Source organism: Atractosteus spatula, chromosome 4 (assembly GCF_055471065.1).
Source record: "Atractosteus spatula isolate fAtrSpa1 chromosome 4, fAtrSpa1.hap1, whole genome shotgun sequence".
Taxonomy (NCBI): Eukaryota; Metazoa; Chordata; class Actinopteri; order Semionotiformes; family Lepisosteidae; genus Atractosteus; species Atractosteus spatula.
Window position 1 is genome coordinate 50,323,820 of NC_142709.1, and position 144,179 is coordinate 50,467,998.

Sequence of the window (144,179 nt, forward strand, 5' to 3'; positions counted from 1 at the left end):
ATTCAAACTTTACCTCTCATACACACACAAATTGATCTCACATACACAAAAAATGCTCTCACACTCTCCATTTTACCTCTCACATACAGTACACATAAAATGCTCTCACACTCTTCATTTTACCTCTTGCATACACACAAAATGCTCTCACATTCAAAAGTTTTACCTTGCACATGCTGTACACACAAAACGTTCTCACATTCTCTAGTTTTACCTCGCACATACACATAAAACACTCCCTCACAATGTGACCATGAGAGACAAAACTTGTGAATGTGAATGCATTTTATGTGTATGTGAGATGTACTGTAAAACTAATGAAAGTGAGAGCGTTTTGTGTGTGTATACAAGAGGAAAAATGGGGTGTGAGAACATTTTATGTGTAAGTGAGAAGTGAATTATGGCCCAATGTAAGCAGTCCGTCTATATGGCACCATGTGATTGGCTGAGAAAACTTATCAACAAACTTTCTTATTTTCTGCTGCGCTCCAAGATGGAGGAAAGAAATCACCCTCAGCCGCAACAAGCACTAAGCCAAGCCATAGCTTTAATTTGTAACATCTTAGCCACACCAGAAGCAATAGCTTCATCGTCATCGGCTATGATGCCTGCGATGAGTGTTCTTCCATCCTAAGATGTTATTAATTAAAGCTACAGCTTGGCTTAGTACTTGTTGCGGTTGAGGTTCATTTTGAAGCGCAGCAGAAAATGAGAAAGATTGTTGATAATTTTTCTCAGGCAATCACATTGTGCCATTTAGATGGACTGCCTACATTGGGCCATAATTCACCTCTCATATACACATAAAACGCTCTCACATTCTCCATTTTACCTCTCACATGCACACAAAATGCTTACATTCATTAGTTTTACCTCTCACATACACATAAAATGCATTCACATTTGCTAGTTTTGCCTCTCACCTTCACATTGGGAAGGAGTGTTTTATGTATTTGTGCAAGATAAAACTAGCGAATGTGAATGCGTTTTGTGTGTATGTGAGAGGAAAACTAGTGAATGTGAGAGATTTTTGTGTGTATGTGAGAGGTAAAACTAGTGAATGTGAGAGCGTTTTGTGTGTATGTGTGAGGTAAAACTAGTGAATATGAGAGCTTTTTGTGTGTATGTGAGAGCAATTTCTGTGTGTATGAGAGGTAAAGTTTGCATAATGGCTTAAACGGCACCTCATGAAAACCTTGAGTTTTCTCTTTCTACATTTCAGCAAGAAATGAATCTTTGTTTGATGATATAGCTCCTCACTGAAACCTTTAGCAATGTTTTCATTTTAATACCTTTTATTACCTTCATTATTCATAATATTAAAACAAATTGAGGCAGTTAGCACTGCTGCCTCTCAGATCCAGATTCCTGAGTGGCCATTGATGTGTAGAATTGTGTGTTGTGTGAGTCAGTTTTAAAACAAATGTCACTAGGTACATAAATTGTTATTTACATGTAATATAGTGAGCAGGACTTACATTTATGTAGCTTTTTGATTGAGTAGCATTTGTCCCTGGTATAACACAATACTGAGCGCAAGTCATGTGATTCCATAATAAACTCAAATAAACCCCAGGGTGCTTAATGTTTTTTAGCATTTAATATGTATTTTAGCTTACTGTAAATGATTTGGTTACGAGTCTGTAAAAATAACAATTCAAGATGACATGATTTTAAGTAATGCAACAACAGGGAAACACATGATCATTGGACATCAGTGCTGTGTTTTATTTGTACATCAGTGAAAATATTTACATGTATGAACATATTTTTAAATATCTCCAGTAACTCTTCGAAATTAATAAAGCATTTGCATCAGATTTAAACCATTTGCTCCTATAATCTGTACAATAAATATATGAATGTTACTGTTCAATACATCAGAAAGTGTATTAGAAAAATGTACAGCGAGTGGTGATAATGAATCTAATTTAAATTTATTTTAATACATGCTTACAGCTTCTTTTTAAGTAATAACTAAAAAAGGAACATTTGAGGAACTGAGGCAATTATTTACCAATTAGCTCTGTATAAAAGCTCTCTGAAAGGCAGCATTAATGGCAAAAATAGCTCAGAATTATTCCTCTCCAAGGACAGAACAACAGTGACTATTCTATACTGCAGCCTGATCAATATTCTGAACAGCCTCTGTGCTATATAAAGAAGAGTGGGGTAGCTTTGTAATTGTAGCTTTTCTGCTTTTTTTAAATGCATCCTAAACCTCCTACCTTCACTTATATTATTTCCTAGAAAAATGAAACAAGGAACTGAATAAAACTGTTTCTTTTTAAGTTTGAGCTTAATTCCATTAAGGATGAAAAAAATATATAACTTTTAGCATATACACAATGTTGTTTCAAAGCGTATCAACAGAAAAATAGCATTTTATGAATAACTTGCTCTTTCTTCAGATAAGCCCAAGTCACGCATTCACAATCAGAGTAGGTGAGGGGGGAGACTTAAAATGGTACAATTAAATCTATTTTTTCCCTTTCCTTTATCCATAGAGTGTTTAACAAAATATTGTTTCAGAAGCTATTTACTGTTTATTCTGAAATAGATTTACTGAATTGGAAATACTTTTAAAAATATCTTGAGACTGCCTCTTTGACATAATAAGACATGCCACAAGTCATTAGTGATTTCAAGACTGGCCTTAAAAATGTCTTGAAAGTACAATATGTTCCTCAGGCATGCCCAAGGTACAGCGAGCACAAGGATTCACAAGGGAGTGCTCTTATGAGACACACATCCACAAACCTCCAGGTATATTTGGATGAATAGCCATTAAAGGTAACAATTCTACTGCAGGGAAATTCTGTTAGGAAACATGCAAAATACAACAACCACTGATGGTCTCATGTAATGAGATCGTTAGTGACTGGATAAGGTAAATGAAGGTAGGATTTTTGGAAGTGCCTGGGAAACTTTAACAACCTTACTTGACATCTTTATTCAGGATAAACCAAACAGAAAATTCAGTTGATCCTGGTTCGCTGCTGTTTTCCAGTCTCTAGGAATCATGGACCATGTCACTAGCTGGGAATTCCCATATCTTTGGAAATGGGTGTTCACTCCCATTCACCATTCTCTAATATTTATACAGGGCAGTAAATATAACGTTTAGAAATTCAGCATCTCAACTTTAATGTAAGAAACTTGTTGTGTGGGATGAAGCTGTTCATATCCATCCATCAATTATCTAAGCTCTTTATCCAATTCAGGGTCATACAGTAAGGAAGCTGGAGCCTATCCCGGTAAGCAACAGGTGGAAGGTAGAATACATCCTGGACAGGACACCAGTCCATCACTGTCACGCCCTCTGCAGCCAGAGGGCACTCCTACCCTGTCCAGTCCCTAGTTTCCTGCCTGGCTGTCCTTAAGGTCCCTCTCTTTCCCTTGGGCTATATATTTCCAGGTCTTGCACTCTGCCCTCGCTCAGCATTGACATTTGGATGTCCTGAAACCTGCCTAACCACCCAGGTCACCCCAAGTCCGCTGCCTGAGGGCATTGGTTTCTACCTGACTCCTGAACTGCTGAGCCTGGGCCTTTTTCCTGTTCTGCCGCTACGCATACAGTATGTATCTTTTTCCGCTCCCCTGCTCTCCACGGTTAGTCCCTTTGGACGCCTGTGACAATCACAGGGTACACGCAGACAAAAAAACCAACACGTACATTGTCATACCAGGGCTAGATTTCCCAGAAGCCAATTAACCTTGACATACCAGTATGTTTTTGGACTATGGGAGGAAATACCCAGAAAACACCCACGCAAACATGGAAAAACATACAAACTCCACACAGATAGCACTCCTGGAATCGAATCCAGGGACCCATGACTGTGAGGCAGCAGAGATAACCACTGTGCCATCATACTGCCCATCTGTCTGTAGACTAATGTGAAATTAAAACACATATTAATAACATTTACTGATGAAAGTCAAAGGCTAGGATGTAGCTCTTCCACTAAAGGCTCCATTATTGAGAGTCAGAAGAGACAGTAAAATATTCTACAAGCAATAAAAAATAGTAAATTAATTGGCATTAAAACTAAGATCCAAAACGTGAAAGAGACAGCCATTTCATTTAAAACCCAGGCAGGTCAATGTGCTGTTTTTGTACAAAATACAATACCTCATATTTAAAAAACAGAATCTCCAAATACTATTCCCAGATCTTTACTAACTACCATTTTCTTCACAGCAAATCATAGAGTGTAGTTTACCAGATGCAATTACTTCTTCCTCATCCTTTTAATTTTTTAAGTGGTAGGACACCCACCCCAAACACCCTACCATATCAAATCTTATCACTCAGCCTGCTGGAAAAAATAAATTCTATGGTTAAGAGAACTGAATATATAATATCGTATGTATTATATATAAAAACAAATTTTAATTAGTTCTTTCAAAGGGATGGAAATTGGTAAATTTTCTTTGATCTTATTTTCTCACAGAAATGCGACTGGAGTTCACTTTAGCCAAACTTGCACACAGTTGGCAGCATTAGGTGCTGCTGCTGAAAAGCCTAATTTTCATCTGCCCACTGTGTGGGCGCCAAGTACCATTAAAACATGGAGTTTTAAAAATCCTCCAACAATGCAGGAATGCATTAATAAATAATTTAATATTTTTCTCTTTTTATTTAATGCTGCAAATCAATTTTGGCCGCTTACAAGCTGCCTGAGCTTTAACAGAAACTTGAAAGACACAGGTTTACCATCTCTCCTTTATTTTTTATTCATGCTGAGCACGGGGTGACAGTGACAGTAATGCGTTCAAGTGAACTCTGCAGCTCAAATATCCATCAGCAGTCTTAATTGTGTGTACACTTCATAGGCCTGACATAAAAATGTTTATTATCACTATCAAGTTTCCGTCAAAGACTTGGAAACCTGCAAGATGTTTAATCATTTAGAAGAAAAGATTATCCTGTTTTTTTAACTCCAAAAGTAATTTAAATATTAACATGGGCATACAGTACATATAGCACAGCAACATACTCCACTCACTTTATATGAAAAGAAAGTCTGACAAAAGTGCTATGAAGAAGTCAATACAATACACTGTGCTTTATTCCAGCAGCCATACTGTTGATTATTTTTGTTTTGTTGAGTTGTGACGTGATACATCACTTTAGTATTCCGTTTATTAATACTAAAACCTTTGGTGAAAATAGATTAAGCAACAACGAAATTGGAAATATGATATAACAATTTTACTTTTTAGTTCTACAACTTCAGCACTTAAAGGGATACCTTAAAATGTTTAAGAGCTGAAAACATTACAAAAGTTCAGACTGACTTGTCTAAGTCAATTAAGTGTTTAATTGGGCAACAGAGAACTTGGCTGGAACAAAAACTAGTAGGTAAGTTGGAATCTAGGATCAGGATTGGGAACACCTGATCTAAAGTCTAGATTTTAGTGATTGCTCACAGTTAATGGGCATCAGAGAGCAAATGGAGAAATGGGAGAGTGTTTTTTTTTTACATAGATAGATACTTTATTGATCCCGTGAGGGAAATTGCAGAACAGCCTGTTTGAGAATCTGTTCTTATTAAATCCAGTATTTTAAAGAAATATAATCGAACAAGCAGTCAAATAACACCAACAAAATGTGCAGAACTAAAGCATGGGTGAGAAATGAAACAAGAATAAAAAACAACACGCTTCTTTTTCGAATTCTCAACAAATTTAGTTTGTTTCTGATTGATCCTTCTATGGATAAATAAACTACACAGGTGTCTGAAAAAATAAATCCTAGCTTAAGTATGCTGTACAAAACTTCTCCAGAGAAAGAGTAATAGACTCCCACTGAACAATTTTACTGTTGCATTTATTGCCACTTAGCAGACAGCTGATGTGCACTGCAAGGTAAACAGTGATTAAAGAGAGCTTAATATTTAAGCTATGCCCGACACTCCAGCGCTGTCAAGGGACAGCTTGAAATGTAAGTGCAGGGCACCAACGAGTGTCCTTGTAGGGATTGTAACACTAGAAGGGAGCACACCTTGGATTTGGTACATTACCTAACTGGTTGTCAGAGATCAGAAAGACGACAGCTAAAGATTACAGGGAGGGCACGTGAAAGTAATGCTTGAACCACAAAATAATTTAATTTTAGACCATTTAAGTCTGCAATTGAACGGTTAATGTATTCACTGTTTCTAATGTGTGATGTCTGTGCATATGAGCCACCCTTGCATTATCAGACTAGCACGGGTCACAGAAATAGTGACCCAGGCAAATATGAACTTGCCAGAATTTAAAACTTGAATGGTACTGCAACTTTTTCTCAATTGCAGACCTTTAGTCACTTCATGAAGCAATCAAACTTTCCTTCCATTTTCTAATGGTTTTATCGAAATCAAGACAGTGGGGGAGCCAGTGCTTATCCCAGCAAGCAATGGGCGCAAGATGGGATACACTGGATTGGACACCAGTCCATCAGAGACCATCATGAAAAAACATTAAATGTAATTTAAACCAACTTAACATACTTCACCAAATTGTAATAGAACACTTATACATTTTAATAAAATACTTTAAAATACTTTTTTTTAAACAATCAAAATGGTGCAGGGGTGGTAAGTCATGTTATAGATTACACAGAACAACACAGAGTGAACAGAAATAATTTGAAAATAAAAGCAAAAAAAATAAACACAGTGAAAAATTATTTGCTTTGATGCCCTGAAAGAAAGAACTTGAGCAAAGACGACTGGGGAAAAATTGTAGTGGCAGTACCCAGATGTGCAAAGCTGGTAAAGAGTTATCCAGGAAGATTTATGGCTCTACCAAATATTGACTCAAAAGGTGTGAAAACGTATGCAGTCAGTTATTTTCTGTTTAATATTTATTATGAATTTAGGTAGGATCTGTAACATTTTGTTTTCACCATGATATTATAGAGTGTTTTGTGTTGATCAATGGCAAAAATTCCCAATTAAATACATTATGATTCCATATTTTAACACCATTAAAAGTCCAAGGGGGTGGAAACTGCTGTTATGATAGCCACTGTATACCATATATTATGTAGAGGCCTCACTGGCTTTGGAGATCTTCCCTGAGGACATTGTAGCTGTGAGAGTCTGAGGTGTTGCCATGTGTGCAGAACTGGATTGGACAAGATGGTCCTAACTTGTTGCATGTTTCCAAAAATCATATGTTCTTAGTGGCAAAAGGAGAAACTGCAATTCTGGAAATTTGGTTGAATAACCAAAGAAAGAGAAACAGCTCTGATTTCTGCATTTGAAGAACTTAATCTTAATGAGTGATGAATAATCAGGTCCCAAGTGGGGATGGGTATAAGGAGGTTTTGAGGGGTAATGGTTTCACTAAAGAGTTAATTACATATACAGTACATATTGAAATGTAACAGCAATTTTAACATACATTGATTCAAATTCTACACTTTAAACTACAAATTTTATTATTGTGTTTCCCTTGTCCATATGGTCTAGAACAAGGGCTTCCAATCCTGGATCTGTGTAGGCCAAGTCCAGCCTGGAGCAATTTAACTCTTATCGATTAAACAAGTGGTATTTCATTAAGTAATATAGAGATTGTTTGGAACAAAAATCAGAATATCCCTCAGGCCTCAAGGGCCAGTGTTTCCCCCATCAAACATTACTTGTTTAAATGCTCAATTGTTTAAACAAGTGTTTGTAAACATTACATAACAGATGATTTAGGGAGACCCGTAAGACTAACTGAACTGGGGCTATCTAGGACCGGGATTGGAGATCCTCTGATTCAGGGTGACCTATAAGAATAAATGGATTGGGAATCTGTCCTGGAAATCCTGGCATGTTTATTTCTCAAATGGGAAATATTTCCAAGTTTGGAACTATACCATGTTTGTATTCCAAATAATTGCTAAATTGAGTGAAAAACATATATTTTATTAACTCACAATTTCTGAATTTTGTTTGGATACAGAGCTTTTTTTTTACCTGCGAAGTAAACAATTTGGTATTGCCAAAGGAAGTTATAATTTTGCTTTTCTACTAAGGAATTAATGAGCGTATCCTTTTAATTGCATGTTTGCAAGGGCCATATTTAAAGCATTTTGAATGAGGCACAGTGTGCCAAATAACTCTGTAATTAAAACAAAAATAAAACATGAAGAAGTAATGAAAGCATAGCTTTTAATGAACAAAAAGACTAATTAACTACTCTGTGGGTTGGAGGACAGAAAACACCATTTAAGTAAATTATGTATGAAAGAAGTCAAGTATCTGGAATAGCAGGCATTGCAAAAGATAGCAGGAAGATGTAAATGAAGAGGACAAAATTATATAAATGAGGGAAACTGTTGAAAGTCGAATTCATATCTGAATCTCACTGAGGCTACAATAACAGCAAACTTGTTTTATGAGGGATTATTATTGCTGTTGGTGCTTTTTCATATTTTACATACAGTGGGGGTAAAACGTATTGACCCCCCCTTGGAGCTCTACTACATTTTGCTGTGTTACAAACTTAAATTACAACACATATTTGAATGGGATTTTTTGTATACTTCACAAAACATACTTTTGATGGGGCGTAATTATTTTTATTGTGAACCAAAATGTTATGAAAAATAGAAAACTGAAAAATCCAGGTTGGACAAGTACTCATTCCCCTGAGACCTTCAGCATATGATATTTCGTTGCTTTCCCTTTTGCAGCCATTACAGCCTCAAGTCTTTTGCAGGATGTTGGAACGAGCTTTTCACATCTTGGAAGTTTAATTTTCACCCACTCTTTCTTGCAAAATTGCTCCAGCTGTTGTTGCAGGTTGCTGGGGGAGCGGTGGTGTGCAGTAATCTTCAGTTCTTGCGACAGATTTTCTTTCTCTTGACTTTGCCTGGGACAGTCAAGGACTTTCACCTTGTTCTTTTTAAGCCCCTCAAGCATTGCTTTGGCTTTGTGTTTGGGGTCATTGCCCTGATGAAATAAAAATCTCTGTCTCATTTTCAGATCTTTTTGCAGACTGTTCCAGGTTTTGCTCCAGGATCTGTCTATATTTTGCTCCATCGATTTTGGCCTCTATTTTCACAAGCCTACCAGTCCCTGCCAATAAAAAGCAACCCAACAACATTATGATGCAATCACCATAGTCCAGAATCAATTCTAAATACCTCAATTTTTGTCTCATCAGAGCACATTTTTTTCCCAATTGTTTCAGAGGCTCCTACATGACTTTTTGCGTATTCACGTGAGCTTTTTTCAAAATTGACTTCCTCATCTCCTCTTTACCATACAGCACAGATTTTGGGAGTACCTGAGCAATTGTTGACTTACAGTTTCTCCTGTCTCAATTATGATATATTGTAGGTGTTTGAAGGTTGTTTTTCAAACTCTTATCTGCGTCCCTCATTAATATTTTTCTTGCCCAGTTACTACGTTTTGAAAGATAACCTGGTCATTGAACATGAAGCTCCTTTGTTTTCATATTATTTTTTATGCAATATCCAATAGTGGGAACTCACACAGATAGGTGTATTTAAACTTAGAAAGAGAGGTGTGTTGCAATAGATTGTGAATGTGTTTTATGTTAAACTAATTTATTTTTTTGTTACACATTGATATAATAGTGGGTGTTCTATGGATCAAAAGGGAATATATATAGGTATATCTATATATAAATATATATACAGTATATAAATATGTACATTTTTCTGGTTGTAAAACAACAAAATGTGCAGGATACAATGGTGGTATTTACAACAGACCTGATATCAATAATATCGGGTAATGTATTAAATGGACAAATAATATACAGTATAATGGAAATATAATTTTGTATTCCAAAACTGAAAATAGAAATATATTTTTTGAATTCCATCTTCTCCCAGAGCCCTACGGATAATGCAGTCGCTCTCTATGCAGTATAATGGGTTATGATCCAAGCCCAGGTAGAAAATATGTATTTGAAATTTTAATTTTAAGGGACTTTAAGGACCCGAAAATGTGAATTGTAGTCGCTTGGGGTGTATTTTGGATTGTGGACTGGAGTCATATAAACATTGTTTTCATAGCACAAAGAAGCTTTTACGCTTATCAAAGAGTTCTTCCTGTAGACAAAAGTGAAATGCTTCAGTAGTTTCCATTCACAAACATACATTTATTCACAGCTTGTACCGTTTGGTCCTTTGCTCCCCAGAATGTTTAACAGTAAACTTTTTTTATTTATTTTATCAGGACTCCATGCCACAATTGTCTTTCCTATCTCTGTCCAGGAGATTGTTGTTTCTCTTGGAATTATGGGATATGAAAAGCTGTCTTGGTTTAGACAGTGTGTCACTCCATTGAAGTGATATCAGAACTTATGATCTGAGTCCCCATGGATAATAGCAAAAAGTCATTTGAGTGACAGGTCTAACACACAACTAAATGCAGGCGTGAGATAAACCAGGGTTCGTCTTTGTGATGACTGTCAATAGAGAACTGAATTTGAAGAAAGCAAGGATTACATTCTACTCTTCAACTGCTTAAAGGGTTTTTAAAGTCCATGGAAATCCCTGGAAACCCCTGTGATGCTAAAGACATTTAATGTACAGTACAAAAAGAACATAGGCCATACTAATTTCAATCTGTTTTTATTAATTTTGCAACAAAATACAATAAAAAATACAAAGGGGGCACAAAATAAAATAATCCAAATTGTAAAAATACATAAGCACATTATTAAAAAAGGTATTCACCTCCCTGCTATATTTCCACAATTTGTTGCTACCTGAGGCTGCAATCACTAAGCCTTCTATTTGGAATTTATGTACTGAACTGATAATACTAATAAATTCTGATCGTATATAAATAAATTATAATTTTAATGGAAATTCTCAAAGGATTCAACCCCAATCACTTTATGTACAAAAGAACAGTTTGAAATGTCACAATGAAATTCTGGTCTCTGTGTGTAATCAAAGGGTTGTAATTTGTTTCTGTACGTTCTTTCAGACAGGTATTGAATTTCAAGTCACAATTCACAAAGTCATGCAATGAATCAACCATGAAGATAAAGGAGTTTTCAAAACAAATCAGCGGTAAAGAGATGGAGAAGGAACAGATCAGGCGACGGTAAAGTATCTCGTTGAGTACAGCAAAGTCTAATTATTAAGTAGTGGAATGTGTATTTTACTGCCCAGATACCACCTCGACCCAGACTGCTCTTCCAAATAAATTGAGCAGGAAAGCTGGAAACGTGTTCCCATGGTGAAGCCATTGGTGACTGAAAAACAGGCAAGGTTCTGTGTCTGAGATGGGAGTCACTGTTCATACATCTGTAGTATCCCTACACAAAGTAGGCCTGTATGGATGACTGTCAAGAAAGAAGTTTTTTTTGAATTCTCGACCTATGATATCACTTTAAACCTGTAGAAAAACATTTTGCATATTTTTGGAAAAACTTGAATTTTCGGTTAGACTGCAAAGTGTTACACTTGTCACAATCCCAGGAGAGCCCATCACTCAGACTGCACCATCCCAGCTGTCTAGAATTGTGGTGGCAGCATCATGTTATGTGGCTGCTTCTCATCAGCAGGGACTGGGAAGATTTTAGGATTGAGGGAAAAGTGAATTGTGCAAAGTACAGGAGAATCCTAAAGGAAACCTAAAGGATGATCCAAAGCATAAAGTCAATGTCACACTGAATTGGTACAGTATGACAAGTAGAGAGTGAAGGTCCTTCAGTTGCCCAGTCATTGACTCCAGTAGAAACTTTATGGTGAGAGATCAGGGTTGTAGCCCATTGATTATCCCAAACAAACTTGTCAAACTGGACTAATTTTGCTGGAAAGGATGGTCAAAATTACATCATTTCACTGTGTGAAGCTGGCAAGTCGTATAACTTTAGAAACTAAGTTATACTCACCAATTAATGAATAGCAGTGCATGATGGGCTAAAGGATTTCTGTCATTAATTTCTCACACCACTACATCGTAGCTGACATTTAAAGAGGAAATGTTTAAATGACAATTTTATCAGATGTTATTATTCATGGTAAGTGTGAATTAGTATTCAACTGTAAAATATATATTTTAGAATTTAATAAATAATAAATATAGAAATTCCATATGCTGCATATAGATTCACATTTTATTTCAAATAAGTATTGCTGATTTTAAAATGAATTAAATGTAACCATTTTAAATAAATTGAATTACTTTCTATTTGATTTTTAAAATGGAAATCTTATTAACATGTAGGCCAGTGATTCAAATGATTCAGTTTTAATTGATTAGCATATACAGTAAATACTACTGGTTCTAGAAAGCTACTGTTTTGGCTGTTCATTTGTTAATCTGATTTGTTACCTATGCAATAAGTCTCCGGCTTGTGTTTGGACCAGGTCAGAGATGTCCTTTCACATAACATTTGGCTGTCACTTCTATTATCTGTTCTTTCTTCAGAACCTCTGCTCCCACCACACCCACCATTGCCTTTAATGGTGATCAAGAGATCTAAGCTTTATATTTCAGTTTTTTGATTAGTTTTCAGTTTTGAGGAAAGAAGATTCCCATCTTTCAGACGTCTTTATCAACATCCCCTGTATTTTGAATTTATTTAATAACTCTATCTTATAGAGTATAAGGTATCTTATAGATTATATATTGGTAGATAAACTCTCTGGACATAAAATAAATTGGTCAAGATCAGCCCTTAAATCTATAATTTTATGTATTATTTTAATCTAAAATGACAACTCAGAGAAAGAGTAAGACATTAAACTGGCTATTGAAGCATTTGAACTGCTTTTGGATGCTATTATCAGGATCACGTGATCCTGAAGCCACCAACAGATTTCAAATTGGTCTCTAGGAACAGCAAATGTTATCTTTCCATGAATATGTAAGTAGTTTATAATACCAACAGAGTTGTTACAAGTCAAGGGTAGCTGCTAATTGCTCCAAGGGAAATGATCCTTTATGCAAGCACAGCAATTATAGTTTTAAGAAGTGCTGAAAGTTTAGCAAATAATACCTCAAATGATGAGAACATACATCCTGACATAGACATTCACCTAATTTATGATATAGAGGTGATTATGGATGTTTTATTAATTTAATTCATTGACTTACAGATGTTAAGAGAACAAATAGTTAATAAGAAGTGGTTATCTTCATTGTGAAAATATTACATACTATACTTGTGTTCAGGTTAGTAGGTTTTTGTTTCCTTCTGATATGACTGAAAATAAAAAACCCAACCTGCTCAGGTTATTCTAGGGGCATAACCCTTTGTCACATTCTTGATTGAATCTTTCTAGCAGCAAAAACACCTCTTACAACTTATACAACTTGTTAATTGACTTACCACATTGATGTTTTGAGCAGAAGTGCAGAGCCATTTCAGAGACATCAATCGACACTGCTCATGGCAGGGTGCTTATTCACACAGTTCACGTGAGAATCGTGAGAATCATCAGCAGCCACTCAAGACGATCAGACCCTTGTTTAACCAACAGGGTGATGGAACATTACCACAAACAATCAAAACAATCCAAACCTTTATAGACACAGCAACCATTTGACATTTAACCAACTTTACCAAAAATGTACTTGTGGGTTAATTCCAAGCAGCTGTCATCACATGTTATACAGTACTTTAAGGCCTCTTTAGGACCCTAGAATTCATGTCAGTAACACATGGCCTGTCTTAAAAACCAGGCAGTGTAGATGTAGCTTGAAAAACCACTGTTGCATGATAATGCTATTTTTGATGTTTATTAAACTAGCAGTGAAAAAATGGTTATGTTATAGTTCTTGAACTGATTTTGCAATATGAAAATAACTATGATTATAAAATGATCATTGCTGTGACATATAGAATTAAGAAACAAATATCCTGAATGATTTGTGAATAATTTTAAGGTCAATGCATTTTGTGGTGGGGACATTATAATTCCTGAACAGTATTACAACATTTTTTAGTATTATGTCTATATTGGAGAATTATACACTTTAAAAATGTATGTTTATATTGTTATTATTTGAATTACCCCCAACCCCCTTCATTCATGGTGTAACAATGTGGCTCAATATACTGTAGCTGCGCGTGGGTGTGATTGGACAGAACCCAAGCGCAAGGGACCGGAGAGTGGCGAAGATGCTCGAAGAGATCCGACAGGCTGAGGATTGAGCACTCTGGTACAGAGGGAAAGAGAAAGGATAAAAGACTGATAATAGAATAATTGATTATAGCCCTGGCAGGTCAGTAATGAAAGAAAAAGACAAAGAGAGAGACACTCTAGGGAAAGGCTGGCCCACTAAATACCAAATGGAAAAGAGAAAGGCTGGCAAGGCAGAGCGCCAGCCTTCAGTAAAACTGCTCACCAAAGTCTGTTGACCAAAGTCAGGGAGCCCAGTCCACTGGGGTGTCACTCTTATGGCTTCAGAGCAGATTCTTACGGCCGAGCTCTGTGGGAACAGAGGTTGCACAGGCCTGGAGGACAGCCAACTAGAATAGCCTGGGGTGCAGCTAGGTGGATTGGTAGAGTGAAGCACAGATCAGGGATGAGCATGAAAAAATCAGGGGCGATAATAGAATACTGGTCAGTGGAGCTTAGATAGCACAGTGCCAGCCACCAGTGAAACTGTCCACTAAAGTCTGCTGACCAGAGTCAGGGAGCCTAGGCTATTGGGGTGTCAATCTCAGCTTCAGAGCAGACTCCTACTGTTGAGCTCCCAGGGAAAGGTGGTCTGGCAGACAGGCTACTTGAATATCCAGGGGTGCAAGCCAGCAAACTGACAGACAGAGGTGCTGGGCAGGGATAAGCTACCAAAATCCACAGCTGTATTTGGCTTGAAAGGCTTTTCTGAGTGGAGGAATCCAATCAGCATGGCCGGGCAGAAAACTTGCATGGTGCAGTGAAATCAGAAATCTGACAAAAAGAGGAGCCAGAGGAGTGGGATTCAGGATTCTAGAGCAAAGCCTTGGAACTGCTGTGTATGGTAAAGGCTTGGACTGGAGTGCAGTACCGGGTGAAGACTGAAGAGACAGCACTGCAAGATGAAGAACAGAGAAGCAGTGCTGTGAAGCGAAGACTAGAACTGGAGTGTATTGCTGTTGATGACTGGCATATAATGCAGACTGATGACTGGCGAGAAATGCAGACTGCTTTAGCAGTGGAGGGTGATGCCCCTAATGTAAAGTTGGAAATTCGATGAGAAATGGGGACCAGAGGAGAGAGGTCCAGGATTCCAGGGCAGAAGAAGTGCCCAAAATAAGGTGCTGAAGATTCGGCCCACAAAACCAGTGAAGAATGGAATGGGTCAATGAGTGAGGGGAGGATGATGATAAAGCACCACAACGGGGGTGTCTCAGGATAATATAGTATAGGAAAGGGGACAATTGAATAATTGGAGTCCTGATTGGATTAGAATGGATCAGCTGAAAAGGGAACTGGTCAGAGTGGAAAGCCCTGGAAGACCGTGAGCCCTCGTGAGAATGCTCAAATACCACCGAGGGCCAAGCGATGAGGCAGCACAGTGGTTGTAACACGTGGACTTTAGAAAAACAAAGAATTACCATATATACTATATTGGACCTGTGGACAGGGTAGGGGTTTTGTGACATGTGAGTGTTTTTAGTGTCGCCTTAGCATCTTAACTGCATGGTGATGCAAGAAGAAAATTAGCTAAAACATGGAGATAACCAGATTTTTGTATTATGTTCCTTTTAGAGTTTCCACACTATGTTGATGCAGAAAAGTGTTCTCCACTTATAGTTGAATTTTGCAAGTCTGTTTTCCCCAGACCTACCAATGTGAGGATTACCGTTGTGGTCTCATCACCAGGAACACCCGACCCCAGATGTATCACAATAGATATAAATGCATTTAGAAATGTCTTAGTTGACCCATTTAAAAAGCTGGGTATTTTACTGGATCAATTTGGTTTAATCGTACAACAGCAGTCTCACACAGGATGTGTGCCCTCGATCTTTCAGTTACTACAGCAGGACCCTAATCACCGCTCCACACTGCTGCCTATATATACAGTCTGTGTGTAAATGATGGGGAGGAAGGTTACTGTATGTAGTTCCTCCTTTCAAACTTAATCTATGTATAAATAAGCAACACCTTATTTGTTTTAAAACAGTGAAAAATCAATACTGTAAAGTATACCAGAAATATCTGAGCCATGGAAGGTTCTGCATGTTGAATTAAATAAAAATAATGCAATTAGTATTAAATATTGACTATATTTTAATTTGTCCATCTCTGGCTCCATCTTTTGCATTGTTTGATGACTATTAGAAGAAAATCATCAATACAATCACCTGCAAACCTGCCTATGTAAGATTAAAAAATAATTCAGCAATTGCAGTTTCTGCAAAACATGTTGAATAAGTAATTGCTGCATAAAATAATAATTCCAAGATATTCTGCTGTTCATGTCATTTATATATGTGGCTGTACATTAAAGATAGATTAAATTATTAATCACTTAATTCAGACCAACCCATCCTGGAGGCATTTTGATATTCATTTGGTATTAATTAAAACCTAAAGGTACAAAATGTGTCAAACCAGCAGTAATTTGTCTATTTAATTGTATTTCTTGTATTGATTAGTGACTTGTATAATTCTATTTATCTTATAAGTGCCATGATTATTGAACATTTTATCTGTACCATTCTTGAAAGCAACAACAGAACTATTAAATCAGGTTTGCTCTGTTTAATTGAATATAGGATGATTAGTTGTATCTCTGTGGTTCATTCACTTTTTGATTGTATGTATATTCATGAAACACTAAAAAAAGCCAGATACACATTGAATGGAGCAAGCTACATACACACTGAGTGGAGAACAGAAGATACAATAAATACAAAACATCAAAGGTCCAAAAGGTCCAATAAAATAATAATCCTAATGATTAAATGATTATAGTTAAATTCTGGGAATTTTAGGAATAATATAGAAGCTACTGTGACAGCAGGTCATTACAATGTAATTGGAATCACTTAAAACATGACTAACAGTGATGGCGACAAACATATTACTGGACAAGCAGCTTTCAGGGGAGATGGGAATGATGGAAGAGGTGGAGATGTACAGTAGCACTATAATTCACAATAGCCATACAGGCAAAGGAGCTTTAGGAGAAATTAAAGCTTTGAGATACACAAGAGCTAAAGTTTAAGACCAGTGCCAAAATCATGCACTACATCCCAACATAACATTTGTACTGTATAAACATTGCAGGTATGTCCTGTTCTTATTAGCCTTGTTAAATTAGTCGTATTCTCTGATTCTCTGATGATGGGCCTTTTTGTTCTTCCAGTGCACCAAACATGCTGCAGTCAAAGGAGACACACTTTACAGAAAACAATTTCATGACTGTGCAGCATCATAATCCGTATTAAATAAAACAGAAAACCAAATATGACAGCTATTTAATTCAGGGTATGGTAATAATAAATGTCATCTGACACAGAGAAAAAATGTGACCAGTACCTGGTACCATTTCTTCCTCTCAGTCAGCACAGTGCAGTGTGAAAGTAGAAGAGTGGACAGAGGACTGGTTGCTAAGTTGCACTCTTAAATAAATTCTCAAATAAATGAGGTGCAATGAAAGTGCAGAAAATAACCATCTTCTCTCAACATTCTTTATTTCTAGGTAAGATCCAATGTTTGTATCGCTAGGATTTTTAATATATTGTGAACTTAAACCTATGCCTCATGTTGCTTAGAGGGCTCAGGTGGTAAAATACAGTACAAGCCAGAATGGCCAAAGCCTTCTAGTGAATTGTGAAAGCCTGGGGTTACAGTGGATAATACACTTTACTATAAGAGAAGAGGGAGTGGTTTTCTTCATTGTAGGCCATGCTCCCAAAATTATACATTATATACCCATTATAAATTAAGGACAGCGTACAGCAATACCACAGTGCAGGAAAACCGCCTGAAAAGATTTATGCCACGATCTAATTTTGTACTGACATTCTCATACATGACATCATACCACTGCCCTCTTCTGCAAAGCCTGTCTGATTAATGCTGTACATTTAATTAAACAATTTTTCCCCCCTTCTTTTTCACATTCCAATCAGCTGCGCAGGGAACAGATTCATTCGTCTAGTGCTATTAATTCACTTAGTGAACAATGAATGCAATTATACTAATATGTGCACTTGGAAATTATGCAAACATTCTTAAATGGTCATAATCCTCTGCACTTCAAAATCATTTAGCAGTAATTTCAGATTTCAAGCACAGTTTTAAGGGCAGAGGTTGACTAAATACAAATGGAGTCCACCGGTCATTATGATAATTGCCTTGAAAATGGAATATACATGATCTCGTTTCATCATCTATTCTGAAGTAAGAGTACAGTACATAACATTTTTTTGATGTTGCTGGAGGCTTCAAGCTGTTTTGCATTTCATTGAAAACAGAGATCCAGACTGTAGATTCCAGAGCATTAGAGGATGACTACTGCAGTAAAAGTCCCCCTTTATGTCTTTAATACATTAATCTGATTATCAAAACTGGACCCGAATTCTGAAATCAAGAAGGTTACAAAGAGTGAGAGGAAACATTACGAAGCTTTAGTGAAATGAGTCTGAGGTTTGAATAACATTTTCTAAATGCATACCAAATTAGGTATTAACACTGTACTGTAAGATATATAAAATCATAATCAACATATGAGAAGAATCTGATACCCTTTTTATGTACTGTAATCATTGTGGTCATTATCTACAGTACCATATGCATATGATGTGTTCATGTGTTCATTACTTACTGTACCATGTGGTGTGTACCTAACGTGAACACTGTGTTCATGTTCTGTTAATATACAGTAAGATATCCTAGATAGAAATTATAAATGCAATTTAGAACTCCTCATACAAAATATTTGTGTGATATTGTGTAACATTTTTTACCTAGTTCACTAGCTGATCCACTCTCTATCACCTTCCTTACCTAAAGAAAGTAAGCCATTTTTTTTCATAAAATCTTTCTTCTGATTTATACTAATTTACTTGCTTCGGAGATTAACTTTTTAATACATTCTTGACACCTTAGACCAGAGACTGTTGCATTTGATACCATGAGATAAACCATTCTTTAGGGGTAGATTTCCAGAAGGAAATTCACAAGGAATACCAACACCCGGCAATTAAATGTCTTGGAAAGTGATAAGTATTTAGTTGTAAGATTCGTCTCAGCCCACTTGGCTGAGGGCCAGTCCTCTGGCCATTGGATGAAGAGGTTGGAATCCCCAGCAGAGAAAGGAGTGGCTGCACAGATGGAGATTCAGGATACAAAGGAGGAATGCACAGAAGAAAAGATTTATGTGTGGATTTCATAGTTGTTTTAATATAGGAAGTGACTTCAGAAATGATTACGAGTGAGATAAGCTGGGGTTTAAGTTGACTACTGTCATCCTTCCTAAGCCTGCGTTGTAAACTCCATCAGAATTTAAGGGAATATTATCCTTAATATGCCATGAATTCTTTTTAGAGTATAAGCATCCTTCAGAAAAAAAATGTTTACCACTAAATTAAACTTGCATTCAAAATAGTGACCATTCTGCAAAAGCCATTGTCACAAACTATTTCATTAAAAATAAAACTGTATGACTTCAGCATACTTTGTACTAGTTTAAGAGCAATATAATAGACCATTTTTGTTGAAAAATTAATTTCCTTCTCTTACGCAAAGCACAGAACAGCAAGTCCCAAGAGAAGTTTTTCCCTTTTAAATTGCTGGATGTCAAATGGTAGTTATGATGTTCTCTGCCAGGAACATGAGCTTTATGTGTATAATGTGAAACATTGCATCTTGTATATATTAAATCGTCACACTTGGGAGAAAAGGAATATTAACAAATGTTGTGTGACTGGCCAATTTAGTTGCTTTGAAAGACCAATAATTCACTTGTTCCTATCACTCCCATGAGCCATAGTACAGTTCTTGCAAATCAATCCTTATAATATAGAGAACAGGCTCTTCTGTGTATGTTGTATAACACAAAGAGTTTAAAAGAAGAATCTGGACTGCTTGCATTTGCTTTTAAATTATTTTTCTCATTCAATCTAAAATGAATACAATTTATAGGACTGGAAAGGCAGATTTTTTATTTTTAAATAACCTTTATTTACCAATTATTAAAAAAATACACTCAATGAAATACAACCATGGCAAAATAAGTTTTAAAAGAGACATTTTGTATATTAAATATTTTATACCTCAGCAATCAATAACATCATGTCTACCGAAAGAACAATACTATGCACACCTCTCTCTCTGGAGTTTTACAATGGAAGAATCATTTGCAATTTTCCATAAATAGGTAACAAAATTTCTTTACATTACATTCAAAAACCACACTGAACAATTCAGTATTTTCTTACACTGTCTGAGATTGCAGGCTTTTTTCTTTGTCCTGAAAGACCTTTTTCTGGGATTGAATCTCCTTTCAGTGACATCACCTTTATCTTTGGAGCAAAGAACTGCAAGAACAGGAAAAGAGTGCAGACTGTTAATATTCTTTTGGATCAGGCCAAGCTGTCCAGAGCAGAAAGAATCAAGAGAGAAGGACTGTTACTGGATATGCTGTAGCGTTTTAATGTTTCACAAAGTGCCAGTGTCTTCTTGTGTCAGGTTCTAAATTTAATTATTAAAAGCTGTTTTACATTTTGTAGTATTAAAACTCCACTGAATGGTATTTCAGAGTTTCTGGGGATTGGAAATGTGGTATATGTGGTGGAGGATGGAAAATTGCTGATCACTCTGTTATTTTCTATCTATTGTGTCTTGCAAATGTGTTCACCTCAAACAAAAACACATTTCGAAACTGCACTGTTTAAAATCATCGTAATAAATTGTAGAAGTAATGTACAATGTAAAGGTAATGCACATGCACGTTTCTAACAATGTAGATGCAATTACATGAATCAATTTTCAAATCACTTAAACCAATACAGGGTCGCGGGAAAGTCACAGCTTATCCCAGCAAGTAGCGGGCACAAGGCAAGTTACACCCTGCACAGGATGCCAATCTATTGTAGATGCATATTCTTTATCTTAATGATAGGTTTCCATGTAGTCAGATAAGGGGCTTTCTCTTTACCTGTGCTTCTCTACCACTTTATCCCTGGTTTTGAAAACCTCGTTTTTCATTGTTCATTCATTGCATCACATTGTGAGTTGGGGTTGGAAATTCAATACCTACCTGAGGGAACGTACAGAAACTGATGCATTTTCTCTGAAGCTAAGTTAACTTAACTTTAAGGACTTTGATTACATAGAGGCAGAGACCATTTCACTGATTTAGCGAACCTTCGAACTATTGTTTTGCACCTAAAACTGATTTAGGGTTATTATAGCAAAGGGGTTGAATACTTAAGCATCTGAGAATCCTTTGGGAATTTCCTATAAAAATCCCATTTATTCATACACTGTCAGCATTGTTTATCTTTCTTAGAAACAGATTTTATCAATTCTAAAAGTAAAGCCGTATTTGAAAGTGTCATGATTGTAAGATCAGACAGCAACATAATGTGATAAATCTGCAGGTAGATGAATAGTTTTGCAAAGCCTTGTAAGCCATCATGCACACATAATCCTGGCATTTCTATATAACAGCATTGTGCCTTGAAAAATGAAGAAAGATGAAGAAAAATCTTTACAGAAATGCCACAAACTGTATTTTTTCTCCATTTTCAAACAGAATAAGATCATACACTGTTTTCTTTCTGTTAATTCCTCTGCCTACATTCTATGTTATACATTCTTTCATAGACACATTATGGAAAGTATTTCAATCTCATTTTTTTATAAAAGCAATCTGATACTCAGTGAGCAAGAAGCAAAGCACTTTCTCAGCAAAAAAACAATTTAGCTGAAAAGTTTTAACCTGTGGGATACATTTTTAAAAGGTTAGGGGACAAAATACATTATATATATATGTTAAAAATATATTGCAAAATGAAACCTTGTTAATCACTGCACATAAGTACTGTAAAATATTAATATAAGATGGATTCTGTTTATCTTATAGGAATCATAGCTTCACACTGTTAAAAGTGATAAACACCTACTGTACATACCTCCAAAATACACAGTTCAAGTTAAAAGGATCAGTTTTCTGTCCTAATTATTGAATACCAGACCAATAGATGGGGTACAAGGAAATGTGGTGGCCTGACAGAATTGTGTAGTACAGTATGTATTTGTTACTACAGAACTCATCTTGCAGTGACTGATGGCAGCCTGACTTCATAGAGCTACATTGATTAAACCCTGGAATTTCACCTGCTGCTCTTCCAGTAGGCTCACCTGACATTGACAGGGCAATGCAATGCTTTCAAGTAGCAGAAACTTTCTTTTTGGAATGAGAATGTGACAGTTATGTTGTGGATGCCCTGCTTACCAAACCTAAACCTGTTTGAACATACTGTACCACACAGTGTATTAGCCTGTTATTTACATTAACAAACCCCTGATGATCGAGCCAATTGATGATTCCATCTGTCATAACTGTTCTTCAAAGTAAAAATGGGTCCTTTTTAGGGCTGCTGAAAAAGAGGTTGTTGGGCAGTTTATCACTGGAAGTATCAGAATGGCCACAATTTCTGCTTCCTGGTTTGTGGTGCTGTATGAAAATGCTGTGTATGTGACTCCCATGCCAGCCATATTCCTAAGGGACCTGAATCATAGGATCAAAACTGTGCAAAGGTAAGTGTCCATTCAAGGCAACAGAAAGACTCAACAAAAATCTTTCTGAACACTTAAATCGAAGAGCAACGATAAGGCTTGCTGCTATAACACAGCATATACTGTATACAGTGTATCAGTCACAGGTGCCAAAAGGCAACGATTGCAACCAGACAGAAAGTGATTTACTAAAAAGGAAAAAAAATGCATAACATAAAATAAAAAAAATATGTTATTCATTAAGTATTGTATGTAATTCAACCAAGCATACAGTATGACATCATATTAATTCATAGGAATATATAAAGTAACACATGTAGTACAGTATATTAAGCAACTAAAAATTCAGATCCAACGACAAAGTCTGTCCATTAACAGTGATACAACAATAAAGAGTGTAATCATTTGCTGGGTGAGCTTTAAGCTGGAATATTGCAGGTAGTCAGTTTGGACTGTGCCCAGTGTCACAGAAACACCATTAGCACGCTACTGAGCTGCTGCACTAACAATTATAACATCTGTTCCTGAGGATGTCCACATGCAACAGCACTGGCACAAGACTGATGGATGAGCGTCATGCACCTCTGTAATTGCCTTCAGATGGGAGCTGCAACAGTCAGGGCATTCCCTAGCAACCAAAGTATCCATCAAGGAACAGTCAACTTATTATAACTTATTTATTCATTTATACCCATACCCCTGTGGGAAGTTATGGTGACGAAGACAAAGAGCACAAGTACTTGGATGATTAAGATGTACTGTATTACGTGTTAAAGTTATACTTTGAAATACACAGCTATGCTATTTCATGTATTTTTTACGGTCATTTATACAGCATATAGACAGAGACAAACACTTTCCCCACTTTTGAAGAAAATTGAAAGCCTTTTCATTAGTATTTTTTTGTATTTCTCTCCATATTAAAGCAGCAAATACTACATTTACTGCCTTCTAAAAAAGTGCCAAATACAACTGAGAAAATGTACCTGTATTTTTAAGACAATGTCCTTAAAAAAATGACAATCAATTTTAATTGTATGTAATGTATGTAATTTTATAACAGTGTTTAGTTTTATTTTTTTTTTTCAAATAGCCCCTTAAATCTTCTGACCTTGAAGAGAGTAGACATTTTCTGGACACAGAGAAAATTAGGAGGTTCTACCAGTGAGTGTCCGTTCAAAAACTTTAATGGTACATGTTCCCAAAAGCTCAGCATGATCAAAGCAATAGACTCAGACTCATGAAAAATGTATTAGAGGTAAACCTGAAGTTGCTGAGTATGTATGTCAAATTTATTATAGCATATAGTAACCTTTCCTTGGGGAGTTCAGAGATAACTGCATGATACTTACTGTGAAAAACCATATCATAATCATAAAAACGCATGTGATGTTATTAAACTCTTCTAGTCACACAAAGGACTTTTTTATCATCAAATGGGCCTACAATTACCTTACAGTGTGATCTTGTAAAGGATGAACTAGTTTGCTGTGTGGAATGGAGTCCTCTTTATGCACTATAATGTCTTGTTTTACACACATCATTCAAAACTGGAAAGGAAACTCCAAGCACAATCATTCTGCAAGAAACACAATTGATACTGATCAGATGAGTGTCACTCTCTTTAGACAGATATTCAAAAGCTAAGGCTGATTTGGCAGGAATGACTCTCAAAGATGAACAATATTATAATGCATTCAGAAAAGACTGAGTGTAAAAAAAACTCCTTCTGTTGCGACTCTGGGCTCCAGTAATTTTATAGAATAGAGATGCTTAGAAAACTAGATGCTTCTACTGAACAATGCCAACATTTTGACTGTTTCTTTATTGTTGATTACATCTGTGAGAGCATGTAAAATCCTTCTGTGTGACACTGTATCAGCTATATATCTGTAGTATTTAACTTAAGCCTCAAGGCCTTTAATGGGTACAGATTCTAAGCTTGTTAATAAAGCCAACTGAAAACCTAAATCCTAGCAAATACACATGGTTCAAAATTTAACTCCTGTGTGATTTGTACAAGCATTGGATTTGAGTCTCGTATGATCTCATAACAAGCTGGGCTTCAAGTACCGCATACAGTTGCTATTTACAAAATGTAGCAATGTCAGTGCTTTCAGCATCGCACTGCAGGTGACATTTTAGCATAATTCACTTAACAACACCAGTGTTCCATCTTTCAGTTTTATGAATGTAAAGTACAAGCACAGAATGTCCTGTCCCTGACAGCAGGTCAACTCACATTTCAATCAATGGAAATTTGTTGTGTTGGGGGCTGGAGGCCAGATGAATGTTTTAAAACATAGATGTGATGCTTTGTCATCTGTTTTGCTTCACGCAACAAAGATTGCCAAGTCTTTCGAGACGGTCCCTAGTGAGGTGCTTCACAGACACTAGCCATAAAACTATTCCTTGCTCTCATCCTCATCCTAAAATAGTACAGGTCCAAATAAAAAAGATAAATACTTTGGATACATTGGTAGGACAGGCCATGGAGTTTCCCTTCTGGTCACACAGATGTAGCCCTTATGAATGACCGTGACCTCTGTCATAAAACCTCAGGCACCTGACGGGAAGGAGGCACAACAGACTGGAAGAGGTAAGTCAGGAGGACTTGAATGAATAGACATTTATTACACGTTAGGTTAGTTACACTGATTGATAGATCTTGGAGGCTGGAGTTTGCCCTTACTCTGAACATCCTTTTGAAGACTGCCCAACCAGCAGCCACCCTGAACAACAAACTTAACACTGTCAATCCTCCTCATTGGACAGGGTGCCAGGAGACCAGGGAACAGGGAGTGAATTAAAGACACCCAGCACGATCGAGGGAGGTGGCTTTAAAATCATCTCCCTCGTCTTCCGATAGATGGGTTTGTTATGATGGAAATCAGAATGCTTCATCAGTGACTGCCTATTGATTTATTAAGTTGCAGACTGTACAGCCTTAAAGTCACATTTGTCCTTTCAGCCATTATCGGACATACAGTAATAAACCTGAGCTAATTTGAGAGTTACTAGATTAGCAGTTAGCTAAACGAGGACACGGAAACAAGCTGTACAGGCATGAAACACACATGGAATAGCCACAAGAAGTCATGTTTGTTAAATGCACATGGTTCAAAATTTAACTCCTGTGTGATTTGTACAAGCATTGGATTTGAGTCTCATATGATCTCATAACAAGTTGGGCTACATCTACCGCATACAGTTGCTATTTGAAGCCAGTCCATTGTAGGTGTAACGAACAGTTCTTCCCAGACCCTATGCGGACGACACAATCCAGAATTGTGAGGAAACACTAGGGAAAAAGTCATGCAGGATTATGGGAATGAAAATGGGGGGGCGTGTCCAAAGAAATCCAAAGGGAGAATCCAAAACGAAAGCAAAGGTCCATGGCCGAGTAATCCATCCAAAAACCAGGGATTAAAAACAGGTGCCGGGTCGGGACCGGCGGGGGGAACAGGCGCAGGCGCAGGAAACTAAAAACATAACGGAGCCAGGCGCAACCAGGACCCGGGCTCGCACGATGCGGAGATCAGATGCAGAGCCTTGATTGGCGACTGCGTCTGGCTTTTAAAGGGACAGGAAGGAGACTGGAACAAGGGGCAGGTGTGGGGAATAAGACAAACAAGGAAGAGCTGGAGTGCCCTTAAGAGGAGGAGGAGCGATCGTGACAGTAGGGCACACACAGACACAAACACACACACACACACCTAAGGCCAATGTTCGCAGAAGGTAAGTAAGCTCCTAGTATTTCTTTGGACTGTTAGAGGACAGCAGAACACTTACAGGAGAAAACCCACGTGAACACGGGGAAAACATACTGTAAAAACTCCTTTCACATTCCCTTAAAGTGAAAAATGAACATGACGTGTAGCAAGTTTTGAGAGACATATTATATTATATAGGGATGAGAAATAGAACAATATTGTATTTAAATAACATAAAATGCAGATGATTTGACATTAAGGAGAGGAAGAAGGGCTCTCTAAGAATTGTGCAATTTTGTATGGTGAAATAATAAACACACATCCATCTTGTGACTTGAATTAAGACATCTTTACTTCCCTGTAGGTACTTATTTTATATCACAATAGCTGTAAGTTTAAATTGTTATTGTTAATATTTTAAATGTTGTAAATAAATTAATGTGTTTCAATATTGTAATAAAACATTATGGCCAGTTAAATCATAAACATAGGTCATCATGTTATGTATCAAAATTGTGCATTTTGTGTTTTTTATTATTTGATTCATATGTGTTTTTATTTTCAAACTAGTCTCAGTGGCCTTGTTGCATATACAGTATAGTATTTGTGTTGTACAAGGTGCTACAGTGTCATCTATATGGTATGTCTGAGCTTCTGTGGATACTGAATGATCAGCTGTTATCAGGACAGCTGAAATCATTTAATGGCATCCAGCCTACTCTTATTGTCACAAAGGTTTAAGGCATTGACTTGTGATAAGGAGTTTATTCTGTCCTGAACTGCTTATTCATTAAAAAACATGTAACTAAAGGGTACTGCAGGGCATCAAAATCCAACTGTAACTTGTACTGTACTGTACAGTTGTAATGTACTGTAACTTCAAAGAAGTACTTGCTCAGGTTGGCATGATTAAAATAATATCATGTTTTTAAGATTAAAAGATTCTGACAATTTGGTTTAGGCAATTACTTTCTTTTCAATCAGACCTGCATGTAACAGTCATTTTAACATGTTTGTAATAAAAAACAATTGTTGCATGAATGTAATCTATGTTATTCAAGCAATTTAGCGATTTATTCTAAGTTTATTTCTAAATATTCATTTAAAAGTTCATTGCATTGCTCCACATGCCATTTTTTTTCTCTTTTAATGTATGTTTGTTTTAAGATTTATAATTGATAATTTAATTAATTTTAATAAAATAATAATGTTCTTGAACAGACAGCTTTTCTTTGTTCTGATATTCTTTATGTCAGGTTATTCTAGATTCATATTTTAAAATAATTCCATGGATTATTTAAGTGGATTATTAAGAGCACTATTTAAGTTTTATTTACTTCATTTCTTTTGCCCTCACATGTATTACAACATAGCATAAATTACACATCTAGCACAATTACAATCTAGCATAAAAAATAGACACCGACTTTGATTAATATGGCTATCTATAGTTTTGAATGTGTTACACCTAAGAATAAAATCAAGAGATTTTAAATTCATGACAGTGTTGGCTTTGCAAGCAGCAGTTATCCATATACATTCCCATTGATGTTTTTTCTCTTCTCCATGCATTGCTGCTTTCTTTAATCAAGCCATCCAGTAAAGCCCACAGAGTAAGGAGCACCGAAGATCTACCATTTAATCTAGCCTTTTTCTATTAACAAGATCTGCTGACGTCATAAACCCCAGCTGATGATGTACTTCTATTATATCTTGACAGAGAAAGCTGCACTGCTGTTGCCTCTGCTTTCTCCCATCATTCTCCCTGTCATCTCTTTGGTTCAGAGGGATTCGATGAGTTAAATGAACCCTCAACAAATATTCCAAGTGAAGACAACTGGAACTCTAATGCAATTGTGGCATCCCTAGTCACGAACTAGTAACTCAACCCAAATGTATTCATAAATCCGCATACCACAAGAGAGAGTCTTTATTGGACGCTTTTATTTTCCTTTCTTGTGAAATGTTTTGTTTTGCATTGGCACCTGCTTTAGATGGATAATGAAACAGCAGCAGATTATGTAAATTCCTGTGCCTATGTATGATGTTGGTAACGCATTTTAAAATGTGTATGTTGATCTTAACTCATTGTCTTCAAATCTCTCTTTGGAAACATTATGGGTTTTTATCCCAGGTATCATCCTCCATGCGATGGAGTACTTTACAACTTAAATACTGGTTGAGTTAAATACTGACTAGCATATTGCATGTGCCTTAAATTAGTATCTGGAAAATATGGAAATAGAAATAAATATTTTTTCACACACTTATTATTTGCAAGTCATAACAGTATTTGTGATAAGGAAATTCCACAAATCTAAATATTACAGTACACTTTAAATTTAGTGACACATCTTGCTTACTTAAAAAAAAAGCCTTAAGCTCATTGTGTTGTGTAAAAGCAAGAACCAAACCATAGGGACATTGTCTAGTAACAACCTAGGTTCAAAATGTGAACCTGACTTGACCTGGTTCTTTCCTGACCTGAGTCCATTCTAAATGTACAAATTGTTTTGCAGTATTTGACATTTTGGGAATAACTGAAATAACCGTATCAGAAATTGTCACTCTGCTCCGACCTTTTATTATTAGTTTCATTATTACTGTATGTGCACCTGTCTCTTGTTTTACCCATCACTATATAAGTTATGTGCCTCCTAAGCTAAGATGGACACCACAAGGCTTGCCCATTCCCTGGGCTCGCGGGTAGCCCGAGGGCAGGTCTTATTCTGCAGCGTCCTGATAATCAGTTCCTGTTCCTGGTCCAGTCTCATCCCGGTTCCTGTTTTTAATTGTTTGTCTTGGATTGACCTCTCAGCTACCTGGACTTTGGATTGCGCCCTGTTTATGCCTTTTGGACTCCCACTGGACTTGTTCGCTTGCGCTCCCCCTCGAACCCTGGATCACTGTCGGCACCACCCCCTGTCAGTCCTCCCATCCATTCCTCTCCGTGTTTTCCCTATGTCCTTCTCCAGTCTCTTCTGGATTTTACTGTCTGCGTAGAGTCCTAAATACGCACTACGCGGGAGTCAGGACTGGCTCCCATGACAGAAATAGCCTTTGTGTGGGAGTATCTGGTATAGTTCTAATGCAAATACAATGATCATTTCTAAAAAACCATTCATGGGAACATTACAAATGGCCATTTGTACTCAGACTATAAAACCTTCCTGAAAAACTGCTTGAAATCAGAGCACTATGGGAGAATTTATAGTGCATCATAGATGTGGAACATCTTGGGTGTTCTCTGCAAAATGGCATTTTTTGTAAAAAATGAAAACTCAGTTAAAAATGTCAATTAATGCTATGATATCTTGCATCCTCTACAAGAATATTAATGCCTGTACATAAATATATGCTTTAAGCAGGTACTGTATTCAGCTTGTTCTCTCTTTTACAGACATTGCTGAAAGCCTGCTTAAATTTACTCTTTATATGTTTAGGTGGGTAGCTGCGTCAGCATGCGTAGGCTGCAAAGGAACAAGTAATAGGTTTATTCCATGCTGAAAAAAAGAAGTAAGAGAACACAACGTTTCGGCCGTGGAGCCTTCTTCAGGTGTGAGAGAGACAGGGTAGTAAGCAAAGGTAAAGTAGCGGGAGAACAAAGGTTGGGAGGGAGGAGGAGTGAGAGGCGGGAGTAGGGGACAGAAAGAGAGGCCAATCAAGAGGTGTGAAGTCAGAATGGGTGCAAAGAGGTGTGAAATGAAACTTCCAATGAATGGAGAAAATTTAAAAGAACAGTAGTCTGTCGTTAAGGGAAGGCAGAATGTGTGATCCTAGCTGCAGAATAATTTTAGTTTCGGCCTCTCTTTCTGTCCCCTACTCACGCCTCTCACTCCTCCTCCTCCCAACGTTTGTTCTCCCGCTACTTTACCTTTGCCTACTACCCTGTCTCTCTCACACCTGAAGAAGGCTCCACGGCCGAAACGTTGTGTTCTCTTTCTTCTTTTTTTCAGCATGGAATAAACCTATTACTTGTTCCTCTTTATATGTTTGTTTTCTTTTTACATTAATGGATACCTTTTGCTGTTTACGCTTTCAGGTTGGTTTTGAATATAAATTAGATTGCATCCCAAGTGTGAAAATATGTAACTCGTAATTGTTTAATACAACACTACAAAAACAAAACAAGTGTTATTTTGAAAAGGTCAAAGTTGTTTGTACATTAATTTCTCACATTAAACTTATAGTTGTATTTAAAAAAATAATTCAGCAATTCATTGTTCATGGACCAATTAATGGGCCTATTGAACCTGCACTTCAGTTTTAGTGCAAATTTTTTTGTAAGGCACGCTGATGCAGTTAATGGACCCTATGCGGAGTTCTGGAAGCAGGTCAGAAAAGATGTGAACAGGTAATCTGTACTACCAAAGCCAAATCGCTAGATGAGAAAAGGACAGGGTCAGAATTCAAGGCCACTAGTAAGATTAGAAAGCGCAAGAGAGAGAATACAAGGCAAGGCATTCCTAAGTAGTTACTGTACCAATACCAAGCAATGAGTTGACATTCGGAGAGCGTTTAAATATGTCTGGATGTGGGGGGTGTGGTAACCAGTGAGCTGTCCTGATTGGTTAACGGATCTAATCTGCGGCATTTGCCGGGATTGCCTCCAGCTGGTGCTTGATTGGGGCGAGACCGTTGGTGTGGAGGTTTCCGATTAGCAGTGGGTGTGACAGTTTTTAGGCATTTGACTTGCATTACAATGAAATGTCTAACAAAACAAAACAAAGTTACCTTTTCCCAGTAATCAAAGTTCCCAATAATCAAGACAGCACTTTCTAGAAAAAGATCTACAACTTCATACACTAGGTGCTGAAAGGATGAAAAATATTCTACATACTGTATGTAATTTTGCTCATAAAGCAAATACCCTTTCGAATCTAACAAATGAAATGTGAGAATTAGCAAAACGTCCTCATATTTACCATGAATGCATTCCACTGTGTTGCTTCATGTTATGCAGTGTAATCTCATTAGAATAAAAATGCATGAGTGTTTTATAAATGCTGTTGTTTTTGAAACTGCATGCTCTTCTGTGTTGAATTTCTAATTATAATTGTTTTACATTGCAAATGAGTCATACATATAACTGTTGGCTTGCACTCAAAAGAAGAATACGGGAGCCTTATCCGCCTGTTACAGGAATTCATTATCATTGAACACTTTGTGGGTCCTGGCAAATGTGAATGAATCACAAATGTATAATGGAATTTGAAATTCTTTAGGAATTCCAAATAGAGGCAAATGTCTTTTTGGATTTCTTTTTTATATTAGTCCTGGAACCATTACAGTGGTTGAAAACATAAATGCATTAAAAGTAACAAACTCAAACAATAAAAGAATTTCCTTTCAGCATTCATAAACATTTAAAATGAATAAAAATGCACAGGGATTGAGGGAAACATAAGTTAACATAAGTTATTTTTTGTTGTGTCAGACAACCACTAATTAAGAAGGAATGGTAAACATAGTAAAATCAGATCTTTGGTTTAGTCTGCTAATCTAGGGGAATGTCTGGCTGTAAGGACAAGAGCATTGGAAAGAAGCAAGGGAGACCCCATAATGGTGAAGTAGAAATCTTCTTTGCAGAGTGTTAAAATGCCAAAATTGAAATTGATCAGGTCAGATCAGACGTATGGTTATGTATCCGGAGATTTTTTAACATTGAGCAGCGATTTCTTACACTAGGTGCATGGAACTGGCCTCCTGAACTTTCATAAAATACGCCATTAACAATTGTATGTTGTATTGAACAGTGTATGCACAGTAAAAACCCACAAGCCATATTTTATTACTATTTTAGAACTTTGGAGTTGTTTATGCTGTATGTATGGGTTCTATATACTGTACACCCAATGGGAAGTTGCCACTTGATTTTCAGCTTTCAACCTTTCATTGCACTGTAAAAATGAAGAGCTCTCAAAGCAACTGCTTCAACATAGTGACCTGCTTGAGGCATTCTTTGTTTTAACAGAACTAATCCCTTACAAGTAAGTTTAATGGGCTAAATGGAGGAGAAGTGCAATTCTGACTAAAGTCACTATAAGCTCACAGGTACCCCAGTTACTGTGTGACAAGCTGAAGAGGATTTGAATACAGGAGAATCCAGAGTACCCTGCTACCCAGTCCTCTGTGTGCACCATCCTTAAGCACTGCTTGTAATCCTATGTAAAGGTTTTTCAATTATGATACAGGTGGCTAAGCCAGATCCAAGGATGAATGATAAACTTCAGCAGTTTCCTAATGATTAAGCCTCCATCTACTGCGATTGAGTGCCCTGGCAATCTGGGTGATGGAGTGAAATTTCTGTGTTGAAGTAAATTTACAGAGATTTTAAGGTGCAAGACAGTTGAGCACCCTCGGGACATATGGATTGAAAACCTCAACAGAGGCATTAAGGTCACAGACAGTAACTAGTGGAGCATGTAAGATATATCCTGCAAGTTGAAAAAGAAAGCTCATTCACAGGATGAAAAAAGTTGACAGGTTCACATGTTAGTACCCTGGAGATCTATTACTTTAAACTCTTGACTACTTTATTTCTGTAGCCTTTGTGACATCTTGATAAGTTAAAAAAATGTTTTGCCTTAAAGACAAAGTCTGAAGGGCAAATCACAGTTGTGCCGATACTAAAATGTGCTCTAGAAACAGATTAAAATGACTGTTGCAAAACTCTGAAGGCATGGTAAAATAATCTAAAATAAGCAGAAAGGGACTGGCATATTCATGATCAGAAGACATTACATTAGAATTTTTTTTATGTTTAAAGCAATGTTTAGTTCAGATAATCATATATGAGCAGGTTCTTCAACAGAAAGCTTCTCCCAGATGAACAAATTTGCCATGGGCAATCTAGATAGGAGGAAACATACACTGTTCAAGCCTACACAGGGCACGTTGAGATAGCAGGTCCTTCTGTTATTTGTGCCTCAGGCTCTGCAAAGATCAAAAGAGGGCACCAGCTGCACCACAAAGTGATTACACATTATTACAATGCATGAGGAATTATGAAATACAAAAGCCGAGCATGGAAATGAAGGTGAAATCTGAACTGGGATCCTGCCAGATGTTTGTTGGAGGAGTTGTGGTTGGCATTGGAACTATACATAATCTAATAACGCTAATATTTCATTCACATAGGGAATCTGATTTGTGACACTAAAGAGTGCTTCATGACTTTATTATCATACTAAACAGTGGGTCATGCATCTATTACTGGCTTTAAAGAAATGTTATGCATAAATCACCATTGCAGTTTTTTGTAGTGCAGATCTTTTCATAATTCTGTATATCTAGCCAAGAACTTCAGACCATTTATTTCTTTAACAGTGTTGTTATTTATGGGACTGAATGCCAATCACTTAATCATTCCAGTGTAAATTAAAATGACAATCATTTGAAACATTCTACTTCTAAAAGACAATATTTATCTTACTGGTGATATTTAATATGGTAATTACAAGCCGTGGTTAAGATGGAACATTGGCACAGGTGTTAGGATTGCTGCCTCACAGCACTGGGGCACTGTGTTCAATTCTGGACGTGGGGTGCTATCTGCGTGGAGTTTGTATGTTCTCCCCATCTCTGTGTGGGTTTCCTCTGGGTGCTCCGGTTTCTCCCCACAGTCTAAAGACACACTACTACTGTAGGTTAAATTGGCCCTGGTGTAAGTGTGTGTGTTCCCAGTGGTGGATGGGCATCTTGTCCAGGGTGTATCCTGCTTTGTGCCCGTTGCTTGCTGATGGAGGCACTGGCTCCCCATTGACCCTGAATTGGTTAAAGAGGTTAGGAAATGGTTGAATGGAAGTAGAGGTTAATTTCATGCTGCATAGTAAAAAGATTAAAACAACAAAGTTTTGGCACCAGCCCTCTCCTGGTGCGTGGAGGAGAGAAAGGGAGAACAGGAGAAATAACCTGTAATAATGACATACTGTAGATATGGATCTGTAAATCCTATTCCACCATATTTTACAAAAGACTTAATCATTTTAAAAGTATTCATCTTAAGACATCTTTCTAAATAAGCCTTAGGGCTGCCTAGAGCTACTGTATATTTAGAATAGAACATTTACTGTAGCTGGTAATAACGATCCATGTTAAAGTGAACTCTTTGAAAAAAAATTACATTTAAATTTTCTCTTATGATGAGAGCAGTTTTTCTCTCCACTGCCGAGCCATGCATGGTAGAAACAAACTATTAAATATTTCTGCCAAGTGCCGTTTGAGGTGTGAGTATCAGAAGTATAGTTATAGGAGCTGACATACTGTATGGACAGCAAACCAGGTTAGCCCAGATTTTGTCCTGTATCTCTAAGCCACCTGACAAGACATCTTTAAAGTACTGTCCTGTCACAAGATGTTTTTTAGGTGATATCATATCTTTAATTGGATAATTTATTGTTAATTTAATATGTTATTTTTCCATATGGCAAATATTTTGTTTTGGGTGTTAGTTTTGTAGATTACATTTCTAGATCATTCAAAGGTATTAAAATGTATTTATATTTGCTGGATATGGTGGCATTATTCACTAAGTTTTTTCCCTTTCTTTATCAGAACTACACTAGGCCTGGCTTTGTATCAGAGGTGCTGTGAACAGGATGGACTAATGAGGTAATGAAGCCCCAACCCTGTGCTAGGTGGAATGGGCAATATAGCACAGCCACTCTGCCTAGCAGCATATTGTATATTTGTGAAATGGAGGAAATTTAGTGAGAACCAGCTTGAACACAGGGAGAGCATACTAACTAACCATTGCCAGCCCTGCCCAATGATACTTACTTTACTGAAAACAATTTCAGAGATATTTTCCTTAGTCCTCCTGTGACCTGGAGTGCAATTGGCTCTTCAACAGAAACAACACATTTATACAGGCTAGACAAAACTCAGCATTTCAAGAAAGGTCATGGTAAAATGGAATTTAAAACCAGCACTTTGGACGGACACACTATTTTTTTTAGCTATAAGTCAGACAATTTCATACTAGATAAATATAACTTAGAATCTAGAAATAAAATAAATGATTATTTGATGGTTAATATGTAAAAAGACAGTTTCTATGATAGAATGTTGGGTTCTGTAACTACACAGTGCAATAAAAAAATTAAAATCAGTTTTAAAGCACACCTTACAGTCCCCAGCCTAGTCGGAATTTAAGACACTACCTTTTAAATATGTATGAGGGTAGAATTGGAAGTATTTTTTTTTTCAAGAAATAAAATTCTAATTTCAATATATCTTAGAGGCAAGATGCATACATTAGTTAAAAATGAGGACAATTCTCCAGAAAGTCCCTGATAACGGACATACACTTATGCTTTTACATGTTGCATTCACTACACACAGAGAAAATGCTATTTTAAAAAAATAAGATGCAATTGGCATTCATTTTTATTAAATGCAGTTATATCAGACTTACAGTACAGTTAAAGAAATAATTACACAGGCAAAGAAATTTTGCTTTGTTTTTGCCAATAATAGCAGTGTATCCTTTCTAAAGGGAAAGACTCCATCACAGAGGAGTAAAGTATTCATAAAAACAAAGTAATTGAAGAATGAAACAATTCTTCATGCCTGCTTTCCACATTTATGTTCTGTATGTATGCATTTATTTATCTTTTGTAGTAGTGGTGTTTCTAACAGCTTAATGTATTATATCAGAGTTACTTTTCTGCCCAAGAGAGCAGCACCTTGTATAGTTTTTTTTTAAGTTTAGCTGTCAGTGTTATTTTAGAAATGGCAATGTGATATGTGTCCATTCTGCAGTTGCTGGGCTTAGTAACCCTGTAGCATTATTTATCCTTCCCAATTACAACACTGGAAGCTTGATGTGAATCTGTCAGGAGTTATGGATTGGGATTTAACATTGACTTCTACTAGCATATATTGCTACAAGCACAAATACAGTATATTTATATACATTATATGTACCTCACTCTCTATGACCTTTGCCATCTTTAAATAGAGCATTGATCATCTGTACTTTTTAAACTGAGTATGAAGGGGATTGTTTTTAAGGTTGACTAAAGAGATGCACAGTTTGAAAGGTCTACTATCTTTGCCGTTTAATAACTGTTTTCATTTTAATGAAATCGTTTGTACCATGTACAGTTAAATGAGATCTATTTGAGAATTTCCGTATAAATAACATACATAGAAATGAAACAGCAGCCTTGCTTGTTATAGGATTTGTCCTTTACTATGTTTCTTTTTAAAAATGTGTGACAATGTGTGACAGGATCTTCTTGCTAAAACTAAATAGACAAAATATTAACCAAAAATGCTCAGCTGCATTAAAGAAATGGCTGGCTTAGAGATATAAATATTAAAATTGTTGCTAGTACTGTAACAAAGAATAACGTATAGCAAGCCAGTTACCTATAAAGGTTTATGGAACAGGACTGGCCATACTGCAGATGAGTAACATTTGATATAAAACTGACTGAATGTACAGTACTATTGAACTGATACAGAAATAAATAAATCCTGGTTTGGTGCTAGATTCTTGCTTAAATTGTAACTCCAAATTTCTTTCACATCAGAGGCTCTTAAAGGAGGTTTTAATGGTATCTTTAATTTATTTTCATTTTTTTGCAGACCAGTGTAGATAATTCAGTTTTTATTGTGCCCATCATGTGCCAAAAATCAGGAAACCTATTTAATGATTGTAACTCTAATCCTAGTGGAAACTATAATCAGTAATGTTTCCCATCTTAATAATCCCCAATGAAAGGGTTAGCTTTCTGCTTAAATTATGCTTCCAAAAATATTTTTTGTCTTTATTCACATGCCCAAAAAGGGTTTTAACAGTAATTTAGTCATATATTCATTTTATTTTTGCAGATTATTGCAGATACAGGTTTTCAATAGAAATTTCTATTAGAGTTTGATTCATTGTTAATCATAAATATGTATAGTTACAGTACATTTTTTAAGGTTAATTACTATTCTTAAAGTCTAAACTGCACTGTATTAGTAGAACACACTCTTAAAGAGCACTGGGTGTTAATATAATAGACAATAGTTATATTATGAATGAATTGCAGTCATTCCAAAACATATTATGAAGCTTGAAAAAGTGTTAGCTTCCCCATATTCCTTCATTAAACATTGCATTTTCACAATTATACATAAGTTATGTTCATAACTGATAAATACTGATACTTTTGTAGTAGACTGTTTTCTTAAGAGTGTACTGTAAAAGATAACGTACCGTAATAACCTTTTAAGATTTTCTTTCATCCATCATTGTTCTACAATAAGTATGCCGCTATTGGCTTTTTACTTTTACTCTATCCTACACAGATACACATGTATTGTGTAGAATATACAGTATGCTGTATAGTAACATTGCGTGTGTGAAGTTTTCCACATTTTCTAATCTACTGTACTACAGTTGAACATGGAAGTGTATCTAAAATTGGGAACAGTAGGCAATTTTTCTCACAAAGGACTGTGGGAGTCTTGAACAAGGTACACAGTTATGTGTTAGAAACTGAATCCATTGTTCTTTCAAGCAATGACTAAATATCAATGGAGAAAACAGCTATTAGCAAGAAACAGGCTAGTGGGGGTGAATGTGCACCTCTTATTTTTAACCTTTTTGTTTTTTTTAGTGAAAATGAACTATGTAGATACAGCATAAAGACTGATAAACATGCTGTCAGTTATTGTATCTGAGTAATAATGGCAGACATTGCTATTTCCAAGCCATGTTATCACAGTGCACTATGTACTAAATGAATTCCATATTCTTCTGGAATAGGATTAAATTAGGAATTTAAACTTGAAATATACAGTAAATCTGACTGACATTTAAAGTAGACCAGATCCACTTTATGACTTTTAGTTTCTTCTTTGTGCCATACAACTTATAAATATTCTGCATGATTCATGATTTGTGTTTCTATGTTGATAGTAATTTCACATGATGCTTTATGTTCAAACAGCTTGATGTCTCTCACAGCCAATTAAGCACCAACTGCAGCTGGTCAATGGTATTTCTTTATAGTATTTCTTTGTAGTTGGACCAACAGTATTCCTTTTTCGACAAAAATGAAAATTTAATATCATATTATGGATATTCAAATACCAATAACAATTTAAAAAATGTGCATATAAATCAGTGTGATGCAATTCATTTATTTTTTTACAAGAAATGGGACTACAAATTTCATCAGACAATTAATCAGAATTGAAAATAATTTAAGCCATTGTTTAGAATTTCAGAAGGAGGTTCTTACCAGAGCAGCTTCATAAGAAAGAAATAAAATGATGCAAATAACTCAGCATATCAAACACAGAACCAACGAGAACACAAGTAAACCTCTCATCAAAGATCTTATACTTTGTTTCCACAAAAATAAGCCTACGCCTTTTAAAAAAAATCTTCTACATTCAGTGATTCAGATATGCAAATAACTTGCACTACAAAAATAATCAAGTAAGCATAAATGTGATATTATATACAATGTTTTTTTGTATATACTGTATATACAAAAGACATGACCCTCAGATGTCAAAATTTATTTCATGTGTTAAAACTCAAAAGAGCTCCTGAATTGACATTAGTTTTGAGCAAATATTTTTTATTCCAAAATACATAAATAATGCAGTGAGTTTGGGCACAACATATCATTATTATTCTTATAAAACAACAGTTCAGTTTAATAAAAGATAGTGAGGAGAAGAGGCTTAACTATTCTCCTGCTTATGTTATCAAGACATTAAGTGCTGATATGAACATTTAATATATATTGATTTATAGTTAGCGGTTAATTCTCAGTCATTCGCCTCAGCAGGCATCTTATTCAGTATTTCTAGGTCAGTTGTTAGATAGATTTTGCATACACATCCACATTGGCCCATAGTAAAAATGTGAAGATATTCCCAGTCACTTAAAAAGGAGTCCTCTCAATAATTCTTATGCTTTGAAAAGTTAAAACAGCCACTGGAATTGAGTATTTTGCATTTTAAAAGAGTTCTGTTGTTTTTAAGCAGAAAAAATAGGTTTACCTTGCTTTTCAGAATTTGTTAATGTTTTGAGATGAAATACAGCACACTGAAAAAGAAACGATGGCATCTCTCTAACCATGTGTTTTTGGAATGACAAAGTATATTAATTTTGAGAATTGATTTAATGTTTTTAGCTTCATTTTTATTAATGGATCATTCATAAGTGACCATGATACACTTGAGTAACTTTAACTTTTACATGAGCATTAAATCACCTCATTAGTGAAAGAGTTGACTGGGCAAAGGTGATGAAGTGATTTAATAAGTTGAATGTTAAACTTGGTGAGCATAAAAAAAACCAAAACAAAACAAAAGGAGCCAATATGTCCTTCTTAAATGGTTGGATGATTCTAAGATCAGTTAGCTTCGACTCGTTATGACTCGACTGGTCTCCTCTGACTTGTAATTTTAGTTACAGTGCCTACAGGAGTCTACCCACTCTTTTCAAAGTTACACATTTTGTGGCCTAAGAGCCTGAAATCAAGACACATAAAATCAGAACTTATTTCACCTTTATTTATACATTGAAACACACAACCTCCAAGTGCAAAACAAATGCTCAGACATTCTGATTTAGATTTAATTTAAATTTAAAATTTTTAATGCTTAAATAAATTCAGATTTTGTACTGTGTGTTTAGTTCAGGTTGTTAGGCCACAAAATGTGTGTTTTGTATGTTCTTCTTGTGAAGAACAGTGAAGAACAAGATCTCTGTGCCATTGATACACTGGGCAGGAACATCTAGTTGTTCCACTTGTAGAGATTGCTGTTGACCTGACTGGATAGTGCTACATGGATCAAGCCCTGGGACCTTGCTTGCTGGCCTTCCTGTAGACTCTTCTGGAGCTAACAATGCAAGTCCTGCAGCTCATGTAACAAAGGTTTTCTTCTTAGATTAGAGATTGTGACAATGAAGATGCAGATACTCTGCTTATAAGGTTTAAGTCTCACTGTGTGATGAGCTTGGACAACATATTGCTATCTAGGACTCATTGATCATGCTTGTCCAGGCTCTACAAGAGACAAATTCCCACAAGAAAACACCTGTCATCTGGCCCAGGTGGGGCAGGTTAAAAGAGCCATTATTCCCAGAATGCCTAGTAATTTTACTAAAAGTCACGCAAACCTGAGGAGAAAACACAAATTAGTATATTATTTGTATTTGAACAAAATGGGACATTACTGGAATGGGTATATAGTTTCTGCAAGGAACAGTACATCTGCTCAATAAAATGTAATTGTGCCTAAACAAAAACATTTTGTCATTTTCCTGATAATACAGAGACTTTTTTTGTATTGTTGTAGTTATAAATGATAAGATTCTGTAATAAAGTATATATAAACTGAGAATTTCTTTTTTGAATGACAGATATAGTACATGTTTTTTCTTTACTATTTATTTAGAAAAGAAGTAACTTGTTATGAAAAGCCCTCAGGAAGTACTGGGAATTGTTGGGATTTTAATTAGTGAGTATATAAGTGAGTCAAAATTCTGAAGGAACTGAGCCTTGTTTCTACTTTATCAGCACTTCTGCTCCAGACATTGATCAGTGATCAATCTATTATGGGCACAGCAAATCAGGGCAGATCACAGTAGGGCAGAGCACTGGTCCTGGGGGACTAGTGTGTCTGCATGTTATTATTCCAACTCAGCTCTTAACAAGCTAAATCAGCTTTTTGCTGGTTTAATTGGAGCAATTTAGCAGCTTTTCCAGCTCTTCAGGTAATGGTGCTTAAAAGAGAGTTGTGCTTTATGAATTTGAAACCTGCAGCCAATGAGTTGTTTGTGACATACTAATGAAATACAATATTTCATTATTTCCATAGTAGATATATTTAGTTTTTTACAGAGCTTTAAGAAAAGTTATAGTGTATGGAGGTAATTAATCTTTGCTGTTGTGCCCTTTATTAATAATTAATTCTTTAAGTCTTTGTGTATGAAGTAACAAAAAAGAATGGAGCATTTTTGGTGTCTCACACTATAAAGATGAGATGTAAGAAAGCTATTGGCAACTGTAGGCCTTAAAAGAGAAATTCATATTGGTGGAACTCTTAGGTGAAGTTTGAACTGGCACTCCATGATCTAAAACATGAGAGGAAGCCTCTAATTTACACAGCCTCTGATAACTACTGCTTGTTTACAGCATTTGGAAAGCTGTTGCAAAGCTTCACAATTGCTTCACTATTGAACACATACAGATGCAGCCATTCAAAATGAGCGGTAAAAACCCGCGGTGCAGTAAGCAACCCGCAGGGCACCGTAGGGCACTGCGGTAAGTGATTGGCTGGCCAAAATGACCGACAGGGGCACTCGTGGTGCATTGGTTGGTAGTGAAAAGATTTAATCATTCAATGTCTTTACTGTGCACATTTCAATCCGCTTAGTTTTGAATATTTATATGGAATTTTACCACTAAAGGGAAATTTTAGTAGCTGAGCATAAAAAGAAGAGGAGCATAACGCATCTGAAGGTCATAAACGATATTAATTTTGGAACATAAACATACAGTATATAGCTGGTCTTGGTACTTTAAAGAAAAAAATACACACCAGTATTCCATTTCTCCCTAAACATTTTAAGCTTCGAAGTCTTTAACTAACGTGATACCGGAGTCAACAAGCATACTTTTAGAATTTGATTAAAAGGGAATATAATATGGAATCGCGTATCTAAAGAATTTAATAACGGTATAATTATATCCGTGTACTGCGACAGGGCTGTGTAGGGCTGTTTCACCTGGCTGTTCATGCGAGCTGTCTTGTAGCCTACTGGTCTAGGTACGTGACTACCAACTGGCAGGTTGTGTGTTCGAATCCAGCTAGTGCTGGACTTTTCTTTTAACAAACATTTCTTCGAAAAAATAGAATAGCGATATTATGGACAATCAATTGACTTTTATATTTCAAAATATCGCAACATGATCGATATTTGCGATATTTTGAACATATCTTCCCTTCTGACAGCGGTTCCTGCTTCTAGTGTGTGTCTGTGCAACAGAGTAATTTTTATAGAGAAATGGAGGCTGGACAGTATGCGTTACAATATAAACATTTATATTGATTTAAATCGTGTTCTGATTTAAATCGCAAACGCGTGTTTAATTATGTGTTTTTTAATCATAATCAGGCTAATGCATTTCTACATTTTCTGTATGAACCAGCTTAGAGGTTCATACAGAAAGACAGCTTGTGTTTAAATTGAGTGTAAGGTAATTTATGCTTCTAAAGTCATGGTCAGCATTTATTATTGTACTGTGCTGTAAACTTTTTCTGTGCCTAGTCACATTATTTTATAGCGTTTTTATTGCGTTATTTAATCCGGTGGCGCTGTGTGTTAGTTTCCTGACTCCCATGTCACATGGTCTGTGATTGAATCCCATAGAACTATGACTTTATTTTTTAACAAACATTTCTTTGAAAAAATGAAACGTTTCCCTTGGTCAGAGATTAAATAAAACCTCACTCGCACCAAACAAATTTATATTTCTAAATATCACAAAATACGTTCATTGTCTTCCAATCGAGTCGAGTTGACATTGGAAGCCTGCCACACCCGGACTGTTAAACCAACGCATTAGCACGTCAAAGCCCATCGAGGGTATTGAGCCAGTATTGGCTTTAGTATTCCCCCCCTCTCCCCTCAATTCAATTAAATTCAAGGTGTTTTATTTGCATGACAGATGGGTACAAGCAGTGTTGGGTATGTATATTGTAACGCTTACGGCAGACAGGCACTGTGTAAGAGCCGGCGCACCAGAGCAGCACACCGAGGGAGCGTCTGCATTTCTAACTTAGTTTTTAAAATTAGTCAAGCAATATGAAGCATCTCCTTTTACTTAGTGCCTGAGCATAAAAAGAATAGGAGCATACTGCAACGCGTGTGAAGTCCATAAACGATATTAATTTTGGAACTTAAACATACAGTATATGGCTGGTCTCGGTACTTTAAAGAAAACATACACACCAGTATTCCATTTCTCCCTAAACATTTTAAGCATCGAAGTCTTTAACTAACGCGATACCGGAGTCAACAAGCATACTTTTAGAATTTGATTAAAAGGGAATATAATATGGAATCGCGTATCTCAAGAAATTAATAACGATATAATTATATTCATGTTGCAAAAGAACTGCAACGGACATAAAAACTCCCTTGCTTTTAACAGAGCGTTCCATAATTTCTAACTACAAAAATGCCAGGTGAAAGGATTTGTAAACATATTTTGTTAAAGCAAGTCAGTTTTTTCCGCAACACATAAAAGACATTTTTCCAAGAAAGTTTAGCCTTTGTCACTAATGAAACCACTAAATAAAGACATAAATATAGAAATCTTAAGATTTGTTTTATTTAATGTTGGTAGCAGGATGAACTGTCAGAGTGTATATTTTGTCTCAGAGTTGCTGCAAGATGTTAACAGTGAAAAAGGTATTTAGAAATGAGTTATTTCAAGATGAAAATTTTCAGAATAATTGCAAATCTAGCAGGATAGAGAAAGCACAGAAAACTGGCAGTTAGATTGATCAGATTAGTATGAAAAGTCATTTAGCAAAGGGAATGAGAAGAGTGACAAACTAGTATACTTTAGATCTTTTTTTCTGAACCAGGGAAAATCTGATCATGTTTCCCTATAACAATAATAAAAAACTTTATTTGATATATCACCATTAAAGGTGGCATCTCAAAGTAATACAGTAGATGTAAAAACAGATAAAAGGACCACAGATTACAAAGTAAATGCATATAAGAAAGACAAGCAGTTAGAGGTGCTACCAAAATTAGAAAATGAAGCAGATACAGACACTAAGTCTTCTGAAAAGAAAGGTTCTGAGGTTAGATTTAAACTGGCCCTGGTGTGTGTGTGTTTGTGTCTGTCTGTCCTGTGATGGACTGGCGCTATATCCAGGGTGTATTCTGCCTTGTGTCCGTCGCTTACTGGGATAGGCTCCAAATCCTCTGTACTGGATAAAGAGATTAGAAATGGATGGAAGTAAAGGCACTGTGGGGATGGAACTATACACAGTGTTAGAAACCCACTATGAAATGGCAGCATCTCACTGAGAATAAAACATTTTATAGTGCTGGCTTAAGGAAACAGCCTTTCCACCTCTCTTGCACATCAGTATCCATACCTAGTTATTTAAACAAATTGCCTCTAATTATAAACATCTTAATATGCTGGCTCTGTGGATCCGCATCAGCTATGTTTGCCCATTCCTTCAATTCATGTGCATCCAACACACAGTTCAACGCTAGCAACTACACAAAATCTAAAATATGAGCTCTACTTGCCACTTACAGTACCAACAGTACCAGCTAACTTTAGTAGTGACATTTTCATGGATCTTTTTAACAATAAAATTTACAACATCAGACTTCAGACACAATTAAACAGGCCTCAAAAAAGTCTGGTACAAACATTTTCAGCATGGAATAAACCGTTACTTTAATGGTATAAACGTTAAATGGATTCATATTCTCAATAAGATTTGGTGCTCAGTAACATGACTTAGAAAATGACAGAAGACATACGTATCATGCTTATCCTTCTATTTTTCATAATCGTAAACTCCTTAAGGCAGTTACATTTTCTCTGTTCTGACCTGGAGTTACAGAGAAATTTAAATTCTAATAAGAGATTTGTAATGAGGAAAGTCATACCAATCACTCATACAGTACCAGGATTTGCAATTACAATACAAATACTTTCTTTCTGTGTGTGTTTATTTTGCAGTTTGAGTCTATGGCATTCCTTTGGGGGTCTATACTCCAAGGCATGACTTTTTTATGTATAAACATCAGTATTTACTGCTATTAATTACTGTACGATTTATAGTTGAAATCTGAGCCTAGATATAAAGTTAGATATAAAGTTAAAATCTCGACAAAGCAATGTAGGAAATACAGAGAAAATAAATCCTTTCTGACATCTAAAATCAGTTTCGATCAAGGTCTCTAAAACGAACAAGAAAAAGAAGATTTTCGGAGGGCAATTACGCTGTGTTTATATAGAATAAGTGATTTATGAGCAATCTAATTTCTTGTTCGTTTAAAACAGTGAAATGTCAGCTGCAAAAGATCGCACCAGAAACAGCACTCTCTCTGCCTGTCATAGATGTTCAGGAAAGGCTGAATGAAGTCATGTCAAGTACAATAATTCGGTGATCAATAATAACAGTTGTAGGACAGTATATAAGGAGGATAAGGATTTTGAAGTTGACTCGAAATCTGATAGGTAACCAGTGCAAGGACTTGAAAACAGGTGTAATGCATCCCTGATAGGATTCTTGCTGTCATATTCTGAACATATTGAAGATTGCTCAGTGTGGATTTAATTTCCCCAGTGAACAGGATGTGCATTTATTAATTCTAGAAAAAAAGCCTTTCTTGATTTCTCTAGTTCTTAGTTTCTCTAGTTCCCTTTAAAATAAACTATTATTCCACAATGCAGAGTATTACATGGCCAGTATTTACACATGATATTTGTGATTTAAAGAAATTAACACAAGCAGCTTTTGGAGATTTAAGTGTTGGCTGAGTTATTGCAGGATAAAAGACTAGAGATGTTGGCAAGAAGAAGATAATTTGGGGAAAGCTGAGGAATACACTTATAACAAGAACACTTCCTAATGGGGTTAGGCATACTTTTGATGAAGATGATGAAGTTAACAGACTATATGTTTACATAGATACTGAAATAAGGATTGTATTTTAGATTATGTGTAGTTGCTGGCATTGAACTGTGTGTTGGATGCACATGAATTGAAGGAATGGGCAAACATAGCTGATGCGGATCCACAGAGCCAGCATATTAAGATGTTTATAATTAGAGGCAATTTGTTTAAATAACTAGGTATGGATACTGATGTGCAAGAGAGGTGGAAAGGCTGTTTCCTTAAGCCAGCACTATAAAATATTTTATTCTCAGTGAGATGCTGCCATTTCATAGTGGGTTTCTAACACTGTGTATAGTTCCATCCACACAGTGCCTTTACTTCCATTTCTAATCTCTTTATCCAGTACAGAGGATTTGGAGCCTATCCCAGTAAGCAACGGACACAAGGCAGAATACACCCTGGACATAGCGCCAGTCCATCACAGGACAGACAGACACAAACACACACACACCAGGGCCAGTTTTCCCATAAACCAATTAACTTACCAGTATGTTTTGGAGTGCGAGAGGGAGTCATATCACACATATGGAGAAAAACCATGTAACCCAGAGAGAACATGTAAACCCCACACACACAGGATGGCAGGAATTGAACCTAGGACCCCAGTGCTGCAAGATAGCAATGCTAACCACTTTGCCACCATTATAAATGGATGGATATCTTAGTTATCTTTCTAGTTCACAGGTTTGCATGCATAATTTAATTTTGAAAGCCACTGAGACATCAGGTACTACTGTTGTATTTATGAAAAAGAAACAAAACAAAAAACATACTAACAACTGTGCCATCCTACTCCTTAGTTAATACATTTTATTATTCATAAACAGTTAACATTGTTAGCAAAATATTTTGAATTATATTTAACCCTATTTTTTCTTTAGTTTTGTATTTAACTTATTATATGATAGTCAGACTTAATGTATATTTGAACAATGAAAATATATTTTTACAAGATTTTACATTAAGCACTTAAAATTAATATGGTTAATAATAGTAAACTGTAACATGCTGTAACAAGATCGGTTAAACTGCGAAGAAAATGCTTTCAGAGAAAATGTTTCAGGTGTGAAGAACATAGATCTCCAATGCAATTTCAACCAAACCTGTTCCCACACACCCTGCCCCCACTACCATTAGAATATACACAAAGTACTCAAATCTTTCGAGCTAATGATCAGGTGACCCGAGAGAGAGCGAGAGAAACACCAAGGGGTGCGGAACCAGGGAACTATTTACATGGAAAACGGGCGATCTCCCCAGACTGTCCGCCCGTTTCACTGTTACCTGGATACCTCTTTATTTAGAGCTCACTAACACTGATTTTTAGTTTAGAAGGATTCAAGTAGGGTTTTAGATGAAAGGCAGCGACCTTAATCAAGCCCAAATCATAATTGAACCATTCAGAGCCTACATTACATTTTAGCGTTTCATTCTGAGCAGAAGACCCTCACACCTGAAGAAGGGGGAGGTGTTTTTCGCTGGAAATCTCGCCTGCTTCTACTTTACAACCGGAGTGCTGGCTGTGACGAATTAAACCGGTATTACAGGTTTCAATCACAGACCATGTGACATGGGAGTCAGGAAACTAACACACAGCGCCACCGGATTTGTTAACGCTATAAAAACGCTATAAAATAATGTGACTTGGCACAGAACAAGTTTACAGCACAGTACAATAATAAATGCTGACCATGACTTTAGAAGCATAAATTGCCTTACACTCAATTTAAACACAAGCTGTCTTTAGCCCTCTAAGCTGGTTCATACAGAAATGTAGAGATCCAGGCTCAGAACACACAGCTTCATTAGCGAATACATATGCAGGACAACTAGAGAAGACGTTTTACAGAGGATGGATTTTTAGAAACATCCCATCAGTGACATCACTGAAGTCAACTCCTAGGTACTGTAACTGTCGTGTGGATAGTTTCACAAGAATCAGACAACGGTTTAAGCATCGCTTGTTCTAGATAAAACTGCAAAAAAAAAACAACAACCCATAATGTACTTCTTTGCGGCTCTGTTTGCCCAAATCATATATTCACAACGTGAAATCTAGAAAATAATATTACGTAACCAAAATCCGCAATATGGAAACAGAACCTGTGTAATTGTTGATAGATGATGTACTCGTAACATTTTTTCAAGACGAACTACAACATTTAAAAAATGACTTGTATGTACTTGATATCTCTAATCAATCCACGGGTCCCAGCACAAAACGAAACTAAAACGCATACCGTTTCGCGCTTCTTATTAGTTGCTCAAAAGTAATTTGACCGTATGAAATGCATAATATAAACCTAGAAACATATACGTGAGCAGTACTTAAGCACTGTAGTATCGGTGTTAAGACATACCTCTCAAATACTGTAAATCAAGTTAAAAATATCTCAAGACCGATTCTGGTCATAATGAAACCATGTTTCGTGTATGTTTTCTTTAAAGTACCGAGACCAGCCATATACTGTATGTTTATGTTCCAAAATTAATATCGTTTATGGCCTTCACACGCGTTGCAGTATGCTCCTATTCTTTTTATGCTCAGCTACTAAGATTTCCCTTCAGTGGTAAAATTAGATATGAATATTCAATACTTAAACGGGCACAGTTAAGACATTAAATATACGTATACATACTGTATAAAGTACAGTTTGCATACGGTAATATGTTTATGTTCCTAAATCAATCTCTTTTATGAGCATGTGAAAGGCATGGTGAATCACTGTACTTTGCATGATTGGAAACAAATGCGTGATTGCGAAATGCTGTGGTGTTACTTTTACAAAGACGGTCAATGAAAAAAAGAATGTTGACCAGGGCAATACTTTGAGTTTACACTTACAGCTTGTCCAAGGTCATTCATTATTAATACTATTAGTAATATCTTCGTTAAAGACTTTGATGGCCACAGCTCAAACATGAGAGGTTGAGCTTTATTAGCTCCACCTTGCGGAAATTCCGGATACTATTATTTTGCTTGTCGTATTATAGGAGAATTTACGGTAACTCGCGGTATTTACCGGTAGCTTGCGGTAGACTGCGTACAGCGTACCGCAAAATAATGCGGTATCGCCCGCGCATTTTGAATGGCTGCATCTGTACAGTACTGTACTAAAATTACTTTAGTATTTGGATCTCTTCTCATTAACATTTTCCTCTTATGAATTATTGTAACACTGCTGTGGTTTGCGTTGTGATTATCCTTTCTTAGCACAGCTGGCTAGAAGTGTTGTCTGTGCTCATGTCTAGTGAATGGCCTTGCATATAAATGTAGGTATAACTATACTGTACATTGCGAGATTGTGTGTAAAGGACAGTCTGCTATAAACAGATAGTTTCAGTAGGCAGAAGAACATGCAGGTCTTAAGAACTTTGCATTATTTATGACAATACATATGGACCAGAATGGCCTAAGGCTTTGCTGTTTTAAACTGCTGCAATCAGTTCTGTTCTAAATAGCGGTGTTTTGCCAGTTAAACCTTTGCAAAATCCAAATGTTCAACACATTGCAACTGTACTCTTGGGTTTTACAATTTTTAAAGGAAAAACACAAAGAAAAACAAAAGGCACACAATGCAATCATCAGAATGTAAATGATGAAAGTACTGAGATGTGTGTAATAACATTCAGTTCTTTAACATTGATATTGATGAGTATTGCTTTCATAGCCTGGTCTGTTTCTCAGGGAAACATCCTCATGTTCAATTGGAATTAGAACATTTTTATAAAATAGAATTTTCTATTTCTAAAGCACCTTAACTACAAAACAAATTGTATTTACTTAGCAGTATTTATTTTAATTTGGTTTTATTGTTCATTTGGTTACATAGCTGTTGCATTTTGATATTTTATATTGAGATGTCTTCATAATTTATGTTCTTTGTTATGACAACAGATCATGTCTGATGATGGACCTTTTTGTTCAGACTACACTCACTCGTTATTAAAAAGAAAACAAAATAATCATTTAGGCTAATGATAAAAAGACACCGCAGTGCAATGTGTCTGTTAGTGAGACAGGGAATGTACATATGAAATAGAATAATGTATAGGGAACAAACATTTTATGGAATGGGCAGCCTAGTGTCTTTATTTATTTTTTATGATCATTCACAGGTTCATAAAATGTGATGTAAAATGTAACAGAGCGGAACATTCCTTAAGATAGACAGGATTTTGTTTGCAAAATGCAGCATTTGCAAAATGACAGTGATTTTCTTTTCTTTGCTCTTTGCTTCTTTCTTTTACCCTTTTCAGAGATGACCGGTATTCTGTATTAGAATTTTCATTTAATCATTCACATTATCTCAACTAATTACAATTTTTCAGCTTGAGCCACCCTAAGACCTTGGAATAGAATTACCTTGAAGTGTTATTTGTACTGTGATGTTGGTATTCAGACGATGTCTCCTGATTTCTGCAGGACCCTTGACAGCTGATAGCACTGAAGTCTTTTATCTGACTTCCCCATTCTTTCCAAAAGAAATTCATTTACTTGATTTATTGCACAACCAAAATTATGTGTATATATGAAGCATTTTCCTGTGTAATGATAATGTTTTGTTTTGATTTCGTATCCCCCAAAATTCATTTTACTTGTTCCTAATTGTAGTGCTTAATACTTTGGACAGACATAATTAAAAGTAATAAATGTGCTTTCATCACACCCTTCACAAAGGACTTAGAGACAGAATTGCTTCAATCTAGAACACTCAAATTTCAATAGCCAAGACTGTCTTGGGACCAAGATACTTAAGAACTGAGCTGAATTAATGAGTCAAAAGCACAGAGCAGTACTTGTGCAGCTATAATTTCTACATCATTTTATATCCAAGGATACTAAGCACTTTAAAAACACAGCTCCAGATCCAAGATGAAATATTATCCAAGATGTCAGTTTATTTTATTAGTTTTGTCTATGACATTAGTTCATTATTTGTAAACAAGGTTCCGACAAGTACCCTAAGTTAAACAACTTGTAAGGTATAAGCCTTCATGTGAAAGTGTGTCTAGTCTACACAGGAGACTAGACTTCACAAGTGTCCTGGGTCTGATATGTCTCTATGACGTGTACCTACCATTACTTGTCATTTGTAATTTGATTACGTCTTCACAGGTTGGTGGAATTAAATTAATCCCCTCATGATTTCTGAGCATTTGCTTCCATATAGCCGCTGCCACGAACCCAAGCCTAATAATAATAACAGACAAGTGTGTTATGTTGATTCTAATGGCAACATAAATGTATAAGTCCTACTGTACTTTATTGTGAGTTGTTTTACATTGACAAATTAATTAATTATGCTGATGTTGGTGTTGTAAAAATGGGTGGAGGTCTCAAAGCTGTGTGTTGAGATAATCAACAAGACAAATCCTAAAGGTGGTATAAATTTTCTTCCACACCTCACAGTACGTTTCGAACCATCAAAACAATGTTGAACGTCTCCCACATCTGCCTGCCCAGCTGTGTGATCACCAACCTAGGTGGGGAAGCATTGTAATCAAAAACATTGCCCCTTGAGAATTTGTGAAAGATATGTACACTAAGTCAGTACCCATCATCGCATTAAAATAACAGCTCTGACAAGCCTTCACATTTAATAGGTACATTTCAGTAAGAAACAACTGTTTTTAACTGAAATGAGCACCTGAATCATGGCTTAATAAGAAGGGTTGAAGAAGGGTTTTTAACCTTTATTTCTGTAAACTGCACAGAAGCGCTTTCTCTGCAATATGTCGTCATGGAAATTTAGGCAACACTTATTTTCCTTCTTTCTGTGAGTTCAGAGGTATTACAAATGGTGAAAAGGCAATGATTCAGGTAAGGTATGTTATTTTACCTGAGAGAGCTTCAGAGAGATTTACAATTGAATGGAGACCCAATTAATTGGTAGACTTTGTATCCTTATTTTTCAGGGTAGATGAACATTCTTCTTTTGTATCATGTACCCAATTCATATTATTGTCTACAGTTTCCTGTTTTTACTATTTTCTTTTATCTTCTTTTTTTATCAAATACCTCTACATATTGTATTAACATTGTTCACATTTTCATTTTATATTTTTGTATTCATGTGTGATAAGATTTTTCATTACCCTTATGCCACACATTCATTATATGAGCGCTTTTGTCAGTAGAGCATGATGCTGTATTCCACTATGTGGGCTTTGAAAGAGTAAATCACAGTAAAGTCAAAGGACAAAGGCAAGAAAAGACAGCCTGTTTCATGTATTAACATCTGATGTTGTAATTAAAGGTAAACTTATATTACTACTGAATTGATCATAACCGTCTTAGTAGAATTTTTAGAATCATTTTTAAAATGCAGACTTATGCCTGAAAACATAACGCCCTAAAATATACCCAGGTAAAGCAAAGGGAACCTGTTCAAGACTTCCAGGTTTGCCAACATGTATGTTTTTAGCTGTAAATATTTTGCACATTCACTTTACTTATTGAGTTACTCTCATACTGAGGTCAGGACTTCATTGGGAAAAACATATTCCGACTGGAGTTGCAGGTTTGGCTGAGTTCCTTTCCTGGCAGCCAAAAGAACCATAATCTGCCTCACTATATACTCCCTTCTTTAGGGCAAAAACCAGCAAAATGGAAGATTGGGGGTTTGAATGCTGCAAATGTGTATTTCTGCTTTAAACATTGTTAAACATTCTCTTTTCAGAAGTGTTCCAGGATAAATCAAAGGATCATCCCTCACAAAAGGCAACTTGCTAATTATTCCCCTATGAATAACTTTACTAGATAATTATCTCCTATCTTTTGTTTTTGTTTTGCATCTAAACATGAGTTCAGAAATAATTTTTATTCAAGCTTTATTCATCTTCTACTCATTTCTGCTTTTAGTTTTGTAATTAAGGGAAGTCTTAAGGCAGTTTATTTTTTTGCTAGTTTGCTAAACTCGTTAGCAACTGGATTTAATTCACAGACGTATTTTTTTCTAAATTTAAATGGAATTGTATTAGCAAATGTGCCCATGGTACAATTCTGAAACACAGAGCTGTGTAATCTGATCATAGTGTAACTAGTTTTTAGCTAAAATCATCATCACATCACTTTCAATAACCACTTATCCAATTCAGGATCACGGAAGACTTTTCTAGGAAGCACTGGGCAATGGACACCAATCCTTTGCAGCAGTTTTAATTAAAATCCAAACGGAAACCTGCCTTTTAATAATATCCATCCTTATAAGAATTTCAGGGTGATATGGTGATCCATATCACCCTGCAACTCACAACTGGCAACCCACTGAAGCTAAGCAGGTGTGAGCCTGGTCAGTACCTGGATGGGAGACCTCCTGGGAAAAACTAAGGTTGCTACTGGAAGAGGTGTTAGTGGTGCCAGCAGAGGGTGTTTATCCTGCGATCTATGTGGGTCCTAATGCCCCAGTATAGTACTTTACTGTAAAAGGTACCATCCTTTGGATGAGATGTAAAACCGAGGTCGTTACTCTCTGTGGTCATTAAAAATCCCAGGGCATTTCTCGAAAAGAGTGGAGGTGTAACTCCGGCGTCCTGGCCAAATTTCCCTTCTGGCCTCTTAATAATTCCCAACTATGAATTGGCTTCATTGCTCTGTTCTCCTCCCAACTAATTGCTGATGTGTGGTGAGCATTCTGGTGTACTATGGCTGCCATAACATCATTCAGGTGGATGCTGCACCTGGTGGAGGGGCGTCTCCATTACCTATAAAGCCCTTTGAGTTGAGTGTCCAGAAAAGTGCTATATAACTGTAAGCAATTAATTAATTAATTCAGTGTTGGATAATGTACAGTATTGTGAGAAAGGAAATTAAAGTAAATAGGTGACAGTTTATGAATAAGCATAGTCTGTTAATGGAGATTATAACAAAAGTTCAGGAAGAAGGTTAGATCTGAATCCCTTCTATGTCAACTCCTACAGTCCCTATATCTATACCTATTCTTCTGAGCTTCACTATGTGCACCTCTTTCGCAACCCATCTACAGCAGCTCCCTTGCTCATTCATGATGATAAGAAAGTTTGGTCAGCCTCATTCTAAGGTTGGGTTGCCTTTCTCCTAGCTAATAGATTTCCATCAAACAACCTCTAAGACATTCGTAAATAAGAAAATATGTAGTTTCAATTCACTCATCAAACAGACTGAGCAATTAAAATACATCTGCTTTGGATTTTGAAAAATTAAATCCCTTTACTGTCATCTCTGTTTAAAGCTACATAATTTCAGTTTATTTAAACAGACTTATTTCAATCACAACCCTTTGAATTCTGTAAAGGGGCAGCAATATCTTTTATGTAATGTGGTTACTATAACAGAATACACGATTTTCCCTACAGCATCCATATGAAGACAGCTGACATTGAACTCCTTTCATTGGTTACTACCTTACATGGCAACTATACACAACTTACAAATATCCCTGTAAATGATGTTTTTTAAAAATTATTTCCATTAAGCTTCTTGATAATTTTAAAGATTAATCTTATACACAGGTAACAGATTATTTTATAAAAGTTACATTCACTAGCACTGACCATTTAATGCACCATCAATGTAAATGGTGCATATAACATATGCGGAAAACATATTAGTATTAGTAAACATATTCATAATAATATGCTTCTGCCCATAGTATCTGCTATGAGGGACTGGAAAGGTTGCCTGATATATAAAGCATAATATGTTTTCATTAAATTCTTCCTAATCAATAAAGGTGGTAGCAATTTCTGTTTCAAGTCATTATGTTTTTTAAAATACAGTACAAGCACAATATTTTAATAAAATTAGTAGCTATTGTAGAGATTAAGTGTTACTGTGCTTTCCTAAATGAGGCCCCGTCTCTCTACCTCATCACTGTGGTGCAGCCAAAGAGAAGCTTTTCATGCAGTTTCTGATTTAAAGTGTTTTCTCTCCGATAAGGAGTAGCTCCCAAAAGGGGATGTGCCCAGCCATGCCTGGCTATAATGATTAATGGCCATTCCTGGAGCCTATCTGTCTGTGAGATTTTTGGGAACATCTGGATTGCAGTTCTAGATGTCAGAGGTCATTGTTGCTCATCTCTAACGTTGACCAACCATTCAGAAGCTTGCAGGGTGTTGTAACCCCATGTGGGTCTCAGATGCCCGCCAAACTCTCAACCATTCATCACCTGTCTTGGTTCTGGGTTAAAAGACACTGCACAGCTCAGAACCTTTCTTCTCTGGCCATTTTCACACCCTTAGGGACAATCATGTGAAGGCCAGTGTTGACTGTATAGGGACTGGAACCTTGTTTCAGCACAGTGTCAGCTAGGGGAATGTCTGCACGTAAATCGCTAGTCAACGCCAAAGTGGAAGCTTCGCTTAATCACTGAAGTATACTTTTCCATAAGTTTTTATCAAAAGTAAAAATAGAAAAAATAAGTTTTTATTCAGCAGTAGCACTACACCGGAAACAAACCAAGTTTCTTCCCCCTAAAGAGTGACTTGCTCAGACCCGCAGTCTCCCTCTGTGCATAGAGACTCTCTACTAGTCAGCTACACTACTGGTAGGTCCCTGAGAGAGACACTGTCTAGTGCGTCACTGACAGCAGAAATCTCTCCTCCTTATTTATCAAACTGGGAACAGCATCAGGACTGGCACCAAGCCAGAGGACGCCGATTGGACAGAAGTGCCAACTGGTCTTTGGTGTCTGGATAGTAAAAGTTCTACATTGCATCTAAAGAATTCAATTCAATCAACACAAGTTGATATAAATTTAATTCATATGAGTAATGTATTTACTTTTGAGTATCTGATGTTAAAGTGGTATTAATGAGACTGATTAACGATAGTACAGTATAGCTGAATGGTATACTGAAGTATATTCTTTGTTTGTATTTCTTTGTGTTTTGCATCTCGTCATGATTATATACTGTACAGTACCTTGCATTTTGATAACCCTCACTGTAAGATCTGCCATCTGTATATGATAGACTATTATATGTTTTATATCCACAATTTATATATTAATAAATGTATCTCGTGTGTTGAATCCATGTGTGTGCATCGCTGATCAATTGATTTTGTAATAGCCATAAAAAATCACCTCATGGTTACTGCTACAATTGATAAATTGTCCCAGTAAATTCACAAAAGTCCTAAACTATCAACCCATTAAAGGGGTGTAAATGAGAGAAAAGCTTTTATTTCTTAATTACCATGCTTTTCTTGGTTGTCTTGTGTCCTGTGTGCTGAAACTTATTTTGCTGAAATGCTACTTTTTGTGATTTACAGTACTTTCAGTAGGCAATGTCATCAAAGTTCCAAATCTCTGCAATTAGGTTAATATTAGATGGGTGGAAATTCTGTTAATGTGCTCTGGGGATGTTTCACTACTTTAAACATAGAAATAACTAGCTTTATATAAAGGCAATTAACACAAACGACCTTCTGTTCATTCCTCATTAGAAAAAAATAGCTCTACGTTTATCTTTTAAATAACCTACAAAAGGAATGATTTCAGCCGTTAATTAAACTGCCACAGAATCTCCTGATGAAGTCAATTAATAACTAAAAATTACTTCATTTAGAAAAGAGCAATTATATTTATATACAATGTGAGACACAAACTAGATGAAGTGGGTCCCATCTATATAAGGTGTTTTGGGATCATTCCATATACTGTACAATTATAAAATTTTAAAAAGGTTATAGATTTATAGATCACTTTTATAAATACTTAACACTCTGCATAGATTTTCATAAAACATAATTTTGTATACTCCACTGAGCAGTTAAATTGATCAGGTTCACCTTTATTAAACTCAGATAGCTCAGGGCTGTTTCACCTATTTATATTTTTAATGTATAACATTCAAGTGCAGTACCAATATTATGTATATGGCTTCCAATGCATTTTCAAGAAGCTTTAGTTTCCTGAGGGCTTGAAAGCTCAGCTAATGGGTGCTCATTGAGTTGTCTCTTTCACCCTTCTCATGGTCGTGTCATAGAAACAACAAATACAGCAAATTTCTTCAAGTATCTTCAAGGTTCGATGTGCAATAACGAGTTAGGCATTTGAATTAACTCATTGTGTAATTTTTAATACATTAAAATCTGTTGTCTGAAAATCAAAATCAGTAGTAAGAATTTGCTGATCTGAAACCATTAATTTAAGTAATTGATAATGACATTTAACCTTTCATGAAGGTACTGAATTGTGACGATGACATTACTTATTATTATTTGCTGCTGATATGTCATGATAATAGAATATTTAAAAAAATACTTATCTGTTTACAAAATCTGACTCTTCGATAATTCAGAAGTTCCAATTAATGAATTACAATAAGAAATAGGTGTTCTTTTCCTTGGTCATTAGGTTGGACTTAAGTGGCAGAAAAACATTTTTTTTAATAGTGGAAATTATTGTAATAGGTTGTGTGTGGGAAGAAGCTCACAGCTTATTCTTCCTGTCTACAAGTGTAATATCACAGAGAGTGATGGAGAGCACTGTTGAATGCCACAAGATTTATGTCACAGATTTCTCTGGAAAATCAAACTCCTTTACTCTAGCTGTCTATGAGATTTAGGTTGCATAGCCAAAACCTGGTAGTTAGTGTGAGAATGGTATCTCTGCATTATATTAAATTTAGTCTCTTATGTATCTCAGTATCACAAAGATGTAGACAGGGTTTCCTACATGGACACTGTATTATGTGCTTTAGAATGCCTCAAAACATCATACAAAAGAGTTTGATAGGACATAGATATGCACCTGCTGTAGACTGTGTGTAGACCGCTTCTTTCATTAAAGTGCAATAACAATTCAACTTGCCTTTGTTTCTTTGGAACATATTATGTGCCAGTCTATGGTACTACGAAGGACAGCGTTTCCCATTGGCAGATATTTACTTCAATAAACACAGCAGGTCCATAGAAGTGTAAAATAACTAAGGAAAATATGTACTTCTCAATATGTTTACATTGCAAACACTTTTTATGAGCTATGCATAAAAATTAATTGGTTTAAAGCTGAAGAAGTAGCTCATAGCAAAAAAATGGACATAAAACTGATATACAAACATCCTGTGAAAATGAAAAACAAAACATCTGACTAGGCTTGTCTAGTTTTTAATTCCACATAAAGGCAAGAGTGAAGAGCACTGATTTTATATGAGAGAAGAAGGTTATATAGAGAAGAGACCTCTGGCAGTGAACGTTAAAATACAGTAAGTGCACCAAACACTGGGCAAAGTAGTGTACACTGTGAGAACAAAGGGCTGAGCAGAGTCAGAGACACACACAGCAGATTTTTAGGTGTGCACGTGCCATTGTCATGAAAAATGTCACCATGACAATTACCTACCCAAAGGGTATAGTGCTGAGACAACCCTTCAGTAAGCTTGTGAAATGTTGAATAGCTACTGTAGCTTGAAAACAGTTGACCATCCTGCAGATCAGTCATGACTATGGGAATGATAAATTGACTTTATTTTAAGCAAATTGACATTATGAGAAGAAGAAACATTTTTTTTTGTCTCAAAATGTGAAATAGTGCTATAAGAATAAAAAGTGTAAAATAATGAGAGGCTGTAGGAGAACACAATTGAACATTTACCATCCTCAGGTAAATATATAATATACATCATTTGTGTTTACCCAGTTACTGTATATCTTTGAAGGACCACACAGAGCCAATTATGAGGCACTTGTGTAGGGGAAGGAGAAAATAACTATACTGTACCTTTCACTCTGAGGCTGAATATGATGAGCTGTGAATTGTAAAGTGCTTATTTGCTCATCTCTTTACTTTACCAGTCTTGAGAAAACTTCTAAAGCAGCCATTTTATTGGAATATTGTGTTTGGAAGGCAAATATCAATCTAACTAGGCAAAACAATGGAGCACTGCTAAGAGGAAAAATAGTTGGTGAAAGATGAAGACTATGAGAAAAATCACAGATAAGGGTCTCATTGCCTCAAATGATAACAGTGTCGGAATTTTAGAATCAATTACACAGTTGTTTATTACTGTGCAGCTGTATGGAGCAGTGGTTAGGGTTCGGAATGCATACAGCAAATGGGGGGTTGTGGACTCAGACTATGGTTGAGATAGTGTGGCTGTAGTCCTGAGCATAGGACCTCTCTTGAATCACTTCAGTAAAAATCCATATATACAAATGGGTTCATAAAAAAGCTGTTCTGGGTAAAATATAAGCCAAATAAATGCATTGTAAGTCTTCACTTGTTAAATAAGCTTTTTAATCCTCTTGCTTATTGGATTATCATTATTATACATTTTTTTCATTAAAACTTAATAATGTAACCAAGAATTCAGTTTGAGTTTTCCACCTACTTGGGGGATTAACTATACAGATATAAACAAACACATACTGTTTCATTATACAGTATATAATATATAAAACACAACATATGTTTGTAAACATGGAGAATATTATTTTCTTAATTATCCCTGGTTAACATACAGTAGATAAATTGCTTATTTTTTTAGGAAATAGATAAAACAATGTACAGTAAGTGCCTCTGTGGTGTATTTCCTTCTGTTTTAAACAAGGATCTTTCTCTTTCTTTAACCTGGTAAAATGTATTTTCTTTATCCAACTCCCATTTCCTAGGTAAATGAAATGTCAGCAATTCTTTAGCAGATCTGTGGAAAAAAAACAAAAACAAATTCTGTAAACTAACCTTATTAATCTGCCCAGGCTCCGCAAAGGACTAATGTATAGGTCATGTCAAACTGCATTAAATTGTTTGTAATGAGCTAAATGAATGACGTTAAAAGCTTTTGGAATTTTAACGCATGAGCACATTTTCATTAGTTTTCTTTCTTGTTGCAGAATGACAGACGGACTAATTTGTTTTTCGTCAGATTTCTCTATCGCATGTCATGCTAACGTGTGATGTGATTGGAACTGCAAGAGAAGGTCAAACAAATTATCAGTTCTTGACTTCTGTTAAAAGGTAAAGTGCACCAGTAGCTGTTAAAGATGAAAGAACAGCCTAATTGGCCATAATGGAAGCATTTTCAGTAGGATACATGAACAAAGAGAAATTCTACTCTTTTCATCTGAGTTATCTCAGATGACTAGCTTTGAAATAAGTTCTCTTTCTGTGTAATTTATTGACTTTATTACTTTGTGGTACAATTAAATAATTCTGTTTGTGTAACACGTTTGTGAGCAGAATTAACATTTACATTTTTATTTTCAGAAATATAATCTTTTTTTGCGGTCAGAGCTGATACAGTGAAATATTCTATAAATTAGAAATTTAGAAGAATAGAGTGGTAGCTTAGTCTAAGTACCAAAGCCAAGTGCAGATTATTTTTCATAACTGAAATTAGTACTAGATTGTACATATGTAAAAATAAAACTTGGAGTGTTATCCAAAAATATCATTACATAATAAGTACACAGTACGTCCTGGCACACTCTCTGTTTTTATGCAATACAGAGGGCAATCTTACTGCAACATTAGCAGTTTCGATAAGTTCTTTTTACAATTCTTAATCAATTTGTCATTAAAAATAGCAGTAATGAGCTCAAATAATTTAACTGGATAACAGGCCTTTTGCAAGGTAGTAAATATTTGCTTTATATACTGCTAAAAGGAACTGCATCGTTGCCAAAAAAATAGCTTGGAGGAAATGTCAGTCTGCACTGATTGTGAGGGCTGCACCTGTTCCGTGTAAGAATGAAGGAGATAAGAGAATCATTTTCACAATGTCAGAACACTTTAATTTACCTGTTTGTGCCTTATTCAGTGTCAAGTCAGCGTTAAGTACCTCTGCTATCAAATTAGGCAAAATAAATGGGTTTAGAAGCATTTCTGTGACCTCACCATTAATAATGCTGTTATTTCACGTGTAGCTGTTTTCGGGGTCAGTTTCCATGAAATGCAGAGAATTTAGATAACAGAACTCCTTCACCCATAGAGATTAGAGTAATTTATATCTTTTCTTTTACAACAAATTCTGTTTATTTACATCTTATACTACAGTAAATAGTTATTAACAAAAATATATTTAGGAAAAAAAATGTTGTGTATAGGTTAAAATATACTGGAAGCCATTAAAATACAACAAACAAGTTTTGGAACTATTAGCCTTTGTTGAAATTTTAATGTCCTTCTGTATAAATATATTTTTTTTTAAATTCACTTGTTTCGGTGTCAGGGAATGTTCTTTCTGGACCCTATGCAGACGACACGATCCAGGGAAAGTGAAGAAACCACGGGGAAAAAAGCATGCAGGATACGGGGATGAGATCAGGGGGGCGTGTCCATGGAGTGCTGGTGGTCGGGGGAGGTGTGGCTGAGGCAAACGATCCAGGGATGAGACAAACGGGAAATCCAAAAACAGGGCAAAAGTCCAAGGCCAGGCGATCCATCCGAGACAGACGATTAAAATCCAGAACCAGGTCGGGACCAGCAGGGGGCACGGGAATGGGAACAAGAAACAAAAACTAAAACCATAACGGAGCCAGGTGCATCCAGGTCCCGGGCTCGCATGATGCGGGAACCAATGCAGAGCCCGGAATAGAGTCAGCCTCTGGCTTTTAGGGGGGAACTGAAAAGGGGCTGGAAGAGGGAACAGGTGCAGGAGATGAAACAAACAAGGAAGGGCTGTAGCGCCCTTTAGAGGAGGGGTTGCAATCGTGACATTCGGGACATTTAAAAAAATAGCCCTGCTTCAATGGTGTACAAAGAAATTGTTTTGCACGTTTTAGACATAGTCCGTTCCTTAAATGCATAGAAAGAAATTTAAACTGACTGGCCTGTTAACATTTATTTTACTGAAGCACTGCTGAAGCAAGCTTCGGTGTAAAACACTCTGAAAAATATTTGTCAATAGTTTAAATAGTTTCTTGAGCACAAAATCATTCATTTATTTTTCAGCACTCTGTTTTGTATGCTGCAGCTCAACCTCCAATACAATTTTCAGGTGAATTTCGTTATAAATCAATTACAGGTACCTTGGGGTCTCCAGGATCATTTTTATGGCTAGACAATAGCTTCGGAGATAAAATTCAGGTTGATATGTGGTAATCCATCCTTTCATCGAACTTGGAGGATGTAAATAATGTAGATCAAGAGATGGAAAACATTTTTTTCTTTCATTAAAATTCAGCAATAAAAAGACACATGAACTTGCTCCACCAGCATGTTCAGCATGGGCGCTATTTTCGATTCGAATACACAACATGTAATACTTGCTGTATAGTCAGTTGCTGCTTTTGGCAGTTAACTCACAGGGGGTTAGGAAAGGGGTCATATTTTGAAATGATCACATTCACAAAATTCACTTGTGACCTTTTAGGATTAAACTGCTATGATATTTCTGATGTCATCCATGTCGTAATAGTTATAGTTGGACACAGTTATTACGTATTTAAATGTTTTAGAAGCCATCCCTAAATGTTAAAATACCAGGCTTATTTACTGTACATCTATAGTTTTCTTTATAAAGTGTACAATGGAGGAATGAAAGCACAGGAGTGTAGTTCTTATTTTTAAGAACAAATAGGCAATTTTTAACAAAGCTGCCTCTTCATGTCAAAGACAATTAACTAGCTAGATTTTGATTGAAATAACTAAATAAAAAAATGATTAAATCAAAAATATTGTAATTCTGGGAAACTTGCAATTGTTTGCTAGAATGCTCTTTCTTCCATGTAACAAATATGCACCCACAAATACTGGCTATTAAATTAATTACCTATTTTGACAAAGTTATAGTTTCCTTTGAATGGCTACTTTTAAAGATTTACAGCTTACAAATATCCCATGTTTGTTTTGCACACTGATAATTAAGAAGACTACAAGTGTGAAAAATAACATTTTGACTTTATACTGTATATTGGTATATATTATATAGAGAGAAAGTATGTATTACAAGAATAATAGACACACCCAGCTTTTATTCAGTTCAGCAGATCGTTCTGAGAATCTGTAAGCCTGCAGTGTACAGTATGGGTACAAACAAGTCTGCACAACAGCAGACAGTGCAGTTCAGCAAGGGATGTGTAATAGCTTATCTGAAAACTATTCTTGATAAAATAAGCATTTCACAGACTGTATATAAATTTGAGTTTATACAGACATACCAGCTCTGAAACCTGTCTCCACTGTAAATTCACAATTTTATTTATTTAAAACAGCCCTGTAAAATGATTTATCTTATGCACACTATTTTCAACATACCAACAATGTGCCATCATTAGCAGATCTTCAACAACAACAAATATCCAGCCAAAACAATTGCTGGTCCAAAGCAATCCGAGTATTATGAACATTAAAAAGAAAAAAAAAAGATGATTTGCACAAAGGCCGTATCAAACACTTGATTCACGAGAAATAGCACATGGACCACATTAAAAATCTAAAAAATAAACACTCCACAGGGTATTTTTCAAATAACCTCAGAGATATCATGTTTGATACATGAGACACATTTTACCTTGGATCTGCCATTGTCTTACTGAAAAGCTGTAATTTGTGTTTTGTCTTCCTCTCTTTTTCCTTTTCAGTTTTTATCATCATTCTTTTCTTGTATGGTCTTCTTGTGCTTTCTTCGTTCTTTATTTTTCTTCTTCCTTCTGGGTTATTCTTGTAACTGCTTATATCAGCCAGCACTGAAGCAGCAGCTTCACTCGTGAGGCCAATTCCTCAGCTGCAAAAGCCAAGCTAGAGGACAAACAAAAAACAAACGTACTGTAAGTGACAGACGTTTTTTCTGGGTAACTGAGATGAGGAGTTTTGCTTTAACTCAAATTCAGATCTGGTATGGATCACTTGTGTTCAAATGTAACGTTTGTTATGCTTGCATTTTCTGTCATCTTTCCATTGATCTGGACCCACTGGGTCAGTGTTCAGGGCTCTGCATTTTGTGTACATTAAATGAAAATGGCATTTTAACATTCAACACACTTTCAATCATACAAGTTACAAGCATTACCAGTTACACATCTGTGATACAGCCATTCTTCAAAGCTGCTGACACACTAAGATTCTGGGCTGTGCGCGAAGTTTTAGTTATTAACAATCTGAATCTGTACAGGTGTGAGACGTTTACAGTACTTGTCCTTCATGATACTTAAAAAAACTGTTAGATATTAAATTACCTTGACCTACAGGGTTTTGATACACTGTTTACCAGCTCTAGATGTTATTTTGAATGATCTTGTTACCAAGCAATACATTTATAGAAACGTCTTCAGGAGGTGATACCCAACTCTAAGTAAAAATACACCATTTACAATTATCCTCAGTATTAAATTTCAGCCACAGATAGATTTAATACTTGGTAAACACATACCAAATATAAAAATAAATTAAACAATGTTTGAGTATGAATTCTATTGAAGTAAACACTGAAAACTGTTGAGAGACTGGGATTTTTGAATGGGTTGCATGTTCAAGTCAAAGAAGGCTCGCTGGGTGCACCATACGTCTTATATACAGTATAGATCAGACTGCATTAAAAATAAACTCTTTCAGACACAAGGATGATGCTTTGAATAGCTCCAAATTAAATTAATTTCATGAATGTGCTCATTTATGAGTAACATTTTCAATTCTGAATAAGAAGGCAACATTAAAAACTAATGTTTTTTTAAAAGTCCCAGTAGATGTGTGATTGTTCAGTCCTAATGAAGACACCAACAGCACAATCTGCTCCACCTCCTTCAACTAAATGTGTGCACACATTGCAAGAGATACCCTTTTGCAGCCCATTTAACTCCTACAGGCACATCAGACACAGTTTGCTTCCTTTGGAGTCCTCAATATTACATGAGCTGTGGGTGTCAAATGTAATACTTAAAGACAAAGTCATAACAAAAACTATATTGTCTGGCATGAAACATAAAAGTGATATTCAACAAATGAGAAACTTGGCAAACATGTACTGTAGCCCTTCTGACTGCAGATAAATATACAGGACTCATGCTACAGAAAAGCACACACACATACAGTACTGTATGAACATAATACACATGACTAATATCTAAATTGTGTTTCTAGAAAACTGGTATTTACAGTACACATTTTACATAGACAGGCATATACAGTGTAAATAGAGTAGATATTGTAAGTAGATATTGTAATTCATTCCATGTACAGGTATGTACATCTTTTTATATTTTAATCCCACAGGGGTGTTTTTATACAGCATACTATACTTACTGTATTTATACCTTAGCATACAGTATTCATACCCTGACGTCCTGGCCAAAGTTCCTGCTGGCCTTTACGAATCATAACCTTCTAATAATCCCCATCTGTGAATTGGCTTCATCACTCTGTTCTCCTCCCCACTGTTAGCTGATGTACTGTACTGCATGGTGAGTGTACTAGCCCACTATAGGTTCTGTTGCATCATGCAGGAGTGTCCAGAAAAGCGCAATATAAGTGTAAAGGATTATTATTATTATTATTATTATCATCATCATCATCCACTTATCCTGCTCCATTACACAACTGATCAGGCAGAGTGAGAAGAAAGTGAAACATTGCTTCACTAATTGAATGGAGGGGAAGCTTTAAAGGCCAAATTGTGAAAACCCAAAGTGGAAATCAGACACGCCACCTGGGTGACTTTTCTACTCTTATAGACAGTGATATGGTTTTGACCAAATTGTCTGACACTCAGTCAAGCATGACACCTCAGGTGCCCCTCCTACAATAATGGCACACTGGTTTGGAAATTGTGGTCCAGAGAGAACCATAAAAAGATCTGGGATTTTCCTAATTTCAACATTTATAATTATGCCGTAAATGTCATACATATATGTATTAACTAGCTGTTTGTAAAAAGCTTTAAAAATGATTGAAGATCCCACAAAGACAAATGCACAGTAGCTGCAGTAGTTATAGTATGTGATCTTTTATAACCATTAATCCTTAAATATGTTCTGGATAGGAACACTATGATCTGCTTTTTTAAACCATCTTTACTTTATAGTTTTGTTCACATTGCATTGACTATTGTCTTGGGAACAAATAATGTTTTTCTTACTAGACAGGTGTAGGTTTTTTACAATAAGTTTATTCTATTTTTGTATGAGAAAATTAACATACATGTCACAGTATACATTTCACTTCATGGGTATAAACTATGTGAACAAAAGGTAGCAAACACAACCATTAAAATTAGCTTGTGTCTTATACAGTATATTGTCAATATATTTTTCTGTCCCTACAGTAGGTATACACTATTTTTTGGAATTATTTCCACACTATTCTTACTCTTAACTTAAGAGTTGCACTCTTTCATCATGGTTTAAGGAAGATTATTATATGTTTTGGAGGTCATTGGCTTGATAGTTGTTAATAGAACATGTTCTGTTTTTTAAGTGCTAACATGCTTTTTAATGTACCAGAAAAATGTGTGTGGAAACGTGTGGAAAAATGTTGATAAGAGCAGTATTGTAACTTTAGGATACATTATTTTCAATTAGTATTTTAATCTTTTTTTTAATTATTTGTTTGTGAAGAGCTACGTAATATAATAAAGAAGAAAGGGTACTGCTGTCGGTTCTAATCAAAGAATATCAAGGATTCAGCTTAGGAGCTGAGAGGGAGACAAATAGGTGGTGATAGCTAGGATAAATGAGAAACCAATGTGGCTGGAATAACACTGATCCTGAAAAGGGCTGCAGAAGTGCATTAGAATTCTACCCACAATCCTCATTTCAGCTGCAGGATGCATTGAGTAAAAGCCGATAGATGCAGCACAGACAATGTCTGCAGAACCCGCAGTGCCTTGTTCAGTGTATTAGAATTGTGAAGGTATGAATGGTAGTGAAAACATTTGAGGAACATAAAAATGTTAAATAGGAATAATTAAAGAATCCTATACATCACATCTTCTTGAAACCTTATTGTTAATATGTTTGTTCAGAGGTAAAGAGGATTGCAAAATTATGAATAGCAGTTTTTAACAAAATGAAAAAAAGTATTTCCTATAGAACTATTAATTTGTATGTTGATAATAGAGGCAAATGGGAAAAAAATGGAAAAGAAAACCAAATCCGACTGTACAACAACAGCAACATTCTTCTGATCAGCTCAGAATGGTACCTTGAAGAAAATAATTGTACATGATATAACTAGAAACAGGCTTTTATCAAACATTTACAAATGAAACACACCCAGCAGAGTGGGTTTTTCTATAATATATTAAAGTGAAAATCTGGTGAAAAACAAAATCAGACATACAGTAAACTATACCAAACTTTGCGAGACTGGGACAAGCTATCCAGCCACGTTGTTGAGCCAAAACTCTGGCTTTTGTCAAGAAATATCAGGGTAACTTCCATGGATCAGTTTACTACTGAATACGACATTGAGTTAATACAATTGCTCCCCTTATTCCTAACCTTTCTTATGTTCTTATTATGTACCCAATGAAGTTAGAAATCCCCATTGTTTTAAAGCTCAGCTCTCTAGAATTGGTTCCTGTTTGTTTGGAAGATAATGAATCTTCGTCATTATTACGACCACGGACTGAGATCCATGTCAGGTCTCGTAGTAGACCCTATGCGATGCGGTAAGAGCTGGAGAAAACAAGAGGCGTGGTAAAAGGAAACACACAGGGGTTTAATAGTGCACAAAATAATAGTGACAGTCCTTGAGACAGTGAACGGGGAAGACAAAGAAAAGCATCCAAATCCAAACGGGTCCAAAGGCAGCTCAGGGCACAGTCCGGGAGTCCAGCGGCGAGTAATCCATCCTGGGATGCGACATGGTTAAAATCCCCGGGAAGGGGGAAAAACACGAACAGACAAAACACGGAGGTCCAAGGATAATGGGGTGAGATCCTCCAGACCCCAGGCTCAGGAAGCGGGAGGTGTCGGGGATGAGGCATATGCCCTCAGGAGACAGACGTAAGGTTTCCTGGTGCTAGGCGGGCCTCGCGACATCCTTACCGTAATGATGAGCCCCGAGGACTGGAGGAGCTAGTCTTTCAATAATACACCTAAGAAACCTAAGAAACACCTGGGGAGCTTAATCACAGGAACAATAACGGGAGTATTGGAGCGCCCTCTAGGGAGGGATGTCAGGCATGACAGTCATATCTGACACACCTCTATAGCTATCTGACATTTATCCACAGTGCCTGATGGGAGAGTAAGTATTGAATGGAACAGTTGCATATCTCTCACTGACATCACTTCATCCTGTTGGTGCCTGTGAACTCCCAGGATCTGCTGCTTTGATTTAATGTTGTGAGAACCCAGGCCAGCTAACTCTAATCCTACCATGGCAATGTATAACCACTGTTACAAATGCACTTTGAAATAAAACTTTGAGACACACTTCCACCTATCATTTTGGCATAAAATTACATGTAGCATTTTCTACCTGGGTGTGAAAAAATAGATTTATGTGCTTATTTGTACATTAGTCATATTTTAATTATGAGTCAGATATATTGTGAGTCAGAAGTATATCATTTATGTCTCAGACAGCACTCTAGTTCATTCTACATGGGATTAACATTTTAATAGTCTACCTCCAGGTATTCAGCTGACTTTGAATGAGTACTGTGACCCATGTATCTTCATAAGGAACAAACTCACGCTGCTGTATTCAAGCCATTCTTTGCATTGCTGTGGGACAGTGGACATTTTCTGTAACAATTCATCATATTTTAGTGCACAAATGCTGATGTCTGGGAGCTAAAACACATTCTGAGAAACACACATTTTGATTTGCATTATTCTGACATTAAGTGGCCATGTTATACAATGTGAAATACCACCCACACAGTGATAGAGAACTCATCATGTATTATATAATTTTTTTTTTAATTTGTGTAGAATGAACACAAAGAGACAGTTCAATTTTATTAAATGTTAATATTTGATTATTGTTGTAGCTGGGTTATTTTCTGAAGGACACTGCACTGAGTAAGCCTATTTCATTTTAAGACTGTTTTTACTGTCATTGTCAGTATGGCTATTTAAATTTTTAATTAATATTTTTTCTTTATTTCTGTCATTTTGAATAGCTATAGCAAATGATACCTCTCTGGTCTATGTCTTTCTGCAAAAATGAGAAAAGATCAAAAGTGCTGTGCTCCCAAGGTCATTGTGAACTAAAAAAAAGAAACTGTAAATATTACATATCCTTCTTCATGTAGTACTTCAAGGAATAAAATCTTAAGTATATGGCAACATTATAAAGAAACGACAAACATATACTCAAACACCGGGGCCAATATTTCCAATGTTGTTGTATTTCCAATGCCTTTCAGTATATGGTACATAGGATGACAACTGTTGAATAAGGAATATATACAGTGCATAGATTCAAATGTACAGTAGTTCTCCAGGTTGCCACCAACTCCGTCTACATTTCAATTTCCTCTTTCAGAATTCTGGGACATCCCTTGCTAAAACCCAAATAAATAGTGTGGCAGGCACATTCTGACATTTAGAGAATAAAATGTAACATGGATTAAAAACATACCGACTTGGTATTAAAGTATATATGGTTGAGGTAATTATCCATAGCTATGTAAGAAATATGCAATTGAGATCATTAATCATATCTGAACACATGAATGAGAAATAAAATGTATGCTACAGTAGAAAAAATTGTAATAATATATCCATTTATTTTTATGTGAAGGTGCCAACAGAAGCATTTTTCGCTGCAAACTAGATTTTGAAAACACAGTGATGTACAGTAAGCTACAAAAGGTTTGAGTATTGCAAAATCCTTGGATATCATTATCTTGAATTCAGCTTCTGTATCCCCACAGCTGTCCTCAAAAGTCCTAAATTTCCTGAAGATTACTTTGGTAAGTCCTACAGAATCTTTGTTTTACTGCTCCACAGTTAAGTACTGTGTGTGTTTACACTTTGTATGATTCTGAGCTGTGTGTTTGCATTGTACCTCAGGGGAGATTCTCTGACACATAGACACATTTGTTCCCTAAGGGTAAAAAGGGTAATATAAGGTGAGATAGGTTGAACATCTTTTTACAAAAGCCGAGAACAAGAACATGGATTTTGAAATTCTTAAAAATAATTGCAGGTATTTTTTTTTTGTTTGAAAACAGAAACAACTGTTTTCAGAGATTCACAAATTTCTTTAAGAAATTCTTTATTTCTGCAAATACAGAGTCTGATAGCATTTTACATGGCCCTTTTGTATTCAACGCATATCTTACACCTCTGTTTCTCCGTCTTCTCTCCAATATTCAATCTGGAGCTGTAACAAGCAAATTGTCAATCAGGGCTTTAACACAGAACTCTATAGCATTTTAATAAGCCTGAATTAGCACTCAAACTCCTGGGACAAGCTTCTCCTGTCACAAGCCCCAAATCTTTTTAAGCATATGGATTAAAGTTAATAGTGCTACTACGTGTAATAAAAACAGTATTAATAGGTAATCTAGATTTAATAGTCCATAGGTACTTTTGAATTAAAGCTCAAACAAACCTCAAGTAACCATAAAACTTTTATATTAGAGGGTAGACAGTGTGGAATTCAAAGCCATGTTGAATAATTTTAGAATGATCAAATACTTTCTTTTGCATTTTCTCATCAACACCAGATCAAAGATTTGTTTTAATAAGTGCTGGGAGATTCCTTTAACTTTTTTGTACAAATGACTTTTTGTCATTTGGAAACATACTGTACATGGTGAATGTGCATTCATATACTGTATATTAAAATTGCATAACTTAACTTGACACGATTGTCTATTCAGGTTTGGTCTGTGTTATATTTTATTTACTAAAATACTTTTGGCAAGTAAGTCACAAATTGAAAACGTAAAATAATACTTTATTACTAAAGGATAACCCAAGAACACACAGTGACTCTGCTACTATATTTATTTGGTCAATGTTTTTGATAATTATTTTTAATAATGGATGGTAATTGACATTTTAAAATCAAACTAATGTACAATTCTCTTTTTTATTATCTACTTATATTGCTATATTGCTCTATAGACACTGGGTGGTACAGCATATGTCATAGATTGGAAAGCTTGGGTGTTAGACACCAGATGTCGAGAGCCGTACAGATATAAATTGCCTTGATGGGCCAGTGACACCTTGGTGTTGATTCCATTTGATGCCCTATTCTTTGAGCTCCTGTCCTGATCAAAGGCCTTCTTGACACAGACGCTAGACAATTACCAAACAAAGCATTGCTGGGTTGCCAAACGTTTTTGACTGGACCTGTGATTGTGATTCCTGGAAAGAAAACCAAAGCTTCATCCGTCTGGGGGAAGAGTAAGGAGCCCTGACAGGGAACAGCTGAGGAAGGCTCCAACATCATCTCCCTCCCCCACTACCTATCATTGTACTTGGTATATCAAGGTGGGGGGTAGAGGGAACCAAATTTTTCAGGAAGGCCAGAACTGGAGAAGTTGCCTAAGAACCACCAAAGTGCTACACTGAATTTGTTTCCTGTTCCTTGGTGTGATGGAAGACGTCACATCAGGTCAACGACCACAGCTGTTTTCAGAGACAAATGTTACATGACTTCTAATTCGGGACATTTGCTGGTAACCAGGTTGCACTGGGCTTCTTTGTACTGTTGTGTCAGTAAGAGCCTTTGGTGAATGAATGGTATTATGTGTAATGGGTGGAATGATAGACTGAAATAAATGGGATATTATATATGGTGGGTTATGGATTTACTGTATATGATTCTGGGAGATGAAAAGTACAGTACCTCTGGCACATTAGTGAGGGGCCTAACACCCTTTGTAATTGCTGGGTGATATAGTCATACATGAGGCAGGAATAATTACTGTTTGAGGGTTGCATATCCATGACATATACAGTACAACAAATGTTATGGTTGCTATACTCATCTGTTGCATTTTAATACATCTCAGTATAATATTTTAAACATTAGAACACATAGGCATGATTAGTGATGCATACAACACATGAAACAGCTAAGATCGGTAATGAGAACGCAGCCTGTTCTAACCAATAATTTAACTTTAGAGAGATAATGATGCAAGACTACATTTGTGCGCTGTACCAATTAACACCATTTTGTTCTAGTATATGAGTGGGAGTCTGGACGATTCTTATTTAATGTAATTTTTTTGGACAATTCCTTCCTACTAAAGAAAAGTGCACCCTCCAGAAATGGGTTATAGCAGGGTTCCTGGTCACTGCAGTCAGACTTTTAGCAATGTCCTTAAGTACAGCATGGAAAATGAGGAAGTAGGCAGTAGTAATGATATTCTAGGCTTCAGCCAGACATTGTAAATTCTCAAACACAAGACACCTGCCTCTTATTTGCCCTGAACTGTAAAAATCATAATAAACCCAGTTATTCCAGTTAGTCATTCTCTCCAATGGCCAGCTGGAAAATGCAGTTCAGGCCATCCCTAACCATGAATGACCATGTACTACACAGTCCTTGTACTAAGCTAGAGAGGGCAGAGATTTACTATTACGAAGAGTGTTAATACCCTTGGCCCATAATAGACACCCTCTACAGCCTTGCCTCATACTTTGATACCTGAATCCATTTTCAGTTGCTTCTTCCAACCACATTGTTTTATTAGAAGATTCTTATTTTGTTCCAGGATTTGTCTGATGCTGTGCATTGTTAAGAGTGGCCTCCCTCCTTTCTTCATTTGGCATGTCATGCAGTTGTATTCTCCTTTGTAAAGTTTTTAATCTCTAGTTTCATAATACATGAAAATTAGTTTCTCAGTGTAAAAATGGGCCACTTCAGCACCAATTAGTAAACGTTCAGTAAGACGCATTCACAACTGCTTGGAATCATGTAGGGTGTTTTTCCATGTATTATCCTTTTTTCACAACAAGAAATTGACTTCTTGCTGGGTTCACATCAATATTAATAGTGGTGATCTATTTACAGTTTCTCTGAACATAAAAATGTTGCAACAGACCATACAAATGTAAAATCAAGTAGTCAAAGGTTCACTCATGATAGCATGACAATAGCATTTTTGTTGAACTCTTAATGTTTATCTTACAGCTGAAAATAATAATTCAGTCACTTTGTCATTGAGATTGAGAGTCTGAAAGATAAGACCACAAAACTATCATGAGGAAGCACATCTTATCTATCATATACCATTACTATATAAAAATGAGATACTTCTTAAACTTTCCATGACTTGCTCTGAAATAAAAAGGCAAGATTATATATATATAAAGGTGTTGTTTTTCCTTGTTCTTAATCTTTCATCTCATTTTTCTGAAGGAAAGTCGCTCTGCTTGTCACGTCATTTATCATCGCTGAAAGGCAATGACTTACAAAGCTGTTTAGTTTCATAAAACTCTCCTTTAGTTCTTGACAGCTGCCATGAGATGCATCAGCTGAAAGTAGGCCTGCTGCATTATGGGTAGGTACAGACTGACCTTGGCTGCTATTCTTCTAAAGAAAAATGTGGAGGAACAGCTTCGTCTTCTTTGATGATGTAAGCTGTCGACAAAATATTCTAACATTACTCATCAGATCAAATCCACAGACTGCTACAGTATCTAATATTTTTCATGGTTTTACATAAGGTTTATGTAATTTATCTTTATATATAAATATGAGTTAATAAGTTTTGACTCTATCATTGTAAAAAAACTATTCTTCATTCATTTTCAAAAAGTTTGGAATGGCTGTTTCTTCATACTGATGAAGAAAAATAAAAAATAAATAGTTTGTCTATTGTTACAGCACTTTTCTCAAAGAGCTTTACATATGGAAGGGACACCACTTCATTCACCATATGTAGCATCTACCTAGGGAATGTACTGTATGGCTCCCATTATGTGCTAGACAGCAGACCCCACTTGACAGGAGTTCAGGTAGGGAACTGGGAAATTACTACAACCTTTGAATTAAGGGAGCATTTAAAGAAGGCCATATTGTGGCCAGTTTGGAATGTAGCCAGTGTTAACTAGGATTAATACTATGGAAAGGGGCCAGAGGATCTTTAATGACCAAGTGCTCAGGATTTACCGCCTGATGACTTTTTAAAGCTTTTAAATATGTTCCTAATGTCTTGCTTATAGTAAAGGTAGTGTTGAGGTAGTGTTGAAGTAATTTTTATGTTGGAAATAGCCCTGATTAGGGTTAGAGTTAAAAAATCTGTAAAGGTAGGAATTCAATCAAGCTCAAGCTACAGTCCAAATGGCTTCATTAAGACTGTGTGAGGTGAGTTTCAGGCTTAGCTTCAAAGCTTTTAGCTGTGGTTAATGCTAATGCAGACTCTAGCTTTCACTCCAGCAGTGTTAATTTAGTCACCAGTTTTTGATTTAGTCATGCTAATTAAAGGGTTAGTCATTGTCATTTCTAGTCACCCACTTTTAATTTAGTCAATTAAGTTTTGACTATAATTAGTCTTACTTTTAGTTAACTAAAACAAAATTGATTTTAGTCACTCAGTTTATTTTTTTGTATAATAAAATGTATAAAGTTATAGTAAAATGTATTTCTAAGAAGATATTGAACGCATTCTGTCAAAAACATTAGTGTTTGTTGCACAATTTAAAGTGTATTGATCATGTATTGGTCAAATATCAAATACAATAATAATTTTGCAATAACAGGTTAACTAATCCTATAATGTAGAGAGACGTTGGCAAAAACCCATGTACAGTATATGTTTCTGCAGTTTTATATCAAGAATAACATACGTTTGGAAAGTCGTGTCATTTCTTCACAGAAACTGCGACAAACACACACGTTTACCCCAGGAATGCTTACTGACACCGTGCTCTACTTCATGAACAGTATACAAAAGACAGTACACATGCTCCTTTACATTATTTTTTTCCCAAAAAGAGGGGTCATTCGTCATTGTGGATTATTGTTGTGAGCTTTTCGTCTTCATTAACTAAATTGAAAATCTGACATTTTTGTCATAATTTATGATGGTTAAATTAACACTTCACTCCAGCCTGTCTAAATTATTGAACCTACTGTAATTTTAAAACACAGATTATTCTGTAATTTTAAATCCTGTTTTAACGTTTGTTGAAGTCTAAGTTAAATGGCAATGTACACCTAACCCTAGTTCTACAGTAACTCAAACCATCCATAGCTGTTACATACTGTAAGTCATATAATGAGAAACATTGAAAATAATAAAAAAATACATGCTGTACATGGACTAAATATTAATGTGATTTGCTTCATATCTAGCACAACACAAAGACAGTGCTTTGAAATACAGTATTTCATGACCACAAGTAATTTAAGTACAAACAAGTAATTTAACAACAAACTTCAGATCCTTTTTCCCAGACGTAATAAAAGTGTATCAGATTCTTTCTCTGCTTGAGAGAGGATGTTCTACAGTGAGAGTCTGTGTCTGTGTTTGTCACTCAGGCCAGCCTTCTTAGTTCAGGGATCACTAGGGATTACAACACCCTGTAATAGTCAACCATTATAAGCACAGCAAAATTCCATATGGTAATCAGGTTTTTGATGCTGCTTGGAGTTTACTAATTATGGAACAAGTACATACTTATTCCACATGTAAAAGCAAAAATTAAGAAAGACAACATTTTGGCTCTCAAGCCTTCTGCAGGCCTGTTGAACCTTTTTCATGTATTCACTAATTATGCAAAGCATTTTGCATTATTTCTTTCTTGCTTTTCAGCATATATTTCTTATGCCTCACAATACTTGCTAGCAATTTTTGCTAGCAATTAACAGCCTATAGGTTTAGCTATACTGTACTGTACCTGTTCAACTCGTTGAACACTCAGAGATTGTGGTGTCAGCATGGTTGCTCTGGTTGTTACTTGTTACATAATTAGAATAGAAAAATTGCAAAGAAACTGCCCCCTGAAATTTAGCAGAGATACTACCAGTATTACTGACAGAGATAGAGACAAACAGTGATTTTCTGTTATCATCAGCTATGATTTTTATTTTTTAAACACACATCAATAAATACAGTACACCTAGAAATTAAATTTATAACATGTAGCTGATAATATAAAACTAATACATATATAGATTATATACATCACTTACTGTATGTCATTTATGAATGAGTCCTTATTTAAAGCTCCATGTTAAAGATTTTAATGAAGCAAAGTTAAGTGTCTCTTAAAGTTAACTAGAATTAAAGGACTGAGAAATAACCTGATATAATATGCCCCTCAATGCAGACTTAACAAAATGAGCAATTCCATCCTACCACATTCAATCACTGAATTGAATTTATAGGAGCTTAGAGTAATTATAGGGGGAGTAAAACAGGTTCAGGTAATCTACAGTATGTACATTCAAGTAGGAGCGTTGCATAAGGACTATGCATGGATTGATGATTTTTATGTAAAATCATATTTACTCTTTAATGGGATGTTTATTTTTACTGTTTATACATTTTGTGTGTGTGTAAAACAGCTGCTTGGATGCAAAACAAATACTGTATCTGAGAAATCAGACAATTATTATCGTGTCATACTGTATATAATTGTTTTTTCCCCAAATAATTATAATAAGCAATAATTTGAACAACACAGAACAATGTCATTATTGCAACGGTCTAAAAATAAGAATAATAAGAATAACATTTTAGAATCTGTCCTTCCTTTTCACTTCATTTTCTTTGCATTTTTTTTTGCTTTACTGGAATTAATTCTCTGTAGAATTGAAAGAGCTACTACTCCTACTAATAATAGACAGAGCAAGGGGCACACTTGTCATTGTGTCGAAAATAATTCCTAACATTGTAAAATATTATGCAGTGGCATCAAGACGTTGAATGCCTTAATATTTTATTGATATTAGCAGATGTGTGGAATCATGAAAGTCTATAAATTAGCTGTATTTCTTTTTATTTTAATGCATCCCATCTCCAGCTGTGGAGATTTTAATGAGATGATAATTAGTAATTTGAGTATGCATGAACCTCGTGCATACTGTACGTCTGTGAAAGATGAAAGATTATTCGTGGAAAGAATAGAAAGCATGACATTATAACTGTAACTCTAAAACACTGATCTGGAATTTCTAATGACTCTCCTCACCATGCTCACCTCGATTTATGCAAGCCTGCTTTTGTTCAACCTACCTCATCACCATGACCTGTGAAATTGAACATATACCGTTCTCTCAGTCTACAAGCTCACAAACCAATCACCTCTCTTCAGGGGATGCTTGCACTTATATAGTGCTTTTCTGGACACTCCACTCAAAGCGCTTTGCAGATAATGGGGATCCCCTCCACCACCACCAATGTGCAGCATCCACTTGGATGATGCGACAGCAGCCATAGTGCGCCAGAACACTCACCACACATTAGCTATCAGATGGGAGAAGAACACAGTGATGAAGCCAACTAATAAATGGGGATTATTAGGAGGCCTTGGTAAGGGCCAATGTGAAATTTGCCCAGGACACCAGGGCTACACCCCTTCTCTTTTCAAGAAACGCCCTGGGATTTTTAATGACCACAGAGAGTCAGGACCTCGGTTTTACATCTCATCCGATGGTGCTTGTTTACAGTATAGTGTCCCCGACATTATACTGGGGGATTAAGACCCACATGGACCACAGGGTGAGTGCCCCCTGCTGGCCCCACTAACACCTCTTCCAGCAGCAACCTTAGTTTTTCCCAGGAGGTCTCCCATCCAGGTACTGACCAGGCTCACACCTGTTGAGCTTCAGTGGGGCTGCCGGCTGTGAGCTGCAGAGTGATATGGCTGCTGGCTAGTGATATGGCTGCTGGCTGTAAAAGCAAAGTTGTTGGAATAGGACAAGGGGACACAGTACTTGCTTTAGTTACTGGTGTCCCTGATAAAACAAGGAATGTGGGACTCGAGGAACACTCCCATCCGGCACAACACAGAGTGGGGAGAGAGGGAGCTGGAGGAGAGGATCCTTGTGGACCTCAGAGGAAGGATGAAGCGCAACATCGCCGAATGAGGCTTCTCAACGGCGAGGGAGCGCTGGAATGGACTTTGGGCCCTATGGGCTGCAAAACGTGAATCCAAACAATCTAAACACATTTAGTCATTATCTAAAATCTGTACGCTTTGTAAGACCATACTGTATATGCATACACAAAACAATGTTTTGTTTCTAAAATACAGTATATAAAAATTAGTTTTGATTCTAACATAGTAAAATTTTGAACATGCATTCAAGAGAACTGAATATGAATAATGGATAATGCTCCTGATATGTTAAATTGTAATATGTCATATTTACATATATATATATATGCCATACCCTAAATGCCTCTAATTTTTATTAGCAAGTAATCATACCTTACAATGACACTAAAAAGAAAATGTTTAAAAAATAATAGTTGAAATGTGTAAGTACTTTAGTCAAAGCCAACTACTATAATATTAATATTTAACATTTCTCCTGATTAAATAGTTTTTATTCACAACGTTTCAACTACCATGTTTGCAATTTACAATACTGAAAATACCATGTACTGAATTCATATTGTGTCAAAAATAGTTTTTTCTTTAGAACAAATTTTATATTATCAGTTTACCTTTCTGTGAAAATCCTGAGTAAAATGATCTTTAAAATTGACTTTGAGTATGATTTACTGCTTACAAATTCATTAATAAGCATCATTCACACTCAAAAATAAATCCATCCTGTTTCTACAGAATTTTCAGACATAATCAGATTATATTTGTAATTGAGTTGTTATCATGAATATATATGGATCTGAGTCTCATTAACATAGCTCAGGTTTTTGTCTTTGCATTTATTCAGTGTTGCATTTCAACTGTCTTTTTTCATTAGCAAGACTGCCTGTACAACAAAAATTAACATTGTCCAATTGGTAACCCTCAGTGCATTATAAACAGCTCCTCTTGTTTAACACTGTCTTTGACAATAGTCAGTACAGTAGTCCTCATTTGTAGTTATGAAATTCTATTAATGAGATCATTTCTAAATATAATACTATTCATTAGATATTAAGAATCCTTAGATTCTCCACTCAACATACAGTAGACATGTGAGTTATGTTTATACATTTGACCTTTTTGGTAGAGAGGTTTATTTTTGGTAGAGAGGTAGAGAGGACATACTGTACAGTATGTCCTGCACTCTGCAGTTGGACAAGAATACCTTAACTGTATCCTTCAAATTGGGTGGGTATAAAATGAAAAATACAAGTTTCATTAATTTACATTGAATCAATTGACAATATCTTAAAGAGTTTGAAAAAAAACTTAAGAAGACTTATAAATAAAAAGGAGGCTATTTGACTTCAAGAAGCTGATGAATCCAATAATTTCTCCCAGCTACTGCTGGCAGCTTTTACAACTTGACTGGGCTTCCTTCATGTCCCATGACATTTTGTGTAAAGTGTCTTCTAATTTCATTCCTAAATTAATCTCTCCTGAATTTCTACTTGTAACCTTGTGTCCTCTTTATACTTTACACTTTACAGTGCAATTGAAGTAATATTTTGTATTATTTTTATCAAGCCTTGAAAATTCAGAAACCTCAAATCAAGCCCCTCATGGTCTCCTATGTTGGAGATTAAAGAGATTCTGTTCCTTTGGCGTGGCTAGATATGACATACTGTACTTTTGAGTCAAAAAGTTGGCCAAGGATAAACGTCCTCACCTCATCACTTTACTCAGCATACTGGAATGGTGCCTTGCTTTGCATCTGGGAGTGAGTCTACAGATTTGTTCCACTTGACAGAAATCTGAGTTCTACTGTGATACTGATAGTTATACTGATGTACTGTATAGTGTACAGTGTCAGGTTTTCTTTCACCAGCAACCAAGCTAATATGTCTTCCACTTCAAAAATTGCTGCTTATATCATTCCATGTCAGCCAATAAGTCATGATTCCAGACTTAATACTCTCCCTGTTCCTTTCCTTAGACTTTTTTTTTCTATATTCCATTATCGCTATATTTTTTGTTGTGAGTTCCCTAATAATAAATTACCTTTCTCTGCTAAGGTCACTGTTTCCAATTCTTTATAAGGTGTGGATTTGTGTCCTATTTGAAAGACACAGGTGGAAATCTTGTTTTTTCTCCAGGCCACAAGAACCGGGTGATTTGAGTTTGTGGGCTTCTGGGGAAAGGGAGTTTTTATGCATTGGCATTGCACTGTCTACTGTCTGACAAGAAGTATAGCAACTTCCTCTTGGACTTGCTCTGGCCAGTCTCTGAACTCTTTCTCTGGCATGCTTTTATGACTAAAGCTTTCTATTCTGATGAGGGTTATACTGTATCAATGCTTTGTATGGCTTTCACATGGACTTCCTTTACTTAATGCCTTTGTCTTAGATAAGATCACTTTATTAGCCATATACAATTTCTTGCATTAGGAATTTGTCTTTTCGCATACCCCAGCTTGCTCTCCATGAGACACACAGGCACACTTGTCCTGTCCTATATAAGGCCCGATTCCTTTAGTTTTTCTTTCACTTCTGCTAGCACATTAATTACCACCCCTAGTTTTGTATCAGCTTCAAATCTACTGTAATGTTTGCTGTCTGTTACAGAATCTAAATTGCCCATAGATACCCATGGCATGCCCTTCATTGTCTAAGCCTAGTTTGAGGTTTCTGCTTTTCTGATTTAGTTTTTTTTCCTGCTCTTCCTCTTAGAAGTAAATAAAAAGGTTGCATTCCCTTATTTATCTATATTTTATTACAAAACACACCAGTACCATTCACTCGATCTCGATCTTCTGTCTAAAAAAATATGGATTTATGGAAAAGAACATTTTAAAGATCCAGAAAGCAGCTTTACCCATAAAAGCAGCAGTGAATAAACCCAGCTGTACTGTTTCTATATTAGCCTTTTATTCCAGATGACTGCTCACACTATTATTATGGAAATATATCAGTTCTTGGATAAGGGTTTGCATTGGAGCTGTGAAGTAATATTAGACAGTCATGGGGGATAAAGATTCTTCAGCTCTCAATTTTGTAAGCAAGGTTGATGTGTAAATTATTTTCCAGGATCCATCCAAGTCAGTTTATGAAAGAAATACAGTAATTTCTCAGCTGAAAAGAGATTGAACCTGGAGAAATGCTGTCATTCAATAAAGCAAGCAATGTATTTTCTTTTTGTATTTTTAGCATTTCTTTTTCCCTTTATTTTAACAGACATGTACTTCATGTCAAAGTAAACCATGCTTTTGCTAAGTCTGACGGCCCTTAGAGGAGAATTGAATAGAGTCTGAAATCAACGTCATTCTTCAAGCTGAGTTTCTTCAAACTTAGGAACACAGGGCCAGGATTAACTTTACCCATACTTTTTGAGGATATGAAATGAAGATATCAATTAAATCAATTAAAGAAAATCAGTGGGTAAAACAAAAAAAAACACATAAAGCTCAAAATCAAGTAGATATTTTCCCCCAAATTATAGTCCACAAAGTTTCATTGTCCTTGTTAGCTTTTTATGTAACAAAGTGGTGGCTCTGTGGCTAAGGCTCTGCGCCTGTGGCTGGAAGGTTGCTGGTTCAAGTCCTGCGGCTGGCAGAGGAATCCTACTTCTTTGGGCTCCTGAGCAAGGCCCTTAACCCCAACTGCCCCAGGAGCGCTGTATAAATGGCTGACCCTGTGCTCTGACCCCAAGCTTCTCTCCCTGTCTGTGTGCTGGTGTGTCTCATGGAGAGCAAGCTGGGGTATGCGAAAAGACAAATTCCTAATGCAAGAAATTGTATATTTCTAATAAAGTGATCTTATCTTATAAGTTCATGTTCTAAAGCTTAATGCGTCTCTGGATCCAGTACTTCAACAGGAATTGATGTACAGGTGTAATCTATTAAAATGGAATTCCAGCTGCCCTGCACAATCCAGCTCTGCCCCTCTTAATGATATAATTGCCCTTTTATGAAGATAGAAAGCAATACAAGGAGAGCAGTCAGTCATCTATGATGCCTCCCAGGTAGAGGCAGACCAAATGATTAAAGAGGTGAGCGTTCATCACATAACAGGGAAATTATATTTCAATTAGTAATAAACCTTTAACTGGCAAGGAAAAATATATGACTTAAAGTGGCATTTGTGCTCCAAAAGGCCAATCTCAAATTTTTCTTAAAGTATTTATATAATCAGTCATCATTTATTCACTGTTTATTGAGGTCAAAGTCAATGTGTTAAAACCATATTTTCTGCTGAAGAAATTTAAGTGGCAAAGCAACACCCTGAAGAAACATTCCTTCAAGAAACATCTGATTGGCACACTGGTTGCTTCTAATCAGAAACAAATGTTACAAAAATGTCATCTACCATTAAAAATATCTATTGAAGGAGGATTTTCTCCCTTTAAGTGTTTTACCTTTTTCACAGTTGGCAGTCAAGAGCCTTTGTGTTTCTAGCAAGCATTTTCACTTTTATCATGTGCAGAAAAATAAATGGGATATGTTCCAGTCAAATATTAGGTACTGCCATTGGAAGACACTGAACCAAAACAATTTACTTGCATTATAATTAGCCTTCAGTGTTCAGTGTAGCCTTCAGCCACTTTAAAATACAACAATCTTCATCAACACTGCTGACTGCTTGAAGGCTCTGCCTCATTATTACATAGAAACAAGTGATATTGATAATGCAGCATGGCATATACACTCTGTAAACAGGACATTCTGGACCCCTTTTTAATTGCAAATAATAGCAATGAGACATGTCACAAATCGAGGAGTTAAAGGAGGGAAAATGTTTTAAGGAAGAACAAGTATTTTTCTTTTGGCTTTTTCTGAGGGACATTTAAGATTTTCAAACAGCCTCTGTACTTGTGTTTTTGCATCTTTTTGTTCACAGGCCATGAATGGACAAGATTTGATGTCCCTGCTTTGTAAATTAGAGGGAGGGGGCTATTGTTTTGATCCTGTGTTGATGCTGTGTCTGTATCTGATACTAATGCATGTGTTTAAATAGATTATGTGCAGGAATACTAACTTTTTTCTAATCCCAAACCTTGGGAGACAGAATCATCATATGATTCCTAATTATGTATTGTAGATATATAAAGTCAAACTTAACTGCCATGGACACCTTTTTCGTTTATTTATTAGGATACATACAAAACACAGGTAGAAACATTGCAATGTCTTCTGTGGACTCAATGAGGTTACAGTAGTGCGAGTAATTAAGGGATCAGACTTGCACAAAGAAGTGACTGTTTGAAGTTGGTTTAAGTGCCCCCAAAACCAAAAGGCAGGTTTGAGCTTTCTTGGGAGAAACTGGATTCTATTGTAAATGCAACCCAGCCAGCCACTTGATGCATGTAAAGAAAAAGCCAGAACTGAATAACATACAATGGAGTCCAGAGGCTGGAACCATATTTTAAAACTTAAGACAGGCACTAAGTGATGTCTGTGATGTTACAGTTGACAGTTGACATTATAGCCTTACATATTCACCATTGAACACTGCTTTAAACATATGAAAGAATCATATATACAACATGTACGTAGAATTAAATACAAATTATTATGCAAGAAGTTACTGTTAAGCCCAGGCAACCAGAGTTTATAGCCCTAGGTCTCCTCGGAAACTGGATGCATTTTCACAAGGAGCTGCATTTCTCGCAGGGCTGTTTAGACAGGCTTGGGCTGATTGTCCCAGCCTTCTATGACCAAATAACGTGTGATTTATTTGTCAGATCATACTACTTAAGCCCTGTTCTGCCACTGATATGGTGCTCTGTCATTGAGATACCTTCACACAAAAGAGGTGTACTCAGCAATTCTAACCTGTATCTCAGAAGGATGCTCTGAATTCTGTCTGGATGATTTCCCGTCTGTCCTGAACTTGATCTGATAGTCTGCAGTCAGCTGCCATCTCAAGCGTCAGACCAGTGGCACAGTTCCCTGCCTGTAAGCCTACTGCATCAGCCCAGCAATTCCCAATCACCCTGTCTGCATCTTCCCCGAAAGTTGCACTCACCTCCCAATCCTGTCTGATCCTAATCTCCTTGTTTCCACAATCTATGCCTGTCTCTGTTCTGCTTTGGCAATTTCCACCAGTCTCCGTGCACTGACCTGCTTTGACTATCTCTTCCTGCATTTGATTTTCTCCGAGCTGGGATACTGCTCCTGGATTCTCCTGGATGCTTGCTGTGTCATACCAGTTACACTTTGTAATAGATCACGTACTGTAAATATAATTAGCCTGTTATGATTCTTTATTTTACATTGTTTTGATTTTCAAATAGGTTTTGCAGTTTTACTAAGACTATAATAGAAATCTACAGTACATCTTAATAATATGCTGTTAGCAAATAATGCAAGTGGGACCTCTTGTGCTGTTTTTCATGTGTGTTGACATTTATCTCCTATCTGAGATGCATTATTATGAGGTTTTCTATTTATTATTTGTTGTGGTAAAACAGCCTTCAGTTAACTTAACTGTATCCTACAAATTGGGTGGGTATAAAATGAAAAATAAAAGTTAAAAAAAGAGATTCCCAATGCCTCTGCTGGAACTCTGCTGCTTTATTATACTTCATAGTACAGTGGATGGATAAACACAGGAACATTCATTATTTTCAAAAGCTAAGAGAATGATATGCTGTCTTTGTGGCAGGAAGGGGCTGTGGAATGTAACTGAAGCAGCCCGGAGCTGTGGTGTTCTATACTGTATGAGGAAATGTGCTAGTTCACCTTGCAGACAAGGTCATAAAGTACTGTTGGTGGGGGAATTTTACAACATTACCCAGTCACTACCCAGACTGAAGTAACAGAAAGAGCTAAAAGAAAATGGTTAAACAAGGTCAAATATGCAGACTTAGACACATATAATCCATATTAGCAAATAAAGTGATCTAAAAAATATTGTTATATAAGAATGCATATACTGTACAGTACAATGTATATTTGCACATCCTTCTTTTAAAAGTTATTAATGGGTATCCATAGAAATTATACTGTAACTGGGAAATAACATGCATTTAAATGTTTATGAAGCAATAAATAGTATGTCATCATAGACATCCACTAGACATGGTTGTCAGCTCACCTGTAGCAAGTAAGCAGCTACTGTGACAGCCTGTAGCTATCTAATGAGGCAAAGAACATGAGAGTATTCAATCATGTGGTTTTACCAATCCGCATGATTTTCATAGATTTTCTTGTAGTCACATTTATTTGCTTAATTAAATCAGCAGTTATGTTGTATATATACCGAATATAAATTATAGAAGACTGCAGAGAAAAAAAAGCTTCTTATATTGTCTTCCGAAAGCAATGTCCTTATTACACTACAGAATATAAAATATTTTATTTAATCTAAATTAAGTCTAAGTGTAAATTTAAAACACCTGCAGATAACGTCTTTGTAATTGTATCCATCCATGCATCCATTTTCATCAAATTCGGGTTCACAGGTAGCCAGAGCATATCTGGGCAAGCAACAGTCACAAGGCAGGGTAAAGCCTGGATGGGATGCCAGCCCATCACAGGATAGACACACAAGCAAGCAGAAACTCACACCTACTGTATGGCCAATTTTCCCAGAAGCCAATTAACCTAACCAACTATCTTTTCACTGGAACAAGTAAAGGTTTATTCCATGCTGAAAAGAGAAGAAAAGAAACATAATGTTTCGACTCTGGAGCCTTCTTCGGGTGTCAGGCTCCACAGCTGAACCATTGTGTTTCTTTTATTCCCTTTTCAGCATGGAATAAACCTTAACTTGTTGTTTTAAGGTAACCATAGTACTGTACCAAGGAAAAATCTTACTCGAACACAGGGAGAACACAAAAAACTCCAAGCAGAAAGCACCCCACGCCAGGAATTAAATAAAGGACCCCAAAGATACAAAACAGCCAACCACTGTGCCACTGTGCTTCCTTAGTAGTTTCATATATAAAACAAATACTTTATGCAATGGAGTGGACAATGAGCTTAACCTTCTTGCATCCCATGGGTTATCTCGCTGATAAAATGAAAAATATCACATTCTAATCTTGTAACACTTAATTTTCCAGGCGCTCTGCAGAGGCTCATGGGACTATGAAGCCAGTTTCTTTAAAAAGTGTGTTTATTTTTTCAATTGAAAAACATCTAAAATTTAACAGAGCAGGATTTAACATTCACAAAACTTCATTTTAATTGGGGGAATAGATGTTAATGTGAAAACATTTTAGATTTGCTACTGAAATACAAGAAATTAATGAAATCTGAATGAGGATCAACAATATTTTCTGATATTTTATAAAAAAAATAATTCACAATGTTATAACAATTCTTGATATATCTTCCAAATGAACTTCATGAATATATTTAAAAGTCATAGATACTGTACCCTCTTGTTGCACACACAGCAGTTACCATTTGTTAAGGACACGTATTGTTTTCCATGTTAAAATGCCTAATCAGATATTTTAAGGGTTATGAATTTACAGTTATTTTAGAAATATGTAGTTATCAAAGAGCAGAAGGAGGATATAAGGTAATTATCCACAAATGAAGTCCAGCACAAAGCTCAGTAAATTTTAGAAAACCATATATAATTGAAATCCTGAGAGATTTTAATCCCGTGGCTTTGATGGAGGGAAGGATTCCCTTGACTTACTTGAAAAGAGATGAAAAAATCTAATCCCATTAATGTGAGAAATCAGGATTTGCAGGCAAGATGAAAGAACTATGGATAAAAAATAATAATAATTAAATGAAAAATCTCCTTAGAACTTACCTGAAATCAAACTAAATATAGAATATTAAACTTGCCTAGAATGTTTGAAATGATCATTTAGTTGCTTAGATACCAGAAATCTGATATATGTACAGTACATACTGTATACAGTACTTTTTTCAGGTCTCAAAGTTCTGACGTAAACAGTAGTTTAGTCATTGTTTTTAAATGTACTGTATTGCTTGTGCTTATCATCTATAATGTTTTCATTGTGTTGAAAGAAGAAATATAGCTCTGAGAAACAAACCTACAAATTGTTTTCAAAACACTTTTGTTAGAAATACAGATGTTCTGCTAAGTATCCCTCATCAGTAGTTAGCTGTATAGGGGGACAGCAATTTTAGCAGTATACTCTTCTCCAGGTTTCTAGAAAAAAAAATCTACATTACTCTAAAAAATAGCTTCTGTTCTTTATGATTTGCATCTTATAACTGCTCATCCTTGCATGGAAATCAAAACCATTTTTCACTGTCATTTTTTCCCTTACACTGCTGTACACTGCTGCTAGATTCTCCCCAACAACTCTTTGCCAGCCATTCACACCATAATTATCTGAGCTGCCAACATCCTGATGATTTATTGTCATTATTCTAGCTTTGGAAAAAATGTAAATCTGGATAATGGCTGTCATTTTCAGGTTCAGTGCTAGAAACTTAACATACAGATTGATTTTTGGCTGTCCATTTCCTGGACTTGGAAAATTAAACAGTGATTCATTTTCACTGGGAAAGAAGGTCTTTTTAGATTGACATGTGGAATAACATTCCATGCTAAGGGATGTGGAAAAAAATGGACTGTTTTGTTATGATGGCAACATTTGAATTTTACCATCTAAAGATAGAGAAAAACAAATCAAAACTGAACATGCATCTGATATTTTGTATCTGAATAGAGAAAACTAAAGATAAAAACTTTGATAACACTTTAAAGCACTTCTCTACCATGCACGGCCATCACCAGTACTCCAGTACTGTTTTACTCCAGTATATGTCAGTACAGTTTTTTGTTAGAATGTCTTTAAATATTGTTCCATTTTATTGTTGATCTCCTCCACCATTGTTTTAGTAATGGCAACTGGGTTTATTCTTTGGAACATGGTATTCCAAAATATAGCCAGCAAGTATATTACCCTGAAACTCACAATTGGCAACCCATGAAGCTACACGAGTATGAGCCTGGTCACTACCTTGATGGGAGACCTTCTGGGAAAGGTAAGGCTGTTGTTGAAGTGGTGTTAAAGGGGCCAGTTGGGGACACTCACCCTGCGGTCTGTGTGGGTCCAAGTGCCCCAGTATAGTGATGGGGACACTATATTGTAAATAAAGGTGCTGTCCTTCAGATGAGACATTAAACCGAGATCCTGACTCTCTGTGGTCACTAAAACTCCCAGGCTGTTTCGCAAAAAGTTTAGTGGTCTTACTCTAGTGTCCTGGACAAATGTTCCTCCTAGTCTTTACCAATGATGGCCTCCTAATAATTCCCATCTATCAATTGGCTTCATTACTTTGTTCTTCTCCCTACTGATACTGTAGGTGATATGTGGTGAGAGTACTGGCACACTTTTGGCTGCCGTCACATCATCCAGGTCAGGCTGCACATTGGTGGTGGAAGGGACTCTCCGCTGCCTGGAAAGCTCTTTGAGTAGAGTGTCTTGAAAAGCGCTATATAAGTGTAAGGAATTATTAGTAATTAATTATCCTCATGAAGAATTTTGATCTTATAGCTCATTTGTGCGCATGATTATCTTATGCCTAATTTTATGAAGGAAAATGTCAATTTTCACTTCCTAGTGTCCTCATTAGTCTGCCTTGTACTAGGCAAATCCCTTTGTGAGCTGTCCATTTTTTTTTCTGGGGCATCTGGATACGCAAGGTTGACTCAGACCAGTGTCTTATTATGCAAGGCTTGTAACTCCACACTGCTCACTGTGGTAAGTTGTATTTATACTTCTTACTCTTACATTGTTTATTACTCTTTACACAGCTTTTATTTTATTTTACTCAGTTAATATTAGAAACTACTGTAAGTGGTTTTATTGATGCTGACTTTAGCTATACTGAGCACACACATTTTGTGACTTTTTGCAGTAATCTTTATTCCTTATAGATTTGGTCCTCAGTCCTGTTGAGATTCAACAGAATGGTTACACTCTATTTTTCTGTTCCTAAACATAACCAATTATTAACACATTTTAACAATGTTTTAAAAACACCTTGATTGTCCAGGGATGCCTCACAGCTCTTGGGAAAGGTTGATTCAGGGCAGGGTAGCCTTCTGTGTAGAGTTTGCATGTTCTTTGTGTGTTTGCCCTACACTGGGATTCCATCTAGTGACCATATCTTGTGCCCTGTGCCAGCCAGGTTAAGCTCTGATTCAGCACGACCCTCCAAATCAGTTGCTGAAAATAGTTGTTTACCTTTTCTTTTTATTTTCTATTATGTTCAACTAAAAGATTTATTTAGCTACTTTTTCTCCTGTATTATTGTCAATTGTTCCTTCATGTTTCTTTAATTCAATATACAGTATTGTACAGTAACAGATGCCACCCTTCACTAAACACAAACTATGGAACTGTCATAATTTTGTTTGCTCAGTGAAAATAAATAAAAGTAATAATACAATGCAACATTTATTTGTTGAGAAGTCAGTGATTGTCCTGCTTCCCTTCAGGCTTAAGAGAAGAAGAATTAGAACATAATGTCTGTAACCACATCAAATGTCTGCTAAATGTTCCATTTTATATTTTTTTAGAGTAATCTTGCTAAAATCTGTATCCTGAGATAAAAGAGACATTACAACTGAATCTTACAGGTTTAGTAATTTTATGTTTCATCCATAAAGGCTTTATAGTAGCTGTAATGCTCAGCCTGATTTTGTACAAGTCAAGGGCTTTCTGGTTTTTATTGATCTGCTCTTCTCTTTAGTGTAGAGCTTTTATGATCGGGGTTATTTTATATATATGACCTCAAGGGAACAAGAGAATCTATGCAGTTAAACACAGGTCACCTTGTTCATCTGTGTAAATTCTTTCATCACATCAACATCCTAGTGAGTGCAGCCTGTGATAACAGGCCAGCAGGTGATTGTATGTGGAAGTGTAACACATCGCAGTCTCTTTTGGTAGAACCCAATACACTTATACGTCACAGCATTAAGCTCTTCACTAATAAAATGGTGACAAACGTTTTTTCTGTAGTGTTTATATTGAATGTAAAAAACAAAACAAAAAGTTAGACTTTTTTGAAAATGTATGCATGCCAATTGGAGTAAAATTTTCAAATGCTTCTTTTAGGTTATGTGAAAAAATGGACTAATTATTTAGGCAATGACAGATTTTAATGCTTGGAATAATTCAAATACATTGAATTGAAGGCTACAGGTTTTCTGTAATAAATATGCAAACTTGCAACTTACCCAGAGAGCACTTGAGTGCACACATTCAAACCAAGGCTAATTATTACTACTACTCTATTATAATTCAAGGAAGAGAGAGCTTTGTTGCCAACCAATCAATAACTTGCAGGAGAGTCAGTGACATGCTGTGAATAGTGTTGTAAGCAAGGATTCAGTGCTCCCTGGAGACAGCTAGATTTTAAATATAAATTTAGTTACATAAACCAATGTCTAACAATACTGTATGTGCCCTATATTCAAAAACACTTCAGCTCTTACATTTCCTGAGGAAGCAATGTGGATTTTAGTGCCTACAGTAAGTGTTCCCCGTTTTTTATGCTATTGCAGTAGTATGTTCTGTAGGTAAAATACAATCACTAAAACTCAATGAAGTCCAGCACATTTGGTTTGGTGTTGAGGTTAATAATTACATTTATTCTCAATTACTTTTATTCTCATCTTTTCTGAAATGATTAGACATTTTCTAACTGTTACATGTCACATCTCTTTTTCTACATTATTCTGTGGTATTCTGTACTGAATATCAGAGCCATGTAAATGGTTCGACAGTTATACTGTAATTACCAATGCATAGACTTAGTGTTGCACTATGAATGCATTCAGGATTTAAATGAATGCCTGCTCTTGAAATTAATTTATATATGCCTCATGTAACATTTATGTGGAGATATAATGCATGAGCAAAGTTACAGGCGATGGAAGTTTTTCTCTTGAAAGACATTGTTCTCTCTGCAAACAATAAATGCGTTTCCAGTATTTTGCCATTTCTCTCTTAAAGGAACACAGAACATTCTTTACCTTTTTTTTCATCCAGCTTTTTTATCCAATGTACACTACATTTCATGTTGGATGACTGGAACCCCCCAGGGCTCTTTCTTGCAGCGATAGCAGGACAACACATTGTTGATAGTGCTGCCACCAAGACATTTCTACATGTTGTGCTGTGTGTTGGAAATAAAAGACGTTTTCGGTTTTTGAAAACATTGTGCCAATCCATGTGAAGATCACATAGAGGTACGTTCTAATCTTTCAGGTTCCAGTACTCCATCAGTAACACACTGAACAAAAAATGCCTTTGAATTGTCTTCTGTCCTGGTTGAAGTTATTCATTCAAAAACAGGCGGTATATCAGTATATATAATATCAGTATATATTGATAAACACATCTGTACAGGCACTAAAATCAGCTTAACTGGAAAGCAATGCTTCTAAACCATATGATGCTTCTTATTCTTTAACTATACATGTAAAGTATTGTATATTACCCTAACATTATTAATGAAAAGAACAACCAAAACAAAAAAAACATACACTACTCTTTCATAATTGTGGACTATTCTCCAAACAGAGCTTTGGGAAAAAAAATACAAGAGCACTGTAAAGGTCAATAACCATGTATTACTGTGTACATTCAAAGGTATTTTAAATGATGACCTGACATGTTTTAATTAAACATTGCAAATGACTTCTTTGGAAGAATTTCAACTAATAAATCTTGACAAGCAAAGAGGCTTAGATTACAGTTGTGCAGTTATTTCTTAATTTGGAAAATCAAATGAGAAGTATATTCTGTAAGAAAAGAAGACCTGGCCTAAGGCATCTCAGCTAGGAGCAATACATATTTCAGAGTCTATAAATACAAAGGAACAATCTAAGGCTTGATATCCTAGTACAGTCTATTTTTTTTAAAGAGAATGCTATAGGGAAATATATTCATTAACCAAGCCATTAGAATGAGGCCTCAAGGAGGAATTTAAGTTAAAGTTGTGATTATGCATCATGATACATTAATGTTACATGACATTTTTATCCCCAGCATGGTTTGGGTGCTGTACAAGTATCTCTTTTCTTCTTCCTGTAAATTTGTTAGAATTCAGAACAGAAAAAGGGACAAAGACGCTATGGCATGGATGTGGCTGTTCTTAGGTTATTAAAGAAATACTACTTAAAAATTCTGCTGTACAGTTACCTTTTTGTGACTGAAAACAAAGACTGGATAACACTAAAGATACTGTATTCTCCATATATGATTTTATTTTTGACTACATATGAAGAATTGTCAAGGCATACAGTATCTACAAAGGCCGGAGTGTTCCAAGTCTTATTGATTAAATAAGCAGTTTTAAAAGTGCTTCTTGTTTTTTTTCTTCTTTTGCAGGATGAGATGGCAAAATATGCACATTGTGTTTGTGAATGCCATTTTTAGCTATTAATTAGTTCATGTTTAGTATTGACTGAAATACAGAAAAACTATGGCTAAACTACAGTATTACAATAACATAATACAACATTAACATTAAATGTTTAAGGAAAAAGAGCCATACAGTGCGTACTTAGTTTTAGCTCACTGTAAATACTGTAGATCAAGCACCAGAGTTACTTCTGTAGAGTTACTTATGTACCCTGTACCCTGTCAGAAAATGTCCATGTCAGCATTGTCTTGTCAGTGTCTTGCCTGTATTCGCACCGTAGACCTGGAGAACGATACTTCGCTCCTCTGTATACTTGTATATGGCTGGAATGACAAAAAAACTTGAACTTCTTTTGCAGTAACCATTCACTTAAGTTAATTTAAAATGTAATTCTTTACTGTATAGTGGTGAAAACTATTCCACATTTGGGAGGGAGGTTACAAGACCTCTGTTGCTGTGCCAAACTCTGATTGTTCCCTGACTCTCTGTTATATGTGAATTATATCTTATACTCATCTTGATTGCTGTTGTGATCTTTGAGTGTTCGGGATTCCACAATTCTAGCAGGTTGCCCATATGTTTAAATATTGTGCTCAAGGAAACTGTATGCAAGCTGTCCACAATAGCAAATGTAATTTGATAGTGTGCCAAATCACTAATTAAATTAATAATAAGGCAATTGGACACCAAATCAAAAGAGCGACATTCAATTTCTTTGTAATCATGAAAGGGATCTGTCTTTGAGGTAGTCACTATAGCTCCCACTGAGAGGAAATGTATACATGTGAAGTTTCAGAAGGCAGTGCTTAGGCAGTAAAATGAAATAAAAATAGACAAATGACAAAGAAAAGTATTTCCATAGTTGCTATTTGTTCTATTGATGCATATAAAGCAGAGGATCATCTTCATAACAAAAATAACATTCACAAAATGGAAAATAACATCCATCCATCATCAAGGGCTAGATGAGCTGAATGGCCTCCTGTCGCTTGTACATTTTATTGTGTTCCAGTAAGCCCATTATGAGCTCCAGTAAGCTGAAGTAGGAGTGTTTTGAGCTTCACCTGTTCTCTGAGTTCTGTTTAAAACTCAATTTACAGCAGCAATCTAGACATTTCTTAAATGTCTACCATCTCAGGCCTGACCAAAGCCAGCCTTGCTTAGCTTCTGATCTAGTTGCAAGGTGCCAACGGTGCTGTCAAAAAAACAAAAACATACTACTAGATAAAACTAAAAAGTAAAGCCACAATCGAGAAACAGCAGGGATGTCACTAATCAAAGATGATGAAACTAACAGAGAACTTACTACAAAAAGAATTATTTGGTTTATTGGAAAAAACTGTGTAGACAAATGCAAGAGAAAGTGAACTACTGCTCTAGCTAGGAAGTGAATAAGATTGTGAAATGTGGAAGAATAATTGTAGCCTGGCAAATTAACAGATAACTGCAAAAGATTTTATTAAATAATATATAGAAGATGTCTCACAAAGAATAAATGTCCATGAGCAATAAACAAGATACCTGTACAGTACATTTTAAAATTATGTGTACATGCTGTATATCAACACTTGAACAAGTACAGAAACCACCATGATTTCTTCAAAGTGTATGGTCAGATGAATCCAAATATAACTATTTTGACCAAGAAAGCCATATGTTTTGAGTAAGTATGGAGAAACAAAAATAAAACAAGGTTTCCCACAGCCTGTGTTAAAAATGTTTGAGAATGTGGTATAGTGTGTCTATTCTGGACTTCTTCAGACATTAGGAACCTTTTTCGTAGAAGCATTAATTAATTCTACAAAAATATCAAAATGTTTTACACTTTTGTTTTTTACTTAATACTAAAAAGTTTAATGGATGGAGGTTTGTGTTCTAGCAGGACAATGGCCCTGAGCATTCTGTAAGCCTACAAACTGATTTCTGTAATAAAGAAAGCTTTGAGTTTTGAACAAGAATTCACTAACATAAACCCTGATGAGATGCTGTGGAGTGAGCTTAAGGCTAATGTTGTGAAGAGGAAACCAAAGTCAAGCGTGAAAGGCAAAAAAACAAAACTGCAGCTGGTAATCAGATATTGGTTTTAAAATGAAAAATATAAGTTATTAAGGATTTACAGGAAAGAAAGGTAGAACTTTAAAGTATTAGTGACCATTTATTATTCTGTATGTTTTCTTATTTAAGATCTGAAATTTATAATAATACCATTCTGTGTATTTTCATATTATTTTAAACTGGCCCAATATTTGCTTTAAGATACAAGAATGCTTATGGTTGTTCAGAGACCGTGGGTCTGATTTGTAAATTCTAGAATATTATGCATGTCAAGTATGTTAAGAAAGTGTTCACTGTACAGAAAAAACAGAAAGCTCAACATTTCTTTGTATAATAATAAAACACAATATTGACTATTTTATAAAGGTCTTATTTATGGAACAGAAAAAAACAAAACAGAAAAAACATATTCTTTATTTCCTTTCTATTTCAGATGGGGTTTACATTTGATTTTTTCAATATATTTGCAGTTTTCAGATAATGCTGAAGCTGTAAATATAAGAAAATATTTCTGCCAGCTATGTATTTGAAAGGAGTGAACATTAGTTTGCCAAATACCAGTGCAGAATTATTCACTTTTTTGTGGAATGAATAAACATATCCTGTGGCATTCTACAAAGGGCAACCAATTGATATTATTCAGACGCATATGGGTTGTTTCTTCATTTGTAATTGTATTACTGAATCCTATATGCTAAAGGTAGTTCTTAGAATCTGCTCCTGAATGGTATTGCACAGGGGTATCATATTGGCATTAGGTGTTACTGCCTCACAGCTCCTGGGTTTAGTACTGGAATGGGGCTTGAATATTACTTTACACTGAAAAAAATGCCATCCATACTGTACCTTGCTTAATCAAATTAGAGTTTACAAGTGACAGTCCTGTGTAGAGAGAAATGCCCCCACATTAGTAAATATACATACTGTATTTTATTATTACTCTGTAGCAAGTACTGTAAGTGCAATTGTGTGGCATGATGATTTTATTATTGTATAATAATAAAAAATAGGAAACAGGATGAAAAATAGGAATTACTAATAGCAATTAGCAATCATCCATCACTCTACATACTGTATTATACTGAGTAAATATACTGAGTAAATATCAACAAAATACAATGTCTGTTGAGCCATTTTCAGGTGTGGCATATTTAAAGAAGTGCAATACCTGAAGAATGCTGAAATGCTGTATTTTTTTCTTCTACTTTTCAGTGTGAAATTAACCTTACCTTAGCAATTCCATCATTATTATGGTACTGTACACACAGGTGCAGCAGCATCGGATAGTGAGAGATTGTGTTGCAACCATTTTTCATTTAACAATGGAGACAAACCTGTCAGAAAACCAGCTCTGTGTTCATGTCCGTTGCCCTTGAACCATTACTGATTATTTGCACAAACACTCTCAATCTCCTCACGGATGAAACCAAAATACAAAATAAAGGTGTCAGTGTGTCTATGTTCTGGTACACAAGAAAAAATATTTTCTTATTTATTTATTATGTATTTATTACATTTCATAGCTAAATCAGGTATATTGCTTGGTAACATTCATCACTGAGAAGTATTGGAACATTTCAGATGTCTTCAACAAATTTCTGGCATGTTTATTTAATTGACACCATGTACAAACTTTCTTTTTGCATGCACTCTCAATTCTTGATCCATTATTACCCATGATTTCAAGCAGTACCTTATGCATATATATTTGACCAAAAACGTTTTGCAAAAATAGAAAGGAAAGTTAACCTCTACATAGATCTTTTTTTTCATATGTTGGAAATTTAAAAAGGAGATGACAAAGACGATGGAGAATTAAACAACTTTTTTGGCCCCTTATTAGTGTTTATCTATCCATCCATCCATTTTCTAATTGCCTCAGGGTTGAGGGAAACTAGAGCCTATCCCAACAAACAACAGGCGCAAGGCAGTATACACCCTGTTTGGGACACCAGTCCATCACAGGGCAGGCATGGACACAAACACACACACCAGGGCCAATTTTCTCAGCAGCCAATTAACTCTCCAGTATATCTTTGGACTATAAGAGAAAACCAGAAAACCCAGAGGAAACCCACATGTACAAGGGTAAGAACATACAGACTCCACAGAGGTACTGTAGCAGCCAAGGAATTAAATCCAGGGCCCTAGTGCTGGGGGGCAGCAATGCTTACCAATGTGTCACAGTGCTACCCATTACTGTCTACATACAGGGAATATTAAATTTCGTGTGTACATTTGTTTACAAAGTGGCAGAAGAATTTAGTAGTATCTATAATTGGATTTGAACATAAAAGTGCAAATTAATAACAAAAATGATTCACAGCACTAAAATGGATGCTATATTACTTCTCTTGAGACAGTCTCAACTTCTGAATTCTTTTCCTACAGCTTTTTGATTCACAAATTATTTTTTTTGTTTTTATTATAATTGAGCACTTAGTGTAATATCTGTCCATATTATTAGTCCCAACCTTTTTTCACCCCACAATTTAATGATAAAACAAATTGTATGTTATACTCATATTAAATCAGCTATTTTATTCATGCAATTTGCTATTCAGTTCATCTGGAGGCAAATGATAATGTAACTATGGAAATGTGTTTCCTATTTATAGATACTGGCAGTCTGCCAGTCTAATAACTACTGTAGCCTCTGACATTCTTCAGAGAACTTAGTTTGTCAGTTTACAGTCACTTGTCCACATATTCTCCTCCTCTTTATCTCATCTTTCACACAGTGAAAGAAAAGAGATACGCAGTACACTGACATTTCTTTAAAGGTTTAATATTTGTATGCTGATATATTTTCCCTAAACATTTCTTAGTTGTCTCTGTCATGAATATTAAAATATAAATATAAAGATTAAATAAAGCTTTTCTTTGTATATTAATTGCATATTAAGTAATTATTGTACTTAATTTGCTGTTAAAATCCAACAGAATATAACTTGTTTGAAATCATATCACAGCTTATCACACAGGGAAATGTACATTTATTAAAATCTGTTTGAAATTTCTCCAGTTTCATATTTCAATATTCATTAATGCTTTACTCATGTTTAAATACATTTTCCTTATCAACACTTACCATCTGTTTTGCTTTGGTTTTAAAAACCGCAATGCTAATCTTCTAGAATGTGAAAGCAACCCATTTAAAAAAAGTAGGCCATTGAACATCACTTCAGAAAAAATGAAAAAGCTAACCTCAACACAATCTGATTGGGTTACAGAAAATAATGATATTTTTAACAGCTTATGCTTTCAAAAACTGGATGTTTATACTGTATTATCATTTCAGTGTTTGCCTGAAGTCTAACACCTCTTTGGCTTTTAGTTATTTAGGAAAAACAAATCACACTGTAAAAATACTAGTAATTCAGTCAAATTCTAATAAAGACAAAACAAGCCAATGATTATGAAAGGATAGCGTACTTAGTACTTTGGTGTTAATGCACCTGGTTGAGAAAATGACACAGCGCTGGCTGAAGATCAGCACTGTCACAACACCCTCACTCATGAGAATAGAACAGAAAAGAATAGAATTATTGCCACACAACCAAAGCTGGTGGAAATTGTTGTTGGTACAGCTTTGCTACAGACATTTGACATGTAACAATAACATACAGAATATAAATAAAGGACCAGAATGCACAATATACAATACAGATTAGTAAAATACAGGATGACAAATAATAAATTCAAACAAATTCACTCTATAATCAAATAAAATGCAGAGTTGATGCCTTGCAATGTAAGCATAGACAAATAGGCAAATGTAAACATAGAAAAACCAGTGCAATTTAAATGTGATACAGGTCATAAAGCACACTGCTACGTTTTTGATGGCTGGGGCAGATTACTTGTTGAGCAACCTAAAAGCAGTCGGGAAGAAACTGTTCTTGAAACGTGAAGTGATCTGAAACAACTACCTGAGGGGAGCAGCTGAAATAAGTAGTGAGCGGGCTGAGATGGATCCACAATAATCTTGTTAACAGGAATGGTGGTACGTTGGGTGTACAAGGATTCAACTGAGGAGAGAGCAGTTCCAGTGATCTTAGAGGTCTTCGTAACAATGCGTTGAAGACAGAGACAGAAGACATCAGAATGCTCTCTATAATGGTTGTGTAGAATTGGACAAGGAGGTGTTGACTGACTCCAAACTTCTTTAATTGTCTGAGGAAGTACAATCTGTGATGTGCCTTCATGATGAGATGGTCTGTGTTGATGTGCCATTTTAGAGAGCTACAGATATACAGTAGGTGACCAGGAATTTAAATGAGCCAGTTATGGCTAGGAGGAACGAACCAGGGAGGAAGTATCTCACCTACTTTACAACTAATGTACTACAGTAGCAGGCTGTAATGTGATAATGGTCATGACGATGTACAAAACTTGCAAGACCTTAAAGTCTGCATTGCTTCCTCTACCTTATTTTTTTAACTTGAAATCAGAAATACACTGAGCAATTCTCCAGCATATTTCTAAGTTCAAATTGACAATTTCTTAATGCAAAAAGAAGGACATTCTAAAATAATATGTACTGTAAATGTAGCTTGCCCTGTTAAAAAAATGTTAGAAGTTGGGATAAAGGGTAAAGATAGCTAAATGTGAACAGATCACTTACCCAAGAAGATCCAGCAAGTCAGTGGTGTAAGCACACAGAAAGCTCATTGGAACACACATTTAATCAATAATAAACTAGTAGTATTGTAGTAGTCCTAGTAGTATTGTCATGGGAAAGCAAATCTGACATGTCGATAATCTTTTCCTATCAGAGCATTCATAAATAAATGCATAAATGTGTTCTTAAAGAGGCTTATTTACTAATTAGAATTATGCATTGTCAAAAAAGTAATATACCTAATCCCCAGTCACGCACAATTACATTTCGTATATAAATCAATATAAAGCACAACTGTTTGGAATTGTTCCCAATGCTGTCAGCTGGGTTAGTAATTCCATGTTACAATTGGGTCTCCTACTTATCTTACTAAAACCGGTTAACATTTAGCTTTAAATTTATACTGACAAGATGTACTTTAACATGATATCCCTCATGATGATATGCAAATATGCAAGGTGCTATGTAGATAAGGGACTGTGTGAAACAGATTAACATATTCTGACACATACATTTTTAAAGAGTGATGGAGATTGTAAGTCAAAAAGAGAAACATCAGTGCCTGACTGTTGACATTCAAAAAAGGTTTTTTTTTAAATAGATGTATTATATATACTGTATAATTATTTTTTGTAGCTGTATCAGGAATTACATTACCAGTAGAGAATGGAAACATCTTCTGCACATTAACACACCAGAATGAAATAAAAAACATAATAATGTTGTCTAAACATATAAAATAAAACAAAAACAGCATGCGTTGTGATAGTACTTTTTCTTGTAAATAACTCTGTCATTTCAAGTCACTTATTCAATTGCATCATGAAATGATGACTCAATAATTTAATCCAAAAAAGTGAATAAGAATGTGGCAGTTATGATAAATTAGATAACAAATTTTGGAAGCCTTTAAGCAAACATTACAGTTACAGCTGCACTATTTGAAAGTATTCTATGTTATAAGAATATACTACCAGTAAACCCTATAATTAAACTATAAGTTTTCTGAAACTGTATTAAAGTTATTTAAATAAAGTGCAATCACACCTGATTAACTTTCGCAAAAACGTTCTGTTAAAATCTATACGATAAATCATTTTGTCAACAACATAGGTGCTTGTTTTGTTTTTGTGTTTAGGGAGGCTGTACTTCTGATCTTTTTGACTGTTATGGGGGGTGGGGGGGTGGGATGAGTGCCATCGTGTCGGTATTGGCTCATGGCAACCCTATGGATAGTTCCCTTTGACTGGTATACTGAATGCACTGTATAATCATTATAATGAAATTCATACTGGTTATACTTAAATTTCAGAAATGAAGTTGCTCTGGCTATATTGTTAAGTGTTACCCTGTTTAATTTTGCGTTACTCCAGGTACTGCCGAGGAACTGTTGAGAAAGGACTTTTGCCCATAGGATTGGGGTGAACCTAACAGGACTCCCTTGACTTTGAACATGAAGTCCAATGGAAGTTCTGTACTGAGTCTACTGTACAGGGCTACAGATTCCTAGAGAGTCAAAAGATGAGCAGCTTGCTGGGTGATTTTAAGAGCTCTTTCTTGTTCTTTCCAAAGTGTTACAAGGATTGTTGTTGAGATTTGAAAAGTGAAGATACATTAGGCTATTCCAAAGTGGGTAGGAACATAATAAAAAAAATCACTGTTTCTGAATTCGGGAGTGTCAAAAAATCTTTACATACAATACTTGTGTTCTGTCCAGTGGAAAGAAGGGTTGTGTGCTCTCAGTTCTGCACTGCTTCCTGAGAAACTTTCTAATAATGAGTATATTGGTGGATGGACCTCTTCACATGTTTAAAATATTTTTCTATCACTAAAACCACAGACATATTGCCTGAAGTGAAAAACAAATCAAACATACTTTCTGGAATCCAGTGACTGAACATTATATCTAAACTTTGAAACCCTTTGCGTTTTACATATTATCACTTCCTTATGCCCATGTTTTCAGTGAATCTCTCTATTCTAGCAATTTAAAAACTTGTCTTCAGTCATCCCCAATTTTTGTCTTGAAAAGATACTGAAAGCACTAAAAGTATAAGAGCCTCCAGGTATTATTCATGATTCAGTTTCTTCTCAAGTTAGAATTGTTCTGGGATTTTTTTGCAAAAAGCTTAATCATTTTTTTAGTTTCCATCAAGGAAACATTGCACCAAGACAACTCACTCTCCCTAGTCATTTAACCTAACATGCAAAACCCTAACAGAGGTTATTTATTGTTTCTTTCCTTGCCTAGGGTTCTTCTATTAGCTGATTCCTTCAACAAGCATATATCTTTCCTGTTTGCAATACATTTTCTCCCTGAATAGGTTTCTGAGTTCTAGGAAGTATTTAAAGGGCTATATCTTTTCTGCAGCATTTTGATTTTCACACATTGTCCATATGCATTTTGTCTTTAAGATTTGGAGAGCACAAACCATGCCCAAATTACGGTATAACATTCCAATGAAGATTTTATTCCCACATTACATAAATATTTTCTGTTTTTCCAAAGGTGTTTTGCAATAGTAAAATACAAAAAAATGCAAGAAGATAAGAAGAAATAAATGATAAATGCTTGAACCTCATGTATAGTCACTGGGGCAAAGTGAGGAATTTAATTTTACTTACATAATCCCTCCTTAGCAGTTGTTTTCACTCCCCTCCTGCTGTTATCCCTCACTTCCTTGTGGGATCCTTGTCTTTCATCAAAGAGTACAAACAGCAATCTGACCCAAGAGAAACACCAGCACCACCACGGTCCTGGGTCTGTCTCAGCTCAGGGCATCCCACAGAAGGAAGGTTCTCCCTAGGACAGTTGTCTGGGATGGCGTAATACTATCACTTTGTACTTCCATCTGCGTAAACTTTGTCTTCAACAAAGGATAAAGCACAAAGGTTTTAATCTTTTATAACAATCTACAATATTTTTAGATACTGTGATACAGATCTAAGAGTTATAGTGTATAAACAAGGGAAGAACAGATCTAAACAGTTGAATGGTACAGGTCAAAGAAAGTGGTAAAAACTAAGAAAAGTGTACCAGAAACAAGACTTCATAATGAAAAGATAAAACAATTGCATTGCACAGTTCTCTGTGTTTGAAAAAATACAAAAGATGTCACATGAATATACAGTATGTTAATACCTACAAATAGGATTAAGAATTTGATATTATTTTAGTCATAGTCAATTGATTCACAGTGTGAAAAAATGAGTCAATTTCATGGTCTGTTGGGTAATATCCAAACTCCTAAACAAGCAGAAATTGTCATTTTCTTCAGCAGCTGACTGGAAGGATAGCCACGACATTTGCTGGATATTTAAACAGAGAAGTATAATAATCTCTTTAACTCACCATCCATTGAATAGCACAGACAAGCAAGTAGGCCACTCAAAAACAAAGATGAAAAGTAAACAATGTGGTATATACAAAGTCACAGGAAAGTTTCTTAATAATAACAGTGGTTATATGTTTTTACTGGATGTTTCCCGTCCTAGTATACTGATCAGACCCAACCATGCTTAGCTTGTTTAGAGATCAGGCTACAAGATGGTGCTGAGCTTAAGGGTACTAATCACTAATCAGGCAGACCCTGACGAGAATTCAGCAATGTTTATAGAGTACTCAGATGGTTGTTGGATTTGCATTTGAAAGAACATGTTCGAAAGGATCTTGACATGAATTGGAAATATCATGTCTATCTACAGTAAGTACCTGAAAACAATTTTGATAGCTGAGTGACAAAGACAACAAGATACCATCAAAAACTTAACTTTATAACAACAAGAGTATGAAAAACTGTTAAAATGTAAATAGGTGCTAATAGCGCTAATGGCAGTTAATTTTTTGCATAAAATATATGTAAACAACATTGAATGTCGGCAGGTTGCAAAATATTTGGATTTAAAGGTAAATTTATATATTAATAATTATGTAATTGAACATTTTTATTTACTGTATGTCTGTATTGGTCTATACTGTATATGTTTACCCAAGTTATACTACCAAATGATTTTGGTAAAAGCAAAATGTGATTGATCTTCATTCCTCATCCCATGAATTTATTTTTCTCTGTAGCTTTTCAGAACAAGATTTCTGAATTGATTTTTTTATTGTTTCTCTGATGAACTCATAATTGATTTATATTACTCGAGTGACAAGAAATATATTGCACTGTAAAATACAGTCTTTGATATTTATTGATCACGATTTTCTGTTACATTATGAACATGATGCAGTATAACACTTGTTTTACTTTATATTAGTATATGTATACTGTATAATATTGTTAAAATCTAAATGTTCAAACTTTTCTACCAATTTTGGAAAGGTGATGCTAGGATTGGTATCTTTTGCTGCTCTAATAACACTATACAGTATATACAGTATAGTATATTATATCAGCCATGAACAATAGCAAACAGTTGTTTGCTAAAACATTATTTTTATTGTATATGTACAATGTATATGTACTATATGTATTTATGTATTCAGGTGGGTAGTTGTGTCAGCATGCATAGGCTGCAAAGGAACAAGTAATAGATTTATTCCATGCTGAAAAGAGAAGAAAGCACAATGTTTTAGCTGAGAACTTTAAGTACGCAAAGTTTTTTTTAATTATATAGTGGATTAAAATACTATTAATACTGATCTGCCAATATGATATTTTAAAGTATGTACAATTTCACAATGCCCTAAAGCATTTATTCACACCTGTGTGTACAGTACAGTATGTCCACACAAACCACAAACCCTATTCTCATTATGATATGTGTACCTCTCCAGCACTAAAAGTAGATACCACATTGTTTTTATGCTCACAATACCTGAGGATTATGTTAAAAGGTCTTGTGGATTACAGTAGGCTATTTTAGAATACGTTTAGATTCCATATAGGCTTATACACCAATTTCTGGATAAAATGCATCCCACAAAACAATGTGTTTTTCCAGGAAGACTGCCCTCTGCTCAGGGCATTGATGCAAGTGATTTACAGAAAGAAAAAATAGACTTGAGCTATATTTCAAGAATATTTTTTTTTCTGAAATTGTTAGAATTTGAGAGTTGGTGTTTTAGATTGTGTATTTTGTAACTTAGCCCAGGTAATACACAATTTAACGGGCAATAAAAATCTATCATGCATGAAATAGACAAGAATGTCAGGGAGATACTGTTATGACACACACACTCTCACAAATACAAAAGAATTTCAGGTTAACCAAAGTGTTTTTTTTTTAATTTGGCAGATTTCCCAAGAACTTGGGGAAAGCAATCTTTAGAAATCTAAAGCCATTTTTCTCTTTCTCCTCCTAGTTATCTTGATACATCGACAACATCAAATCCGCAGTACTGTAAGTGTAGTATGAGTTATGCAAAATACATTTTCCTAACAAACATGGTACATTTTCCAAAGATACATTTAATGAATGAACAACTAAATCTAATGAGACAAAGGTAGAGTGGTCTTAGAGAAAAACACTCAAAACATCTGTTTGTTTTTCTGGTATGAAGTTTTTTTTTTATTCTTTCAAACGTTTTTGTTTTTGCTGTCTTTAGGCTTTTTAGTTCCTAAGCAGTTTAATCTTACTCTGTAAATGCAACATAGGTGGCCTTTTAGTTCTACAGTGTCACCAGTTTGCTGCCTGCATTCCAGTTGGCTGCCTTGTCACAGTGCTCATTTCTGTCCGCCTTCAACCTGTCTCTGTAGAGACATGAGCAAAATAGGAAGGACTGCAGCTTCTATAGACAGATTGCACTGCATAAAATAGGAGGGGTGATGAATGTTGAGAAGAAACCCAAGGGGGACAAAGTGAGGAACATTTGCTAGCAGAGTTGCAGAGACAAGTCTCTGTGTAGTTAGTCAGTTTCAATAATACTCACCTTCACTTGTTTCTTGCAGAGGGTTACAAGGAATAGTCAAGTTTAGATATTGTAACCATACTCTATTATAGGTGTGCATTGTAAGACCAAAAAGTTATCTGCCATTGCAAAATAAGTTGAAGTCTTACATCAATTTTAAATGACATTTGTTGTAAAACACAAATTGTGAGCATCTGGTTTTATCATTTGTGCATGTGCACAGATATTATTTGAGTTATTGCTATAAAAGGCGCTGGTACTAATTCCTTAGTATTACAGTATGTCTTATTGATTTAATTGTGTTTTTAAAAGGGTATATACAGTACATTTAAATTCAGCAATTAGGGTTAAAGCTAATAAAGTATTTTCACTATAAAGGAAATGCAGAAAATACTATGAGTTTTCTATATAATAAAATATTTTTTTTATTTGACTGAGAAAGAACAGACACAGTTTATATCATACCTTTGCCACTGATAAAACCAGACACGTAACATTAGGGTACTCTTTTCTATTTTTTTATTTATTTATAGACCCTGACTATGGAGGTCTCCCTTTACATGTACTGTAATTTCACATACTGCTAAAAGGATCCTAGTTGTTTGTTCTTACTGGGTTTATATTTGCAACCATAAACTAGTAAAAGTAATTTAAGGCAGTGAAAAAATACTAGTGAGAAATATAGAGTGATTACTTTAAATGCAAATGATCATTTAGCATGACAGAGATTTTTATATACTGTACAGATATGGGGAGTAAATTATGTTTTTAAAGGGACTCCCAAGAGTGCTTATATCAATATAAAAATATTGATAAAAAATATAATAAAAAAATTAAAATTCTTCATTTCAGAGGTTGTTTTGTATGCAGAAATCATCTATGGGAATTATTCAGAGACATAGTTTAATGGAAGAGGTAAAGAGTTCACATACAGTATGCCAATCTAGTGTAATCGAAACTGACTGTGAGTTGCACAGTAGAATATACAAATAATCCAATCAGAGAAACATGTATGTTTAGGTATGTTTTCAAGACATTGCTGATTAATGGTAAATCTGGGCTTTAGAAACTGAACTAACATATGTTAGTGAATGGATTTATCTGCTTCAAATGGTGGAAATAAACATAATCTAGTTAATCAGAACAGTTTCATGCAAATAAAGAGACTACATTAAAAAAAGATTAACAGAAATTTGGTAACTGAATTAAGTCTGATTTAGTTTCTTTCTTTTAATGATAGTGTTTTAAGTAATGCTGCATTGAAATATGTACAGTAAGCAAAAATGTGTTGCATATTTCTTTCAAAGATTGTGTTTTTAAAATAGTAACATTAGTAAAAGAAATTCAAATTCGCCAGCTTTTCAAAGGTAAACCAATTGCTTATTATTTCAAGGACCTTTGCTTCTTTTATCATGATTCTGTTCGTCACTTCTTGTCAATCTCAGCAAATATCCCCATACATAGTTAATACGAAAAAAGAGGATGCAATAAAAAAACAGCACTATGCCGATCTTTTTAACAGGCTCTCAGAACCCTTGACTAGCAGTCAGCAATGCTATTGCATAGCTGTCATCTGTTCTGTTTGTTAAAAAAGACTTGCAATGTGAATAAAAATAGCATGAAAACACAATTCTTATTTAGGGGTTCAGTCTCCTGTAGGTGATGCTGTTGTACTCTCAGCTAAGGCCTGTTTCAATAATGAGTTTTACAAATCTAAATTCTTAACATGTCCTGACATACTGTAGGAACACAAAACTACTCAGTGATTTTATTTTTAATGGCATATTCGGAAGTACACTGTGTTTGGGCTTGTATTAATAGTACTGTGAACAATAGATTGCATACTTTTTATATTTATATATACTTTCTCATTGTGGCACACTGTGTAAGAATTGTGTTTTTTCACAAAATATTCTTACAGGGACATTAATGAGCTGTGAATCAACTAAACTAACTTTGCAACAAAAAAACTATAAAACAACATTAAGTAACACAATTACAACGTGCAGGTGCATTGAAAAGGAGACTATGAACAAATTAATAAAATTACAGACAGGGTGATTCTGATATGAGTTGGTCTGGACAACATCTGGGAATTCCCCATGATCTCAAGAACATTTCTCGTCCAATGGCTGATAAGTACTGAAAAATAACTACCTGTTTTTGAGAGGGTTTCTGTTAATATATTAACTGTATGTAGCAGAATACTACTGTGCCCAAAACTGCTTTAGCAGCTACAGTATTTACCTTTGCCTAAAACCATTTTACTTACCTTTGTGTGCAATGCTCTTTTAATAAGGCAATATGCCAAGGTAGCCCATGGATATTAGAAAAAATAATAGTAAAAATTGGTCTTGCATAATCTGTGTTCTTGGCACAAACATAGTTGCACATAAATGCTTATATTTTTTGCTGTGCAGAGGTTCATTTATCAGAGACCTGCAATGAATTTGAATGGTATTATGAGATACATATTGTCAAATGGCACACTGTAAGATTAAATAAATACTGGAACTACTGTATTTATTGCTTAAAATCTGGCTTTCTTCAACTGTCACTCCTAACAATTGTTAGCAACGGGCTGTTAATAAACCCTGTGCAGGTCTCAAGACAAGGTCCGAAAGCTAAGGTATCCAAGATGGGAGACAAGAAAGAGTGGTTGGTAATTCCTAGCGAGGTTAAATCCAGGTAGCCAGAACGTAGTCAGGCAAACAAAACGATTTTGTTGCAGGCCCAGGAAAAGTGAGGGTCTTGTTTACGAACCCAGGGGTGACCCAAGAGAAGGGGGATGAGATGGGGAGTCCAGGAGCAGGAACAGGAACTGGATGCTTTCTTGATGGGTAGCCCCGATGGAAGGGGTAAGTGGGATAGTTTGCCAGCAGATTTGTCCAGGGGAGAGTGGTGAACTGTCAAGGGAGGTGACTTGGAGAGGGGGTGACAGAGGGACACAAGGGATCTTCTGATCCTCGAATAAGGCGGCATCTAGAAAGTTCCTGCACCTGAGTCAAGAAAAGCTGAGAGATTGAGTTGGCATTTTCCCCATGAGAGGCATACGGTGAGAGAAGGGCTGGAAGTATGGTGCGAGGCAGAAATGATACTAACCCTGGGAGATGTAGTTTTGCTTGGAGGGCCGCGGTGTCAGAGGGGGCAAACAGGAAGAAAAGGAACCGCAGCACATGCAAGGACCCTCACGGTGGCACTTAATTCTCTCCTCTGCTGAAAGACAGTGGCCTTTTCTATCTCCGAGGGTAGTAGCTGGTGAGTTGGGTATCAGAGGGAGAGAGGCAGAGGTGGTGGGCAGGTGTCTATCTGTTCTTCGCTCCTGAAGCCTGAGGGGCAAGACGAGCAAGAGGTAGCGAGAAATCCAAAGCCAAAGAGTCGTACTGTAGGTGAGGGGATCCAGACAAGGTAGAGAGGGTTTCGGGAAAGGAGGACGAGAGGAGCTCAGGAGGCAGATGAAATGCTAATACCGAGCGCCAGTAGCAGTGAGCAGAGGGTTTAAATAATAGCAGGGAAAAGTTGTGAAATGAAGATTGAATCATTTGGAGTTAACTGGTGCCAGCTGTGCTCGTAACAACACCTAAACTTACAAATGAGACACAATATACTGTACGAATAAGATAAAACAACAACAGTACAATTATGGTATCACAGTAAAGAGGAAATCAATAAATTTGCTGAAGAAATATATATTTCATTTAAACTTTTTCAAATTATATACTGTATATAGTTTTCATTTACAGTATCTATTGGCTAGTATTTATTTGTTGATGTTATATTTAGCTATATGATTAAAAACACACTGTAGCTTAGTTTCCGATTCACATTTTATTTGAATTTTCTATGTTGGACCGTAAAGATATTTACCCTTTGCTGTGAAGCAATTTTATTCTCAGAACACACTCATTTCTAAAAACATGTTCAACACAGAGGTAAAGATAGGGTTGGGTATTTAAATTAGCCATGTTCTTATCCTGCATTCGGAGAAGAGTTGCTGAAAGTGCATTTTACATGCATTGGCAATTTTTACACAAGAAGACTATCTCACAGGTAAACAGTTTGCAGTTCAGAGTCTGCTCAATATGATTTCTCTAGAGTCATGCCTACATGTGATGTGGAAATGATGGAAATATTACTAAAGATTAAATTAAATTCAGATTTCTGTTTCAGCTGAGCCAAACCCTAAGAAATAAAAATATAGGTGGTCTTCCGTGTGCAATTTTCAACACAAACAGATTAAATTGGGTTTTTTTATATTGAGAAAGTTGTTGACATGTATCAGATTTAAAGAATGGCTTTTATTGCAAATAAAGGTAGAAATATATGACTGAAAGACACTCAGGGGTCCTATTTATTAACAATTCTGGTGCAGTGCTATCATAGTCATACATTTTTATAACTACTGCTTTGTGCCTGATTTATATAGCCTTCCCATAAATTTACAACTACCTTAAATCCTTCAATAAATCTCTACAGCATTGGTAAATGTAAATCTACAGTTTATGGCTGTGTTATGTATACATAAAAATAGCAAAATATTTACTATTTGATCATGTTTAACATATTGGAGTGTTGCCTTGTCTAAAAGTACTCATCCCAAATCAAACAAAAAAAAAACATGCATCCTTTTTAATAAAAGAGAAGAATGTAGAGTATTTTAGGCTTTTCTATGAGCTATATAAAAGCCAGCAGATATAGTACCATTTTTGGAAAAAATCCTTTAATTGTTCTGTACGAGAAAATCCTCTTATACCAATATGGTTTATAAACCATAACACTGTTAAGGGCACTGTAGAAATATCCCCATTGAACAAACTGGATGCTAAGAGTTACATAAATCATTCCTGTTAAGTGAGTAAATTTATCAGCTGAACTGTACAAAATAAAGCATATCCAAAAATAATTATACTGTATAATTACACCCAGAGTTAGCACTTACTTCTCAGCTTGTCTAATTGAAACCAAAAACCGTGATGAAACCTATGAAAACTCTCAGCATGCTGGATATTTCTTTTTAAGCAACAGATTTTTAGAATGTATATTTACAAATGAGATGATTATGAGGTTCGTGTTAGACTCGTTTGTGCTGCGAAACACAACATATTAACAGAAATCATCAATGAAAAAGGCTCTACCCCCAGTTATTAGTTTAGCTGTGACTCACTCAGAACACCCAACCAAGAATTACAAAACGTCACAGATCTACAATGGAAAAATGATTGTGTCTGTATTTGATATTGTATGGAATATGCATGCTTATATACTGTATATGTACTATATATATATGTTTGTGTACAGAAATTGAAAGCTAAAGAGTGCTATGATGTCCAATATTGTACAGAACATTAAAAATTAAATATCTATTGAACTATTTTTAAATGCAAACTGTAGAAAACGTTAAGAAACCATCTGGTGTAGCTGGTTCTTGCTTTCTTCAGATCACACTGTAAATGTTCTAGTAGAGACTGTGATAAGTAATAAAGAGCACTGGGTTTTTGCCCTCTTAAACTTTGTATTTTCATCCTATTACAAAGTGCATTTGAGGCAAAGCTTGAGTTTCATGACATTAATGTGTACCTAAAATATCCTGGAAAACGTGATAATCTGTCTGTTCAAGCGCATCAGTACCAGAGGTTGCAAAGCACACATCCTTTTCTGAAATAATGACATTCATTTTCAATACAAAATTCAGTATTTTCAAAATGTTGAAAAATATTTATGTTAGGCTGCATTTTCTTTGATAAATCAACACCAATTCAAATAGATAAGTGTCATGCCCTCTGCAGCCAGAGGGCGCTCATACTCTGTCCTGTCCCTAGTTTCCTGTGCTTTGCTGTCCTTCCGGTGTCTCTCTGTCTGGGGCTATATATTTCTGTGTCACTCATTCCTCTTCGCTCAGCATTGACGTTCGAATGTCCTGAGACCTGCCTAGCACCAGGCCGCCGCTCCGTCTGTGGCCTAAGGGCATAGGTTTCTATACGGCATTTCCTGAACTCCTGTACTGCTGAGCCCGAGCTAATCCCCCGTTCCACTGCTTCGCATAGGGCCTTTTTCTGCTCTCCTGCCATTCCACGGTTCGTCCCTTCCAACATCCGTGACAATAAGTCATTACACACAAACCCGCACATCTCTTATTCATCATGTATTTGTCTTAATTTTTTTAAAACATATTTTTTCAAAGATTTTTTTTTGCATTTTGTCCATTTTTTTATTCAGTGACTTGGAAATAATCATTGTTTAAATTTTACTCAATGAGCATTGTTTACAATTCTCAATAAATTGTTTTTACAATGGTGGAATGTTCATCTTTAATGGCATCAGTATAACTTAATTGTATGTCTACAAAACACAACCAAAGTGGATAAAGTTATTATGAAATATGAATGGAGCCAGAAGCAATGGATCATTGTTATATTACATTTACAATCCCAATGCCACCTTTGTTGGCAATATGGCTCTCATTGAATAGTTATGCATCTTGCCTTGATGTTTCTTTCTCAACTAAATTTTTTTTTGCTTACTATACTGTAAGCTTACTATGCTGAAAAATGCTTACTATACTGCAGTTCTGTTATCATACAGTATACTTGGCATATTATTAACTTACAACAGTACATACATGATATTTCATGTATGTAGTCAGTGATCCAGCACAAAATCATTCGGTATGAGTCATTCAGACGTTAGTCATAAACTTTTGGCAAAGTTCACTCTCATCTGTGATAAATTAAACTGTATCTCTAGTTAGTGTTGACCCCTGCTGGTATTCACACACTGTTTCTCAGGTTCATTCTACTGCAGAGGCCCCATAGTGCCTCCTTGAGACAGAAATAAATTCAGATACACCAAAAGGCCCCCTTCCTGGGACAGTTCAAAGCCAGCAATTTCCTAGGGGATTACATCATTGACTGAAAGAATGTAAAAGCCCTATTACACTTTTCTTGCACTAGTAAACCTTATATATTTTATTTTGTCTGAGCTCAGTTCTTGCACTTCAAGGATTCAAACTAGACTCCAAAATTCCACACTCAAACATAAATATAAGACTAGAAAAAACTTGAAGTATCCCTGTTAATATTTTCCTTTCCCCATGGATTCTTGAAATTACTCACTTGGAACAATCAGATATCCCCAATGAACTGTCCTTTGCAGCTCTACTCCATATAGTTGAGAAGTAAAGAAAGTGATCTTGAGATTCCATTACAGAAGTGAAGTGTTTGCACAGTTCATAGACGGGAGCTCAGACTAGGAAGCAAATGAGGCGAAACAGTCAGTGTTCCATAGCAGTGCTCTTTCACCCACGTTCAGAAAGAGAAACAGATTCCTCCCAGGTGAGAAAGCTTTGTGGCCCAGAAACCCATCACTTTGTTAGCACCAGATGGAGAATCCTGGTGATCGTAATGACCCTGTCCCTGCAGAGCCTACACCTGTAGTCTGGCCACTGTGCCAGTGGCCATGTAATTACTGAACAGGTGTTGATGAGAGAGTGAGAATAATAAGAACAAACATCAGAGACAGATGCTTATTACAGTCAAATAATCTGTTACCAATGCAAGGCCATTTGGCTTCAAGAGTTTCTATGCCATTCTTAAAACAAAAAACACAAAATAGCTTTGATGGCAATCTTATCACATACAGTAGGAGTGTATTATTGTTTGTAAATGACAGACATATTTCTCTTTCAATTGCATGTAATTGGACACCCCTTGATGACACATCAGGGAGCCCTGTACTTCATTGTGGACATGTGTTTCAATGAAAGCTCTTTCATTCAGAAGGCTGCAGTAAACAGGCAACATTTTTAAATCATGGCTAGTCAACCATAAAAATAAACTCTATCTGAACAGCATGAGCAAGTTTTATTCTCCCCTTCTGAATCACATGCCTGCCTTGTGGGCATTTCATTTTCACAAGCCCTCTGTGATTGTATCTTATAAGCCAGATCAAGTTCCAGAAAATGTTAGTTGTAGTATCGGTAAGGGTTGACTAATATTAAAAAATAATTCAGATCAGAGCTGAAAACAACTATTGATTTTGAATTTAAACAGACAAATATCATTTGCCCACATTACATGGCTGAAAACTAACCTATAAACAAAGCACTTTGCATATGTTATCCCCATGAATTTTTCATAGCACATTATATTTTGGGAGCAATTAATTCAGAATTCAAACTCTGCATGAGAAGAGTTAATTTGGTACAATCAACTGACTGCTGGTGTAATTACGTATAAACCTCTCCTTTGCAATGCAAATTATTACCTATTTATAATGGCTGATTGTGTATAATTATATTTTTGTATATGTTAGTTTACATATTATTCTCAAACTAAGGTATATAAATAATGAGGAAGGATTTCTGCCAACATGAAAATCCAAATATGTTGGGTCATATTTTGCAGCTTTTGGAACGTGCAGACATAGCCACAAGAGCACTACGCTTAATGAATGGATGGATGAAGGGATTTTTTATTCCTTTAATGGATGTTTTCTGTAGGTTGATTTAGGTAAGGGCAATACTTTACCTTTTTCCCTTGGCACAATAAAAAAATTTGACTTTTTCTTTTCTTGTTAGCAACACAAACACACTTGTTCTCAAATCAATGATACACTGTACTGTTAAATCTATATATATATCAATAATCAATAAATAACATTTTAGTGTTTCAATAATGTTTGTCTGGACTTATGGTCTTGCTTGGTTTGGAGGTCTTTCAATGTGTTTTGTCATTAAAACTGTTACCATGCCATCAAGCACCACTCCCAGGAGGAAACAGCACTGTTTTCCTGATTACAGCTTTTTTTATCCTAAAAAGGCTAAGGAAGGAGCTGATGTGATTTTCAGATCCAGTTTTCTCTCCTACTGTGAGAACCGCAAAGGAATCACCACATGTAACACTGTTTCACTGTGGATAGTTGTATTATGGGTTGATGCTGAGCTATCAGACAGTGATCTATGGAGTTTTTTTTGCAGTCTGGTGGTTGATGTAATTGTCCAGTGCTAATGTAGATTGATGGTTCTAACCTGATTAAAATTGCATCTGAACTCTAACCGTTTCATACATAATGAAAGTATATGATATATCTCTCTCTATAGAATTCCATATCCATATTTGAAAATCAGGCTTCAAAGCAATACTGTATGTTTGAAAAAGATATTTTGGGAGACTTTGTTTTTAACAAAATGGTGTGTACTACATGTATAAAATAGTTTTGATTTTAGAGGGTGTTATAGAAGTAGCTTAGGAGATGATGATGAAGAAGCTGAAGAAGATGAAGGCTGAACACTTGAGGGTAACACTTCCTATTATTTTATGTTAATTAATATTAATATAATTCCTAAAATATTATATAATATATGAATATAATATATCAAATATATATATATTTAATTTGAATGCCCAGTCCGGAAGCTAATAGTTTCAAGATGAGTGCTTTTGAATGTCTTGCAAGTTTTAAATGGAAAACAAGCTTAATATTCAAGACTTCCATTGTGTTAATGCTCTGTTTATGGATTACAGAGTATAAATATTGAATTTTCAGTCTATAAGTAGTGTTGGCAGATATTTTCTAGGCCTTAATCATGCTCAGCACTTTGGCAATTCCATAATTGGTTAAGTTACTAGAACTATTGCATAAACTAAATATTTATATATATTATATATTATACTAAATGCAACAAGAAAGACACTTCACATTTACCCTAACCATAATATTGTTCTGTCAATGTTGCTTGAATTTTTGCTTTGCACATGCTATATTAATGTTTTGTGTTATTCATATATTTAGAAATAAAGAATAAATAAAAAAGAATTTTTAACTTGGAAAATTTAGGAAATTTTGATGATGCTTTGGCATCATTTATTTTTGTCAACAAATCTAAGATTTGTTCACTATTAATCTTGTGCAATATGTTTTCTACAGTATGTAACATACTACATCTAACCATGATCCTATTATATGTAAGGAGCATGTAACCTAGCTTGATTGTGTAAAGCTAATAACTTAAGTGTCAAATACAAGTTTAGCTGTCAACAGTGTACAGTCCTTTATATTGCAACAGGATTACATTGTTAGGCTGTGTAATTAATAGTAAATAGTAACTTGATGTATTATATTGTGATTCACAGCCATAGACAGCTCCTTATGGAATATGAAAACAATCGATCAAATTGATGTAAAATACGTTAATTGGTCACTGACAACTAAAAATCACTTTTTGACTCCATATACAGTATGAAAAAGAAGATTTCAGACATTCTTATTTAAAAACTTAGTCAAATGCATAAAGCAAACCAAAAAATGTCTCTGGTTCTTGTTTCAACGACAAAGATATTTCAAGAAATCTACCCCACAAGGGGTAATACAACTTTGGATATTCATGAGCTTATTTAGTAAGCTTTTGTCTTTTTGTCTGACCATATTAAGCTACTAAATTTAATTAGCAGAGCTACTAAATTGTCTGAACATATTTGCAGTACAATTTGTGTCCAGGGGCGACTGAATTATGCAGACACAAGATGCTTTCAGTGAACAATTAGCTTCATAGTTGTTTAGATCATTTAAATTGTAGCCCCATTCTCAACAAAGGCAAAACATTAAAACAGATTTAAATATGATCTAATTTTACAAGCAGAGCATAATGAAATATATTATTCTTAACAGTTAATGGAGTACCTAATGTTCATCAAGGTGATGGTATTTTCATGTCTTTTACTATTAGTATGCTAACTGTGTGTTATTTCAAGATGCCCTCTCATAGCTTAGTAAGGTTAATCTTCAGATGGCATGTACTGCATATGTACAAGCTTTTTAATATTTCCTTCTCATTATCCTCATAATTTAAAAATCCCTCTCTTTTCAATGTCTAGGACTATTTTAATGTAAGGATTCAGAATTTGTAAAAAAATACCTTTAAAAAAGATTGGGGAATGGACAATATTACCACAGTCATATTTTTATTAATAGTCTCTGATTCGGGATGGATCAAGAATGATTTCCATTTGTTTTTACACGATGAATGTGGATCAAGTCTGAGAATCCGATTCGAGTCACCCAATCCTACATCATCAGCATTTTCACTATTATTTTCTGTTTTTAAAATTACTTAGAATCTGTTCTCAAAATTATAAGTTTATCTAAAGATCTGAACAACTTTTTTTTCCCCAAACATTCTAATTTTCTACCAGAATCACATTTAAATACATCACAAGTCTTTCTTCTTCTGATTCTGTTGCGTTTCATTACAGATGCTTTTTCTGTGACCCCTGGGAATAATTATGTAGATCACATTTTTGAAGCATTTAAACTAAGTATAAGAATGCCACAAACAAAAGTCATATTTCTCGGTTGGGTGTCTTTCTGCTTCATTTACTCCCTGTGGTTTAGCTCAGATTAATGTGCTGATAGACTGATTGAGGTAATTACTCTGCCCTGCTGCTTCAATATATCTTGCAAACAAATTTGTAGAACAGAAAAACAGTAAGGACAGTCCAGACCACTAAAGACATTAGTGTTACTCCCTCTTCAAGCAGTAGCAATTTTGTTTTCACCCTTGGTCAGTGTACATATGGTTACACATCCAGCATTAATCAGACTTTCACTACAGTATATCTTTTTAAAACATAAGAAATCAACACTAATTATGAGAACAACACTGTTTCGCTATAACAAATTTAGATTTTTAGCCACAATCATTTATGTGAGTCCTTAAATACTTTTATTATGTCAAAGGGGACTGACTTATTTGCATTATAAGATTATGCAGTGACCTATATCTGAACTTTAATATATTAAAGATATACATACAGTAGATGACATTAGACCAACTGTACTTTTGCTTGTTTTGCAAAAGAAGTGGTAGGTTCTGTGCTTTTGGTCTGGCTGTTCCATAGAAAATTCCAATGAGAAGTCAGCAGCAGTGTGAAGTAGTGGTTAGAGCTATGGAATCAATCAGAAAAGCAGTAGGGTTAAATTCCAGCTGGGTTACTATTGTGATCCCATTGAAAAAGACACATCACTCGAATTGCTGCTGTAAAACTCCAACTACAGAAACTGACCAGTAATGGAAAACAGGGTTTATTAAAGAACTAACTAAATAAAAAAAAATTAAAAGGTTTTTCTACCAGTACAAATCGGTTGTAACCTAACATAGTGTTGGAAGGTTATTCAGTAAACAAAACAAAACAAAACAAATCAAAATTGTTTATTCATTCCCATTTTGTTCAGTGTTGTTTCAGTGATCAAACAGTTTGAAAATTTTCTTCTGCATTCTGTTGAATTATCCAACAACATCATTAGAAGAGCTATAAATGTTAGATCAATCAATAAAATTTATTTAATTTATTAAGTATTTTCGTTGTCTAGTAACGTTCATTAGCTACGTTTTCTTGCAATATTCATCATCCTAGTGTACCGAAAGAAAAGTGGCCTTGGGGATGTTTTTCCTCCCATCCTCAACTCACAGCAATACTTCAAAGTCTGTTCATTTTTGTCTCCTGTGCAATAAACTGGCATCCTTTATTCAGGAAAGAGTCTTTATTTAATATCTTCTTTGGCAAGTTTAGATATGACAGACCTTCTGGAGAAAACTGTTGAGAAAAGCAACAGTCACTCACTTATTTCTTGCCAACTTTTGCTACCAAACAGCAAGATGGCAATTGGAGTGTCTGATCTTGCTTTTTGGGTTGTGTTGCTTGGTCTTCCAGATATCTCTGAGTCAGTGAAATGCTGTCCTGGCTTTCTATATCTTGACTGAATACTTTCACCAGCTGAGCTGTGATTATCGACTAGTCTGACCACAAAAGTGATCATTCATCAAGTCATTATGGATCCATCTGCACTTCATGATTAAGCACTGAATGTCTTAATCTTCATTATCCAAGTCTTCTTTATGCTTAGGCAGAGCCTAGTGTGTTTTGTGTTTTCAGAGCCTTTGCTTTTTATTTTGTATGTCCTGCAATTTAGAGGACATTAGTGCTATATTATCAGCAATGTTTAGGTCTTCCACTAGTTCTAATATGATAAAATCAAAGGTAAAAGTATGCCACTTCACTGCAAATAGTGTACATAGTACGGAGTCCTAAAGTCAGTCAAAATACAGCCACAAAGAAAACTAATCATTGTATATCTGGCATTTAATGTGTTCTCTGTAGTGACAGGTCTTTGTTTTGTGCACTGGAATAATAATATATGTTTGTATAATGTTTTTCTCTCCTTTAGTTACACTGAAAAATAATAAAAAGGGTACAGGCAGAATGGTGATCTCCTTTCAAACACAAAAACCTTTCACATCAGCTTTAAAAAAGAAGCATTTTAATATATTTTTAATGGACAAAACTAATTTATACAATAAATATAGCAATTTATGACACCAGTTTCCTCTCACAGTATAAAGATATACTGGTAGATTACTTGGCTTCTGGGAAAGTCGGTCCTGCTGTGATTGTGTGCGTTTGTATTTGTGGGTGCCCTGTGATGGACTGGCATCCTGTCCATGGTGTATCCTGCTTGGTGCCCGGAATGGAAGAATTGATTTATATAGTTTTAAAATTATCTTCCATTCCAAAAGTTGGAATGACATAATTATATCTATAGATCTTATATTTCCACATGGTCTAATTTCTCCTTGACCCATGTCAAATTAACAGGATGTCAAATACAGTGTATACTGTATACATAGAAAGCTCTGGAAAATACATTCAGGGTTTGGGAGACTTGAGAGTCTCTGTTATAAATGTATTACCTCTGTAAAACTAGATTTACCTATAGACGTATGTCTAGGCCTTTCAACTGACCTGATAGCTGACTGATAACAGTTGAGTTTCAGGTGCTGAGCATTTGAAGTATGAATGCATTAGGTTCAAGTTAACATATAACATCACTTTATTAACCCTTTACAATTTCTTGCATTAGGAATTATCTTTTCGCATACCCCAGCTTGCTCTCCATGAGACACAGAGACACACAAATAGGGAGAGAGCCTGGGGTCAGAGCACAGGGTCTGCCATTGTACGGCGCCCCTGGAGCAGTTGGGGTTAAGGGCCTTGCTCAGGACCCTAACGGAGTAGGATTCCTCTGCCAGCTGCGGGATTTGAACCAGCAACCTTCTAGCCACAGGCACAGAGCCACCGCCTCCCCCCCCCAGTACTACAAAGTTATAGGTCTTTGTAGTATTGTCTGTTAAGTAAAATATATACCTGTACTGTAAGTCTGTACAGTATGTACATTATGAGTATCAACAAGTTTGTCAAAGCCTTCAGGGTTTGATTTCTACACTTACTGTATACAAACTTTGACTGAGATTATTAAATGAGTGAGAAGAAACCAAGCTTGACATCTTGCAAACTTTAATTCACATTCATCAGAATTTTCAAAAACTTGATCACAACAGTCATGTAAATTATGTATGGAACCTGGCACTTAAACTGTTGCAGAACTAATAAATCACATTTACTAATCACATCTAATTGCCTTATTGTGTGGTGTTCTGTACTATCACTTGTTCCTCTCTACATATCAATAAAAATAAATTACTACTTTTTTCTACTGCACAGTACAGACTGTACAGATCTATCAGAATTAGCCGCTAATTTAATACAAAGTGCAGGGTCTACAAGTTGTGGTTCTACATGAGAAATGGATTACATCTGTAAAAGAGTAGCCTTTCACCAGATCAAGTTCCTAACTGTGGGAGAATTTGGTTTACAACAATATTATTTTTACAGTCCATAAAAACACAAAAGACACAAAATGCAACAGTAGCGCTATGAGTAAATCTAAATGTAATTTGCATAACAACAAAACCTAAATATAAGATGGTAAATAGTCTGATAAAGGGCTATTTATCATTTATCATGTATATAGTAAAAGTCTAACTTCAAGTCCTGAGTAATCAGAATAATGTCAGACTTAAAACAGCCAAAGTATACAAGCTGGCTCCTGTTAGCTGATAGGTACCAAATAGAATGCCATGATTGATATTAACAAAAGTTACACATAGATTGAAAAGGAGAATATAAAAGACTCCTTCAGTAAATCATTAACTGACTTAACAAGGGCTGCTTCAGTGCAGTATGGCTCCTGTCTAAACCCCTGCTGGAAAAGTTCAAAGAGCTCATTAGATGTAAAATAAGATTGAAATGGAGAAACCACTGTCTGCTACAGAATCTGAAAAAAGCCTTCCCAACATTTTTTAAAATTTCACTACTGATGAATTTATGTTAAGAGGTAATGCTGACTTATTTTGTTGTACTGTGTTCAAGATGAATAAAATGAAGGTTGATTGACAATATTCAGATTTAGATTAGTTTTAAATCTAGATTAATTCAAAAATATGTATTTTCTTTTCACTTGATTTGTCTTTGTGAACATACAGGGTAGTTATCCCTTTTCCTTTGGCTTTGAGAGGAAACCTTAAAAATGCAATAAGCAATACCCCTTTGTCGCCTTTGAATTATATGGCATGATTCAGATAGAAATTTAGCTTTCTGGTCACAGAAAATTCATATTCATAAAATGTTTTGTGCGACTGCTATAAACACCAGACTCTGAATGGTGCTTCTAATAAAACACCAAATATAAATGTGCCTGATTTTGCCTGATTGCCATACAAAAGAAAATGAACTATTGTACCTTCACAAAAAAGGTATTTCGTACTGACTGAATATCTATCACTCAAGTATATTTTATGGGGATTTAAACACCATAATAATACCCCCCACTTTAGGGTTAGATGTGTTATATCTAACACATATGTTAGATGTGTTCTTGTTGTTGTCTTCATTTTACGTAGTAATTATTGTTTTTTAATAACACATCTTAAACTTATATTTAATAACACATCTTTCAACAGAAATGCATATTTAACAATAAGCAATCACTTTCTGACTTTGCAGTACAGAGAAATATTATGGAAACTTGTGTGTTTTTCTGATAAGGAAAAAGTCTTATATTTTCTACCAGCAGTTTTAAACTCCTGCAAAACAAATACATTATTCCCAGTTACCAAACTAATTTTAATCATTTTCAGTTAAGAAAATATGTTTTTTCTCTAATTTAATGTGACATAACCTCTTTTGGAAGGATATTTACCTAATCATAATATTCCCCCATTATACAGTAACTTCTGTTTGGAGGAGTCTAAAAATATAAATGTAGACATTTAACTTGTAATGAAGTGATAAACAGATAATTTGTATTTCTTCAGAATTTGGAAAATCGATCTATGACCATTTTAACAAAGTTCAGAGGTTCATTTATATAAATAGAAACATTTAACTGTATCACATGGATTCACTTTTAACTGAATACATAGTGGTCTCAGTAGTATTAATATACTGTATGTCCAGCACAGAATAATGTCACCCTGTATAGGTACAGGTATGATGTGTTAATCTGCTTAATAATTCTTCACAATAATAAAACCATTAACTTATACCTGTTAATCAATATAGATTCCATATTTTTGTAAGATTCTAAATAATGCGCTAACCTATGGTACTCTTTAAAATTTCTTACATATTCCAATACTGTTAAGAATGCAGCTTCAATTTTACTACATGAATAGTTTATAAAAACAGATTGTTCTTGTTGTTGTCTTCATTTTACTCCAGGTAAGGTAAAAGTATCTTTAATATTTTACAGGATTTAATTTGAAATAATATATATATGTATAATACATAAATTCTTGCATTTTAAGCAGTGATGTCTTTTTTTATCTTCCTTATCTACACAGATTAAAACCAAAACTAAAATGAGACATAATTATGAGAAATTTTCAAGGGCAGGTTACAAAGTGAGTTTAACAACTCAGCAAATGATTACGGAATGCTGCCTGAGGATGTAGCAATCAATTAAGCAGATAAGGACTATAAAATTAATTAAGTACATTGAAAAAGGTTAGTGATTGTTGAGTTATGAATATTTGTAGGATCATACGCATATATAGGCTACTGAATAACAAGAGATGTTTTTCAAAAAAGTTTATTTTTGACACTTTATTCCTACACTTGAGAGATACATTGCAATATACAGTATGGTTTTTAAAAGCAACTTAAAGCTGTACTGTATATAAACAGTACTGTATTCATAATTGCATACATTTGGGAAAAATGATTTCCCAAAAAGATTCTGTTTGCGAATGAAACTATATTCAGAATAGTGATGAAAATCATTTATATTACATTTTGCAGAGGTGGAAGAAAAAACCACTTGTAACCTCAATATTGATCGCATTCTATTGATCTTTCATTTTGTAAACTGTGGTTTTTCCCTGGTTAGCAAGCCTGAAAAGTTACTACCTTTCTCAGAGGCAAAATATCTTCGGGGTTCTATATTGAAAGGTTTCTCGGTACTTCATTGTATTCAAAAACATTAGTGCTTGTGCCAGGTCCTATTAACATTAGTGTTAAATGTACTATATTGACTAAACTCCTTTTACTTCTCCCCAAACTTTTTGCTCTGCTCCATTCTTATTTTATGCTAGCTCTGTGGTCTAAAAGTGGTATGCTGCACCAGGTTATTCCTTATTTCACACCAAAGATCACTGCTTTTTATATGCTGTTTATTGTATTGAGGAGATTCTTAAGATGTTATTAGAAGTGTTATATTGTGATTATGTTTGGCACAGTGGTGCAGTGGTTAACATTGATGTCTTGTAATGCCAGGACCCTGGGTTAAATTTCTCGAGTGCTAACTGCTTTGAGTTTGTACTGTATGTTTTCCCCGTTGTTACGTCCCAGTGTGTGTTCTGTGTGTGTTTTTTCTGTTATGTCCACACTGCTGACCCTTGATTGTTCTCCCTTCCCCATTGGCCAACCATCACACCACTGTTTCAATATGATGTCATCATTGTTAGGAGTCCCTGGTGGGAAGATACACGGATCCTGTGCAGACGCAGGCACGGGTGATAGATGAGGCAGGCGAACAAACCAAAACGAGAGGCAAGGTCGTAGTCAAAAGGCGAAAGGCAAGTCGTAATCCAGGAAGTTCTCCGGTAGCAGACAGTCCGAGGCGAGAGGCGAGGTGCAAAGTCGAAAAGGCAGAAGGGGAATCCGAAATCCAGAATAAACGAGGTACGGGGAAAAACGCCAGGTAGAGCTCTCAAGGAGTAGACTCAATACCGAGCAGTGGGAAGCAGGTGAAGATGGTTTAAATAGCAGTGCGCACCGCACAGTGAGTGTGCGCAGGTGGTTTAACTCGTGCGGCGGCGTTTGTTAATAATCACCCGCTGCTGGGGCTGATTAGCTCGCTTACGCTTTGGTCTTGACTGCCTGGTGGTCGTGACAGTACCCCCCCCTTCACGGGCGGCTCCTGACGCCCGAGACGGCCGATCGGGATAGTTCCTGTGGAAGTCTCCGATTAGCGCAGGGTCCAAAATATCCCTCTCCGGAACCCAGGATCTTTCTTCAGGGCCATAACCCTCCCAGTCAACCAGATACTGAAGGGTACCGCGGTTCCATCTAGAGTCGAGGATCTTGTGGACTGTATATGCCTGGTGCCCCCGAATGCGACGCGGGGGTGGCGGGCGACGTTGGGGAGCCGCAAGAGGTGAGCGGTAGAAGGGTTTCAGGAGGGAGACGTGGAAAGACGGGTGGATTTTAAGGGTGGGGGAAGTGCAAGACGGAAGGTAACTGGGGTGATCCGGGAGAGTATCCTGAAGGGGCCGATATACCTAGGCCCGAGCTTCTTGGAAGGCAGGTGTAGAGGTAGGTTCCTTGTTGATAGCCAAACAAACTGGCCTCTGCGAAAACGGGGGGCTGGTCTGCGGTGTCGGTTTGCGAATTTGGCCTGGCGCTGGGTTGACTTGGTGAGAGCTGTCCTCGCCATTCTCCAGGTCCTGCGCAGCTTGGAAATATATTGACGCACCGACGGCACAGCCGTGTCCGGAGGGGTGGCAGGAATGAGAGTGGGTTGATAACCTAGTGAACAGAGGAAGGGAGAGAGACCTGTGGAGGAGGAGGTAAGAGAATTATGGGCATATTCTGCCCAGGGAAGTAGCGATGACCAGTCATCCTGCGAGTTGGAGGTGAAGGCTCTCAAAAAGGTAAGGAGGCTTTGGTTGGTCCGTTCCACCTGACCATTGGCCTCAGGATGATAACCCGAAGTCAGAGATACATGGGTCCTTAAAGCTTGGCAGAACGCTTTCCAAAAGGCCGAGACAAATTGAGGTCCCCTGTCTGAGACCACATCGTTGGGCAACCCATGTATCCGAACGACCCGTTGCACAAACAGTGACGCCATTTCCTGGGCTGTGGGCAATGCTGGGAGGGGGACGAAATGGGCTGCCTTGGAAAAACGATCAGATATCACCAAGATTACCGTATGACCTTGACTGCTAGGAAGGTCCGTAATGAAGTCCACAGCTATGTGGGACCAAGGGCGGTGTGGGATCGGAAGAGGGTGAAGGAGACCGGTCTTCTTGGCACGCGGAGTCTTGATCCTGGCACAGACCGGGCAAGCTCGGACGTACTCTGCAACATCTGATCGCATGGAAGGCCACCAGAAATCTCTGGTGAGTAGGTCCAGAGTGCGTCTGCACCCGGGATGGCCTGCAAACCGAGAGTCATGCCCCCATTGCAGGACAGCAGAACGCAAGTTGTCCGGTACAAAAAGCTTATCCGGGGGGCAGCACAAAGGAACTATCGCTCCCTTGAGGGCACGTCTGATCTGATCTTCAATAGAGCAGTGGATCGCCCCGAGGATTCTGTTAGATGAAATGATTGGTTCCGGTGTGTAGTCCAGATCCGGGGGATCATGGAGCCGAGAGAGAGCATCAGCCCTCCCATTCTTCGAGCCAGGCGTATAGGTGATCACAAAATTAAATCGAGAAAAGAAAAGAGACCAACGGGCCTGACGAGAATTGAGGCGTTTGGCCGACTGAATGTAGGCCAGGTTCTTATGGTCAGTGATAATGACAAAGGGGTGATGAGCCCCCTCCAACCAGTGTCTCCATTCCTCCAGGGTCAGCTTGATAGCCAAGAGTTCACGATTACCGACATCATAATTAACCTCGGCAGGGGAGAGTTTCCTCGAAAAGAAGGCACAGGGATGTGGAATCTGCGTGGCGCTGGGAGAGGACTGCCCCAACCCCATAGGCTGAGGCGTCCACCTCCACCATGAATGGCTGAGAGGGATCCGGGTGTCGTAGAAGAGGTGCCGAACTGAAGAGTTGTTTTAAGCGTAAAAACGCCTGGTTAGCCTCCGGGTTCCCTTTTACCCAAGCCTGGTCGATTGCGGGTTAGTGCGATGATAGGCGCCACGACGGAGCTAAAGTTCAGGATGAAACGTCTATAAAAGTTGGCAAAACCTAGAAAACGTTGAATTTGCTTTAAGTTACGAGGGGCTGGCCAGTCATTGATGGCTGCCACCTTAGCAGAGTCCATCTCTACACCAACTGAGGAAATGATGTAACCCAGAAAGTGAATTTTAGAGGCATGGAAAACGCACTTCTCAAGCTTGGCGTAGAGTTTGTTGTTAATGAGTCTAGTCAGGACCTCCTGGACGTGGTGGACATGATCCCTAGGGTTGGCAGAAAAGATGAGGATATCATCCAGGTAAACCAAAACAAAATTCCCAATAATGTCCCTAAAGATATCATTTATGAATGACTGGAAGACAGCCGGGGCATTAACAAGACCAAAAGGCATCACCTGATATTCATAATGTCCATGGGTGGTCATAAAGGCCGTCTTCCACTCGTCCCCTTCACGTATCCTGATTAGGTTGTAAGCCCCCCGTAGATCTAATTTCGAGAAGATGGAGGCTCCCCGTACGGACTCCAAAGCGGCTGGAATTAAAGGCAGGGGGTAACGATGTTTAACCGTAATGGAGTTCAGTCCTCTGTAATCAATACACGGCCGCAAGGAGCCGTCCTTCTTCCCAATAAAGAAAAAACCCGCACAGGCTGGAGAAGAGGAGGGACGAATGAATCCTGACTCCAGAGCCTCCTTAATATAATCTTGTAAAGCCTGGTTCTCTGCCTGAGTGAGAGGGTAGATCCGTCCTTTGGGTGGAAGGGTTCCCGGAAGCAACTCTATAGCACAGTCACAGGTACGGTGAGGTGGAAGCGAAAGAGCCTTCCGCTTATCAAAGGCTTGTTTCAGATGCCTGTATTGGGGCGGGATGGTAGAGTGCTCCTCTATAGAGGTTACTGCAGCAGCAACCTTAACCGGCTGACGACAACAGTTGACATGACAGGAGTGGCTCCAGGCAATGAGCTCGTTCTTGTCCCAGGAGATGTGGGGATCGTGCTTCTTGAGCCAGGGAAGACCTAGGATTACCGGGTAGGCAGGCGAGTCCAGGAGAAGGAGTGAAATTTCCTCAACATGAGTGGCACCAACTGTTAGAGAGAGAGGGACGGTCTGCCATGTAATCCGTCCAGGTGCAATCGGGGATCCATCCAGAGCTTGAATACAGATCGGGGGTGAGACCGGAGCCAGGGGAATATCCCACTTCTTAGCAAAAGTGACGTCTATAAAGTTCCCCGCTGCCCCTGAGTCAACAAAAACCAAAAGGGGAAGTTGTGCGTCAGCCCAAGAAATTTCAGCTGGGAATAAAGGGCCTGATGAGGTTTGAGAAAAAACAGTACTACTGACTCTAACAGTAGGCTGCGGAAGGGTTCGAGAGGGATAAGGGGGTCTCAAGGGACAAGCAGAGAGAAGGTGATCAGGTGCAGAGCAATAGAGACACAGTCCCTCCCGACGGCGCCTTTCCTTTTCCTCCGAGTGGGCACCGTGGGGGTAGTACCTTCAGGACGGCCAGGACTGCTTCCATCATGACTCTCTGCTCTCCGCAGCCGAATGCGGGTGTCCAGTTCAACCACCTGAGCGATTGCCGATTCGAGAGAGCGGTTGTGAAGTGGCGAGAGCACCAGGTGGTCCTTTAGATCTTCAGAGAGACCCTTATAAAAAAGGCAAATCAGGGCTTCAGGGTTCCAGTCAGACTCCGTGGCGAGGGCTTGGAAGTCAGCCACATAATCATTCAGAGATCCATCACCCTGACGAAGCGAGGCGAGCCGGAGATGAGTCAGGTCCGGGTTGACTGGAGAAAAACGTGCCTGGAGCTGGTCAGCAAAAAGCTGGAAATCAGCAAACTGAAAGTCTCCCCTAGCAAGCAACACAGCTGCCCAGTCCAGAGCCTTGCCAGTGAGCAAGGAAAGGGCGAAACCGATCTGCTCCCGGGGAGAAAAAAAATGCTCAGGATGCAACTGGAAAGTCAAGGAGCATTGCGCAATAAAACCCCTACAGCCCGCGGTGTTGCCGTCATATCTTTCCGGGAGAACAAACGGTGAGGCTACAGGAGAGGTGGGCGGGGTTACAGGGATTGGAGCAGTGGTCTGTGCTGGAGGCGAAGGGACAGGGGAGGGCGGAAGGCTAGCGACGTGATTGGAGAGAATGTGAAGTGAAGATTGAAGCTGGGTGAGAGCTTGGGAATGGCGATTAAAAAGTGAGCAAAAAGCTTGTGCGTCCGCGGGATCCATCTTTTGGCTCGGTATTCTGTTAGGAGTCCCTGGTGGGAAGATACACGGATCCTGTGCAGACGCAGGCACGGGTGATAGATGAGGCAGGCGAACAAACCAAAACGAGAGGCAAGGTCGTAGTCAAAAGGCGAAAGGCAAGTCGTAATCCAGGAAGTTCTCCGGTAGCAGACAGTCCGAGGCGAGAGGCGAGGTGCAAAGTCGAAAAGGCAGAAGGGGAATCCGAAATCCAGAATAAACGAGGTACGGGGAAAAACGCCAGGTAGAGCTCTCAAGGAGTAGACTCAATACCGAGCAGTGGGAAGCAGGTGAAGATGGTTTAAATAGCAGTGCGCACCGCACAGTGAGTGTGCGCAGGTGGTTTAACTCGTGCGGCGGCGTTTGTTAATAATCACCCGCTGCTGGGGCTGATTAGCTCGCTTACGCTTTGGTCTTGACTGCCTGGTGGTCGTGACAATCATCAATCAGCCCTCAGCCAATCAGAACTCATTTTATTCACTATATAACGTGGAGGTTTTCAGCAAGAAGAGGCCTTTCGTTTGACTTCGGTCCCGTTTGGTTTTGGTTATCGCTTCGCTTCGCTTCGCTTCTGGTTATTGCTTCAGCTTCGTTTGTTGGTTTGTTTTGCTTTGTGTGTGTGTATTTTCGTATAGCTTCGGCTTTGTTGTTTTGTTGGTTTTTTTGTTAGTTTCTTTGTATTTTCGTTTGTTTGTGTGTTCATCCTTGTTTTGTCATTACCTTGCCCCAGTGTTACATGTTCAACTTTTGTGTTCTTTTGTACCCTGCTCCTGTTGATTACTCTTGTTTTCCCTTATTTGTATTCCTGGTTCACTTGTGTTTTTGTGTGAACTTTTGTATATAAGGTTAGTTTAGGTTGTTGGGTACACTTACACACTTAGTTGATTTTGTATTAGTACACTAGTTAGTACGGGTGAGTGCCGTTTGCCTTGTATGGTTTTGGGTAGTCAGTGCAGGTTAACTAGGGTGTTGAAGACGCCGAAGACCGTGTGTTTCGGGTTTTCTTTTGTAGTCAGATTTAGCTTTCCCTCACTGTCCTAGCCAGCTCCATTTTGTTTGTTATTTTCTTTCCTTTGGCACCACTCTAGTTCCTTACCCTTGTTATCACGCTTCCTAGTCCCTCACTAAACCCCCCCTGCTTCCAAAAGAATTATCCTAAATGTTACACCCCTTTACCCCTAGACACTTGGGGTCGTAACACCGTGTAAACGTGAGTTTCCTCTGGGTGCTCTGGTTTTGTCTCACAGTTCAAAGTCATGCTGGTAGGTTAATTGACTTCTGGTAAAAATACCTCTGGTGTGTGTGTTTGTGCCTGTGTGTGTGCTTTTCGACAGACTGACATCCTGTACAAGATGTATCCCACCTTGTGCCTGTTGCTTGCAGGGATAAGCTCCCACTCCCTTGCGATCCAATATACAGTAGGATAAAGTGGTTAGAAAATGGTTGGTTGGGTGCATGGATGGACATGATGTTGCCATTTTTGTTCAAAACTTGCTTTCTTTGTTTTTTTACATAAATTAAGAATGCTTTTGGAGGAATGGGTGTAGTCATTAATATTTTTTCATAATAGGAACAGATAAAGGTTTACTGAAAGAAAAAGAAAAGAAACACAACATTTCACTTCTTCAGGTGTGAGCTCCAAGGTTCCACAACCAAAACGTTGTGTCTCTCTAATTTTCCTTCAACAAGGAACAAACCTTTACCTGTTCCTTAGCAGCCTACACATGTTCACACAGCTATTTACTTGATATTTTTCATAATAAAAAATATAATAATAATAAGGAATTATGATAATATTTAGCTTTTCCTAGTTAATTCCATAGATTTCATAGGTTATTTGCAGTTGACATACAGTATACTTTCATAATAGAAGGGGGGTACTTTGGGATGTCAGCATTATGACTGCTACAGACATACAGTAACAGCAAATTGCATTGTATCATGTATTTAAATTGTAAGGGAATGCCCGTCATTACCAACTAATTGTATGACCATAACACAATGGTTTTAAATGTGCTGTCTTTCTAGACCCATTATTAAAGGCTGACAGAAATACTTCAGAATTCCTTTAAATTGGAAGAAAACTTTTGAAAAATATAAATTAATTGATTTGTTGTTATTTAATTACTGATCAAAGTTAAAAAAAATGTTAACACCACCTTTAAAGATTAGCAAATACATGACAAGCTAGAGTCATTTTCATGACTAGACATGAAAGTTTTTTCTATGTTCTGTAAGTTTAATGTTAGTAAAATTAATGTGTTATAATATTTCTACAAATATCAGCAGAGTGTACAATTTATGTTCAGGAGAAAGACATATTCCAATTCCCAACAATCATGGGTATAAATACAGGTATTTTGGACAATATACAGTATCTCAACACTCTTCCTGCTAAATTGCATCCACCCCATTTACAGCACTAAAGATGCAATAATGCAGCAGCCCCTTGACTGTGGAGGTTCAGACTGTCTCATCCTCCTGGTTTCCCAATGACATAACCAGCCCAATAGAGCAGATGGCAGAGGGTAATTGCTTGGTCATTAATGAACACAGATATCACACTACCGAGAAGAAAACACTAACATTGACATGTCTGTCTTCACACGGACAACCTTGATGATACCACTCCAGTTCTTTTAAGCGTCTCCATGTACAGTATCAGCCCCAGACAGTAAAGTAGGAATGATGAATGCATCGCAAACCATCAGGTTGGTCTCATTTTTGATGTTGCCATCTTTAAACTCCCTCATATTTAGGCAGCGAAAGACTGTGCAGATTTCAGGAGATGCTGGATTTTTGACAATTTCAGCCTTCTGTGTACAGTTTGTACTGTAGTTCTAAGCCCCCCCTGTTCTCCTCCAGATGTGGTTTTCATTTGACTTTGAAAAACTTTATAAAGGACAGAAATGTGTTTATACAGCTCTTATAGGTGCATTGGATTCTAATAATAATTTTACATTCATATTGTAACAATTTTATGGAACCTTTTTACACAAAGGAAGCTGCGAATCTGGGACAAGCTCCCCAGCCTTATTGACAAAGCCAATACCAAGGCCTTTTTCAAAAAATGGTTGGATAATATCCTAAGCTACTAGTAACCAAGGGGAATAACCTACAGTATAATCAGTTGAATGACCCCTCTAATTTGCATACGTTTGTAATTCTTCATTTAATTTCAACAAGACTGAAAGATTATTATCAATCCTGAGATTAACTTTTTTAGTTCACATTGACTTATTGTTGTGTGCCTAACTCATATGCAGTGCCAATTTTTAATGAGACATTTGCATTTGTATGGAGCACAGTGCATGTTTCAGAAATCAATGCTGCCAGAACTTTTGGCAGTACACCAGCACACCAAGCACACACTTCTGAAAAGTAATGAAATGTATAACATACCATGTTTTCTTTTGCAATGATTTCTCTTCTTTTCTTTCATCATGTTTGTTTGTCATGCTCTGCACTTCATTATATTACACAGTACTTTGTACTTTACTATGATAGAATGTGTAACATTTAACATTACTGTGATTAATTATAGTAAATACAAAGTAATGTTTTTGTATATTGCATATGTATACTTTTTCTTCTTGTTCACTCTTCTCATTCATTTAACTCACATTGGCTTCCAATACTGTATATGTAAGTCAAAATGTTTCTCTAAATCTCCTCAGAAGCACGTTCACTGCATTATAACTCAGATTCCCTTTGCTTGAATCCTTTCAATTGCTGGCTTCGCCCATGGATTAGCAAAAGTGACAAAGCACACTCTGTATTTGTGACTATGAGCTGGTCAAAAGACCCTTTACCCTTGGTCAGTGCTGGTGGGTTAGCAGTGTTAACAGTAAAGAATGCCTGTCCAGTCCTACATCCTACCATTTTGGTAGGTGTGATGAGCTGAGGCATTTGACTATGCTAAATAAACAGGTATATAAAAGGACAAAAAATAATGGTGACTCCAGTTCTAATTGGAAAGAAATTCAGCACACTGTAGCTATTACTAGTGCTCTGTCTGGCAGCTTGTGAATGTGCCCTGCTTGCTTTTACCTAAAAATAGCCCATCCAAGGGAAACCTGCTGTCAAACACAAGGTTTTATAATTTGGAGATGCCAGATGGGTTAACGTTTTTAATTAATCTGTGCTAAAAGCTGATTGAAATCTGATTAATTGTACGTTTGCAGCTATTGCTCGAAATGTAATGTCCTTAAGGTTGCACACACACAATGATCCTGCATCTACAGAAATTTGAAAATATATATTGCTTTTCTAAATAAATCATCCAAGGTACAGGACTGTATCTCCCAAGAGCATCTGAAAGAATCCTATTATCTATTCTACACACATTTTAATTTATCTCAACACAACATGAAACCTGAGGTATAACAAGATAAAAAGAAAGTAAATTTCCTTTGTCAGATAAACTCACAAACTATATACATTAAAGATTTTTATATATTAACACAACACTTTGTTAATTGCATTGAGAAAGGTTTGTTTTTGCTGAATGAAGCTTTATTGATTGCCTTTGAAGATTATTTCAAGAATCATATACGTAGCCCAGATGTGTTTGTGAAGGATGGAGGCTCTTGGATGACAAGGTTATCAGATAGAATGGATGGTCTATGAATACACAATGCATTCTGCTCATTAATACTGAATGCTTCTTAATACAATGGTCACTGCAGTACAGAATCGCTAATGAACTTTTCTTCAACTGAGAAAAAGCGCTGGAGTGTGAAAGTCAAGTTTCACTGTATTTCATTACATTAACTGTTACATCTTACAATTAAATGTTGCAGTAATGGAGTTCAAGATAATGCCATCAATACTGTTAAAAAGAAAATGGTTGACTACAATGTACTGTAGGAATAGCACAGTGTTACTGTTAACTGTATGAGGTAAACTTTTGTATATACCTTTCAATATTAGATCATTTTTAAACATATTCCCAGTAAACACACATACAAAGAATTTGATCATTCAAGGGAATATTATAAAAGTACTGTTAAAATGTTTCACATGTTAAAAATAAAAGAAACATTTCTGTTACAGCACAATCAAACAAGAAATATTTGATACAACAGCATTAACTAAGAAAAGCAAAACTGTAAAAAACAAAGAAGCCTCAGTGATTGTTAAATGGAAGCTACAATAAAACTACAATAAAATGTTATATAGATATTGTATACTGTATTGAGGTTTTTAAACTTGCATAAATATCTCTTGCTGTTCAAGGAGTAAGTTTATGCTCCATGTCAAACAATAATCGTATTAGAAGGTTTGTAACATGGATGTCTAGGGAGTGTATGTGAACACCAATAAATAGCCTGTTCACCTTGTACTTTATGGTACATGACCAAATTAATTTTATTTTTGCAGATATTTTTAAATGCTTCATGAATGATTTAAGGAGTACAGAAAAAATGCCTCAGAAGAAATATTTGCTGTTTAAAAAACCATCAAATCCAATAGGATTAGAAGCTTAAATCTAGTTGAAAAACCTTTTATATTGTATTAAATCCACTTAACAAGGAGGGACTGTCCTTTAATCACCCTATTTAAAACAGTAAAGTCAATTTCTTGTATGTCTTTTCAGACTGACCAATGCCCTTTCGACAAAACAATTGAATTCAGTGGACATTTACCCCTATTATACACCTGTAATTTCTGATAAAAAAGAAGCTGTTGGCAGTTTCCTTCTGGAAACACAGTTTGCTATTCATTAGTGACGCCCTGTGAAAGTTATTCTTAGTTTTACATTGTTTTCCTGTGTATGATCATAATTCTTTTTATTTCCATATAGCTTACAAATACTTTTCCAATGTGACAGGTCTGACAAGAATGCTTACAAATACTGAGTCAGACTTTGGAAAACAGTGAATAATAAACAGAATAAGTTTGGCACATACTTATTTTTTAGATACTTAACAACAGAATATAAACAGAAATGGCATATGAGATTTTATGAGATTTATCTTTTTTTATAATGTCTATTAACAGCACTATTAACTGTGTGGTTTCCTATAAGATACCCTTTTTATATACTATACAGTATATAGCAAACTAGGAGAGTCTATTAGTGTATAATGAAAAACATAAAACTAGAAGAAAAAGAATCAATTGAATCATATGTGATAATATTTAGTCATAATTGGGATGAATTAATTGGGATTGGCATTAATTTTTTGTTATATATATGCACTGTGGGGCGTGTTGGTGTGAGGGGCACACTGCCACCTCACAGGTCTTGGGTCTTGGCCATCTGTCACTCAACATGCTGCAAACTCCACAACACCACACATGAGAATTGGTACCAACCAGAATAAGGTCATGCACTAAGAGTCAAGAGAACTCTGGTCAGCTAATCACAACCCTACCTGGTGGCATTCTTTCAGGTGGCTGTCATGTGAGGAATCCCAGTCACAGAGGGCTAATTCTAAGGCCCAGACTCAAACTAAAGATGGCTGGGCCATAGAACTCAGCCTGTGCTCCTATCGAGTGTCCACGCTGGTTTGACCACTCAGTAGCCCTTTACATTAAAAAATTTCCCTGCAGTCTCAATTGGGTATTTCACTACAAGAGTACAATTTTTTTTTAAAAAGCTCAGCAGTGATGTTGATTGTTCCATATCAAATAATTAGATTTGTGTGGATTTTCCTGTATTTCTTTTCTCAGCACATTGGCAAGCCAGCTAAGGTAGTGGCCTAGGGTGATGTTACAGATATGCAGTTCAAGGCCTCACTATTAAATCTTCTTAAATACAGATAATGGCCGCAGATAAAGATCACACCTTGACCATCTACATCTGCCTGGAAACTCAACCTATGAACTGGAGGGTTACAGGGGAGGACCTATGCACCTGTGGCCATGCTCCTATACAAAGGTGAGAGAATGAGGGTAATACTGTAGGTACATTCCTTGGTGCATGTTCGTGACGATGATAATGATGAACCTCTGAAGGGATCTGAGGCACACAGATCTAAGATGAGGTAATCATGCAAACCAGTTAATACTGGTGATTCATTCTTTCCGAGCAAGTCATTGGTCAGGCCAAATTGAGACTAAAAAAGTAAAATATACCAGCATGTTTGATCAAATATCAAATGATGCATAGAAAGGTGTCAGTCTTATATTGCTTTAGAGTGCTTACACTACCTTTCTCTAGGACATGAGGTTCACTAAAGCAATCCATGATAATACATCCATATACTGTAGCAATGTGACACCACTTCCAAGGAATTTATCTAGCTTTCCAAGGATTTTACTGGAGCTTGACAATGCGCATGATAAAGGGTTCTTGTAGACACACATGGTTAAAGGCGTTTTGCAATATAATATGTCAAACAATTGTTTATGGTGAAATAAAATATTCTTTCAGCATAGAGAAGCAGAAAATACTATGGACAAGCGTACTTAAATATGAATTAGTCTTCTGATTTTGATTTTGTTTCTATTAATTAAACTTGTTGATTATAATAAGGTTTTCCAATAGAATAATAGAATAGCAATTTTATAGAACTGATTGAACAGCTGGGATCAGTTTTCAAAGACTTGTTTTCAGAGACTTGTAGCTGTGTTTTTTTTAAAAATATACAGATCATTTTAATAACATTTGATGCTCGCAGTACTTGCAAAGTTCGAAACGTTTGCAGTTTTCTAATGACATTATAAATTATTATACATTTTTTTTAAAGAAACACATTAAAGTTACAGTTCTTAAAATGAATCACATTTTTTTCACTTTTTTGTATAAAAAAAAATCAATGTGTGCATGTTGAATGTAGGCTTCTTCATAACTGAATCCAAAAGCTGACTTATTATCCTTGTCTGTCAGGTAGTTAGATATATGGGATTTGCAGTGTCTTATTAAAAAAAATGAATACAACGAACATAGTTTACAAAGACCAGGCCATTAAGACTACAGTCAGATTTCATATGGGTAACATCTTCAGAAACCCCCAGGGAAGTGGATTAACAACACTGTCAGATACCAAGTTCCAATTGTTTAAATTTTCTGTGAAGAAACACCATACACATGTTTCCCAAGTCATTTTCTAAATTATGTGCAGAGAAGTATAAAACAGAATTGCAAAATAATAAAAAACTATGCCTTTCCTTCATTTTAAATATTATTTCTGGAAGGACATGCCTTTTATTTGATATACACTATGTATCAAAAGAGACTAAGCACAGTGTGTATGTTATTAGAATAAAAAGGTATGCAGAAAATAGATATTGATTAAATATTTTTGATGTAGTTTTGATTAATTAATCAGACATGACAGGCACATTACATTACAGTTGACTTTGACTGTTCAATAAGCACTGAATTACCTGATTAGTCAGATCGATGATTGGGTACAGTTGATGAGATGATTTAACCTGTTGAGACTGTTGAATGTTAATCAATCTTGAAAATCAAGAAAGACAAACATAGAAATGAACCAATATGAACCACTTACAGTGGATAATCCAGGAGGGGAGCCTTTTTAGTTTTGAGTCAAGGTTTTGTGTAGACTGCCCTGGACAAGTGAGTGATGAATAGACATGCAAAATATTGTGCTGACAGTTACACAACAGAGCAATTCATAGGGAGGTCCACATGTGTTGGCCTGTTAGAAGTGTTTACTTGTTGCAGACCTTTATTTTTAATCATTGATAGAAAACAGACAGCATTAGTAATGTGGAGAAAGACATGCGTTGCTTCCAACTGTGGTCATGCTGTTACCCTATGGCTTTTTAGCCACTTAATTATTGATAAAGTTAATTAGCTTAATGAAATGACTTTTATGCAGAACCGTATGTATATATCTCCTGGTCACTTTGTGAAATTTAGCAGGTATAAATAATAGGCTACCTTTGATGCTATAGGCTTATTTTGATGTATTGCAGTATAATTGCAGTTAAATATAATTTATGATGTATGGATATATTAAAAATAACCTCACCTGAATAGATAGTATTTTCCTCTAGGTCTACAATGTCTCCACTTTGGAATGGTACTGTACCTAGCTTTTTGCTAGAAAGCATCTGTCAATTTGGCAAAATGCTTAGAACTTCACAGTTAATATGTTTATGTTTATGATCTATACAGATGTTTACAATATAAAATGAGAGTGTAAAACAAAAAGCTACAGGGATTCTTATAAATACAGTTAAGCTCTGATCTCAAACATGAAGTTAAGAACTTCATAATTTGGTGGAGTTTACAGTATATTCAAAAACTACCGGATTCCTTCATGAGCGAAAGTGACTGATGCATCAGAATATTCCGATGAACTTGCAGGTACAGTACGTATGTGATCACATGTTCAAGTCAGCTCTTGTGTCAGTGCCAGATCCTGGTGTGAAATTGCTAATTTCCCTTCTGAACTGTTTCATTATGGCTGCAATCATTTTTTTTAATTGCCATCTATTTCAGTGTCTGTGGTTTTACTCATCATATTTTGGAATTATATTTCTATTGATGCACTGCTTTTTAAAATTATTCTGCATATAACAGGCCTGGGGCTTTGAACTGAAACAAATGTTTGTCAGACTATTGTGATTAATCTGTGAATGGTGCAAAGCCCCATGGATAAGTGTAGCACAAAGAGCTGGAGATCCAGCAGACCATATAACCTGTGCATGTAATGACATCACATTCAAATAATTTATTTACATTTACAATGACTCTGCCTTAAGTAATCTGCAATTTGTAGAATGATATAATCACACCTCAAATTATAAGCCTGTGTGAAATGTAGCGTTATCACTTATAACGATTCAAAGCTGATCCAACGGGTTGACATCATCTCATCACCTGCATACAGTAGTTCCTATCTTTTAAACTTCTTCTCTGCTTTTAGCACCATAAGCATCAGTGTCCCAGTAGTTATTTGTAGCACATGAACTATGGAATCAGGGAGGGCAGCATGCTGTCATGGTTGTTCCCACCCCTGTTCCATGAGATATGTGAACCTGTGAAGGACCTGGGATTGTGTTTATGTGTTTAGCATGAAGAGATCATCCCCTTCCTGAAGCTATGAAGGTTAAGCTTAATCAGCTGCTTTCCAGTGGTGGTGGGGCGGCAGTTAAGGTGGTGGGGAAAGAGAGCAATCAGTATTGGTTGAGGCACAATAGAAAAACCAAAACCAAATGCGTTTCCACTTGTTTCCATTGGCTTTACTAATATTATGTCTAACTAAAAAAATATTTCTACACTACAGCATTCTGTGAAATGAAGTACTAGATCCAGATTTCACAAGCTGTGCTGCTGTGATCAAGTTCAAATTTTGTAGAACAGCCAAGTGGCTGTGGGAAAAACTCTCATGTTAAGGCTCCCTCATAGCAGGTGTATATGTATGCCTCAGGGCAAGCTTAACACTGCCACTGTCTGTCCCTGAGACCTGCTGAGATGACTGAATGCTCCAATTATGGAATGCAAAAAAGGGTTTATGTATGGATTTTAGATTCCTCTAAAGGATAGACCTTTATTTTCTTCTACATACAGTATATTCATACAGTAGCAATTAAAACAATGTTTTGTTTTCCGTGTACCAAATCATTAAACAACTGTCACAAACAGACCTGTCACCTATGGGTTAGGAAAGAGAACACATCTTTTAAAGTGATTTATGCACTAAATAAGTGACAGAAAATTGTTTGCGATAGTCAACGATAAATAACTTTTTGATGTATTAATAAGGAAAACCTAACATTAAATACTATAAGTTACAGAATGCTGCGGTCAGGTTGTAAAAGAGAAAGTTTAATTTTGTATGATTCAGTACGTATCACAAACCTCAACATTCTTCACTTGCCTTGTATTGTGGTGTGAAACTGCAAAAAATGTTCAGAACAGTTAGATTAACTTTACAGGTTTTGTAACCAAAATGCCTTATAAATAAAAAGAAAATATTTGTGTTCTGTTTTACAAGTAGAGAAACTGAAGTTACTGACCCTGCCTTACACTGCATAAGACAGTTTGTCTCTGTCAAGGTTATGGAGCATTGTGTGACAGCTAAAGTTCATTTAGAATTGTGCTGTAAATATCAATTGTGGGTGGTATAGTGTGCCATGCTGTGAAGCTTAACATGAAATACTGATCTATTTTCACACTTAGCCTTCTTTACATTACTTCTGACATAAATCTATCAAGAAAATGCTGAGCTACACTGTATAAAGAAGATACTTCAAATGAACTCTCAAGCCCAATATTCACAGCAGTAAATAATTTTCAGTATCGTTCCTTTACATATATAACTCTATGTAGAGGGCTGCAAAATAATTGTAAGTGAATTAAAAAAAAAATACTGTACATACTTTTCAGATTTAGATGTAATGGCCATAACAAACAAATTGTTATAAAATCCAGCTTAATCAAGCTGATTGATTTTGTTTTAATAATTTAATGTTATAAGGTTTATGACTTCTCTGAAAAACCATGAAACAAAGTAGTAGTAAAAATATAATAATGGCAACTACATCTACAGATGATTTCACTCTGATGCATAGGTCTGTATATATCAGTATATGACACCACAGTTATATTTTATGCAATGTATTTTATACACTTTTTTGCATTACATATACATACAGCCTTTTTAATTAATCTGTTTCAAGTAGTTGTAGAACCTTTTCACTTATTGTATAATCATACAGTCTCACATTAGAAGGATTCTGGTCCACAAAGTCTAAGCTTCATTTGCATGTGTTGTGTTTGAGTGTAATTATGACTGCCAGATCTGGAAGACATGCAGATAGCTCTCAGGGTGGATTGAAAGGTTTAGGAGTTGCAGCTCAGGCAGCTACTTACAGTATCCAGGTCGGGTCACGCACAGCCTAGTCACAAGATTCTATACTGCTTCTCCCAGGGCAGAATCTGGGAAAATATTTCTGCCGCCTTTTGCAAAAAAGCAGAGAGACAACTTTGAGTTTGAGTAATTATAAAAAATCAAGCAATGCGATGTCATCACGTTTGTCATGTCAGAAAACATTTTCAACATTCAGTCAGTGCTCTTTTATGGTAAATTTCAAAAAGAAAATCTAAACTTGTAGATATAATTAGAAAATATAATATGTAAAATGATGTATTGCAACTTGACTCCCATCACAAACTGGTTTTGGTGGTGATAAAATATCTTATACTTCAAAGATATTTACTTATTGTAGTTATTTTACAATGATATGCAGTAATATGCAGAATGATTGCTTGGTGCATAAACAGAAATCAGATATCTGTGCTAGTGGAAAAATTATCCAAATAGATTTGATTAGATTCCCATCAGCAGATGTTTTAAGCTGTAAAGTACTGTACAGTAAATGCAAATAAAGATAAGCTACAGTTGGGCAGGAGAGCAAGTCCTTTTACAGTTTCCACTACAAGCTGCCTGTTTCATATTTGTGTAATAGAACAACTCGTTTAAATAAAAAACATAGCAAGATGGAGTTCTTGAGGGAGTGAGAGCCTGAAAAGACTGAGGGGAAGTACAAAGTACAGGCACATCTTAGAGGAAAACCTGCTTCAATCTGGTTACTTCAATGGAGTATTGTAGCTTAACAAGAAGAAAATGAATGTCCATGAGTTCAAAGTCCTAACTTGAGCTCAATACAATTTTTGCATAATGAATTGCTATTAATGATCTCCAACCAACCTGACAGATCTTGAGCAATTTTACAAAGAAGAAGGAGGGATAATTGTTCTGGTTTTAAATTAGTACAAAACTGGTACAGACTTATACAAAAAGACAGAGCTGTAATTACTGCCGAAGGTGCTTGCATAGTCCAAGTACTGAGCCTGCAGGGGAGTAAATAAAAAATAGTTTAGTTTTTTTTCCCAATATTAACTTCTTCCCACTCATGAAAGTGTTCAGTTAACACTTTGAAAAATATGTATGCATCATTTCTCATTTAACAAAATGGGACATCATTTGAAGGTGTAAATATTTTTGCAACAGCAGCTTGTTAAAACCATTTTGACCAAAGAATTCAAGTTTCCACATCTGAATTGCCCAGTCCCAGGTCCCAGTGTCCACAAAATGTTTATGGTCATAAGATGCTTGCTAGAGTTGACAGGAAAGGATGCTGTATCCGATTTCCTTTGATGACCGTGACCCAGTCCTCTGTCATTTAGTCTGTGCCTGGAACACAGGCAGTTTGGGGTTTACACTCTCATACTAGTTTTACCAAGACCATAGCACCCATTAGTTATTTTCTATTTCTAAGTTTTTAAAGAGAAAGTGGATTTTATTGTAACACTGTAGCCTGACTGAAATTCTTACATGATACTAATACATTAATCTAATTTAATTTATTTCATATGTAATGTCTAAATCCTCCTGGTTTATACATGTGTATTTGTTGCTACTGCTTTCTGTGCTGGATAAAATTGTGGCTTGGGTAGAATTTTTCAGTTCCTTTCAATGTTTTAGAATTTCATTTTATAGTCGATTCTTATTGCAAGTTTCAACATACATTTATTTTTTAAAACTGCCACTGAAGGGAATATTTTGAAACCGCTTACATACTGTATTGGGAGAGTCTCCAGGTGCAGCCAATTCCGTGATTTCCCTGTGAGAATCCGAAGAATGTGGCTCTTCTGAATAAAATGACTCCGCCCCCCCTTGATGACTCACCTGTGCTCCCAACCACAGCTTTACGGCAAGTGCGTAGATCACTGTATGAATGTTTCTTTTATTCTTTATTCAGTGATAGAAAATTAGGTTTCAGAAGATATCTCTGTTTATAACACGAATATTATGTAGTATATTAGTGCTACACCTCTTCAGACATTGGACATATTTGCATTAATCAGACCTTCACCACATTCATGAGCATTTGATCCAGTTTTATCTTCAGATAAAAAAAATGAAAATATCAGAACAGTTACAAATGAGAGAAGGCCATACAACATAAAAGACTTACTTTGTATTATTATTATACATTTTCTTTACATTTTTAATAACCTGTTTTAGCAAATATAATTTAAATTGAGTCATTTATTAAGTAATGCCTGCTGTAAAAACTGAGTGATACTGTACATATTGTATAGAACTATAGAATTGTACCTACAGTATAAAGCCTGCCTTCAGAGTTTTGCTTTCTCATGGTTTGCTCCCTATAGCTGAAAGTAAGGATTCTTTTATTCTCCACAGTTCTACCACTGAGTTTCTTTATCACTCATCACACTTGATGAGGTGACAGAAACCTTTTTATTTTCAGCAAAAAACAAAAAGTTCCAAGACACTGCTGTGTGAAGTGCCAGGCAGAAATTTGCCACTTAAGATCAATGACCAGAGAGATTTAAATCAGCATCTGATGCCGGGTGAAACAGTGACATCACTTGGAATTAAGAATCAAATTGATAGAAAACAAGCTATGGTAAGTGCCTTTCTTTTTCAGAGTAGTAGTAACTGTAATAATAGTTGTACTCATTGTTTTCATAGTATACAGCTGTTGGAAACTTAAACCTCAGCAAACGGGGATAAGATCCAACAGAGATGTTCAAAGAATCATAGAATTTGGTTAGATTACTTTAAAAGGATAAAATCCCTAAACCATTTAAAATATAATTAGAGCCTTCTTCACAGCCACACTATATAAACCAACTTCAATGCAGTATTCATGAAAATAAATATATATATATAAAATAGCAAACAAGGCAACAACCATATGTTTGCCCCTTAAATTTGAAAAATAATTTTATCAAAGTTGAAAAAGTAGTAGTTCAAAAAAGTCCCTAGTATTTAAGTTCAAATAAACATACTGTACAGTAGCTTAAAAATACTGCTAGTGTATATTAACTGTATTAGTAAATAGAACTACTAGAAAAGTCTCTGCAACTGTTGATTTTTCAAGGACATCCTCTCTAAGGGACTGTTTAAAGTACTGTACTTTGAAATCTGTTGAAAACATTGTGAGAATATATTATTAATATAAATAGAACTAACATTCATTATAAAAATTGTGCCTATTGATCTTTAGTTTAACACTTAACACAAGTATCTTTTCCCTTGTTATAGCTTGCGATTTCCAATCATCTAGTATTTGGTAATATGTTTCAATAAGAAGACAATCAGCATGTATGTAAAACAAAGAAACAACAACATCATTTCATGCCGAATGAAACTGAAACCTAGGGATGTAAGAGTAACAATCATGAATTTCTGTGAGCTGGAGGAAATAAGGTAATGAATTCAGATTTGTAGTCATGCTGGTCTCCTTAATGTCGAAAGTGCTCCTTTAACAATAAAAGATAGCTTAGATGACCTGGGCTAAGATTCTGAAGAATCTGGTCAAATGGTCATGACAACTAAAATTCATTGATCTCCCCTGGGGAAAAAAGAGACCTTACACCTTCAAGAGAATTAACATTCTAAGGATGATATCCATGACCCGAGCCCAAGGACTGATGGCCATGTGAGAGGTACAGCAGATTACAAACAACTTTGTTTGCTCTGGAGCTTCAGGTGAAGACTCGTAGACAAAAGCATTTGCTGTACATACTGTATTTAACTATAGAAGTAAATTACTGTCTAGAAGTTGAACAGTGCTTTCCTGAAAAATGAAAAATTAAATAAAGTGTAATTCATAATATTTAATTGTTTTATTGTTGCACTTTTCATTCCAAAGGATGCCAAAGTGCTTTGCATAAAGGAAGCAGACTAATCAATCTACCACTGAAGTGTAGGACACACCTGAGTGACACACAGCAGTCATTGTGTGCCAGCAGCCCCACTGCACAGCAGATCAGGTGGAGAAGGGAGAAGTTAACAGACCATTTTTATTTCTATCTAAAGCTGTTTAAGCTAGAAATTTGCACTGTGCTGCACTTCACTGTTTGAAACTCATAGGCATAGCTCACCCGTTAATATTTATGACAAAGGCTACAATTTCCTGAGATATTGCTTGCTGTTCATTCAGCCAAGAGAAATCCCCAGGTTAAATGCCTCAAGTAAGCAAAACTGGTGTTCCAGATACTTACTGAGTAATAAATAAATTCTATCTTAAAAGATGAAGTTGTAAAATTTAAGAGGGTTCCTGCAACGAATCTAAATTGTATATGAGCAAAAGACGCATGCTGTTTGGATATACATAAATATTTAAAATAGTAAAAAAATACCCACTCATGCACTGTTGTGGGTAACTATACAGTAAATTAAAAAATCATCTGCTAATAAATAGAGCAGAAAATAAGAAAACATTTTTTGCTAAAGGAACTAAATCCAGGTTTTAGGAAGGGATGAATGAAAACTGAGATAATGATGAGGGGGAGTGTTTGTTTTGGAAATGCACTCAGTGGCTTTGGGTTTCAAATACAAACGTTTAAAGATATAAATACTCTCTTCATCAGTAGTGCTGTCCTGTAGGAAGCAGGGATGTCCTGAGCTAAAGATGTTTTCCTACACTATCCTACAATGCTATCAGTTCATCCAATATGTCTATGTGTGTGGGGTTTCCTCCAGGTGCTCCAGTTTCCTCCCCCCAGTACTGTAGGTAGGTTAATTGGCCCTGGTGTGTGTGTGTGTGTGTGTGTGTGTGTGTGTGTGTGTGTGTGTGTGTGTGGCCATGTAATGAACTGGCGTCCCATCCAGGATATATCCTGTCTTGTGCCCTTTGCTTGCCAATTTAGGCCCCAGCTCCCCTTCGACCCTGTACTGGATAAAGCATTTAGAAAATTGTTGGATGGATGGAGACTCATGAAATTATTTTCAAATAATTGATGAACTGATGAAATAGTATTTCATTGGTTTGAATATTTTCAAATCAGTGTTGCAAACTTTTTATCATCGTTCAGTTTCATAGAGATCCCTTAATATTTGTAAACCTTCAGGGCTGCTAAACTACTGGGAACCCATTTACATGTAAGTAGAATAAAGACAGTACATCTTA